This window comes from Narcine bancroftii, chromosome 3, assembly GCF_036971445.1.
Source record: "Narcine bancroftii isolate sNarBan1 chromosome 3, sNarBan1.hap1, whole genome shotgun sequence".
Classification (NCBI taxonomy): domain Eukaryota; kingdom Metazoa; phylum Chordata; class Chondrichthyes; order Torpediniformes; family Narcinidae; genus Narcine; species Narcine bancroftii.
In genome coordinates, this window is record NC_091471.1 from 248,523,400 (window position 1) to 248,667,578 (window position 144,179).

Below are 144,179 nucleotides of genomic sequence, written 5' to 3' on the forward strand. Positions count from 1 at the left end.
TGAGCTCACAGTGGGGAGAAAGTAGAAGGGTGATGCACCGAGCTCACAGTGGGGAGAAGGTTTAGTGGTGATGTACCGGGCTCACAGTGGGGAGAAGGAGTAACGGTGATGTACTGGGCTCACAGTGGGGAGAAGGTGTAACAGTGATGTACTGGGCTCACAGTGTGGAGAAGGTGTAACGGTGATGTACTGGGCTCACAGTGGGGAGAAGGTGTAACGGTGATGTACCGGGCTCACAGTGGGCAGAAGGTGTAACGATGATGCACCGGGCTCACAGTGGGGAGAAGGTGTAACGGTGATGTACTGGGCTTACAATGGGGCGAAGGTGTAACGGTGATGTACCGGGCAAAGAGTGGGTAGAAGGTTTAACGGTGATGTACCGGGATCACAGTGGGGAGCAGGTTTAACGGTGATGTACCGGGATCACAGTGGGGAGAAGGTTTAGTGGTGATGTACCGGGCTCACAGTGGGGAGAAGGAGTAACGGTGATGTACTGGGCTCACAGTGGGGAGAAGGTGTAACAGTGATGTACCGGGCTCACAGTGGGGAGAAGGAGTAACGGTGATGTACTGGGCTCACAGTGGGGAGAAGGTATAACGGTAATGTACTGGGCTCACAGTGGGGAGAAAGTTTAGTGGTGATGTTCCAGGCTCACAGTGGGCAGAAGGTGTAACCGTGATGTACTGAGCTCACAGTGGGGAGAAAGTATAACGGTGATGCACCGGGCTCACAGTGGGGAGAAAGTTTAGTGGTGATGCACCGGGCTCACAGTGGGGAGAACGTAAAACGGTGATGTACTTGGCCCAAAGTGGGGAGAAGGTTTAGTGGTGATGTACCGGGCTCACAGTGGGGAGAAGGTATAACGGTAATGTACTGGGCTCACAGTGGGGAGAAAGTTTAGTGGTGATGTTCCGGGCTCACAGTGGGCAGAAGGTGTAACCGTGATGTACTGAGCTCACAATGGGGAGAAAGTATAACGGTGATGCACCGGGCTCACAGTGGGGAGAAGGTTTAGTGGTGATGCACCGGGCTCACAGTGGGGAGAAAGTTTAGTGGTGATGTTCCGGGCTCACAGTGGGCAGAAGGTGTAACCGTGATGTACTGAGCTCACAATGGGGAGAAAGTAGAAGGGTGATGCACCGAGCTCACAGTGGGGAGAAGGTTTAGTGGTGATGTACCGGGCTCACAGTGGGTAGAAGGAGTAACGGTGATGTACTGGGCTCACAGTTGGAGAAGGTGTAACAGTGATGTACTGGGCTCACAGTGTGGAGAAGGTGTAACGGTGATGCACCGGGCTCAGAGTGGGGAGAAGGTTTAACGGTGATGTACCAGGATCACAGTGGGGAGAAGGTTTAACGGTGATGTACCGGGATCACAGTGGGGAGAAGGTTTAGTGGTGATGTACCGGGCTCACAGTGGGGAGAAGGGGTAACGGTGATGTACTGGGCTCACAGTGGGGAGAAGGTGTAACGGTGATGTACCGGGATCACAGTGTGGAGAAGGTTTAGTGGTGATGTACCGGGCTCACAGTGGGGAGAAGGGGTAACGGTGATGTACTGGGCTCACAGTGGGGAGAAGGTGCAACGGTGATGTACCGGGATCACAGTGTGGAGAAGGTTTAGTGGTGATGTACTGGGCTCACAGTGGGGAGAAGGTATAACGCTATTGTACTGGGCTCACAGTGGGCAGAAGGTGTAAAGGTGATGTACTGAGCTCACAGTGGGGAGAAAGTAGAAGGGTGATGCACCGAGCTCACAGTGGGGAGAAGGTTTAGTGGTGATGTACCGGGCTCACAGTGGGTAGAAGGAGTAACGGTGATGTACTGGGCTCACAGTTGGAGAAGGTGTAACAGTGATGTACTGGGCTCACAGTGTGGAGAAGGTGTAACGGTGATGTACTGGGCTCACAGTGGGGAGAAGGTGTAACGGTGATATACCGAGCTTACAGTGGGCAGAAGGTGTAACGATGATGCACCGGGCTCACAGTGGGGAGAAGGTTAAATGATGATGTACCAGGCTCACAGTGGGGAGAAGGTGTAACGGTGATGTACTGGGCTTACAATGGGGCGAAGGTGTAACGGTGATGTACCGGGCAAAGAGTGGGTAGAAGGTTTAACGGTGATGTACCGGGATCACAGTGGGGAGCAGGTTTAACGGTGATGTACCGGGATCACAGTGGGGAGAAGGTTTAGTGGTGATGTACCGGGCTCACAGTGGGGAGAAGGAGTAACGGTGATGTACTGGGCTCACAGTGGGGAGAAGGTGTAACAGTGATGTACCGGGCTCACAGTGGGGAGAAGGAGTAACGGTGATGTACTGGGCTCACAGTGGGGAGAAGGTATAACGGTAATGTACTGGGCTCACAGTGGGGAGAAAGTTTAGTGGTGATGTTCCAGGCTCACAGTGGGCAGAAGGTGTAACCGTGATGTACTGAGCTCACAGTGGGGAGAAAGTATAACGGTGATGCACCGGGCTCACAGTGGGGAGAAAGTTTAGTGGTGATGCACCGGGCTCACAGTGGGGAGAACGTAAAACGGTGATGTACTTGGCCCAAAGTGGGGAGAAGGTTTAGTGGTGATGTACCGGGCTCACAGTGGGGAGAAGGTATAACGGTAATGTACTGGGCTCACAGTGGGGAGAAAGTTTAGTGGTGATGTTCCGGGCTCACAGTGGGCAGAAGGTGTAACCGTGATGTACTGAGCTCACAATGGGGAGAAAGTATAACGGTGATGCACCGGGCTCACAGTGGGGAGAAGGTTTAGTGGTGATGCACCGGGCTCACAGTGGGGAGAAAGTTTAGTGGTGATGTTCCGGGCTCACAGTGGGCAGAAGGTGTAACCGTGATGTACTGAGCTCACAATGGGGAGAAAGTAGAAGGTTGATGCACCGAGCTCACAGTGGGGAGAAGGTTTAGTGGTGATGTACCGGGCTCACAGTGGGGAGAAGGGGTAACGGTGATGTACTGGGCTCACAGTGGGGAGAAGGTGTAACGGTGATGTACCGGGATCACAGTGTGGAGAAGGTTTAGTGGTGATGTACCGGGCTCACAGTGGGGAGAAGGGGTAACGGTGATGTACTGGGCTCACAGTGGGGAGAAGGTGCAACGGTGATGTACCGGGATCACAGTGTGGAGAAGGTTTAGTGGTGATGTACTGGGCTCACAGTGGGGAGAAGGTATAACGCTATTGTACTGGGCTCACAGTGAGCAGAAGGTGTAAAGGTGATGTACTGAGCTCACAGTGGGGAGAAAGTAGAAGGGTGATGCACCGAGCTCACAGTGGGGAGAAGGTTTAGTGGTGATGTACCGGGCTCACAGTGGGTAGAAGGAGTAACGGTGATGTACTGGGCTCACAGTTGGAGAAGGTGTAACAGTGATGTACTGGGCTCACAGTGTGGAGAAGGTGTAACGGTGATGTACTGGGCTCACAGTGGGGAGAAGGTGTAACGGTGATGTACCGAGCTTACAGTGGGCAGAAGGTGTAACGATGATGCACCGGGCTCACAGTGGGGAGAAGGTTAAATGATGATGTACCAGGCTCACAGTGGGGAGAAGGTGTAACGGTGATGTACTGGGCTCACAATGGGGCGAAGGTGTAACTGTGATGCACCGGGCAAAGAGTGGGTAGAAGGTTTAACGGTGATGTACCGGGATCACAGTGGGGAGCAGGTTTAACGGTGATGTACCGGGATCACAGTGGGGAGAAGGTTTAGTGGTGATGTACCGGGCTCACAGTGGGGAGAAGGAGTAACAGTGATGTACTGGGCTCACAGTGGGGAGAAGGTGAAACAGTGATGTACCGGGCTCACAGTGGGGAGAAGGAGTAACGGTGATGTACTGGGCTTACAGTGGGGAGAAGGTATGACGGTAATGTACTGGGCTCACAGTGGGGAGAAAGTTTAGTGGTGATGTTCCAGGCTCACAGTGGGCAGAAGGTGTAACCGTGATGTACTGAGCTCACAGTGGGGTGAAAGTATAACGGTGATGCACCAGGCTCACAGTGGGGAGAAAGTTTAGTGGTGATGCACCGGGCTCACAGTGGGGAGAACGTAAAACGGTGATGTACTTGGCCCAAAGTGGGGAGAAGGTTTAGTGGTGATGTACCGGGCTCACTGTGGGGAGAAGGAGTAACGGTGATGTAATTTGCTCACAGTGGGGAGAAGGTGTAACGGTGATGTACCGGGCTCACAGTGGGGAGAAGGTGTAACGGTGATGTACTGGGCTCACAGTGGGGAGAAGGTGTAACGGTGATGTACCAGGCTAACAGTGGGCACAAGGTGTAACGATGAAGCACCTGGCTCACGGTGGGGAGAAGGTTTAACGGTGATATACCGGGCTCACAGTGGGGAGAAGATGTAACGGTGATGTACTGGGCTCACAATGGGGAGAAGGTGTAACGGAGATGCACCGGACTCAGAGTGGGGAGAAGGTTTAACGGTGATGTACCGGGATCACAGTGGGGAGAAGGTTTAACGGTGATGTTCCGGGATCACAGTGGGGGAAGGTTTAATGGTGATGTACCGGGCTCTCAGAAGGGAGAAGGAGTAACGGGGATGTACTGGGCTCACAGTGGGGAGAAGGTGTAACGGTGATGTACTGGGATCACAGTGGGGAGAAGGTTTAGTGGTGATGTACCGGGCTCACAGTGGGGAGAAGTAGTAACGGTGATGTACTGGGCTCACAGTGGGGAGAAGGTATAACGCTAATGTACTGGGCTCACAGTGGGGAGAATCTTTAGTGGTGATGTACCTGGCTCACAGTGGTCAGAAGGTGTAACGGTGATGTACTGGGCTCACAGTGGGGAGAAAGTAGAAAGGTGATGCACCGGGCTCACAGTGGGGAGAAGGTTTCGTGGTGATGTGCTGGGCTCACAGTTGGGAGAAGGAGTAACGGTGATGTACTGGGCTCACAGCGGGGAGAAGGTGTAACAGTGATGTACCGGGCTCACAGTGTGGAGAAGGTGTAACGGTGATGTACTGGGCTCACAGTGGGGAGAAGGTGTAACGGTGATGTACCAGGCTCACAGTGGGCAGAAGGTGTAACGATGATGCACCAGGCTCACAGTGGGGAGAAGGTTTAACGGTGATGTACCGGGCTCACAGTGGGGAGAAGGTGTAACGGTGATGTACTGGGCTCACAATGGGGAGAAGGAGTAACGGTGATGCACCCGGCTCAGAGTGGGTAGAAGGTTTAGTGGTGATGTACCGGGCTCACAGTGGGGAGAAGGAGTATCGGTGATGTACTGGGCTCACAGTGGGGAGAAGGTATAACGCTAATGTACTGGGCTCACAGTGGTGAGAAACTTTAGTGGTGATGTACTGGGCTCACAGTGGGCAGAAGGTGTAACGGTGATGTACTGAGCTCACAGTGGGGAGAACGTAGAAGGGTGATGTACCGGGCTCACAGTGGGGAGAAGGTTTAGTGGTGATGTACCGGGCTCACAGTGGGGAGAAGAGGTAACGGTGATGTACCAGGCTCACAGTGGGGAGAAGGTTTAACGATGAAGTACCGGGCTCACAGTGCGGAGAAGGTGTAACAGTGATGTACCGGGCTCATAGTGGGAAAAAGGTTTAGTGGTGATGTAGCGGGCTCAGTGGGGAGAAGGTTTAGTGGAGATGCACCGGGCTCACAGTGGGGAGAAGGTATAACGGTTTTGACCTGGGCACACAGTGGGGAGAAGGTGTAACGGTGATGTACCGGGATCAAGTGGGGAGAAGTTTTAGTGGTGATGTACCGGGCTCACAGTGGGGAGAAGGAGTAACGGTGATGTAATGGGCTCACAGTGGGGAAAGTTGTAACGGTGATGTACCGGGCTCACAGTGGGGAGAAGGTGTAACGGTGATGTACTGGGCTCACAGTGGGGAGAAGGTGTAACGGTGATGAACCGGGATCACAGTGGGGAGAAGGTTTAGTGGTGATGTACCGGGCTCACAGTGGGGAGAAGGAGTAACGGTGCTGTACTGGACTCACAGTGGGGAGAAGGTGTAATGGTGATGTACCGGGATCACAGTGGGGTGAAGGTTTAGTGGTGATGTACCGGGCTCACAGTGGGGAGAAGGAGTAACGGTGATGTACTGGGCTCACAGTGGGGAGAAGGTATAACGCTAATGTACTGGGCTCACAGTGGGGAGAAGGAGCAACGGTGATGTACTGGGCTCACAGTGGGGAGAAGGTATAACGGTAATGTACTGGGCTCACAGTGGGGAGAAAGTTTAGTGGTGATGTTCCGGGCTCACAGTGGGCAGAAGGTGTAACCGTGATGTACTGAGCTCACAGTTGGGAGAAAGTATAACGGTGATGCACCGGGCTCACATTGGGGAGAAGGTTTAGTGGTGATATACCGGGCTCACAGTGGGGAGAAGGTTTAGTGGCGATTAACGGGCACTCAGTGGGGAGAAAGTATAACGGTGATATACCGGGCTCACAGTGGGGAGAAGTTTTAACTGTGCTGAACTGGGCTCACATTGGGTAGAAGGTTTAACGCTAATGTACTGCGCTCACAGTGGGGAGAAACTTTATTGGTGATGTACCGGGCTCACAGTGGGCAGAAGGTGTAACGGTGATGTACTGGGCTCAAAGAGGGGAGAATTTTTAACGGTGATGTTCTGGGCTCACAGTAGGGAGAATGTATTACAGTGATTAACTTGGCCCAAAGTGGGGAGAAGGTTTAGTGGTGATGTACTGGGCTCACAGTGGGGTGAAGGAGTAACGGTGATGTACTACCCTTCAGTTGGGAGAAGGTGTAATGGTGATGTACTGGGCTCACAGTGGGGAGAAGGTTTAGTGCTGATGTACCGGGCACACATTGGGGAGATGGTTTTACGATGATGTAACGGGGTCACAGTGGGGAGAAGGTGTAACAGTGATGTACCGGGCTCATAGTGGGGAAAGGTTTAGTGGTGATGTAGCGGGCTCACAGTGGGGAGAAGGTTTAGTGGAGATGCACCGGGCTCACAGTGGGGAGAAGTTTTAACGGTGATGTACTGGGCTCTCAGTTGGGAGAAGGTTTAATGGTGATGTACCGAACACACAGTGGGGAGAATGTATAACGGTGAAGTTGCAGGCTCAGAGTCGGGAGAATGTTTAGTGGTGATCTCCTGGGCTCACAGTGGGGCGAAGGCATAACAGTGATGTACTGGGCTCACAGTGGGGAGAAGGTACAACGGTGATGTACTAGGCTCACAGTGGGGAGAAGGTGTAACAGTGATGTACCGGGCTCACATTGGGGAAAAGGTTTAGTGGTGATGTCGCCGGCTCCCAGTGGGGAGAAGCTATAAGGGTCAGAGTGGGGAGAAGGTTTAACGGTGATATACCGGGATCACAGTGGGGAGAAGGTTTAACGGTGATGTACCAGGATCACATTGGGGTGAAGGTTTAGTGGTGATGTACCGGGTTCACAGTGGGGAGAAGGTGTAACGGTAATGTACTGGGCTCACAGTGGGGAGATGGTATAATGGTGATGTACTTGCCTCACAGTGGGGAGAATGTGTAACAGTGATGTACCGGGCTCACATTGGGGAAAAGGTTTAGTGGTGATGTAGCGGGCTCACAGTGGGGAGAATGTTTAGTGGAGATGCACCGGGCTCACAGTAGGGAGAAGGTATAATGGTGATGTACCAGGGTCAGAGTGGGGAGAAGGTTTAGTGGTGATCGCCTGGCCTCACAATGGGGAGAAGGTACAACGGTGATGTACTGGGCTCAATGTGGGGAGAAGGTTTAACGGTGATGTACCGGGATCACAGTGGGGAGAAGGTTTAACTGTGATGTACCGGGATGACAGTGGGGAGAAGTTTTAGTGGTGATGTTCCGGGCTCACAGTGGGGAGAAGGTATAATGGTGATGTACCAGGGTCAGAGTGGGGAGAAGGCTTAACGGTGATGTACCAGGATCACAGTGGGGAGAAGGTTTAACGGTGATGTACCAGGATCACAGTGGCGAGAAGGTTTAGTGGTGATGTACCGGGCTCACAGTGGGGAGAAGGAGTAACGGTGATGTACTGGGCTCACAGTGGGGAGAAGGTGTAATGGTGATGTACCGGGCTCACAGTGGGGAGAAGAGGTAACGGTGATGTACTGGGCTCACAGTGGGGTGAAGGTATAACGCTAATGTACTGGGCTCACAGTGGGGAGAAAGTTTAGTGGTCATGTACCGGGTTCACAGTCGGCAGAAGGTGTAACGGTGATGTACTGAGCTCACAGTGGGGGAAGGTTTAACGGTGATGTACCGGGGTCACAGTGGGGAGAAGGTTTAGTGGTGATGTACCGGGCTCACAGTGGGGAGAAGGTGTAGCGGTGATGTACCGGGCTCCAAGTGGGGAGAAAATATAACGGTGCTCCACCAGGCTCACAGTGGGGAGAAGGTTTAACGGTGATGTACCAGGCTCACAGTGGGGAGAAGGTTTAGTGGTGATGCACCGGGCTCACAGTGGGTAGAAGGTTTAACGGTGATGTACCGGTATCACAGTGGGAAGAAGTTTTAGTGGTGATGTACCGGGCTCACAGTGGGGAGAAGGAGTAACGGTGATGTACTGGGATCACAGTGGGGAAAAGGTGTAACGGTGATGTACCGGGATCATAGTGGGGAGAAGGTTTAGTGTTGATGTACCGGGCTCACAGTGGGGAGAAGGAGTAACGGTGATGTACTGGGCTCACAGTGGGGAGAAGGTATAACGGTAATGTACTTGGCTCATAGTGGGGAGAAGGTTTAGTGGTGATGCACTGGGCTCACAGTGGGGAGAAGTTAAAACGGTGATGTACTCGGCTCACAGTGGGGAGAAGGTTTAACGGTGATATACCGGGATCACAGTGGGGAGAATGTTTAACAGTGATGTACCAGGATCACAGTGGGGTTAAGGTGTAGTGGTGATGTACCGGGCTCACAGTGGGGAGAAGGTGTAACGGTGATGTACTGGGCTCACAGTGAGGAGATGGTATAACGGTGATGTACTTGGCTCACAGTGGGGAGAAGGTGTAACAGTGATGTACCGGGCTGACATTGGGGAAAAGGTTTAGTGGTGATGTCGCGGGCTCCCAGTGGGGAGAAGCTATAAGGGTCAGAGTGGGGAGAAGGTGTAACGATGATGCACCGGGCTCACAGTGGGGAGAAGGTTTAACGGTGATGTACCGGGCTCACAGTGGGGAGAAGGTGTAACGGTGATGTACTGGGCTCACAATGGGGAGAAGGTGTAACGGTGATGCACGGGCTCAGAGTGTGGAGAAGGTTTAACGGTGATGAATCGGGATCACAGTGGGGAGAAGGTTTAGTGGTGATGTACCGGGCTCACAGTGGGGAGAAGGAGTAACAGTGATGTACTGGGCTCACAGTGGGGAGAAGGTGTAATGGTGATGTACCGGGATCACAGTGGGGTGAAGGTTTAGTGGTGATGTACCGGGCTCACAGTGGGGAGAAGGAGTAACGGTGATGTACTGGGCTCACAGTGGGGAGAAGGTATAACGCTAATGTACTGGGCTCACAGTGGGGAGAATCTTTAGTGGTGATGTACCGGGCTCACAGTGGGCAGAAGGTTTAACGGTGATGTACTGAGCTCACAGTGGGGAGAAAGTAGAAGGCTGATGCACCGGGCTCACAGTGGGGAGAAGGTTTAGTGGTGATGTACCGGGCTCACAGTGGGGAGAAGGAGTAACGGTGATGTACTGGGCTCACAGTGGGGAGAAGGTGTAACAGTGATGTACCGAGCTCACAGTGGGGAGAAGGAGCAACGGTGATGTACTGGGCTCACAGTGGGGAGAAGGTATAACGGTAATGTACTGGGCTCACAGTGGGGAGAAAGTTTAGTGGTGATGTTCCGGGCTCACAGTGGGCAGAAGGTGTAACCGTGATGTACTGAACTCACAGTTGGGAGAAAGTATAACGGTGATGCACCGGGCTCACATTGGGGAGAAGGTTTAGTGGTGATGCACCGGGCTCACAGTGGGGAGAACGTAATGCGGTGATGTACTCGGCTCACAGTGGGGAGAAGGTTTAACGGTGATATACCGGGCTCACAGTGGGGAGAAGGTTTAGTGGCGATTAACGGGCACTCAGTGGGGAGAAGGTATAACAGTGATATACCGGGCTCACAGTGGGGAGAAGTTTTAACTGTGCTGAACTGGGCTCACAGTGGGTAGAAGGTTTAACGCTAATGTACTGCGCTCACAGTGGGGCGAAACTTTAGTGGTGATGTACCGGGCTCACAGTGGGCAGAAGGTGTAACGGTGATGTACTGGGCTCAAAGAGGGGAGAATTTTTAACGGTGATGTTCTGGGCTCACAGTAGGGAGAATGTATTACAGTGATGTACTTGGCCAAAAGTGGGGAGAAGGTTTAGTGGTGATGTACCGGGCTCACAGTGGGGTGAAGGAGTTACGGTGATGTACTAGCCTCTCAGTTGGGAGAAGGTGTAATGGTGATGTACTGGGCTCACAGTGGGGAGAAGGTTTAGTGCTGATGTACCGGGCACACATTGGGGAGATGGTTTTACGATGATGTAACGGGGTCACAGTGGGGAGAAGGTGTAACAGTGATGTACCGGGCTCATAGTGGGGAAAGGTTTAGTGGTGATGTAGCGGGCTCACAGTGGGGAGAAGGTTTAGTGGAGATGCACCGGGCTCACAGTGGGGAGAAGTTTTAACGGTGATGTACTGGGCTCTCAGTTGGGAGAAGGTTTAATGGTGATGTACCGAACACACAGTGGGGAGAATGTATAACGGTGAAGTTGCAGGCTCAGAGTGGGGAGAATGTTTAGTGGTGATCTCCTGGGCTCACAGTGGGGCGAAGGCATAACAGTGATGTACTGGGCTCACAGTGGGGAGAAGGTACAACGGTGATGTACTTGGCTCACAGTGGGGAGAAGGTGTAACAGTGATGTACCGGGCTCACATTGGGGAAATGGTTTAGTGGTGATGTCGCGGGCTCCCAGTGGGGAGAAGCTATAAGGGTCAGAGTGGGGAGAAGATTTAACGGTGATGTACCGGGTGTAGAGCTCGTCGAAAGAACCAAAGACTTGTTGATCCAAACCAAGGCTTTTATTAGCAAAAGACCGGAGCTCTTCACTGGTGGCCGACCAGTCCGGAATGATCCGACCTGGCTAGGGACACAACCCTTTAAGGCCCAAACAATAGGTGTGGCTTAGCTCTCAGCCAATCGCTGTAAGCACAGTCTAGATACAGTAACTATATACACTATGTACATTGGTGATAGATCTGTAGTATCACATTCACCCCTTCTTGGAGAATTGACCCTGGAAAAAAAAAAAAAAAAACGAGGGAGAGAATGAAAAGGAAGGGGTAGGTCAAGGACTGTAGCGGTCAGGGGGTCTGACCATCCGGCGTGACCGCCGTGGTGCCGGGATTGGGGTCGCTGGAGTGGTGTCGCCAGCGGGCTCATCGGGTGCGACTGCTCCGTCGCTCAATTCCCCAGTCGTTTTGTCGGCAGGGTGGCCCGAGTCATTGGGGTGCTGTTGGTCCTTCTGTTGCGGCACGGGGCCTGGAGCATAAGGAGTTGGGGGGTTTGCTGGGTCTACCGCGTCCTGAGCTAGGTCCCGCACCGAAACAGTGTCCTCCCGCCCGTCTGGAAACTCCACGTATGCGTAATGTGGGTTCGCGTGGAGTAGAGTCACTCGGTCGACCAAGGGGTCGTTCTTTGAGTGCCGGACGTGGCGTCGCAAAAGGACAGGGCCAGGGACGGTGAGCCATGCCGGTACAGTGGTTCCCGATTCGGATTTCCTCGGGAAAAGGAACATCCTTTCGTGGGGGGTGGCATTTGTTGCAGTACATAGGAGGGAGCGGATGGAGTGTAAGGCACTAGTGAGAACCTCCTGCCAGTGAGAGGTGGGGAGACCTTTAGACCGGAGAGCCAGTGTAACCGCTCTCCATATGGTGGCATTCTCCCTCTCGACCTGGCCATTACCGCGTGGGTTATAGCTCGTGGTCCTGCTTGAAGCAATACCACACTCCAGAAGGTACTGTTGCAGCTCTGCACTCATGAATGAGGACCCCCTATCACTGTGGATGGAATTGGGGTACCCGAAGATGGTGAAAATACTGTGAAGGGCCTGTATCACTGAGGTGGCAGTGGTGTCTGGGCAGGCCACAGCGAATGGGAAGCGGGAGTATTCGTCGATGGCCGTAAGGATGTAGGTATTACGGTTGGTCGACGGTAGGGGTCCCTTAAAGTCTACGCTAAGACGCTCGAAGGGGCGGGTGGCTTTGATGACGTGGGAGTTATCTGGACGGAAGAAGTGGGGCTTGCATTCGGCGCACACCGAACAGGCTCGGGTCATGGAGCGGATCTCCTCAACTGTGTAGGGTAAGTTGCGCGCCTTGACAAAGTGAGCAAACCTAGTGACCCCTGGATGACAGAGCGCCTCATGGAGTTTCCGTAGTCTGTCCATCTGTATGCTGGCGCACGTCCCCCTGGAGTGCGCGTCAGGCGGGTCGTTGAGCTTACCAGGCCGGTACAGGATGTCATAGTTAAAGGTGGAGAGTTCGATTCTCCATCTGGCGATTTTGTCGTTTTTTATCTTACCACGCTGGGTGTTGCTGAACATGAAGGAGACCGCGCGTTGATCAGTCAACAGTGTAAAGCGCCTCCCAGCGAGGTAATGTCTCCAACGACGTACCGCTTCAACTATGGCCTGGGCCTCCTTCTCGATCGAGGAGTGTCTACTCTCCGGACCCTGGAGGGTTCTGGAGAAGAAGGCTACAGGCCGACCGGCCTGGTTCAAGGTGGCTGCCAGGGCGAAGTCGGATGCATCGCTCTCGACTTGAAACGGGACAGACTCATCGATCGCGTGCAGCGTCGCAGCAGCGATGTCAGATTTGATTCGATCGAAAGCCGCTGTGGCTTCGGTCGAGAGGGGAAAAGAGGTGGTCTTGATAAGAGGACGTGCCTTGTCGGCGTAGTTTGGAACCCATTGGGCATAATACGAGAAAAGGCCCAGGCAGCGTTTGAGAGCTTTCTGGGTATGTGGGGGGGGGTAAGTCCATTAAGGGACGCATGCGGTCAGGATCTGGCATGACTATCCCGTTTTCCACCACACAACCTAGAATAGCGAGTCGTGTGGTCCGGAAAACACACTTGTCCAAATTGTAAGTCAGGTTTAGCTGACGGGCAGTTTGAAGAAATTTGTCTAGGTTGGCGTCATGGTCCTGCATGTCGTGGCCGCAGATGGTGATATTGTCCAGATACGGGAAGGTAGCGGTTAGCCCGTTCTGGTCCACCATCCTGTCCATTTCCCGCTGGAAGACCGCGACACCATTTGTGACCCCGAATGGTACCCTGAGAAATTGATATAGCCGCCCATTCGCTTCAAAGGCCGTGAATGATCGGTCCTCGCAGCGGATCGGGAGCTGGTGGTAGGCCGAACGTAGGTCAATAGTGGAGAAAATGCGGTACTGGGCGATCTGGTTCACCACATCCGTGATGCGTGGCAGGGGGTACGCATCCAGGAGTGTGAAGCGGTTAATGGTCTGGCTATAGTCGACCACCATCCGTAGTTTTTCCCCATTCTTGACAACCACCACCTGGGCACTCCAGGGGCTTGAACTGGGTTCGATGATGCCCTCATCCAGCAATCTACGCACCTCACTCCTAATGAATTGCCTGTTTTCGTAACTATATTGCCGACTTTTGGTGGCCACAGGCTTCCAGCCAGGGGTGAGGTTTGCGAAGAGTGCTGGCGGGGCAATCCGGAGTGTGGAAAGGCCGCAGGATTGGCCCCGGGGCACGGGGGCGGGATGCTCGGGTGCTTCGGGAGTGGGGCGATGGCAGACCGAGAGGGGGGCGTGGGGTCCCCCAAAGTGTAGGGACACCGTTTGGAACTGACACTGGAAGTCTAATCCCAGCAACACTGGGGCGCACAATTGGGGAAGGACGAATAATTTAAAGTGGGTGACCGTCACGCCCTGTACTTCCAGCGTGGCGATGCAATACCCCTTTATCCCAGTCGAGTGCGACCTCGTCGCTAATGAGATCCTCTGGGTAGTGGGGATAATGTCAAGTCCCCAACGGAGGGCCAGATCTGGCTGGATAAAACTGTCAGTTGACCCAGAGTCAAATAAGCAATTGGTGTAGTGTCCATGCACTTTAATCAGTTCCATTGCTCTGGTGAGGGGATGAGAGCATTGCTGGTTTAATGTTATTGAAGCAGTTGACAGGCGAGTTTTGCGCGATGACGTCACGCAACGGGATGACGTCACGCAACGGGATGACGTAGTCAACGCTCGAGGAGCAGGTTGGAGAACCTCCCGGAAGTGCTGTTGTGGAGGGTGAATGGTAAGTAGTGGGGTTTGTAGTTGCTCGCGATCGGCGGTCGGGCCCTGGCGGTCGTCAGCGATGGACGCTAGGGTGAGCACCTGGTTGGCCGCGGGGGTGGCTGCGGCGGCGGTAGCGTCGGCCCCGGGGGTGTCTGTGGCGGCGGCAGCAGCGGCGGTAGCGTCGGCCCCGGGGGTGTCCGTGGCGGCGGCAGCAGCGGCTGTAGCGTCGGTCTCGGGGGTGTCCGTGGCGGCGGCAGCAGCGGCGGTAGCGTCGGCCCCGGGGGTGTCCGTGGCGGCGGCGGCAGCAGCGGCGGTAGCGTCGGCCCCGGGGGTGGCTGTGGCGGCGGCAGCAGCGTCGGCCCCGGGGGTGTCCGTGGCGGCGGCAGCAGCGGCGGTAGCGTCGGCCCCGGGGTTGTCCGTGGTGGCGGCGGCAGCAGCGGCGGTAGCGTCGGCCCCGGGGGTGGCTGTGGCGGCGGCAGCAGCGGCGGTAGTGTCAAGTGTTCCGCACGGGGGCGAGAGGCAGGCCATCACCATGGTTGCGACGGTGGGTTGCCCCTTCCGGGTTCGGCGTCTCCGTGACGTCAGGCGTTGCCGTGCAGGGGAGCCCTCGCTCTCATTGGACGAGAGCTCTGGGGAAGAAGAGTTTGAATGGGATAGTGGCGGTTGAGCTTCACACGAGGCACTGTGTTTGCTGGCGGCCATTTTAGACCTACAGACTGCAGCAAAGTGGCCGTTTTTAAGGCACTTCTGGCACCTGGCTTTTCTTGCTGGGCACTGGGACCTGCTGTGCTTGTCCCTCCCGCAGAAATAACATTTTGGGTTCGCAGGGGGCAGGGTAGCAGCAGCTGACAGGCCGTCAGTAACTCGGGGGGTGGTAGGGTAGAAGGGCACTCTACTCACATCAGAACGAGGGGTCCAGTCCCTAGAGAGCTCGGTGGATAAGGCTGCATCCTCCATTGTGATTGCAATCCGGGCCACGTCCTCTAGTTTTTCTACCCCTTGTTCGAGCAAACGCAGCCTCACTTCGTTCGATCGGATCCCGGCCACATAGGCATCCCGGACGAGGTCGCTAGTGATCTCGGCAGCAGTTTTGTCCACACAGTTACAGTCCTTGCCCAATGCCTTTAATACTTGTAAATATGCCCTGCTGGACTCGCCGGGCTGTTGCTTCCTCGACGCAAGCATGAGCCGGGCATGAACTCTGTTCAGCGGTTGATCATACAGTTCCTTCAGTACCTTTATGGCTGCGGTGTAAGTGGTCTCATCCTGGATGTTCTCGTAGACTCTCAAGGACACCATAGACAGCAATGCTGTTAGACGCTGGTTATCCTCCTCTACCTGAATGAATCTCAGGAAGTTTTCAAAGTTCAGCAGCCAGAAGTTAAAGGCTTTGAAGGCTGTAGCTGACTGTGGGTCGATATCAAGTTTTTCTGGCCGAGTTAAACGCTCCATCACTTTCAAAAAAATTCTTTTTGCTAATAAAATTGTAGAGCTCGTCGAAAGAACCAAAGACTTGTTGATCCAAACCAAGGCTTTTATTAGCAAAAGACCGGAGCTCTTCACAGGTGGCCGACCAGTCCGGAATGATCCGACCTGGCTAGGGACACAACCCTTTAAGGCCCAAACAATAGGTGTGGCTTAGCTCTCAGCCAATCGCTGTAAGCACAGTCTAGATACAGTAACTATATACACTATGTACATTGGTGATAGATCTGTACTATCACACCGGGATCACAGTGGGGAGAAGGTTTAACGGTGATGTACCAGGATCACATTGGGGTGAAGGTTTAGTGGTGATGTACCGGGTTCACAGTGGGGAGAAGGTGTAACGGTGATGTACTGGGCTCACAGTGGGGAGATGGTATAACGGTGATGTACTTGCCTCACAGTGGGGAGAAGGTGTAACAGTGATGTACCGGGCTCACATTGGGGAAAAGGTTTAGTGGTGAGGTAGCGGGCTCACAGTGGGGAGAATGTTTAGTGGAGATGCACCGGGCTCACAGTAGGGAGAAGGTATAATGGTGATGTACCAGGGTCAGAGTGGGGAGAAGGTTTAGTGGTGATCGCCTGGGCTCACAATGGGGAGAAGGTACAACGGTGATGTACTGGGCTCAATGTGGGGAGAAGGTTTAACGGTGATGTACCGGGATCACAGTGGGGAGAAGGTTTAACTGTGATGTACCGGGATGACAGTGGGGAGAAGGTTTAGTGGTGATGTTCCGGGCTCACATTGGGGAGAAGGTATAATGGTGATGTACCAGGGTCAGAGTGGGGAGAAGGTTTAACGGTGATGTACCGGGATCACAGTGGGGAGAAGGTTTAACGGTGATGTACCAGGATCACAGTGGCGAGAAGGTTTAGTGGTGATGTACCGGGCTCACAGTGGGGAGAAGGAGTAACGGTGATGTACTGGGCTCACAGTGGGGAGAAGGTGTAATGGTGATGTACCGGGCTCACAGTGGGGAGAAGAGGTAACGGTGATGTACTGGGCTCACAGTGGGGAGAAGGTATAACGCTAATGTACTGGGCTCACAGTGGGGAGAAAGTTTAGTGGTCATGTACCGGGCACACAGTGGGGAGAAGGTGTAGCGGTGATGTACCGGGCTCCAAGTGGGGAGAAAATATAACGGTGCTCCACCAGGCTCACAGTGGGGAGAAGGTTTAACGGTGATGTACCAGGCTCACAGTGGGGAGAAGGTTTAACGGTGATGTACCGGTATCACAGTGGGAAGAAGTTTTAGTGGTGATGTACCGGGCTCACAGTGGGGAGAAGGAGTAACGGTGATGTACTGGGCTCACAGTGGGGAAAAGGTGTAACGGTGATGTACCGGGATCATAGTGGGGAGAAGGTTTAGTGTTGATGTACCGGGCTCACAGTGGGGAGAAGGAGTAACGGTGATGTACTGGGCTCACAGTGGGGAAAAGGTGTAACGGTGATGTTACCGGGATCATAGTGGGGAGAAGGTTTAGTGTTGATGTACCGGGCTCACAGTGGGGAGAAGGAGTAACGGTGATGTACTTGGCTCACAGTGGGGAGAAAGTTTAGTGGTGATGTTCCGGGCTCACAGTGGTCAGAAGGTGTAACCGTGATATACTGAGCTCACAGAGGGGAGAAGGTTTAGTGGTGATGCACTGGGCTCACAGTGGGGAGAAGTTAAAACGGTGATGTACTCGGCTCACAGTGGGGAGAAGGTTTAACGGTGATATACCGGGATCACAGTGGGGAGAATGTTTAACAGTGATGTACCAGGATCACAGTGGGGTGAAGGTGTAGTGGTGATGTACCGGGCTCACAGTGGGGAGAAGGTGTAACGGTGATGTACTGGGCTCACAGTGAGGAGATGGTATAACGGTGATGTACTTGGCTCACAGTGGGGAGAAGGTGTAACAGTGATGTACCGGGCTCACATTGGGGAAAAGGTTTAATGGTGATGTAGCGGGCTTACAGTGGGGAGAATGTTTAGTGGAGATGCACCGGTCTCACAGTGGGGAGAAGGTACAACGGTGATGTACTTGGCTCACAGTGGAGAGAAGGTGTAACAGTGATGTACCGGGCTGACATTGGGGAAAAGGTTGAGTGGTGATGTCGCGGGCTCCCAGTGGGGAGAAGCTATAAGGGTCAGAGTGGGGAGAAGGTGTAACGGTGATGCACGGGCTCAGAGTGTGGAGAAGGTTTAACGGTGATGAATCGGGATCACAGTGGGGAGAAGGTTTAGTGGTGATGTACCGGGCTCACAGTGGGGAGAAGGAGTAACAGTGATGTACTGGGCTCACAGTGGGGAGAAGGTGTAATGGTGATGTACCGGGATCACAGTGGGGTGAAGGTTTAGTGGTGATGTACCGGGCTCACAGTGGGGAGAAGGAGTAACGGTGATGTACTGGGCTCACAGTGGGGAGAAGGTATAACGCTAATGTACTGGGCTCACAGTGGGGAGAATCTTTAGTGGTGATGTACCGGGCTCACAGTGGGCAGAAGGTTTAACGGTGATGTACTGAGCTCACAGTGGGGAGAAAGTAGAAGGCTGATGCACCGGGCTCACAGTGGGGAGAAGGTTTAGTGGTGATGTACCGGGCTCACAGTGGGGAGAAGGAGTAACGGTGATGTACTGGGCTCACAGTGGGGAGAAGGTGTAACAGTGATGTACCGAGCTCACAGTGGGGAGAAGGAGCAACGGTGATGTACTGGGCTCACAGTGGGGAGAAGGTATAACGGTAATGTACTGGGCTCACAGTGGGGAGAAAGTTTAGTGGTGATGTTCCGGGCTCACAGTGGGCAGAAGGTGTAACCGTGATGTACTGAACTCACAGTTGGGAGAAAGTATAACGGTGATGCACCGGGCTCACATTGGGGAGAAGGTTTAGTGGTGATGCACCGGGCTCACAGTGGGGAGAACGTAATGCGGTGATGTACTCGGCTCACAGTGGGGAGAAGGTTTAACGGTGATATACCGGGCTCACAGTGGGGAGAAGGTTTAGTGGCGATTAACGGGCACTCAGTGGGGAGAAGGTATAACAGTGATATACCGGGCTCACAGTGGGGAGAAGTTTTAACTGTGCTGAACTGGGCTCACAGTGGGTAGAAGGTTTAACGCTAATGTACTGCGCTCACAGTGGGGCGAAACTTTAGTGGTGATGTACCGGGCTCACAGTGGGCAGAAGGTGTAACGGTGATGTACTGGGCTCAAAGAGGGGAGAATTTTTAACGGTGATGTTCTGGGCTCACAGTAGGGAGAATGTATTACAGTGATGTACTTGGCCAAAAGTGGGGAGAAGGTTTAGTGGTGATGTACCGGGCTCACAGTGGGGTGAAGGAGTTACGGTGATGTACTAGCCTCTCAGTTGGGAGAAGGTGTAATGGTGATGTACTGGGCTCACAGTGGGGAGAAGGTTTAGTGCTGATGTACCGGGCACACATTGGGGAGATGGTTTTACGATGATGTAACGGGGTCACAGTGGGGAGAAGGTGTAACAGTGATGTACCGGGCTCATAGTGGGGAAAGGTTTAGTGGTGATGTAGCGGGCTCACAGTGGGGAGAAGGTTTAGTGGAGATGCACCGGGCTCACAGTGGGGAGAAGTTTTAACGGTGATGTACTGGGCTCTCAGTTGGGAGAAGGTTTAATGGTGATGTACCGAACACACAGTGGGGAGAATGTATAACGGTGAAGTTGCAGGCTCAGAGTGGGGAGAATGTTTAGTGGTGATCTCCTGGGCTCACAGTGGGGCGAAGGCATAACAGTGATGTACTGGGCTCACAGTGGGGAGAAGGTACAACGGTGATGTACTTGGCTCACAGTGGGGAGAAGGTGTAACAGTGATGTACCGGGCTCACATTGGGGAAATGGTTTAGTGGTGATGTCGCGGGCTCCCAGTGGGGAGAAGCTATAAGGGTCAGAGTGGGGAGAAGATTTAACGGTGATGTACCGGGTGTAGAGCTCGTCGAAAGAACCAAAGACTTGTTGATCCAAACCAAGGCTTTTATTAGCAAAAGACCGGAGCTCTTCACTGGTGGCCGACCAGTCCGGAATGATCCGACCTGGCTAGGGACACAACCCTTTAAGGCCCAAACAATAGGTGTGGCTTAGCTCTCAGCCAATCGCTGTAAGCACAGTCTAGATACAGTAACTATATACACTATGTACATTGGTGATAGATCTGTAGTATCACATTCACCCCTTCTTGGAGAATTGACCCTGGAAAAAAAAAAAAAAAAACGAGGGAGAGAATGAAAAGGAAGGGGTAGGTCAAGGACTGTAGCGGTCAGGGGGTCTGACCATCCGGCGTGACCGCCGTGGTGCCGGGATTGGGGTCGCTGGAGTGGTGTCGCCAGCGGGCTCATCGGGTGCGACTGCTCCGTCGCTCAATTCCCCAGTCGTTTTGTCGGCAGGGTGGCCCGAGTCATTGGGGTGCTGTTGGTCCTTCTGTTGCGGCACGGGGCCTGGAGCATAAGGAGTTGGGGGGTTTGCTGGGTCTACCGCGTCCTGAGCTAGGTCCCGCACCGAAACAGTGTCCTCCCGCCCGTCTGGAAACTCCACGTATGCGTAATGTGGGTTCGCGTGGAGTAGAGTCACTCGGTCGACCAAGGGGTCGTTCTTTGAGTGCCGGACGTGGCGTCGCAAAAGGACAGGGCCAGGGACGGTGAGCCATGCCGGTACAGTGGTTCCCGATTCGGATTTCCTCGGGAAAAGGAACATCCTTTCGTGGGGGGTGGCATTTGTTGCAGTACATAGGAGGGAGCGGATGGAGTGTAAGGCACTAGTGAGAACCTCCTGCCAGTGAGAGGTGGGGAGACCTTTAGACCGGAGAGCCAGTGTAACCGCTCTCCATATGGTGGCATTCTCCCTCTCGACCTGGCCATTACCGCGTGGGTTATAGCTCGTGGTCCTGCTTGAAGCAATACCACACTCCAGAAGGTACTGTTGCAGCTCTGCACTCATGAATGAGGACCCCCTATCACTGTGGATGGAATTGGGGTACCCGAAGATGGTGAAAATACTGTGAAGGGCCTGTATCACTGAGGTGGCAGTGGTGTCTGGGCAGGCCACAGCGAATGGGAAGCGGGAGTATTCGTCGATGGCCGTAAGGATGTAGGTATTACGGTTGGTCGACGGTAGGGGTCCCTTAAAGTCTACGCTAAGACGCTCGAAGGGGCGGGTGGCTTTGATGACGTGGGAGTTATCTGGACGGAAGAAGTGGGGCTTGCATTCGGCGCACACCGAACAGGCTCGGGTCATGGAGCGGATCTCCTCAACTGTGTAGGGTAAGTTGCGCGCCTTGACAAAGTGAGCAAACCTAGTGACCCCTGGATGACAGAGCGCCTCATGGAGTTTCCGTAGTCTGTCCATCTGTATGCTGGCGCACGTCCCCCTGGAGTGCGCGTCAGGCGGGTCGTTGAGCTTACCAGGCCGGTACAGGATGTCATAGTTAAAGGTGGAGAGTTCGATTCTCCATCTGGCGATTTTGTCGTTTTTTATCTTACCACGCTGGGTGTTGCTGAACATGAAGGAGACCGCGCGTTGATCAGTCAACAGTGTAAAGCGCCTCCCAGCGAGGTAATGTCTCCAACGACGTACCGCTTCAACTATGGCCTGGGCCTCCTTCTCGATCGAGGAGTGTCTACTCTCCGGACCCTGGAGGGTTCTGGAGAAGAAGGCTACAGGCCGACCGGCCTGGTTCAAGGTGGCTGCCAGGGCGAAGTCGGATGCATCGCTCTCGACTTGAAACGGGACAGACTCATCGATCGCGTGCAGCGTCGCAGCAGCGATGTCAGATTTGATTCGATCGAAAGCCGCTGTGGCTTCGGTCGAGAGGGGAAAAGAGGTGGTCTTGATAAGAGGACGTGCCTTGTCGGCGTAGTTTGGAACCCATTGGGCATAATACGAGAAAAGGCCCAGGCAGCGTTTGAGAGCTTTCTGGGTATGTGGGGGGGGGTAAGTCCATTAAGGGACGCATGCGGTCAGGATCTGGCATGACTATCCCGTTTTCCACCACACAACCTAGAATAGCGAGTCGTGTGGTCCGGAAAACACACTTGTCCAAATTGTAAGTCAGGTTTAGCTGACGGGCAGTTTGAAGAAATTTGTCTAGGTTGGCGTCATGGTCCTGCATGTCGTGGCCGCAGATGGTGATATTGTCCAGATACGGGAAGGTAGCGGTTAGCCCGTTCTGGTCCACCATCCTGTCCATTTCCCGCTGGAAGACCGCGACACCATTTGTGACCCCGAATGGTACCCTGAGAAATTGATATAGCCGCCCATTCGCTTCAAAGGCCGTGAATGATCGGTCCTCGCAGCGGATCGGGAGCTGGTGGTAGGCCGAACGTAGGTCAATAGTGGAGAAAATGCGGTACTGGGCGATCTGGTTCACCACATCCGTGATGCGTGGCAGGGGGTACGCATCCAGGAGTGTGAAGCGGTTAATGGTCTGGCTATAGTCGACCACCATCCGTAGTTTTTCCCCATTCTTGACAACCACCACCTGGGCACTCCAGGGGCTTGAACTGGGTTCGATGATGCCCTCATCCAGCAATCTACGCACCTCACTCCTAATGAATTGCCTGTTTTCGTAACTATATTGCCGACTTTTGGTGGCCACAGGCTTCCAGCCAGGGGTGAGGTTTGCGAAGAGTGCTGGCGGGGCAATCCGGAGTGTGGAAAGGCCGCAGGATTGGCCCCGGGGCACGGGGGCGGGATGCTCGGGTGCTTCGGGAGTGGGGCGATGGCAGACCGAGAGGGGGGCGTGGGGTCCCCCAAAGTGTAGGGACACCGTTTGGAACTGACACTGGAAGTCTAATCCCAGCAACACTGGGGCGCACAATTGGGGAAGGACGAATAATTTAAAGTGGGTGACCGTCACGCCCTGTACTTCCAGCGTGGCGATGCAATACCCCTTTATCCCAGTCGAGTGCGACCTCGTCGCTAATGAGATCCTCTGGGTAGTGGGGATAATGTCAAGTCCCCAACGGAGGGCCAGATCTGGCTGGATAAAACTGTCAGTTGACCCAGAGTCAAATAAGCAATTGGTGTAGTGTCCATGCACTTTAATCAGTTCCATTGCTCTGGTGAGGGGATGAGAGCATTGCTGGTTTAATGTTATTGAAGCAGTTGACAGGCGAGTTTTGCGCGATGACGTCACGCAACGGGATGACGTCACGCAACGGGATGACGTAGTCAACGCTCGAGGAGCAGGTTGGAGAACCTCCCGGAAGTGCTGTTGTGGAGGGTGAATGGTAAGTAGTGGGGTTTGTAGTTGCTCGCGATCGGCGGTCGGGCCCTGGCGGTCGTCAGCGATGGACGCTAGGGTGAGCACCTGGTTGGCCGCGGGGGTGGCTGCGGCGGCGGTAGCGTCGGCCCCGGGGGTGTCTGTGGCGGCGGCAGCAGCGGCGGTAGCGTCGGCCCCGGGGGTGTCCGTGGCGGCGGCAGCAGCGGCTGTAGCGTCGGTCTCGGGGGTGTCCGTGGCGGCGGCAGCAGCGGCGGTAGCGTCGGCCCCGGGGGTGTCCGTGGCGGCGGCGGCAGCAGCGGCGGTAGCGTCGGCCCCGGGGGTGGCTGTGGCGGCGGCAGCAGCGTCGGCCCCGGGGGTGTCCGTGGCGGCGGCAGCAGCGGCGGTAGCGTCGGCCCCGGGGTTGTCCGTGGTGGCGGCGGCAGCAGCGGCGGTAGCGTCGGCCCCGGGGGTGGCTGTGGCGGCGGCAGCAGCGGCGGTAGTGTCAAGTGTTCCGCACGGGGGCGAGAGGCAGGCCATCACCATGGTTGCGACGGTGGGTTGCCCCTTCCGGGTTCGGCGTCTCCGTGACGTCAGGCGTTGCCGTGCAGGGGAGCCCTCGCTCTCATTGGACGAGAGCTCTGGGGAAGAAGAGTTTGAATGGGATAGTGGCGGTTGAGCTTCACACGAGGCACTGTGTTTGCTGGCGGCCATTTTAGACCTACAGACTGCAGCAAAGTGGCCGTTTTTAAGGCACTTCTGGCACCTGGCTTTTCTTGCTGGGCACTGGGACCTGCTGTGCTTGTCCCTCCCGCAGAAATAACATTTTGGGTTCGCAGGGGGCAGGGTAGCAGCAGCTGACAGGCCGTCAGTAACTCGGGGGGTGGTAGGGTAGAAGGGCACTCTACTCACATCAGAACGAGGGGTCCAGTCCCTAGAGAGCTCGGTGGATAAGGCTGCATCCTCCATTGTGATTGCAATCCGGGCCACGTCCTCTAGTTTTTCTACCCCTTGTTCGAGCAAACGCAGCCTCACTTCGTTCGATCGGATCCCGGCCACATAGGCATCCCGGACGAGGTCGCTAGTGATCTCGGCAGCAGTTTTGTCCACACAGTTACAGTCCTTGCCCAATGCCTTTAATACTTGTAAATATGCCCTGCTGGACTCGCCGGGCTGTTGCTTCCTCGACGCAAGCATGAGCCGGGCATGAACTCTGTTCAGCGGTTGATCATACAGTTCCTTCAGTACCTTTATGGCTGCGGTGTAAGTGGTCTCATCCTGGATGTTCTCGTAGACTCTCAAGGACACCATAGACAGCAATGCTGTTAGACGCTGGTTATCCTCCTCTACCTGAATGAATCTCAGGAAGTTTTCAAAGTTCAGCAGCCAGAAGTTAAAGGCTTTGAAGGCTGTAGCTGACTGTGGGTCGATATCAAGTTTTTCTGGCCGAGTTAAACGCTCCATCACTTTCAAAAAAATTCTTTTTGCTAATAAAATTGTAGAGCTCGTCGAAAGAACCAAAGACTTGTTGATCCAAACCAAGGCTTTTATTAGCAAAAGACCGGAGCTCTTCACAGGTGGCCGACCAGTCCGGAATGATCCGACCTGGCTAGGGACACAACCCTTTAAGGCCCAAACAATAGGTGTGGCTTAGCTCTCAGCCAATCGCTGTAAGCACAGTCTAGATACAGTAACTATATACACTATGTACATTGGTGATAGATCTGTACTATCACACCGGGATCACAGTGGGGAGAAGGTTTAACGGTGATGTACCAGGATCACATTGGGGTGAAGGTTTAGTGGTGATGTACCGGGTTCACAGTGGGGAGAAGGTGTAACGGTGATGTACTGGGCTCACAGTGGGGAGATGGTATAACGGTGATGTACTTGCCTCACAGTGGGGAGAAGGTGTAACAGTGATGTACCGGGCTCACATTGGGGAAAAGGTTTAGTGGTGAGGTAGCGGGCTCACAGTGGGGAGAATGTTTAGTGGAGATGCACCGGGCTCACAGTAGGGAGAAGGTATAATGGTGATGTACCAGGGTCAGAGTGGGGAGAAGGTTTAGTGGTGATCGCCTGGGCTCACAATGGGGAGAAGGTACAACGGTGATGTACTGGGCTCAATGTGGGGAGAAGGTTTAACGGTGATGTACCGGGATCACAGTGGGGAGAAGGTTTAACTGTGATGTACCGGGATGACAGTGGGGAGAAGGTTTAGTGGTGATGTTCCGGGCTCACATTGGGGAGAAGGTATAATGGTGATGTACCAGGGTCAGAGTGGGGAGAAGGTTTAACGGTGATGTACCGGGATCACAGTGGGGAGAAGGTTTAACGGTGATGTACCAGGATCACAGTGGCGAGAAGGTTTAGTGGTGATGTACCGGGCTCACAGTGGGGAGAAGGAGTAACGGTGATGTACTGGGCTCACAGTGGGGAGAAGGTGTAATGGTGATGTACCGGGCTCACAGTGGGGAGAAGAGGTAACGGTGATGTACTGGGCTCACAGTGGGGAGAAGGTATAACGCTAATGTACTGGGCTCACAGTGGGGAGAAAGTTTAGTGGTCATGTACCGGGCACACAGTGGGGAGAAGGTGTAGCGGTGATGTACCGGGCTCCAAGTGGGGAGAAAATATAACGGTGCTCCACCAGGCTCACAGTGGGGAGAAGGTTTAACGGTGATGTACCAGGCTCACAGTGGGGAGAAGGTTTAACGGTGATGTACCGGTATCACAGTGGGAAGAAGTTTTAGTGGTGATGTACCGGGCTCACAGTGGGGAGAAGGAGTAACGGTGATGTACTGGGCTCACAGTGGGGAAAAGGTGTAACGGTGATGTACCGGGATCATAGTGGGGAGAAGGTTTAGTGTTGATGTACCGGGCTCACAGTGGGGAGAAGGAGTAACGGTGATGTACTGGGCTCACAGTGGGGAAAAGGTGTAACGGTGATGTTACCGGGATCATAGTGGGGAGAAGGTTTAGTGTTGATGTACCGGGCTCACAGTGGGGAGAAGGAGTAACGGTGATGTACTTGGCTCACAGTGGGGAGAAAGTTTAGTGGTGATGTTCCGGGCTCACAGTGGTCAGAAGGTGTAACCGTGATATACTGAGCTCACAGAGGGGAGAAGGTTTAGTGGTGATGCACTGGGCTCACAGTGGGGAGAAGTTAAAACGGTGATGTACTCGGCTCACAGTGGGGAGAAGGTTTAACGGTGATATACCGGGATCACAGTGGGGAGAATGTTTAACAGTGATGTACCAGGATCACAGTGGGGTGAAGGTGTAGTGGTGATGTACCGGGCTCACAGTGGGGAGAAGGTGTAACGGTGATGTACTGGGCTCACAGTGAGGAGATGGTATAACGGTGATGTACTTGGCTCACAGTGGGGAGAAGGTGTAACAGTGATGTACCGGGCTCACATTGGGGAAAAGGTTTAATGGTGATGTAGCGGGCTTACAGTGGGGAGAATGTTTAGTGGAGATGCACCGGTCTCACAGTGGGGAGAAGGTACAACGGTGATGTACTTGGCTCACAGTGGAGAGAAGGTGTAACAGTGATGTACCGGGCTGACATTGGGGAAAAGGTTGAGTGGTGATGTCGCGGGCTCCCAGTGGGGAGAAGCTATAAGGGTCAGAGTGGGGAGAAGGTGTAACGATGATGCACCGGGCTCACAGTGGGGAGAAGGTTTAACGGTGATATACTGGGCTCACAATGGGGAGAAGGTGTAACGGTGATGCACGGGCTCAGAGTGTGGAGAAGGTTTAACGGTGATGAACCGGGATCACAGTGGGGAGAAGGTTTAGTGGTGATGTACCGGGATCACAGTGGGGAGAAGGAGTAACGGTGATGTACTGGGCTCACAGTGGGGAGAAGGAGTAACGGTGATGTACTGGGCTCACAGTGGGGAGAAGGTGTAATGGTGATGTAACGGGATCACAGTGGGGAGAAACTTTAGTGGTGATGTACCGGGCTCAAAGTGGGCAGAAGGTTTAACGGTGATGTACTGAGCTCACAGTGGGGAGAAAGTAGAAGGGTGATGCACTGGGCTCACAGTGGGGAGAAGGTTTAGTGGTGATGTACCGGGCTCACAGTGGGGAGAAGGAGTAACGGTGATGTACTGGGCTCACAGTGGGGAGAAGGTGTAACAGTGATGTACTGAGCTCACAGTGGAGAGAAGGAGCAACGGTGATGTACTGGGCTCACAGTGGGGAGAAGGTATAACGGTAATGTACTGGGCTCACAGTGGGGAGAAAGTTTAGTGGTGATGTTCCGGGCTCACAGTGGGCAGAAGGTGTAACCGTGATGTACTGAGCTCACAGTTGGGAGAAAGTATAACGGTGATGCACCGGGCTCACATTGGGGAGAAGGTTTAGTGGTGATGCACCGGGCTCACAGTGGGGAGAACGTAATGCGGTGATGTACTCGGCTCACAGTGGGGAGAAGGTTTAACGGTGATATACCGGGCTCACAGTGGGGAGAAGGTTTAGTGGCGATTAACGGGCACTCAGTGGGGAGAAGGTATAACGGTGATATACCGGGCTCACAGTGGGGAGAAGTTTTAACTGTGCTGAACTGGGCTCACAGTGGGTAGAAGGTTTAACGCTAATGTACTGCGCTCACAGTGGGGAGAAACTTTAGTGGTGATGTACCGGGCTCACAGTGGGCAGAAGGTGTAACGGTGATGTACTGGGCTCAAAGAGGGGAGAATTTTTAACGGTGATGTTCTGGGCTCACAGTAGGGAGAATGTATTACAGTGATGTACTTGGCCCAAAGTGGGGAGAAGGTTTAGTGGTGATGTACCGGGCTCACAGTGGGGTGAAGGAGTAACGGTGATGTACTAGCCTCTCAGTGGGGAGAAGGTACAACGGTGATGTACTTGGCTCACTGTGGGGAGAAGGTGTAACAGTGATGTACCGGGCTCACATTGGGGAAAAGGTTTAGTGGTGATGTCGCGGGCTCCCAGTGGGGAGAAGCTATAAGGGTCAGAGTGGGGAGAAGGTTTAACGGTGATGTACTGGGATCACAGTGGGGAGAAGGTTTAACGGTGATGTACCAGGATCACATTGGGGTGAAGGTTTAGTGGTGATGTACTGGGTTCACAGTGGGGAGAAGGTGTAACGGTGATGTACTGGGCTCACAGTGGGGAGATGGTATAACGGTGATGTACTTGCCTCACAGTGGGGAGAAGGTGTAACAGTGATGTACCGGGCTCACATTGGGGAAAAGGTTTAGTGGTGATGTAGCGGGCTCACAGTGGGGAGAATGTTTAGTGGAGATGCACCGGGCTCACAGTAGGGAGAAGGTACAACGGTGATGTACTGGGCTCAATGTGGGGAGAAGGTTTAACGGTGATGTACCGGGATCACAGTGGGGAGAAGGTTTAACTGTGATGTACCGGGATGACAGTGGGGAGAAGGTTTAGTGGTGTTTTTCCGGGCTCACAGTGGGGAGAAGGTATAATGGTGATGTACCAGGGTCAGAGTGGGGAGAAGGTTTAACGGTGATGTACCGGGATCACAGTGGTGAGAAGGTTTAACGGTGATGTACCAGGATCACAGTGGCGAGAAGGAGTAACGGTGATGTACTGGGCTCACAGTGGGGAGAAGGTGTAATGGTGATGTACCGGGCTCACAGTGGGGAGAAGAGGTAACGGTGATGTACTGGGCTCACAGTGGGGAGAAGGTATAACGCTAATGTACTGGGCTCACAGTGGGGAGAAAGTTTAGTGGTCATGTACCGGGCTCACAGTGGGCAGAAGGTGTAACGGTGATGTACTGAGCTCACAGTGGGGGAAGGTTTAACGGTGATGTACCGGGGTCACAGTGGGGAGAAGGTTTAGTGGTGATGTACCGGGCTCACAGTGGGGAGAAGGAGTAACGGTGATGTACTGGGCTCACAGTGGGGAGAAGGTGTAGCGGTGATGTACCCGGCTCCAAGTGGGGAGAAAATATAACGGTGCTCCACCAGGCTCACAGTGGGGAGAAGGTTTAGTGGTGATGCACCGGGCTCACAGTGGGTAGAAGGTTTAACGGTGATGTACCGGTATCACAGTGGGAAGAAGTTTTAGTGGTGATGTACCGGGCTCACAGTGGGGAGAAGGAGTAACGGTGATGTACTGGGCTCACAGTGGGGAAAAGGTGTAACGCTGATGTACCGGGATCATAGTGGGGAGAAGGTTTAGTGTTGATGTACCGGGCTCACAGTGGGGAGAAGGAGTAACGGTGATGTACTGGGCTCACAGTGGGGAGAAGGTATAACGGTAATGTACTTGGCTCACAGTGGGGAGAAAGTTTAGTGGTGATGTTCCGGGCTCACAGTGGTCAGAAGGTGTAACCGTGATATACTGAGCTCACAGAGGGGAGAAGGTTTAGTGGTGATGCACTGGGCTCACAGTGGGGAGAAGTTAAAACGGTGATGTACTCGGCTCACAGTGGGGAGAAGGTTTAACGGTGATATACCGGGATCACAGTGGGGAGAATGTTTAACAGTGATGTACCAGGATCACAGTGGGGTGAAGGTGTAGTGGTGATGTACCGGGCTCACAGTGGGGAGAAGGTGTAACGGTGATGTACTGGGCTCACAGTGAGGAGATGGTATAACGGTGATGTACTTGGCTCACAGTGGGGAGAAGGTGTAACAGTGATGTACCGGGCTCACATTGGGGAAAAGGTTTAATGGTGATGTAGCGGGCTTACAGTGGGGAGAATGTTTAGTGGAGATGCACCGGGCTCACAGTGGGGAGAAGGTATAATGGTGATGTACCAGGGTCAGAGTGGGGAGATGGTTTAGTGGTGATCTCCTGGGCTGACATTGGGGAGAAGGTACAACGGTGATGTACTGGGCTCAATGTGGGGAGAAGGTTTAACGGTGATGTACCGGGATCACAGTGCGGAGAAGGTTTAACGGTGATGTACCGGGATCACAGTGTGGAGAAGGTTTAGTGGTGATGTTCCGGGCACACAGTGTGGAGAAGGTATAATGGTGATGTACCAGGGTCAGAGTGGGGAGAAGGTTTAACGGTGATGTACCGGGATCACAGTGGGGAGGTTTAACGGTGATGTACCGGGATCACAGTGGGGAGAAGGTTTAGTGGTGATGTACCGGACTCACAGTGGGGAGAAGGAGTAACGGTGATGTACTGTGCTCACAGTGGGGAGAAGGTGTAATGGTGATGTACCGGGCTCACAGTGGGGAGAAGAGGTAACGGTGATGTACTGGGCTCACAGTAGGGAGAAGGTATAACGCTAATGTACTGGGCTCACAGTGGGGAGAAAGTTTAGTGGTGATGTACCGGGCTCACAGTGGGCAGAAGGTGTAACGGTGATGTACTGAGCTCACAGTGGGGAGAAAGTATAACGGTGATGCACCGGGCTCACAGTGGGGAGAAGGTTTAACGGTGATGTACTGGTGTCACAGTGGGGAGAAGGTTTAGTGGTGATGTACCGGGCTCACAGTGGGGAGAAGGAGTAACGGTGATGTACTGGGCTCAAAGTGGGGAGAAGGTGTTGCAGTGATGTACCGGGCTCCAAGTGGGGAAAAAATATAATGGTGCTGCACCAGGTTCACAGTGGGGTGAAGGTTTAACGGTGATGTACCTGGCTCACAGTGGGGAGAAGGTTTAGTGGTGATGCACCAGGCTCACAGTGGGTAGAAGGTTTAACGGTGATGTACCGGTATCACAGTGGGAAAAAGTTTTAGTGGTGATGTACCGGGCTCACAGTGGGGAGAAGGAGTAACGGTGATGTACTGGGCTCACAGTGGGGAAAAGGTGTAACAGTGATGTACCGGGATCACAGTGGGGAGAAGGTTTAGTGTTGATGTACCGGGCTCACAGTGGGGTGAAGGAGTAACGGTGATGTACTGGGCTCACAGTGGGGAGAAGGTATAACGGTAATGTACTGGGCTCACAGTGGGGAGAAAGTTTAGTGGTGATGTTCCGGGCTCACAGTGGTCAGAAGGTGTAACCGTGATGTACTGAGCTCACAGAGGGGAGAAGGTTTAGTGGTGATGCACTGGGCTCACAGTGGGGAGAAGTTAAAACGGTGATGTACTCGGCTCACAGTGGGGAGAAGGTTTAACGGTGATATACCGGGATCACAGTGGGGAGAAGGTTTAACGGTGATGTACCAGGATCACAGTGGGGTGAAGGTGTAGTGGTGATGTACCGGGCTCACAGTGGGGAGAAGGTGTAACGGTGATGTACTGGGCTCACAGTGGGGAGATGGTATAACGGTGATGTACTTGGCTCACAGTGGGGAGAAGGTGTAACAGTGATGTACCGGGCTCACATTGGGGAAAAGATTTAATGGTGATGTAGCGGGCTTACAGTGGGGAGAATGTTTAGTGGAGATGCACCGGGCTCACAGTAGGGAGAAGGTATAATGGTGATGTACCAGGGTCAGAGTGGGGAGATGGTTTAGTGGTGATCTCCTGGGCTGACATTGGCGAGAAGCTACAACGGTGATGTACTGGGCTCAATGTGGGGAGAAGGTTTAACGGTGATGTACCGGGATCACAGTGCGGAGAAGGTTTAACGGTGATGTACCGGGATGACAGTGGGGAGAAGGTTTAGTGGTGATGTTCCGGGCTCACAGTGTGGAGAAGGTATAATGGTGATGTACCAGGGTCAGAGTGGGGAGAAGGTTTAACGGTGATGTACCGGGATCACAGTGGGGAGAAGGTTTAACGGTGATGTACCGGGATCACAGTGGGGAGAAGGTTTAGTGGTGATGTACCGGGCTCACAGTGGGGAGAAGGAGTAACGGTGATGTACTGGGCTCACAGAGGGGAGAAGGTGTAATGGTGATGTACCGGGCTCACAGTGGGGAGAAGAGGTAACGGTGATGTACTGGGCTCACAGTGGGGAGAAGATATAACACTAATGTACTGGGCTCACAGTGGGGAGAAAGTTTAGTGGTGATGTACCGGGCTCACAGTGGGCAGAAGGTGTAACGGTGATGTACTGAGCTCACAGTGGGGAGAAAGTATAACGGTGATGCACCGGGCTCACAGTGGGGAGAAGGTTTAACGGTGATGTACTGGGGTCACAGTGGGGAGAAGGTTAAGTGGTGATGTACCGGGCTCACAGTGGGGAGAAGGAGTAACGGTGATGTACTGGGCTCAAAGTGGGGAGAAGGTGTTGCGGTGATGTACCGGGCTGCAAGTGGGGAGAAAATATAACGGTGCTGCACCAGGCTCACAGTGGGGTGAAGGTTTAACGGTGATGTACCGGGCTCACAGTGCGGAGAAGGTTTAGTGGTGATGCACCGGGCTCACAGTGGGTAGAAGGTTTAACGGTGATGTACCGGTATCACAGTGGGGAGATGTTTTAGTGGTGATGTACTGGGCTCACAGTGGGGAAAAGGTGTAATGGTGATGTACCGGGATCGCAGTGGGGAGAAGGTTTAGTGGTGATGTACTGGGCTCACAGTGGGGAGAAGGAGTAACGGTGATGTACTGGGCTCACAGTGGGGAGAAGGTATAACGGTAATGTATTGGGCTCACAGTGGGGAGAAAGTTTAGTGGTGATGTTCCGGGCTCACAGTGGGCAGAAGGTGTAACCGTGATGTACTGAGCTCACAGAGGGGAGAAGGTTTAGTGGTGATGCACTGGGCTCACAGTGGGGAGAAGTTAAAACGGTGATGTACTCGGCTCACAGTGGGGAGAAGGTTTAACGGTGATGTAGAAGTATCACAGTGGTGGAGAAGGTTTAACGGTCAAGTAATGGGCTCACAGTGGGGAGTAGGTTTAACTGTGATGTACTGGGCTCACAGTAGGGAGAACGTATTACGGTGATGTACTTGGACCAAAGTGGGGAGAAGGTTTAGTGGTGATGTACCGGGCTCACAGTGGGGAGAAGGAGTAACGGTGATGTACTAGCCTCTCAATGGGGAGAAGGTTTAATGGTGATGCACCGGGCTCACAGTGGGGAGAAGGTTTAGTGCTGATGTACCGGGCACACATTGGGGAGAAGGTTTAACGATGATGTACCGGGCTCACAGTGGGGAGAAGGTGTAACAGTGATGTACCGGGCTCATAGTGGGGAAAAGGTTTAGTGGTGATGTCGCGGGCTCACAGTGGGGAGGAGGTTTAGTGGAGATGCACCGGGCTCACAGTGGGGAAAATTTTAACGGTGATGTCCTGGGCTCACAGTGGGGAGAAGGTTTAGTGGTGATGTACCGAACACACAGTGGGGAGAAGGTATAACGGTGATGTACCAGGCTCAGAGTGGGGAGAAGGTTTCGTGGTGATCTCCTGGGCTCACAGTGAGGTGAAGGTATAACGGTGATGTACTGGGCTCAAAGTGGGGAGAAGGTTTAACGGTGATGTACCGGGCTCACAGTGGGGAGAAAGTATAACGGTGATGCACCGGGTTCACAGTGGGTAGAAGGTTTAGTGGTGATGCACCGGGCTCACAGTGGGGAGAAGGTATAACGGTGATGTACTGGGCTCACATTGGGGAGATGGTATAACGATGATGTACTTGGCTCACAGTGGGGAGAAGGTGTAACAGTGATGTACCGGGCTCACATTGGTGAAAAGGTTTACTGCTGATGTAGCGGGCTCAAAGTGGGGAGAATGTTTAGTGGAGATGCACCGGGCTCACAGTGGGGAGAAGGTATAATGGTGATGTACCAGGGTCAGAGTGGGGAGATGGTTTAGTGGTGATCTCCTGGGCTCACAGTGGGGAGAAGGTATAACGGTGATGTACCGGGATCACAGTGGGGAGAAGGTTTAACGGTGATGTACCGGGATCACAGTGGGGAGAAGGTTTAGTGGTGATGTAGCGGGCTCACAGGTGGCTGTGGATGCCAAGTTCTTGGGTTCGTCTAGAGTAGAGGTTGATCGCTTTGTGATTACTAAGAGTGTCAATGCTTACAGGGCAAAGGAATATATGGTTGAGAGGAAAAATACATCAGCCATGATTCAAATGGCAGTGCAGACTCAATTGGCCGAGTTGCCTATTTCTGCTCCTCCGCCTTATCCCATTTCTTCATTTCTGATGAGCCAAAATTCTGGTAATCTCGCCATAAAAAAATCAAGAGTCAGGCAATTGAAGAGTGCAGCTGTTTACCACTTCTCAAGATGGGCAAGAAAAGCTGGTGTTTACAGGAGCACAGTTTAGGGTGGCCTTTCTGGCTGAATCATGGTCTGGTATGGTAACTGTATTGCATCAGACTGGAAGTCTATACAGAGGATCAAGTGGATCACTGGGGTCTCTCTCTCTCTATGGACGACATTCACTGGGAACATTATCTAAATAGGGCTCAGGTAATTTTAGAAGGCTCTTTCCATCCAGCACACAGTATCTTTAAAATACTACCATGTAGATGTTTGTACAGGAACATCAAAGTCAGGACAGCAAGGCTGGGAAATAGCTTCTTTCCACAGGTTGTGAGATTGATGAACAGTATCCTGTAACCATGTAAATCATCCTGAATATTTATATCAATTTTTGATTCTTTAGATGATCATTATGTACATGTGTACTGTGTATTTACATGGTCTGGAGAGGCCCTGTTTTGTTGGATTATACAGGCATTCCCCTGCTTTTCAAAAGTTCGCTTTACGTCACCGCTTTTACGAAAGACTTGCTTTCGCTAGCTGAATGAAATCTAAAGAGGATTTTCGCTTTTACGAGAAAAGGCAAAAATGGGGTTCAGCGCTGGTATTGCAGCGAGCTGTTATAGATGCAGCGCGCACCCCGAGCAGCGAAAGTGGGGCCGCCAAGCTCCTTCCCCAGGAACTACACTCAGCATCAAGCTGCCATAGATTTGAACTGAACGTCATCTCGGTCTTCCCGACTCTGGAAAGTGAAACTACAGCCTACATTCACTATTTCTACTTTATGTAGGCTGTGTATCGTATCATTTACTATAAGTTAGTGTTATTTTAGGTTTTATGTATTATTTGATATGATTTAGTTGGTTGTTTTGTGGGTCTGGGAATGCTCAGAAAATTTTCCCATAGAAATCAACGGCAACTGCCTCTTCGCCTTACACCATTTTGGTTTACCATATAACCATTTACGGAGCGGAAACAGGCCATGTTGCCCTTTCGAGTTTGCACCAGTTCACTGATTTTGTGCGCCCTCTTCAGGCATTGGTCCAGGTAGATCTTCATTCAATAACGATGGGCGAATTCAATGCAGGTGGAATCAGTCGTAGAAATGTTTGTGATGTTGGAGGACTAACTGTCAGGGACAAGCCATGGCTGTCAGGTCTCTGGAATAAAGCCTGGCCTTGTGGTCAGAATGAGAAGGGAGGGTGGGAAGAGGAAGGCTGTGTTGAGAGGAGATGACAGTGAGTTCAATTTCCATCTCATTGTCGAAGAATTTTGCCTGATTATTTCCCAGGAAAAAAAATTAGTATGGCAGGATGGCAAAAAGAGAAATTATAACCCTTCTTCCCAAGTACAGACTTTGAAGGATTAACTTTTCTTCTTTTCACCACATTCACACCGAGACCCCTGAAAATTATGAGCTTTCAGGTCGGCTACTCTCAAAGTCTCCACATCTTGACAACAAATTCATCTGATCAAAACTGAGCGCAGCAATTGAACAATACAAGTTTCTTCCTAAGCACTCTATGTGCTCTATCCAATTCAAGTCCATTTGGAAATTTTTCAGGTTCCAAGGTCTCCGGAATCCATTAAAAAAAAAATTGCACTGCATTAGACCTTCAAACTTTCCGGCAATCCAATGATCATCACATTATTTCTTCGACTATGATTCTCTAGTGTCAATTTTTTGTAAAATTCTTTCCCCGCCCCCTCCCAACACTCCAACCCATAATGGAATCTTCCAACTTATTAACCACATCTTTACATTGATCCACTTCAAGATATTCTTGTAAATTTTCAACTTTTTGAACTTGTTTTAAACTTATCAACCACTTTAACATCTCTTCATCTCTAATTATCTTCATTTCTCTTAACAAATTCAAATTGAGTATTCACATCCCGTTTAATAAATCCATTTTCTGACTCATTGCTTGCAACTATTTCATCAATTGCCTGCCCATACCTTGCCCTTTAAGTTCAGGTAATTTTACCTGCACAGCCTCTTCTTGAAATTGAGCCTGTTGGTATTATTCTTCTGTTTCCTCCTAGTCTTCTTTGATCTTCCTCCCCCTGCTCCATATTATTAGTAGATGACAAAAAGTTTCCTGCTCAACCTCTGAATAGAAAGGAAATTCAACCTTAGTGAGAGCTGGCTTTTCAGTCTTCCAGTGTAGCTGCAATGTTTTCTTCAGGACACTGATGCCATCTTCTTCAGTTCCCCAGAGAGATGGACTCTCATAACCTGAGTTCTTGCTGGTGTTGCTCTCGTCACCCGTAGTTGCTGCCAGAATTTGTACAGTCGCTGTTTTTGTCAAATTTTCTGGTGTTTCAACTACAATATTGAGGTAAAGGTATAATTTTAATTTTGCCAGTTGTTTATCTCATTACGATTATGTAACATTCAATGATTTACAAGTAACATTAGTACAAAAAACATTCCTCAGGATTCTGTATGGTCTGGTATGGGAGGAGGTCCATGGTGGGGGGGGGGGGTGGGGGGGTGGGGGGTGGTGGTGGCACTGTGAGTTATCTCATTGAGCCAATCAGCCACAATGTGACCCATCATCACTCATTTCTTTTATTTGTCAATATTTTTATTGAAATTTAAGTTCCACATTGAAAAATAGAGTCCATATTAAAAGTTTTTAGAAAATTAAGATCTGAGATCATACCAATTTATCCAAGGTCCCCTGCATTCTCAATTAAACAAATAATTCATTCATTCAGGTGGCTTGCCATTTGCTGTGGGGATCATGTCTCTCCATTTGTCACTATTTCTGACCCTCCAAATTGTGGTAGCTGCCTCCCCTGTTCTCTTTCAGTGAAGGCTCCATCTTTGAGCTGAGACCGTATTCGATGTTGAGTTCTTGATTATACAAGGGAAAAAATACTGCAGTACTTTCCCGTCACCTTCTTCAGTTGCAGTGTCCATACTGGACAGGTAAAACCCTGGACATTGATTTATCTGCCCAGCGTTTTTAATTTTACAACCATAAATTCCAATTTGTAGATTCTGCTTGTAAAAACCACCCACCAACTGCAATCCATGGCTTCACGTGACCCTGACTGGGAGGATAAACAGGGACTACACCTTTCACAAGGGTGACCTGTAGGCTATCGGAGGGAATGAGTGCCTTACACCTCCTTTTACTGAGCAATTACACAATTATATCAAACAAATTATATTACATTAATATCTCATTGTCACACATTTTCAAAATGTTGTTTTCATCGGAGAAAGAAGCCACATCAAAATAGTAAGATTCATTTCCCACTCCCCTTTATGGAAAAAAAATACCCTAATGCTCCGCTTTCAGGTGGCCAGAATACCCCAACATAAAGCCACCTAAAATACCTGAATGTGGCTGTTGGGAGGCCACCTGAAAGTGGAGAACCCTGACCCGAGGAGTACATTCCCAACCCTCCTTGGGGTAGGTGTATTCTCCACTTCCGAGTGCTCCCTCAGGCACTTGACAGTGGGCGGGGCTACGGCCACAGTCGACAAGAGCCAGCATTTGCTCCGCGGCGCCTCTCCCCGCTGCGGACCTTTCGGGTGCCAGAATACTGCCTTCAGCGCTGCCACCTGAATGTCACTGCGCCCACACCCACAACCGGCTCTAGAGCCGCATTCTCTCAACTATTCCACCCAAAAGTGGCTTCCAGCCATCATGCACAGGAACCCAAAATTTTAGAACAGCATCTCTTAACGACTAACTCGCAACAAACAAGCAAGATCCCAGCAGGACCAGTGGTAAAGACTTGCCTCAGGACAGGACAGACTGTCAACCGTAAAACCGACGTCACATTATTTGCCACAGTTTATCATACATCACCATTAAACCTTCTCCACACTGTGAGCCCAGTATATCACCGTTAAACTTTCTCCCCACTGTGAGCCCAGTACATTAGTGTTATATCTTCTCCCCACTGTGAGCCCAGTACATCACCGTTAAACCTTCTCCCCACTGTGAGACCAGTACATCACCGTTATACCTTCTCCACACTGTGAGCCCAGTACATCACCGTTATACCTTCTCCCCACTGTGAGCCCGGTACATCACTGTTAAACCTTCTACCCACTGTGAGCCCAGTACATCACCGTAAAACCTTCTCCCCACTGTGAGCTAAGTACATCATCTTTATACCTTCTCCCCACTGTGAGCCCAATACATCACCGTTACACCTTCTCCCCACTTTGAGCCCAGTACATCATCGTTATACCTTCTCTCCACTGTGAGCCCGGTACATCACCGTTATACCTTCTCTCCACTGTGAGCCCGGTACATCACCGTTATACCTTCTCCCCACTGTGAGCCTGATACATCACCGTTAAACCTTCTCCCCACTGTGAGCCCAGGACATCACCGTTAAACCTTCTCCCTACTATGAGCCCAGTACATCATCGTTATACCTTCTCTCCACTGTGAGCCCGGTACATCACCGTTATACCTTCTCCCCACTGTGTGCCCCGTACATCACCGTTAAACCTTGTCCCCACTGTGATCCCGGTACATCACCGTAAAACCTTCTCCCCACTGTGAGCTAAGTACATCACCTTTATACCTTCTCCCCACTGTGAGCCCAGTACATCACCATTATACCTTCTCTCCACTGTGAGCCCGGTACATCACCGTTATACCTTCTCCCCACTGTGTGCCGATACATCACCACTAAACCTTCTCCCCACTGTGATCCCGGTATATAACAGTTAAACCTTCTCCCCACTGCGAGCCCAGTACATCACCTTTACTCCTTCTCCCCACTGTGAGCCCAGTACATCACCACTAAACCTTCTCGCCACTGTGATCCCGGTACATCACCGTTAAACCTCCTCCCCACTGTGATCCTGGTACTTCACTGTTAAACCTTCTCCCCACTTTGAGCTCAGTACAGCACCGTTGAACCTTCTTCCCTCTGTGAGCCCAGTATGCCACCGTTATACCTTCTCCCCACTGTGAGCCCAGGACATCACCACTAAACCTTCTCCCCACTCTGAGCCTGGTACATCACCGTTATACCTTCTCCCCACTGTGAGCCCGGTGCATCTCCACTAAACCTTCTCCCTACTGTGAGCCCGGTACATCACCACTAAACCTTCTCCCCACTGTGAGCCCGGTACATCAGCACTAAATCTTCTCCCCACTGTGAGCCCGGTTCATCACCGTTATACCTTCTCCCCACTGTGAACACGGTACATCAGCACTAAAGCTTCTCCCACGGGAGTCACGTGATGGAGTAGTGGCCGGTCAGGGAATTCCAGCCCTCTCTGGAAAAGTTAAAAAAAACGCACAAAACACAAAGGTACAAGAATATAATTTAAAACAAAGTAAAAATAAAGGTGAGAAGAAAATGGCAGCGAAGAGAGAAAAGTCGAAAACAACGGAAAGAAGAGAAGAAGAAAGAACGTCAGAAGAAGAAGGTGAAGGCCTTACCTGTCCGAGGAGGCCCGCCGTGGAGAGAGAAGCCCGCTCCCCAAGGTCAGTGGAAGTCCCGGGCTCGGGACTACTAAAATGGCTCGCAGAGCTGAGTAAACGTTCGCAACACTGACGGGAGGGGGGAACAGCTGCGGAGTTGATCTCCACAGCTGAGAGAGACACCTGCAACACAGCAGCAGGTGCAGAACACAGACAATAACGACAACAAGAAAGAAGAGGGTAAAAAGAAAACAAGGAAACAACAGATGGTCAATCCAGAGGAAGAAAAAGAAGAAGAACAGAAAGAAATGGAAGAAGAAGAGAAAGGCAAGACAATGGATGTATCTTTTTTTAAAGAATATATGGAATCAGTGAAAGAATGGCAATTACAAGAATTTAATGAGATCAAAAGAAGAATTAAGAATGCAGAAGAAGATTTTTTGTATAACAGATATGTGGTTGATATATGATTTTAATATTTGAATTTAGTTTTAAAGTGGATTTCATTTGTTAAATACATGAATTATGTTTGATTTAAATATATGTTTAAGGGTATTATTTTAGTATTGATATTTTTTTTTGTTAGTAATTTTTTTTGTTGTTAAGTTTTATCCTTTTTTTCGTAAGTGGGGTTTTTTCTATTTTATTTACAACATTGTTAATTAATTCTTCACTCTTTATTTTGGGGGAGGGTTGGATTAATTTTAAATTAGATGATTAATGTTGTGTTATAATTATTGGGGGGGGTTAATTTGTGTAGTTTAATGATGTAGTATTCTAATTTTTATTATCTTATTTTTTATTATTTCTTTAAATGTAATTTTTATTTTATTCATGTCATAAAATTTTAAATAAAGTTTAAAAAAAAGAATGCAGAAGAAAAAATGAATAAAATAGAAATGGTCATATCAGATGTAGGAAAAATAGTGGATAATGTGGAAGAACGAGAAATAATCATAGAAATGGAAGTAGAGGACTTAAAAGAGAAATTAGAAGAATCTAATAAAAAATTTAAAGAGGCACATGAGTTGTTAGCTCAGAAGATAGATATAATGGAAAACTATAATAGAAGAAATAATATAAAGATAGTGGGCCTTAAGGAAGATGAAGAAGGCAAGAATATGAGAGAATTTATAAAAGATTGGATCCCCAGGGTCCTAGGAAGACCAGAATTACAGGAAGAAATGGAAATAGAGAGAGCACATAGAACATTAGCCCCAAAACCACAACCACAGCAAAAACCAAGATCCATTTTAGTAAAATTTTTAAGATATACAACAAGAGAAAATATATTGGAGAAAGCAATGAAGAAAATAAGAGAAGACAAAAAGCTGCTGGAATACAAAGGTCAAAAAAATTTTTTCTATCCAGACATAAGTTTTGAACTCCTGAAGAAGAGGAAGGAGTTCAATACAGCAAAAACGATCTTTTGGAAAAAAGGATATAAATTTATGTTAAAGTAGACAGCGGTACTTAAAATAGTTATTCCAGGGCAACAAAACAGACTATTCTCGGATCCAGAGGAAGCACGAAGATTTGCAGAACAACTACAAAACAAGCAGAGAGATGAAGACATGTAATGAGATTAAAAATGACCACGAACTATATGTATGTGTGTATATGGGTATATATATATATATATATATATCTATATATGTGTGTGTGTGTGTGTGTGTGTGTATATATAGATGTGTATGTATATGTGTGTATATATGAATGTATCTGTATTTAGAGGAAAATATATAGAGTATAGATAAGAATTAATAAGGGAATGAAAGAGAATAGAGGGAATAAGGAAGGAATTAAAAGAGTGACCTTTGTTATATATGAAAATTGAAATACTTTCCGGGGGGGGGGGGCTGGGTGGGGAGGAGTTACGTTCACTGCAAAATCAGTTGACGTTTGCGAGTGAATTTGCAAATCCAAATGGAGAGGGGAGATGTGGTTGCCCGACAAGGGATAAAGGGCAACTCAGGAGGGGGAGGGGAGAATGGGGTTAAAGAAGTTTTAAATAGGAGAATAAGGGAAATGTTTGATGTTTTAGAAATGTTGTCTTATAAAGTGTTCAAAACAAGAAAGCAGAAATGGATAAGAAGGAAAGGTGATGATGGAGAAATGGAAAGGGAAGATAAACAAAGTATGAAATGGCTACGTTGAACTATATGACTTTAAGTATTAACGGAATACATAACCAAATCAAAAGGAAGAAACTGCTAAATTTACTGAAAAAAGAAAAAATTGATATAGCATTTGTGCAAGAAACACATTTAACTGAATTGGAGCACAAGAAATTAAAGAGAGATTGGGTAGGACATGTAACAGCAGCGTCGTATAATTCAAAAGCAAGAGGAGTAGCTATATTAATCAGTAAAAATGTACCAATTAAAATAGAAGAGGAAATAATAGATCCAGCAGGGAGATATGTAATGATAAAATGTCAGATATATTCGGAGTTTTGGAATTTACTCATTGTATATTCACCTAACGAAGAAGATCAAAAGTTTATGCAAGATATTTTTTTGAAGATAGCAGATACGCAAGGGAACATATTAATAAGAGGGGATTTCAACCTTAATTTGGATTCAAATATGGATAAAACTGGGAAAAAAATTAACAGAAAGAACAAAGTAACCAAATTTATAATTAAATTGATGCAAGAAATGCAACTTTTGGATATATGGAGGAAACAACACCCAAAGGAAAAGGAATATTCATATTATTCGGGTAGACATAAAACATACTCAAGAATAGACCTATTTTTGTTATCAGCTCGAGTAAGAAAAACAGAATATAAAGCTAGAATATTATTGGACCATTCACCCTTGATATTGACAATAGAGTTAGAGGACATCCCTCCAAGAATGAATAGATGGAGATTAAATTCCATGCTACTTAAAAGGCTGGATTTTAGAGAATTAATTGAAAGACAAATTAAAATGTACTTTGAAATAAATACGGAATCAGTGAAAGATGTTTATACTATGGGGATGCAATGAAAGCATTCATTAGAGGGCAAATAATAAGTTATGTAACCAAGATGAAGAAGGACTACAATCAGGAAGCAGAGCAGTTGGAAAGGGAAATAGTAAATATAGAAAAAGAATTAGCAATGAAGGAAGATACAACTAAAAGAAGAGAATTGGCAGACAAAAAAAAATATGAAACACTACAAACATATAAGGTGAGAAGAACATAATGAAGACAAAACAGAAATATTATGAACTAGGGGAAAAACGCACAAAATTCTAGCATGGCAGCTTAAGACAGAACAAACTAAGGGAATGGTATTGGCATCAAGGACAAACAAATCACATATAATCCAACAGAGATTAATAAAAACTTCAGAGAATTCTACGAACAATTATACCAAACTGAAAACGAAGGGAAAGAAGGCAAAATAGATGAATTTTTAACTAAAATTGAACTACCAAAATTACAAATAGAGGAACAAAATAAATTAACAGAACCATTTGAAATAGTAGAAATACAAGAGATAATAAAAAAAACTACCAAATAATAAAACACCAGGAGAGGATGGATTCCCAATAGAATTCTATAAAACATTTAAAGATTTATTAATTCCTCCCCTCCTGGAAGTAATCAGCCAGATTGACAAAACACAAAGCTTACCAGATTCATGTAAAATAGCAATAATTACAGTAATACCAAAGCACCAGCGTCATATAAACCAATATCATTACTTAACACAGATTATAAGATAATAGCTAAACTATTAGCAAACAGATTAGCAGATTATGTACCTAAAATAGTAAATCTAGACCAAACTGGATTTATTAAAAAAAGGCGCACAACAGACAATATTTGTAAATTTATTAACTTAATTCATGCAGTAGAAGGGAGTAAAGCACCAACAGTAGCAGTTGCTTTAGACGCAGAGAAGGCCTTTGACAGAGTAGAATGGAATTATTTATTCAAAGTATTGCAAAAATTGGATTAAAGCATTATATAAGGGGCCATTGGCGAAAGTGACAGTAAATGGATATATATCAAAGCAATTTAACTTAAGCAGATCAACAAGGCAGGGATGCCCACTATCACCCTTATTGTTCGCGTTAGCTATAGAACCACTAGCAGAATTGATAAGAACAGAAAATAATATAAAAGGGATAAAAATAAAAGACAAGGAATATAAAATCAGTTTATTTGCGGATGATGTTATAGTATACTTAACAGAACCAGAATTATCAATAAAAGAATTATATAAGAAATTGAAGGAATATGGAGAAGTGTCAGGTTACAAGATTAACGTAAATAAAAGTGAAGCAATGCCAATGAATAATGCGGATTTCTCAAAATTTAAGAAGGAATCACCATTCAGATGGCAAATGCAAGCAATAAGATACCTTGGTATACAAATAAATAAAAATCTCGGCCATCTATATAAACTCAATTATTATCCACTAATGAAAAAATTACAGGGCGATTTAGAGCATTGGAAAGATTTACCATTAACACTAATAGGAAGGATAAACTGTATTAAAATGAACATTTTCCCAAGGATATTATACCTATTTCAGGCATTGCCAATACACTTGACAGAGAAATTCTTCAAGGAGTTAAAGAAAATAATAAGGAAATTTTTATGGAAAGGGGGGAAACCGAGGATAGCACTAGATAAATTAACAGAATGGTATAAACAAGGAGGCTTACAACTGCCAAACTTTAAAAATTATTATAGAGCTGCACAATTAAGATACCTATCAGATTTTTACCAAACAAGGGAAAAGCCAGATTGGATTAGATTAGAACTAGATAAAATAGGGGAAAAGATACCTGAGCATATATTATATAAATGGGATGAAAAATTGGTACAATTGCAACATTTGGGCAGGTACTCGGATGGAAATGGTTTGAAGGGATATTTGCCAGACACAGGCAAAACGGGACTAGATTGGATGGACAAGCTTGGGCTGAAAAACCACTTTCCTTGCTGTATAACTAGGACTCGAGTCACAGGTGTTTTTACGGTAAACCACCGAATGTATATCATTATCTGTCTGGGGACCCATTGGCCGACTATACCTGCGCCGCCCCCTCTCCCCACCCCCACCCCCACAGGCTCCTGAATAAAGGTGACTGTTCCACAGCCCCATCCCCAGTGTAGGACAGTTGAGCCGCATGGATGTGGCTTTTGTTCTAGAGCAAATAAAAGCCCATCAGTTTGCTCAACTTTCGGTGCATCAGTCTTTTCAGTTTTTAACCTGAGAAAGCAGATGGTGCCTCAGTTTAATTTATGGCACCTTTGTCCCATGTGATTGGCATTAACATCAACTTCCCCAGTTTCTATTAGGTTCCCCCCACCATTACTTTCTTTCCCTCTCCCCCTGTCTCCTTTCCTCCAGATCTCCTCCCTTCTCTCTCTCTCTCTTTTTCCCTCTCCCTCTGTCTCCTTTCCTCCAGCTCTACATTTGTAGAGCTACCTCCCTCCCCCGATCCATTCTTGACTTTACTCACCTACCCTCCTATTCATGTCCACCTCTGACCTCTTGCCTGTTGGCCTGTGCTCCCCCCACCCCTACCATCACCCCTACCTTTTTTATTCAGGAGCCCACCTACTTTTTGCTCCCACCTTGACAAAGGGCTCAGGCCCGAAATGTCAGTTATATATCTTTACCTCCTTTGGACGCTGTGGGACCTGCTGAGTTTCTCCAGTACTTTTGGGTATTTACTACAATTTGACTTCTAATTTTAAGAAAATTCTTAATCCTTTCTTACTTTGCAGCTCTGAGCACATATCTTCTAATTTTCAAGGGTAAACTACTTGGTGCTGCAACAGTTCCTGTTTTTGCTTTGGACTGAGGTTACCCCTGGGTTTGAAGGCCAATTGTGTGGCAGAGATCAGGGAGCTGCTCACAACCTGAGGCAGCGTCATTCACAATGTGCAGCGTCCTAAATAGAATGTGCAGATTCAGAGCCTAAATCTCCGCCCCCCCCCCCCCCCCGCCCCCCACCACCGCCTCCCACAGCATTATTAACCAAGCAATCTGCATAAGCACAAAGAAACAAATTCTCTGAACTCTTGGTAGGTCCCGGCAGATTGCAGTCCAACAAATGTCTCGCTACTGTTTAAAAAAAAGAATGAAGGCAGATTATTATAGTAAGCCTAACCATATGTAGTTGGAAAATTCTCAAAACTGTCATTCAGGAAGAAAGATTGGATATGCTCCATCAAGCAGACGCAGCACGGATTCTGGAAGGACAGGCCACATTTGCGAATTTAGCAAGCTTAGTGGAGAGATCAGGATGTCTAAATGTTGTTGTTCGAGTTCGCGTGGGACCCACAGGTAAAGAACCAGACCAAGGTGCAGTACAAAGCACACATTTATTTCAGGAATGGAATTGAGACAACAGGGTTGATATGCCAAGCAAACTTCTACACATACACAATCTTTCTTTCTTTTCTTTGGCTTGGCTTCGCGGACGAAGATTTATGGAGGGGTAATGTCCACGTCAGCTGCAGGCTCGTTTGTGGCTGACAAGTCCGATGCGGGACAGGCAGACACAGTTGCAGCGGTTGCAAGGGAAAATTGGTTGGCTGGGGTTGGGTGTTGGGTTTTTCCTCCTTTGTCTTTTGTCAGTGAGGTGAGCCCATATATACAATACGCAGGGGGTAAATATACACTTTTGGATGACGAGGGGGAAACCGACAGAAACTGGGGAAGTTACAAGAGCATACAAATTTCACAATCAAATCAAGGTGATATTACATTCCCCCACCCCTTGACCGGTACAGACGCGGTTCTGCTACCTTGCCTCGAGACTCACCCCAACCCAGTACAGGAGGTGCTACTTATGTGCCACGAGGAGTCCAAAGAGGCAGAACAAAAGGGCACATGGTCCTTTATAGTTCTGGGGCAAAGCAGGGGGGAGCAATCATAAAGGTCAGTGTGGGCCCCATTGGTTGCTATGGCCAATGGCTCGAAGCCAAGTGCAGGGGCTCAGAAGGGGTTGAACTAAGGTGATTCACCTGGGCCAATTGGGTGAAGATCAGGGCTGAGTCTGGGCGGGCTACCTGGACTGCAGAACCTGGTGATTTAGGTGGGCCAATGGCAAGGGTCACCTTGATGGCTTGTGGTGAGTCTTTGACCTTGAATGGCAGGCAGTGTCCTCCGAACAGGAGCGCAGCAGCGCCACCTGGTGGTGGATGCTGCCTCTCCATTACAAATGTACAATGTACACTGAGAAGGTATTTGATAAGGTGTCACATAAAAGACCCTCCGGTGGGCAGCACGGTTGTCTCTCTAGATAGCAATCGGTGGTGAGCGAGTACCACGGGGATTGGTGCTGGACCCACAACTTGTCACAATACCTATATATTATTTGGAGGACAAAACTGAGTGCATCAAATTGTGCAGAGGGACACAGAGAGAAACCACGGAGATATTGGTTGGTTAAGTGACTGGGCAAAGGGTCTGGCAAATGGAGAGCAATGTTGATGAATGTGAGGTGATCCACTTTGGAAGAAAAAAAATAGATTTCACTATTATTTAAAAGGTGAAGGAGGAGCACTGTGACACCACTCCCGTGGTCCGCCATTTTCATTCGGGAGGACTTGACCCTGAAAACCAAAAGGTTGGACTGCAGATGCAACAAGTAATCTAAAGGGCACGTGGAATGATGGTCTTTGTTACTAAAGGGATTCAATTTAAGAGCAGGGATGTGGTGGGGTGGGGGGGGGGTGGAATTCTTGCAATGGTACAGAGTGCGCACAGTTCTGGTCTCCTTACCAGAGGTTGTGCAGATGAAGTTCACTAGGCCGGCCATTCTCAACCGTTATTTGGAGTCCCCCTTAGGATTCTGCTCAAAGTTTCTCAGCCTCCTTCCCCACAAAGCTGCCAAGTTTAGTTGGTTTCTTCCATACTTCTCTCCCACCGACTATACAAAAAATATTTGTTACATGAGATGAAAAGAAAACAAGGTGTTTGCTTAAATGTGCCATGGCCCTCAGGGGTCAGTAGGAGAATGGCTGATTCTGGAGGAGAGGGGACGAGCCTATGAGGAAGAGATTAAGTATTCTGGACGAAAACTTGTTAGAATTTAGAGAAATTAGAGGAGATCCTGTAGAAACATGTACAATTTATCCATTTAAAATGAGGTAGGGAGATGTTTGTTATTTTTGGTAGGAATTGAGGTGAAAGGCATTTGCATAGATGTATGGACTGGCCAGTCTGAACCACCCTGACCTTCCCTAACCCTCTTGCCTCCTCCCCAGATCTCCCAATAAATGCTGGCATGCCCGGACTTGCCCCCTCTTGCTCTTGTACCTGGAACTTGGCCAGCTCATGTATCAGTAATGCTTAGGTTTTTGGTCATTAAAGCTGTTTAATCACTCCATCGTGCTAATGTGATTATTGTGTGCGCCACAGGAACATACAGGTCAATACAGCATGGAGGGCCGAAAGGCCTGTACTGTGCTATAGTGTTAAACTTTTAAATTTAGACATACAGCATTTTGACCCATGAATCTGTGCCGCCCAATTTACACCTCATTACCCTACACCCCTGGTACGTTACAAACATGGGAAGAAGCTGGAGCCCCTGGAGAAAACCCAAGCAGACACGGGGAGAATGTACAAACTCCTTACAGACAGCGCGGGGCTCGATTTGGGGAGTGGATCAGGATGAACTGCTTCTTCCAGGGAGAGGTGATCTATGGAATTCTCTGCAAAGCAGGTAGTAGAGGCTGCCTCATTGAATGTATTGAAGGAACAGACAATTGCAGTTCATTACCTCATGCACTGGATGGCAGCATTCTTCTGGGCAGATTTTACAAGAGATACAGAATATCCTGCTGTCCAATGCATTGAGAACAAAAGAACCTCTGTTTTCTTATGATTCTGCAAGGCACTGGGAAACGTCATTCCTGCACACTTGGAGACTGATGGCGATCTCTGATCATTAATTCCAGTCCTGTGGGCTGTTCACCTGGTTTACATTCCACATCCATTCTAGCTCTGCAGCATGTAGCAACCTGCATAACTCACCATGCCACAAAAATCCCTGCTCTGGTCTCAGAGCTGAATCTCTCAAACAGACTGTGAGCTGCAAAAGAAGCCTTGAACTGCTTGTTTACTTGCACCCTTAATAGATGATGCATCAAAGTGACAAGCGATCACAATTGGGGTGGGTATGGTCTGACATCGGAAACCACGGCAAATTTCTACAGACGTGTGGTGGAAGCATGCTGACCAGCTACATAATGGCCCAGTCTGGGGACACCAATACCCAAGAGCGGAAAGCCCTGCAAAAGGTAGGCACGGCCCAGTCTGGGGACACCAATACCCAAGAGCGGAAAGCCCTGCAAAAGGTAGGCACAGCCCAGGGCATCACAGGCAAAACACTCCCCACCGTCAAGAACATCTATAGCAGTGGTTCTCAACCTTTTTCTTTCCACTCACATCCCACTTTAAGTAATCCATGCCATAGGTGCTCTGTGATTAGTAAGGAATTGCTTAAGGTGGGAAGGGAAAGTTTGAAAACCACTGTTTTAATCGTCCCTCATTGACTCGTTATGTGCACGGTTTCAGAACTCCAAAGGAAATGGGCCAATGACAATTTTTCTCAAGCAAAATATTTCAGTAACAATTGGGTCTAGAGCAGTAGTTCTCAACTTTCCCTTCCCACTCACATCCCACCTTAAGCAATCCCTTACTAATCACAGAGCACCGATGGCACAGGGATTACTTAAAGTGGGAGTGGAAAGTAAAAGGTTGAGAACCACTGATCTATGGGGAACGCTGCCATCAGAGAGTAGCAGCGATCATCAAGGATCCACACCACCCAGCACATGCTCTATTGTCACTCCTTCCATCAGGAAAGAGGTCTAGGTGCCACAAGACTCGCACCACCAGGTTCAGGTACAGCCCCTCCACCGTCAAAACTCCTCAACGACAAACTCTATCAGGGACTCATTGAGTGTGAGGCAGTATGTGAGTGGGACTTGTCTGTGGGATCCAGAGCAAGCCAACAAATCAGTCCCAAAATTGACTTGGTACCAGGAGATAGGCAAGTGACTGGAGCTGTGTGTCTGGAGGTACACCACAGGATTCAGTGCTGGTGTTCCTGCTGTTTGCTCTCTGCACGAACAATTTTGATATGAATGCAGGAAGTACGATGAGTAAGTTTACTGTGACAAAAATTGACGATGTTGTGGATAGGGAGGGGGGCAGACTGAGGCCATAGGATGATATTGATGAGGTGATAAAAGGGGTGAGCCAGATCAAATTCTCAGAGAGCATAGGTGGACTGAAGACCTATATGACGCAAAACCATCTTACAATGGAACAGGAAAAGATGAGTTGAAATCCTTGGTTATCAGGGGGAATTCTGGAGTAAACTTTCTACAGGTGTACTGCGGAGAGCATTCTGACTGGTTGCATCACTCACTGGAACGGCGGTGCCAACGGGAAAAACCTTCTGTGGGTCCTTAACTTGGCCTGTGACATCACGGGCACCGGTCTTCACTCTATCGACGACATCTACAAGAGGCAGTGTCTCAAGAAAGCAGCCTCTATCCTTAATGACCCCTCCTCTCCACCACCCTCTTCACTCAGGAAAAAGGTACAGGAGCCTGGAGATGTGCATTCAATGGCAAAAGGACAGCTTCTTCCCCTCTGCCATCAGATTCCTGAATGGACAATGAAAACTACCTCGGAGAATTACTCGGAACAAGTGATCCTCTGTTTTCTGATGACACTGCAAGGCCCTGGGAAACATCATTCCTGGACACTTGGAGACTGATGGCGATCTCTGATCATTAATTCCAGTCCTGTGATGCCCTGGGCTGTGTCTACCTCAGGGCTTTCCGTTGAGGGGTATTGGTGTCCCCATACTGGGCCATGATGCAGCCGATCAGCACGCTTTCCACCACACGTCTGCAGAAATTCGCCGAGGTTTCCGATGTCATACCAAACCTGCGCCAACTCCTGAAGAAAGCAGAGGAAGTTAATGAAATCCATTCATGTTAATGAAAGGATTTGAGATGAAAGTAGAAGCGTTCCTTTGAAACCTTTCATAAGCTGACATGGTGTAAAGTGAAGAGGTAATTACCGTTAATTTCTGTGGGAACATTTTTCGAGCCAAAAAATAACTCATCAAATCATTCCGGATTCATCTAATGGATGCACAAAATCAATTGAGAGAAAGCAGAGACTCACACATTTGAAACCTAAGGCGGCTTGATGCTGAGTGTAGTTCCCAGGGAAGGACACTCTCGCTGCTTGGGGTGCACACTGCCTCTATAACGGCTCACCGCAAAACAAACGCTATTCTTGCTTTTTGCCTACATTTTTCGAGCCAAAAAATAACTCATCAAATCATTCCGGATTCATCTAATGGATGCACAAAATCAATTGAGAGAAAGCAGAGACTCACACATTTGAAACCTAAGGCGGCTTGATGCTGAGTATAGTTCCCAGGGAAGGACATTCTCGCTGCTTGGGGTGCACACTGCCTCTATAACGGCTCACCGCAAAACAAACGCTATTCTTGCTTTTCACCTTCTTCCGTAAAAGCGAAAATCCTCTTCAGATTTCTTTTGGCTTGCGGAAACAGGTACTGGTGTAGGTCTTTCATAAAAGTGAAGTGGCGTAAAATGAACTTTTGGAAAGCGGGGGATGGGGAGATACCTGTATTTCTTGACGGGTAATTTATAGCAGTATTTGCACTATTACAAATGTTGTGCCATGTTCATGACAAGATTCTGATTGGTTTTATTGAAGGAAGTGTGTATATGTGTGCTCCTAGGTTGGGTGAAACAGCGTTTCATCTGGTTGTATATAACCATATAACAGTTTACAACACAGAAACAGGCCATGTCGGCCCTTCAAGTCCGTACCGGTTCACTTGAACAACTCCACTAGCTCCTCCGCAAACTCCTGAGGAAGCAGAGGCTCTCTTCATGATGCCACCCATGCGCTGGTTGTCATTATCTGAAAAATTTTACTAAGATGTATCTTGATTTTTGATAAGCCTGTGGTGCAGTCAGATGAAAGCAAACTTGAACTTGGCTCAATAATGAACAAATACGGTTGGGTTGATTGAACAATGAAGTGACGAGTTACCTAACTTGCGCCTCTTCCGCCCCTTCCCCTCCCCCCGTTCTGCTCAACCTCGACATACCTGATGAAGGGCTCAAGGCCAGATGCTGACTGCCTGTTTTCCGTGACAATTTACTATCCTGAGATGTCGGGGAGACTTTTAGCAGTGTGCGTTGGGAAATTGTGTCCAGTGCGTTGTGTGATCAGGAGCCTTGAAGTGAGAAAGCGGTCACAAGCCAACGATGGTCTGAAAACAAAGTTCTTCTTTCCAACATCTGTGTTTATTGTTACACCAATAACAAAAGTACATTTTCTTCAAAAATATATTCCGGTTACTTGTCCAGATGTCCCTGACATTTCAGTCGAAACAGCCCTTGTTATTTTATCACCTCCAATCTGAATCAGTGAAAGCTGACAAAGAATTGGCTCAAGTTTACATATGCAATAAAACACAAATATATTCAGGAACCAGTGAAAACACAAGATTAAGAATATGATGGAGAAACATATACTATTGTAATTATATTAATGTTATAAAAGAAACAAATTATAATACACTATAAACAACTTGCAATCAGATTAATTGGTAAACTAGAAAATTGGGATTCAGGAAGCAGGATTGGGTGAGCCAACAACTGATAGAACATTACAGCCCAGCAACAGGCCCTTCTCGTCTGTGCCAAATTATTTTCTGCCTAGTCCCAGTGACCTGCACCCATACCATATCCCTCCATACCCCTTCCATCCATGTACCTGTCCAAATTTACCAATTCAGCTGGCAGCTTGTTCCACACTCCCACCACTTTCCACATGGCATTTCCCCCAAATGTTCCCTTTATACTTTTACTCTTGTTCTGTTGCTTTTATCTCACCTACTTGTTCTCTATCCCCCTCATAATTCTGTCTTCCTCTATCAAATCTCCCCTCACTCTTCTATGCTCTAAGGAATAAAGTCCTAACCTCCTTCTCTTTAACCTCGCTGTTTGTTTGCCTTACTTTCCCGGACTCTGTACCTGTTTCCTGATGAAATACAGATGCAGAAACAAAAAGCATTCAAGATCTCCCCCATCTCTTGTGGCTCCGTACATAACTGGCCACTCTGATCTTCAAGAGGACCAGACTTGAATCTTTCTTTCCTTTTGCTCTTAATAGAATTATCATCTCCTTCTCTGCCAAAGCAACCTCATGTCTTCTTTTTTCCCTCCTGATTTCTTTTGCTTTTTCTTGCATTGATGGAAAATTAGAATTAAATTAACATAAAATGCAAGTAAAAACGCCAAAAGCTACAACTATACAAATAGACACAAGATGGTCACTGGTTTAAACTGGGGCACTGCACTGGTGGGCTTGAAACTATTACTGTAACACTGGGACACAATACAGGTGCACATCCTTTATCCGGACATCTAAAATCTGGAAAGCTCCAAAAACCAGCATTTTTTTGTTTCCTGGTGCTGGTACAGCAGAGGGGTGGGGGCGGGGGTGGTGAGAGAGAGAGAGAGAGAGAGAGAGAGAGAGAGAGAGAGAGAGAGAGAAAGAGAGAGAGAGAAGCGTGACTCAGGTGGGCGGGGGGAGAGGAGAGATGGCAGTGCGACTCGGGAGGGTGAGGGGGGGGAAGAGAGACGGCAGCGTGACTCGGGCGGGCGAGACGGCAGCGTGATTCGGGTGGGTGAGTGGGAGGAGAGACGGCAGCGCAACTCAGGTGGGCGGGAGAGGAGAAAGATGCCAGCACGACTGGAAGGGGGTGGATACGGCAGCACAATTCGGGTGGGCTTAAATCTGGGGCAGCTGGCTTTTGTTCTGAAATCTGGAAGAATATAAAATTCGGAACACACTATCCACCAAGGGTTCCGGATAAAGGATTGTATACCTGTACTGGTGTTGGTAGGAAGATAACAGAATTGGTGGGAACAGATCTGTAACTGTGAAACACTGGGTTACAAAACTAGTGGAGGCAGGTCCATTACTGTACCACATTGACGCAGAGTACTGGTCGGGGCAGATCTGTCACAGTCTAACACTGGTGTACAGTACTGATGGAGACACGCCAGATTATTTGAATTACTCTCTCTCTCTCTCCCTGGGATTCTCCATGTTAAGGAGGCCAGTGCAAATGAAATTAAGTGCAGTGTTTACTTAGCATGGGCAGAAAAGAAATGTCTCTGCTTGCTTACTTAGCGAAGGTAAAATTATTAGCTCTCAAAATTGCGTACAGCTAGACTATTTTGAAAAAAAAACGTTAGTTTTACCAGGTTTTTCTGAATGATTTGGATAAAAGGGTGGAACAGTTATCATAAAGGGCATTACAGTTAGTGCAATGCTGTTTCAGTACCATGGACTTGTACATTCTCTTCGTGTCTGCGTACATTTTAAACAGGTGAGAGGAAACCTAATGTTTAAAACACCCAATGGGGTGTAATTGGGTGGCACGGCCTCATTGGACAAAAGGGCCTGTTACCATGCTGTAAAATATTTCTGTAGATAGATATCCATTTCTGTGGTTAGATACTTCCTCAGTGGAAACCTGCAACTGGAGGCAAAGTTCGAGGTTGCGTGATTGAGCATTTACATCGAGGAGGAATTTCTTCACCCTGAAATTGTGAATTGTAGGACATCCACAAGTGGTTTCCTATTCAGTGGAAATGGGGGGGGGGGGGGGGGGTGGTGGGAAGTAATTGGGATGAGGCAGAATCAGCCCATTTCATCAGAATGCACCTGCCTCTGTTTTCCGTGCAGGGAGATGTTACTTCTGGTGATTAGGACATGGACTAGGAGATGGATTTTATGGAGCATCTTAAAAGCAGGAGAGAAATACCATGTTCTTGAGAAAAGGAACTGCAGAGCTTAACACTGAGGAAGATGAGGCCCAGCTCCCCTACAGGGGATCACGTGAAGAAGAGAGGGGAAATGGGCAGCAGTGAGTTTTGGGAGGTTTGTGCCGCTGGAGATTACAGGGATAGAAATGGATGAACGTTGAAACAGTACAGCACAATACAGGCCCTTCGGCCCTCTATGTTGTGCCAAATCATTCCAAAAAAAAAACTAAAACCCTTTCTACCTCATGACCCTCTATTTTTCTATCATCGACATGCCTGTCTTTTAAATGCCCCTAATGTTTCAGCCTCCACCACCATCCCTCATAAGGCATTTGAGGCACCCACAACTTACCTCAATGTTCTTCCTAAACTTCCCTCCCTTCACTTTGAACAGATGTCCCCTGGTGTTTGCTATTCCCACCCTGGGGGAAAGGCGCTGGCCGTCCACCTTATCTATGCCTCTCATAATCTTGTAGATCTCTATTAAGTCTCCTCTCATCCTTCTTCACTCCAAAGAGAAAAGTCCCAGCTCTGCTAACCTTGCATCATAAGACTTATTTTCTAATTCAGGCAACATCCTGGTAAATCTCCTCTGCACCCTCTCCATAGCTTCCACATCCTTCCTGCAATGAGGTGACCAGAACGGAACTGTGGTCTCACCAGAGATTTGTAGAGTTGCAACATAACCTCTTGACGCTTGAACACAGTCCCCCTATTAATGAAGCCCAGCATCCCACAGGCCTTCTTAACTATTCTATCAACCTGCATGGCCACCTTGTTCCTCCACACAGTTAAGTATCCAACCATTAACCCTGTACTCAGCCTTCTGGTTTGACCTTCCAAAATGCATCTCTTCACACTTATCTGGATTGAAATCCATCTGCCACTTTTCTGCCCTACTCTGAATCCTGTTGATATCCTTTTGTAACCTACAACGACCTTCGGCTCCATCTACAACTTCTCCAACCTTCGTATCAAATTTATTGACCCATCTTTATCTAGGTCAGTTACTTTAAAAAAAATCGTTGAGCAGGGGTACCAAAACAGATCCCTGTGGAACTCCACCAGTCACTGACGTCCAGGCGGAATACTTTCCAAGAAGATGTAAAAATAATTACCCAAGTGGATAAGAATATTGCCTGCCTCATATTTTATCCATTTTTAACATATTCAAGCATATAAGCAAATAGTTACCACAGAAACAGATTATTGCACACAATGAACAATATTCATTTCCATTAGCAGGAAGGAAAGTCGAAGAACTCTGATGTTCTCAGTGTTGAAATTGATGACGGAATTCAGTGCATGTGGAAATCACAATAAACCTTTTGACACTAATTCAAAAACATCCCAAAATTCAGAATGTTCTCCAGAAAGATCTGTCTTTACGTTTAGTGCTGTAAGTACTGTCAGTAAACCATAGCAATGCAATCATCAAACCTCCCTCTGTAAAATTACTGTGTTAACTCAATTGAACCAATGAGTTTTACACCACTTGTATTTTTGAATCTGTTTGTGAGTGGTTTTGGATTACAAAATGGTTTGAATTCACTTTCTTTAAAGGGAACATTTCTTTATTTTCATTCCCTTGAGGGATTTCTTGATTCTTGTTGGGCGTTGCATTTAGTACTTTATATTCTCCAGTTTTACGAGCTCTGTTTACTAGGTACCAGATGACTGCCAATATTCCTGCGGTCGCTGCTAAGATGAATAAAATGACCATCCACCACGTTTCACCTGTGGAACATTCACAAAAGTGATTACAAGAATCATCAAAAGTGGAAGGCAAATATATCTAATAAACCACTGATTCTTTGAAAAATTTATGACTTTTGCCACCCTCATTTTATTAACCTGAGATTTCATATGTAGGTAAAACTTATTATTGTATATATTCGTGTAATAGTCGACCCCCTCTTTTGGCCCCAAAATCATGTTTTCCCTATGGCCTGTGTAGAAGTCAGCCCCTCTATTCTTGGCCATCCGAGCTCCCAATGCCCCTGACCAGGTATCGTCGCCTTGGCCACCTGCCCACCCAAGCTCCCGATGTCCCGAATGTGGAGTTCGACCATCTGAGGTCCCGACACCCCGAATGCAGACTCATCACCTGATCCCGGCCATCCGAGCTCCCGATGCCCCGAACGCAGACTTACCACCCGATGCCTTGAACTTTTACTGCGGTCAAGGGTATGACTCATGTAAAAATTGTCCCTCCCAAATTTGACCTGAAAAGTTGGTCCAAAAAACTCGACTATTACATGAATATATACAGTATTAATCTCATGATATTTATGAACACATTCTGCATACTAAGAATTTGGCCTGGTCACATCTGAGGTAAGGTCATTTACTTGGAGCATTAACTGTTTTATGCTAAGAGTTCCCACCATTTTCTGTTTTCATTTCAGAGTTTCAGCTTCTGCAGCATTCTGCTTTCCAGTCACTGCCCTTTGTAACCAGCCTCCGGACTCTAAACTACATCACAGTCCTCCCTTCTACCATTTCTCATCTGGTGGTGAAGTATTTTGTCTGTGAGAAAACCAGCAAGGCCCAAGTAATCACGACATAATCCTTGTAGTGATACTGATTGAGGGATAAATAATTGATTGGCCTCCGTGGAGAAATCTTCTGCTCTTCTTTGTAGAAGTGTCCATGTTTTCTTTATACAAGTCCAATTCCACATTTACTAGGTGGCCCTGTGAGTGTGTGCCCTCAGCACTGGGTGTGTGCTCAACATTCGAGCACAGCTCATCCAACCTGGTGTTTATCTACTGTTAGGTCTGCTTTGTTCATGAATGAGTGAGACAAACACCAGGCTGAGTCGAAATCAGGGTTCTTTGTTCTTTATTACCGGATTGTAACACTTGCGACTAAACATGTTAGTCGGAGAATGCATTCTGCCGTTATCAGCAAAATGGTGATTTTTTTATACCCTTGGATACATGCTTAGAACATCATCATATCATTACTTGTCCAATGACTAAAACTGTTGCTATCCTTTCCCTGCTAGCTTCCTGCCTCTCAATCCATCAATGTCTCTCTTATCTTGTAAGTACAAGGATGCATTTACATCTTGTTACAGCCCTGTACATTCCCATCTCATGATGTTTTACCTAACAGGAGTACAAGGACACCTCCCCTTCTTGTTACTGCCCTGTACAGGGTAACTCCCTACACATTCCCATCTCATGATGTTTTACCTTACACTACGCAGGACGCCAACTTTCCCTTTGTTGGTTTGTACTCAGCTTTGCTCAATCTGAGAGACCTCCTGTTTGTCTCTTACATTGCCTTCCACAGCATATCCCCTCCATTCTCTGAATATGTACAGGGCTGATCCACTGTGTTTGCAGCAGGCCTGCGTTTTGTTTTGGACTGCCAATGGCCTGGAATTTATAACCATATAACAATTACAGTACGGAAACATGCCATATCGGGGGTTCTAGTCCGCACCGATTTACATGAAACTCCAATTAGTTCTACCTACCTACTCCCTGCCCGTAACCCTCCAACCCCCTCACATCCAACCTCTTCTTAAATGACAGAATTGACCCTGCTGCAACTACCTCTTCCGAAGGTCATTCCACTCAGTCACCACACTCTGAGTGAAGAAGCATCCTCTTATATTACTTCTAAAGTTTTGCCCCCTAACCCTTAACTTACGATCCCTTGTTCCAATCTCCCCTACCCTCAGAGGAAACAGCCTATTCACATCTACTCCATCTATTCCCTTCATAATTTTAAAATCCTCTATCAAATCCCCTCTCAACCTTCTACGCTCCAATGAATAAAGTCCCAGTCTACTCAATCTTACTCTGTATTCAAGTTATTGCAATCCAGGCAACATTTTTGTAAACCTTCTTTGCACCCTCTCTACCTTATTGATATCGTTCCTATAATTTGGAGACCAGAACTCCAAATAATACTCCAAACTTGGCCTCACCAATGCCTTAAACAGTCTCAACATCACCTCCCAGCTTCTATATTCTATTCTATGATTTATAAAGGCCAGCATACCAAAAGACTTCTTCACCACCCTATCTACATGGGAATCCACCTTCAAGGAATGCTGAACTGTTATTCCAAGATCCCTCTGTTCCTCGGCATTCCTCAATGCCCTCCCCTTCACTGCATATGTCCTATTTTGGTTATTCTTCCCAAAATGAAACACCTCACACTTATCTACATTAACCTCCATCTGCCATCTTTCAGTCCACCTTTCCAAGCAGTCCAAATCCTTCTGGAGTCCATTTGAATGATACAGGCCAATGGTAACCCCACAGCCTGCACTACAGGCTGGCAAAGTGTAGATTCATTTCCTCAGCTCCCCTCACTGACAGAACAGTCTGGAAGAACACCTAGCAGTAGTGAGAAACTTCACCTCCAGATGAGAAAAGGGTGAAGGGAGGACTGAGAGTCCAGAGGCTGGTTACAAAGGGCAGTGACCAGAAACCAGAATGCTGCAGATGCTGAAAATCTGAGATGAAAACAGAAAATGATGGGAACTCAGCATAAGACAGTTAATCCTCCGTAAATGACCTTACATCAGATGTGACCTGAAACATTAACTCTGTTTCTCTCTTCACAGATGCAGAGTATTCACAACATTTTCTGCTTTCATTACCCTAAACAGCAGTTTAAGGATCTTATAGAAACATATAAAATTATGAAAGGCTAGATAAGATAGAGGTTGATAAGTTGTTTCTATTGGTGGGGGAGACCAGAACTAGGGGACATGGCGTCAAGATTCAGAGCAGTAGATTTAGGATGGAGATGAGGAGGAACTGCTTTTCCCAGAGGGTGGTGAATCTATGGAATTCGCTGCCCCCTGAAGTAGTGGAGGTGAAACCAGTAAATATTGGGTAGATTTCTGCATAGTAAGGGAATTATGGGATTATGGGGGAAAAAGGCAGGCAGGTGGAGATAAGCCAAGATCACAATGAATGGTGGAGGAGACTCGACAGGCCGGAATTGCTTCTATTTCTTATGTTCGTATGTCAATTTGTTCGCTTTGTGGAGTTGAATAAGGAAAAAACACAAATGAGGAAATTATTCACGATACACAAACATGCTGGAGAAACTCAGCAGGTCACGGAGCATCCACAAGAAATAAAAGGTAATCAATGTTTGGGGCCTGAGCCCTTTGTTGGGGTAAATTATACATCCCTTTTTTGAACCAACGTGAGGTGTCTTCTATGTCAATCTAGGAAGTCACAGAAGATACTACCTGTAAGGTAGTATCAGCTTCCCCAGTACAACAGGGAACACTAGCCTAGATTTTGGTGCTCACGTTTCTAGAGCAAGACTAAAAAATAATAATTAAATTTAGACTTGCAGCACGGTAATAGGTCCTTCGGGCCCACGAGCTCGTTCCACCCAAATACCCCAATGAACCTCCCAACCCTATACGTGCTTTTTTGGAGGGTGGGAGGAAACCGGGGCGGTGGTCACCCAGAAGAAACCTACATGGACATGGGGAGAATGTACAAACTCCTCATAGATAGTGAAGGATTTGAACCGGGGCTGCTGGCCGTGCTAACTTGAATCACCAATCTCACGACTCATGGCAAGAGCAGCAGCTGATGAGCTGCACACGGTCTGACAGAAGTAAGAGTGGTTGTCTAGCAATATCTCCGTTTCAGCAGTCCTGGCCTTCGCTATCCTCAGTCCTGGCCTTCGCTATCCTCAGTCCTGGCCTTCGCTATCCTCAGTCCTGGCCTTCGCTATCCTCAGTCCTGGCCTTCGCTATCCTCAGTCCTGGCCTTCGCTATCCTCAGTCCTGGCCTTCGCTATCCTCAGTCCTGGCCTTCGCTATCCTCAGTCCTGGCCTTCGCTATCCTCAGTCCTGGCCTTCGCTATCCTCAGTCCTGGCCTTCGCTATCCTCAGTCCTGGCCTTCGCTATCCTCAGTCCTGGCCTTCGCTATCCTCAGTCCTGGCCTTCGCTATCCTCAGTCCTGGCCTTCGCTATCCTCAGTCCTGGCCTTCGCTATCCTCAGTCCTGGCCTTCGCTATCCTCAGTCCTGGCCTTCGCTATCCTCAGTCCTGGCCTTCGCTATCCTCAGTCCTGGCCTTCGCTATCCTCAGTCCTGGCCTTCGCCATCCTCAGTCCTGGCCTTCGCCATCCTCTGTCCTGGCCTTCGCCATCCTCTGTCCTGGCCTTCGCCATCCTCTGTCCTGGCCTTCGCCATCCTCTGTCCTGGCCATCGCCATCCTCTGTCCTGGCCATCGCCATCCTCTGTCCTGGCCATCGCTATCCTCAGCATTTACACTTAAAAAACAACGCACAGAATCCTCATCAAGGGCTCGTCTGAAATGTCAGTGATGTATCTTCACCTTTGCTACATAAAGGCACTGTTTGACCTGCTGAGTTTCTCTAGCAATTGTTTGTTTTTTGACTTAACCACCGGTGTCAACAGAATCCTGTGTTTTACGTCCGCATTTACAAGGATATTTCAGGCCCTGAAAAGTTCATTTATTTATTCTCATCTATATTTTACGAGCAAGATAACACACGAACCTTCCATCATGAGTTCCACCACCTTCTCATCAGTTCCAAGCTCATTACTGGCTCTGCACCTATAGACACCTTTGTGTTCTGATGTTGTGTGGGAAATGTGGAGAACTCCACTGTGGTTAGTCTCCACCTTTTTGCCCTGGCTGGGAACGATCCATTCCAATGTGGCCTGGGGGTTTCCGCTGGAGTGACAGGTCATTGTAACTTCATCACCATTCTTGATGAATACTGAGCCCCCGTCCACAGTCCTGTTATTAACTGTGATGCCTGTGTTTTGTGGTTTATCTGAAAAAGAATGAAATTAACAGCAATATTAAGCAGCTCCTGCTGCAACGTCACTTCAACCAGATCGAGTCTCCAAATGGATGGAAGCCAAAACCTGACCAGGTATCCAGCTGTTCAGAGCAACTCTGCTCCAAAGTCCAGGGAGCCTCGTGCCCTGAGTTCACAATCAGTAAACCAGCTGGGGGTCTCAGTTTAAATATATCCTCAAGGTTTCAGAACACTGGTGGATCTTAGCTTGAACAGCTTTTTGGAGCCAGATGAACTCTTTTCTACCAGCAATACTTTAAAATCCTGCTGCCTGTCTCTTCAAAGTGGGAATTCAGACACACAGGCCCTTTCAGCCCATGAGCCTATTTACACCCAACTGACCAACAAACCCCAGTATGTTTTTGACTGCTGGGAGAAAACCCACACAGACACAGGGAGAATGTACAAACTCCTTACAGACACCCTGGAATGCTGTAACTCATTGACCCTTTACAAAATGGATGACGCTAACCACCAAGCTAACTGCGTCACCCCGTCATAATATAGACAGGAGGTGGCCGATCCACATGAGTGAGTTTTGAAACTGGAGTGCCCGATCAGATGATCCTCTCTCTAGGAGACCCCAGTGTCATATGTGCAGCGAGGGCAAACTCTTCAGCCATCAGTGACTTCTAAGTTACTGCATCTTCTGTGGTCAAGGAGAGACCATTAACCTTGGATCAAACCATTCCGGATTCAAGTTGCAGTCCAGAGAGCTGAGCACAAACTCCAGGCTGACTGTGGTCAGCGTAGCGGCTCTCTAGCGCTATGCTATTACAGCGCCAGTGACCTGGGTTCAAATCCAGCGTTGACTGTAAGGAGTTCTTAACGCTCTCCCCATGACCTCGCACATTCCAAAGACATACAGAGAGGTTTGTAGCTTAATTGGTCACAGGGTGTATTTGGGTTGCTTGTGCTCGTGGGCCAGAAGGATCTGTTACCATGCTGTATCGCTAAGTGATTTAAAAAAATAAATAAATATCGAACGCAGTATTGAGGGAGTGCTGCACTGGTGTGGAGCTGTCCTTCGGTTGAGGCATTACATTGAGGGTCCATTTTGTGAATTATGCTATTGTGACAGAGTATTTAGAGGTGTTTTGGGAAGATTACAGCAGGTTGCACACAAACATTTTAAAACAGAATATTTGCACGACTTTTGCAAAGTGCTTTTTGCAAAAAGAGCAACAAAGTTGCAGCGTACAGCTGGCCTGGGAGAGCATGTGATTTTTGCAAGCAGAGAGAACAGTTTTGCTCTCAGAAAGGGAGGGTGTGAAACAGAAAGGAGACAGAAATTAGTTCCAGAAGGACAAAGCTGGCAAGCTTTTGGAAGACTGCCTGGTCAAAGGAGAAGACTGGCTGTCTGAAAGGTGACCTGAAAGAAGGAGGATCATCTGGAGAACCCTCAAGAGGGCACGTTTCGTTAGCAAGACTAATTAAACAGGAATCAGGTGCGGATGTCCTGGAACAAAAGGATCTCTGAAGACCAACAAAATCCCTCCTGAGTAGTAACCATTTGCCTGTTAAGCACCAAAGACTGGTGAAGTTCGTTAATGCTAACTTCTGAGCACAGTTACAAGAATTGCCTGCAACCAGTAAGATTGGACAATGATCCAAAGAACTTTTCTAATCTTAAATACACATTACACACACCTGCGCTTAGTATTAGAAGGGGGATTAAGTAGGTTAAGTAATAAGTTAAAGTTTAATTCTGTTTTCTTGTTCAAATATAATTAAAAACTACTTTTGTTTAAGTAACCCTGTGTTGAGGTGCATATCTATTGCTGCTGGTTTTGGGGTCCTCTGGACTCCGTAACACTATGTTGAGATGTTATGGAGTTCTTCCAGGCAACCTGGCCAACAATTTTTAACTTTGTTATTGTTAGAAATGCAGCACGGTAACAGGCTCTTCCGATCCCACGAGGCCATGCTGCCTAAACCCCAATTAACCTACATCCTGTACGTTTTGAAGGGTGGGGGAAACCAGAGGACCTGACAGTTTGCAGACAGAAAATAAAGGAACTTATTACACAAGGACACCTCCTATACTTACACAAAATCTCTGCACGAAAAGAGGAGTTGATGGAGCCAAACTCATTATAGAGAGTACACATGTAGTGACCACCATTTTCCAGTTGGACAAAGGGGATGTGAAATGTCTCGATGCTGCTAATTATCTCTCCATCTCTTCTCCAGAGCACTTGGGGATCTGGGTTCCCTTTTCCATGACAGGTTAACGTCTGTGATTTCCCTTCAATCCACTCCTGTTCTTGAGAGATCTGCACCTCATCTGGAGAATCTGTGAATTTAATTACAATTGAAAATTTAAAAAAAGAACGCTGAAATTTAGGAGCTTTAAATTTCTCTTCAACCAATACACCAAACGTGCTGAAGAAACTCAGCAGCATCCGTAGGAACTAATGGGTAACCAACGTTTCGGGCTTGGGCCCTTCGTCAGATATAAGATCAAAAAGGTGGCAGGGGGAGGGGGGGAAAGGAGGAAGGGGCACGGCGAGGGGTACAGGCAAACAGATGGTCCGTGGTGGATCTGGGTGGGATGGTAGAAGAGGGGAAAAAAAACAGCTGAGAAATGATAAGGTGAGTGATAGGAGGGAGAAGGGGTGGGGAGCTGGAGGGAGGGAGACAGAGAGATAGGGAAAAAGAAAGACCCAGGAGAGGGGTTGAATGGAAATTTGAGGTTGATCCTGTCTGGTTAGAGTGCCCAGATGGAATACAAGGTGTTGTTCCTCCAATTTCTTGGTAGCATCGGTTTGGCAGGGCTTGAGGCCATGGAGAGACATGTTGGTGTGAAGAATTGAAATGGTTGGCCACTGGGGCGTCTTTGCTAATAGAATATTTCTTCTCCTCACTATCTTAATGAGACAATCACCTATTATTAAATAATGACATCTCGTTCGAGCTTCTCACTAGAAACATCCTGCCAAGACCTCTCAAGATCTTGGCAGGCTTCTTTTTTTGCTCTTCTCAATAGCAGATCATTTAAAAATTTTATTTCCAATGTTGGAAGCCAATTCCAGCCATTGACACTCAAATTAACCGACAACGTTTTGGACGGTGGGAGGAACGCGGAGCACCCAGGAGAGAACCCACGCAGACCCTTGGAGAACGTACAAGCGCCTTACAGATGTTGCCAGATTCGAACCGGGGTTGCTGACCCCGTAATGATGTTGCACTAACTGCTATGTGAACTGTGCTCGCCCTGTCTGACCTTTCTTCACATCACTGGTCACACATTTCAGGAACGAGTCCAACAAACTTTCCAATTTGCTTCCCTCCCTAAATAAGGGGAACAGTGCTGTACGGAGTATTCCAGACACAGAAGGTTCCTACACAACTGAAGCAGCCCTTCCCTACCTCTGCATTAAATTTCACAATAAACAAGAACATTCTGTCAATTCACTTCCTTATTCCTCCTGTACCAGCATTCAAACTGAGGGGCAGGGGTGGCAGTGCTAATTTTTTAAGTGCCAGAGCTCACCAAAAATGGTGCTGGATCTGCCCCCCTGAAGTGCCGGAGAGGTGGTCCGGTGGGCTCCAGCAGCACTGCACCCCTGATTCAGACCAAGCACCAGAATGCCCAGGAACCTCTGCATCGCACCACTTCAACACTGTATTTCGGAGCGGCACGGTCAGCGCAATGCCTTCACCACCTCAGCGATCGGGACCGGGGTTCGAATCCCGTACTGTCTGCAAGGAGTTTGTACTCTCTCCCCATGTCTGCATGGGTTTCCCCCGGGGGTGGGGGGGGGGGGGGCGCTCCGGTTTCCTTTAAAAATGCACCAGGGGTTGCAGATCAATCGGGAGTAATTGGGCGGCACTGACCTGTGGGCCGAAGTGGTTTGTAACCGTGCTAAATTTAAGAAATTTAATTTTTAAAAATTTTTCCAAGAGAAATTAGCGATTTTACATTTTTTCCACCATTTGCTAGATGCTTACACTCATTAAGCCTTTGCATATCAAGATTCAAGGTTCCTTTTATTGTCACAGAATAGAAAAAAATTAATATACATGGAATACTTAACATCTGTCTGCCATGGAGCAAAGAAAGAAGCACCATTAGTATTGGCTAGCAACCCTTAGAGAGAAAGAGAATCGAAGGTTGAGATGGACAGAGTTTATCAGGCAGAAATGGGCTCTTGATGGAAAGAATTTTCAGGGTCACAGGGAAAAAGCAGGAGGATGATACTGGAAAGGTTGCTTTGCAAACAGCAGACTGATTGGTCTCTTTTTCTGTTGGAATGTTTCTGGGATGTGATTGTTGTATCTATGAAGGTGATTCTTGGGCATTCCAATTCTCCTTACACTTTCTCATGTTATCTCCAAAGACATGAAACCCGTTAATACCTCCTACAAATTAATTTTCAGCTAGTTTTAATGTAGAAAAGTACATCATGGAAATAGGCCCTTTTGACATCCCCAATGCCAATCCAACCCGTATATACACATGTAATAGTCAAATTTTGTGGACCAACGTTTAGGGTAAAATTTAGGGGGTCCACTATTACACACATACTACTTTTCATTGCAGTAAGTACTTGTGTCGTTTGAGGGGCCGGGAGCTTGGATGGCCAGGTGGGTGGGACTGAGTGGTTAAGTCTGTGTTTGGGGCATCAGGAGTTCGGACGGGCTGGCAGCCAGGGCCTAGGCGAGAGTCCGTGGCTGGGGTGGTGAGAGCTCAGACGGGCTGGCAGCCGGGGCCTAGGTGAGAGTCTGCAGTCGAGGCGTCAGGAGCTCGAGTTGTCAGGCAGTCAGAGCCAAAAATAGGGGGTCAACCTTTACATGGTATCGACCTTTGCACGCGAATATACGGTCATTCCACCTACCTGCCTCTTCCGTATTTATGTGAGTGTATAAATGTCACTCATACGTTGCTATCATGGCTGGTTCCACCGCCAGCCCTTGCTCTCCTGGCAACGCGTTCCCGGTCCCGATCGCTGATGTGGTGAAGGCGTTGCGCTGACCGTGCCGCTCCGAAATACAGTGTTGAAGTGGTGCGATGCAGAGGTTCCCACCCTCTGGGTAAAATAAAAAAGCTGTCTCGCCCACCATTCATCTGTTTTGCATTCAAACTGTATCCCCGCCCAGGATAGGGACCTTGAGGGTGTAGAGTCTGTGGAGTAGTACAACTGAGCACCAACGTACAATCGCTAGACACCTCTCCATTACTTGGTGACAAATGAGCCAATTAAACACTGCTATAGTTTTGGGAGTTTGTTAAGGAGCGGAAGTGGTCGTCCATTGTCTCCATTTGAAATAAGGACCTCGCTGGCCTTTGGATCTGCGAGGGGTCAAAACACAGAGATTCTGGTGGAATTCAGCTGGTCTTGTAGTATATTATTGACATTTCAGGCCTCTCATTTCTTGAAGAAGGGCTCAGGCCAAAAATGTCAATCCTACTTCTTTACATCCCATGGACTCTGTGAGAACAGCCGAGTTCCTCCAGCTTTTTTGTGTTTTAACTGCAATTACAGCGCCTGCAGACTTCTGTGTTTCATTCTCAATGCTTGGGGAGGGGGGTTCTATAGCACCCCTGTGGGGGGTGCCACAGGACATTTAAGTAAAAGCTTTGTTTTCTTTTCACCTCACGTAACAAATATTTCTTTTTTTTTTTAAGTACAGAAGCCAGAACTTGACTGCTTCATGTGAAAAGGGGGCCCAAATAAAAGGTGGATAATGGCTACTTTTGACCATGAGTCATGGGAGTAGAATTAGAACATTTGGCCATTAAGTCTGCCCCATCATGGCTGATTTACTGACCTTTTCAACCCCATTCTCCTGCCTTCACCCTGTAACCATTGATCAAGAACCTATCTACCTTCACCTTAAATATCCCCAATGACTTGGCCTCCACAGTCGTCTGCGGCAACAAATTCCATCGATTCACCGCCCTCTGGCTAAAGACATTCCTTCTTATCTATGTTCTAAAGGGATATTTCTGTATTCTGAGGCTGTGCCCTCTGGTCTCAGACTCCCCTACCCCAGGAAACATCCTCTCCACATCTACTCTATTCAGGCCTTTCAGCGTTCAATAGTTTTCAATGAGATCCCCCCCTCATTCTAGAGAGTACAATCCCAGAGCCATCAAACGCTCCTCATATGAAAATCCTTTCACTCTGGGGATCATCCTTGTAAACCTCCAAGACCCACACATCCTTCCTTAGATATGGAGCCCAAAACTGCTCACACTATTCCAACTGTGGTCTGACCAATGCTTTGTAAAGCCTCAACATCACATCCCTGCTTTCATATTCTAACCCTCTCAAACTGAATGCCATTTGCCTTCCTTACCACCGACCTTTAGGGAGTCTTGCACAAAGACCTACATAAGTCTTAGAGTATCAGAGCCAGCGCCACCAGGCTGAGGAACAGCTTCTTCTCACGGGCAGTGAGAACACTGAATGACCAAAGGGACTGCTCACAGTGACCATCCGAGATGCTCATTTGTACAAAACATTATTTAATTTTATTGATAAAATACTTGCCCTGCATATATATTATTTGCCTGTAGATGTGTTAAGTTATGTCTGGTTGTGTGTCTACATGTTTTGTACCCAGGACTGGAGCTCATGCAATCGGAGGACAATAAATTTGAACTTGACCCCCAAGTACCTCTGCACCTCTGACTTCTGAACTCATTGCCCCTTTACAAAATGGATGACGCTTTTATTCGTACACTTCATTGCACTGTTCTCCATTTAAACGTAGAACATTAAAGTGCATGCCCTTCAGCCCAATATGTTGTGCCAACCTGTATAAACCTACACAACAATCAAAACCTTCACTATCTCATGCCCATAACCCTCTTATTTTTCTTGCATTCATGCACCTGTCTAAGAGGCTTTTAAATGCCTCTATTGTTCTAGCCACCACCACCATCCCCTAGTAATACATTCCAGGCACCCTCCTCTCTGTGTAAAACACCCCTAGTGTCTCCCCTAAACTTTCCTCCCCTCACCGTAACCAGATATCCTCTGGTATTGGCTACTGTCACCCTGGGATAAAGGTTCTGGCTTTAGCAACTATGATGGAATACTTGAGAATGTTTTTGGGAGATAAATTGGTAAAATTAGAGGAGTACACACACTTTAAAACAGATCTTATTTGAAATACTGAAGAATTCATATTCAGTGACTTCTGTAATGGAAAATGCTATGGAGATTTCACAAGTGGCTGTTAATTGAAGTGAATGAATGGACTATGGTCTTTAAAGCCACAGCAAGAGACAGGCCGTCTCCTAATTTCTCTTCACAGAAAGGTCATCGAGAGGTTATTGTTTACCTAAAACAACAGATTGACCAAAAGACCAACTCCTATTGTTTGCTGGAGAAGGTCAGGGGTTTTGCAAGTGAGAGAGAGAGAAGGACATACTGCCTGGCAGTTGAAGTCTGAGAGAGAGAGAGAGAGAGAGAGAGAGAGAGAGAGAGAGAAACAGAAGGGAGTCTTGAACTGTGTGTGACACAGAAAGCTGTAACAAGCCAGGAGAAGCTTGTTGGAACTGAAACACAAGCTCCAGAGTGGCAGATGGCTGGAAGTGCTATCTGTCTGATGTTTCTCTTGGAATAAGGAACTCTGTGATAGCCTGAAAGAAATAGGTTATTATCTGGAGAACCCTGATGGGGCAAGTTTCATCAGCAAGACATTGAGGTGACTAATGGTGGTACCTCTCTCTGCAAACCTACAAAAACCTTCCTGAGCGGAACCATTTACCTTTCGAGCACCAGAGCCTGGTGAACTTTATACATGTTAAATTCTGTGCACAGTTTAAGAATTGCCTGCAACCAATGAACTTGGAAGAATGAGAAGTGAGATTGAACTGTAAACCAAAGAACTTTTCTTAAATTTACACACACATTACACACACGTCCGCTTAAAATTGGAAGGGGGTTAAGTTAGGTTAGTTAAATTAATAGTGATAAGTTAAAGTTTGATTCTGTTCTCAGGTTTAAAGATAATTAAAAGCAACTTTTGTTTCAGTAACCATTTGTCATGATGAATATCTATTGCTGTTGGATTTTGGGGTCCTTTGGGCTCGTAACATACCAAAATGATGTGACTTACATTGGACGTTGAGAGTGGCAGACTGTTCTTTATTGATGGATTCGGAGTGAAGTTGTAACTTTAGCTCAGCTTCGCAGGTGTACTCCTCTCCATTCAGCTTTGCTAGTGGATACACAGTGTGGTAGATGGTGAGCTCAGAAACGCCTGATGCATTCTCTAACAGATCTCTTCCCGCCTTCAGGCGGAGTTGAAATGCGCCTGATACATTGAAGACACTGCAAGTGATGTTCACTGGGATCCCCTCAATGCTGGTTGGCACTTGGATTTCAGGGCCAGGGAAAACTGTAACAACAGAAAGCATTGTTAGAAATATTCTCAAAGTAAGTCCTGCAGCCACAGTCTGTCTCTAGCTGGACAAGGAGCTGAGGCAATGATCAAAATCCTCCACCCACCCCCCCCACCCCAATCCCACACACACACTTTCCAGCATCATTCACACCCCCACCCCCGACCTAATTTCCAGTCCAGACTGCTAGGGCATTATTGGGTCGATCCGGATTTTCAGGCAGTACTTTTAAAATTCAAATTTGAAGAGGAATAAAGAAGAGATGAACAGGTAAATTTTGCCTGAATTTTTTTTTTAACCTCTGCGGCCAAACAGGTACTTTGTAAAATAAAACAACTCCAATAGTATATGTAGAACTACAGAACATTGCAGCTCAAAAACCTTTGACCCTTCTTGCCTGTGCCGAACCATTTTCTGCCTAGTTCCACTAACCTGCACCCATTCCATATACCTCCAAACCCCTCCTGTCCAAATTCCTCTTAAATGTTAAAAATGAGCCCGCATTCACCGATTCAGCTGGCAGCTTGTTCACACTCCCCACCACTCTCTGCGAGAAAAAGTTCCCCCTCATGTTCCTCCTAAACTTTTCCCCTTTCACCCTCTGGTTTGTATCTCACCTACCCTCAGTGGAAAAAAGCCCATCTATATTAACTCTGTCTATAATTTCATATGCCTCATTTGAATAATTTTTAATGAATCGCTCATTCAATAGTAAATACGGCATGCTTCATTTATCAAAATGACCACTTTTAAAGAAAGATAAAACCAACACTTGACAAAAAGGTAGACATTAGTTTTTTTTGCTTGTTGCCACTATGCATCTGTGGTGTGCACACACAGCCCACTGAATTTAAAAAGTTTGAGTTTTCAAAAAGTAAGATCTTTAAAACTATTAATACCTAAAAAAAAACTTTTTGAAAGCTGGCATCTAAAATAGCTGAAGATAATATTATACGACTATAAATACTGTAAGTCCAAAAAAATTTCAGAATTGATTCCAGATCTTCAATCTATATATCATTATAAAGTTCTTTGTCAATTTTTGAATAGAGATAGGGAAAGATGACCCGAATACCACTGTAGAGGTAATACTGAGGGACTTCAACTCCATCTCAATACAATGAGGATATTCATCTGACTTTTCACAATGTAACAAAAGTAACATTTTTTATGTTTATTGCCCAGTAGTAAAAATGGAAATTAGGTAGGGCTATTCAATCTAGGTTTCTTATTTTGCTATATATATATATATATATATATATATATATATGACATAATAATTGATTTGAAATTGTCAAAAAAGGACAGGATTAAATATCGGCAGTGATTGAAAGAGGTATAAAAACTTTGGTGAACTACTCTTTGCAGATGATGCCGCTTTAGTTGCCCATTCAGAGCCAGCTCTTCAGCGCTTGACGTCCGGTTTTGCGGAAACTGCCAAAATGTTTGGCCTGGAAGTCAGCCTGAAGAAAACGGAGGTCCTCCATCAGCCAGCTCCCCACCTTGACTACCAGCCCCCCCACATCTCCATCAGGCACACAAAACTCAAAACGGTCAACCAGTTTACCTATCTCAGCTGCACCTTTTCATCAGATGCAAGGATCGACAACGAGATAGACAACAGACTCGCCAAGGCAAATAGCGCCTTTGGAAGACTACACGAAAGAGTCTGGAAAAACAACCAACTGAAAAACCTCACAAAGATAAGCGTATACAGAGCCGTTGTCATACCCACACTCCTGTTCGGCTCCGAATCATGGGTCCTCTACCGGTATCACCTACGGCTCCTAGAACGCTTCCACCAGCGTTGTCTCCGCTCCATCCTCAACATTCATTGGAGCGCCTTCATCCCTAACATCGAAGTATTCGAGATGGCACAGGCCAACAGCATCGAGTCCACGCTGCTGAAGATCCAGCTGCGCTGGGTGGGTCACGTCTCCAGAATGGAGGACCATCGCCTTCCCAAGACCGTGTTATATGGCAAGCTCTCCACTGGCCACCGTGACAGAGGTGCACCAAAGAAGAGGTACAAGGACTGCCTAAAGAAATCTCTTGGTGCCTGCCACATTGACCACCGCCAGTGGGCTGATATCGCCTCAAACCGTGCATCTTGGCGCCTCACAGTTCGGCGGGCAGCAACCTCCTTTGAAGAAGACCGCAGAGCCCACCTCACTGACAAAAGACAAAGGAGGAAAAACCCAACACCCAACCCCAACCAACCAATTTTCCCCTGCAACCGCTGCAACCGTGTCTGTCTGTCCCGCATCGGACTTGTCAGCCACAAACGAGCCTGCAGCCGACGTGGACATTTACCCCCTCCATAAATCTTCGTCCTCGAAGCCAAGCCAAAGAAAAATACGACCAATCATAGTCAATGAGAGTAGAGACCATCCTGCAAGAATTGATTTGGTTTGCTTGACTAAAAGCACCACTTTCGTTAAAAAGATTTTAAAAAATTCTTAGTTATAATAATGCCTAAGTATTTAAATTGTTCATTCACGATTTTGAATAAAGTTCCGCTGCACCCTTCAGTAGTAGTAATTCGGCCTTATGAAGACATGGGCATCGATTCATCATGTACATTTCTCCAAAATCAAACTTGCTCAAATTTATTCTGATATTAGTTCACATTGTGACCAATGTAAAATATTTGATGCCTCTTTGTTTTGGACTTGCCCTAATTTGGAAAAATATTTGACTAACATTTTTAGAACTTTTTCAACCCTATTTAGGATACTTTAAATCAGTGGTTCTCAACCTATTTCTTTCCACACATATATCACTTGAAATATTCCCTATGCCATCAGTGCTCTGTGATTAGTAAGGGATTGCTTAAAGTGGTATGTGGGTGAAAGAAAAGGTATGAAAACCTCTGTTTTAATTGTACCTCATTGACTCATTATGTGCATGGTTTCAGAACTCCAAAGGAAATGGGCCAATGATAATTTTTCTCAAGCAAAATATTCCAGTAACAATTGGGTCTGCAGCAGTGATTCTCAGCCTTCTCTTTCCACTCACGTACCACCTTAAGCAACCCCTTACCAATCACTGAGCATCGATGGCATCGGGATTACTTCAAGTGGGATGTGAGTGGAAAGAAAAAGATTGAGAACCACTGCTTTAGATCCATGTCCGGTCATTGCACTATTTGGTTTTTGTAAAGTCATAAATATTATTTTATCTTCTAATCAAGAACAGGTTCTAGCATTTTCTAATAGCAAGAAGAGCAATTTTGTTAAAATGGAAAGATGAGCTCCCACCTACACATCATCAATGGTGAGTAGATATTATGTCCTTTTTTAAATCTGGAGAAAATGAGGCATAATGTCACAAAAATCAAGATTTCTTTCGATAAGACTTGGGACCCATTTCTAGCTCACTTCCATCAATTGACTAATTTGGTGAAGTGATGAATGCCACTGAGCGGGTTTGATTGGATTCCCTGAGTCCGCTTGTTCGGATTTAACGCTACATATAATATGAATTTTAACCTTGTTTGCTGTGGGTTTGAATTTTTTTCTTTTCTTTTTTTTCCTTAAGTATTTCATAATATTGTAATTATTACCATTTATTGGATTTAGAACCATGTCATATTGCTACTGAACCATAGGTTATTAGTCATAAATCTGCAAAGGTTTCATTGCAATTGATTTACTGCTTTTTCGTTTGTTTTTCTGATAAAACTCAATAAAAATAATTTTAAAAGAGAGAGTTTTCGAAAAGTCTGGATTCTCGGGTGGCCCAGATTTCTAGACTTCTACTGTATATGATTCAGTGTATCTTGCTGAGCGAAACTTTGCCACTTTCAGGTGGACACAATACCCGACTGTAAAGCTGCCTATTTTACACCAATGCGGCTGTCGGGTGGCCACTGGAAAGTGGAGATCCCGGCCAGGAGGAGCACTTACCTAACCCTCCTCCTGTAGGTATATTCTCCGGCTTGGAGAATCCCCCATTGCAGCAGTGGGACTACGGCCACAGTCCATAGGAGCCGACGTTCGCTCGGACGCGGCTCTCCTTCAGCCGGCATGTTCAGGTGACAGAAAGGCATCTTCTCTGCGGCCACCTAAACATCTCAGCCGCACTACCCCTGCCACGTCAGCCGGCGCATTATCTGCATTCAAGCACCTGAAAGTGGCTTTTGCAGCACTCAGTTATTTATAAGATCTTCGAAGTTTGGTTAATGCCAGCACAGCTGTCATTGATCGTCATTGGGTCGGCCTAGCTGGGAACAGGCCGGTGGCTCCTGGGCCACTTCAGAGGATATTTTGATTTTAAAACAATAGTAAGGGTTCATTAATTCATTCCTTGTTTGTAAAGCACAGTGTAATCTCCTGAGAGTCCTGCCTTGCTGCAAATTTTTTCCTTTATTTATATCTAATGCATGTTTGATTCTATATTTCTGATAAGTACAGCTGCTGTTTGCACAGGATTTGCAGAATTTAAAAAAAATTTCATTTAGATCCATGTTCGGTCATTGCACTATTTGGTTTTTGTAAAGTCATAAATATTATTTTATCTTCTAATCAAGGATAGGTTCTTGCATTTTCTAATAGCAAGAAGAGCAATTCTGTTAAAATGGAAAGATGAGCTCCCACCTACACATCATCAATGGCCACGAGCCTGTGCCGCTTTTGGCCCACGAGCCTGTGCCGCTTAATTGACCTACAACTCCCGGTCCCATTTTTGAAAGGTGGAAGGAAACCCACGCAGACACGGGGAGAACGTACAAGCTCCTTGCAGGCAGCGCCGGATTCGAACCCTGGTCGCTGGCGTGGCAACAGCGTGGAGCTGATCGTGCTGCCTAGAGCACAAGGAATAAGAGCATGCTCCATCAGTCAGAGACTGGGAGTGGGAGAGGAGCCCACACCCTTGTCCATCCCATGGCGCTAAGTGAAGATAGCTAGCTTCAAGCTCTTGGGAATAAACATATCCAATCACCTCATCTGTACCAACCAAATTGACCAGCTGGACAAGAAAACACAACAAATACCTCAAAGGCTTAGGAAGATCGCCAAGTCCCTTGACAACATCTACAGGTGTTAAAACACACAGAAATGCTGGAGGAACTCAGCCGGTCTTGCACTGTCCTACCACCCCAACAATGTATTCCAGACACTCACTACTGCTGATGCGTGCATCACACTGTGGACGGGAGTTACCTTGTCCAGAATCGGAAGGAGCAGCAGAAGATGGTGACACTGCACTAGTCTCTCTCTCCTGCCTCAACCCCATCTAGACCGCCAGTTGCTGAGGAAAGGAAGCCAACCTGCCGAAGGGCCCATCGAACCCTTCTCCCTCCCTCCCTCCCGTTGGGGAGAATGTACAAGAGTGCGAAATCACACATCGACAGGCTCAGAGCCAGTACCTTCCCCGCAGCCATCAGGCTCGTGAATGAGCCCCACAACAATGCTCTCATGCTGTCCATGCTATGTACCAACTGCAACGCCCTACTCTGTAACTATGCTCTTGCTCTTCCACTTTGCATGACTTGTACGTATCTTTGAGTTGACTTGCTAGACTGCTCGTGGAAGAACCTTTATCACAGAACCAGATTGAACTTGTCTATGGCTAAATCGCTATATCCTCTTGACCTCCCATAGCCCCCTTTCCCCATAATTCTATCAATTTCTCTTTCAAATAACTCACTGATTGGGAATCTGCTCTGTGTCACTGGATCATCAAAGTCTTGAGACTCTTGCACAAATATTTTCAGTTGTTACTTGTTGAGGGATAGTTAAGGAACTTCAACAGATTGAAGTCATAAAATACTCTGTCATCCAACATGCTTACCGTACATCTCAATGTTGATGCTGTCATTTCTCATAACTGATGTGTAATTTTCAAAATCAGCCATGCAGGTGAGTTCAGTCCAACCAGGCTCTTGGGGTGTCCAAGCTATAGTTGCCCAGACAGTGGTGGGATCTGGCCGCTTTGTAACCGAATTCCATTCTTTACCATCCAGAAACCATCGAACTCTCATCTTATCCACTGGATAGACATTTTCTACCTGGCACATCAACGTGGCCTCTTGATTCACTTCCACTGCATTTTTGTTGAGTATTGTGGGAGGCTGTGGAAAAACTGTAAGGCACACAAGAAATGCACAGCACATTGGTTTGCAGTCCAACATAACGATTTAGTTTCAATGCAATCTTTACAGGTATCTGGTTATGAGACACTGGTGGGCTCAAGGATAATGGATGTAAACCTTTCAAGTTACCTTGCTCCCCCATGAGAAAGGCTGATCCTCCCCCTGTTCCTACTTCCTATGTTCCTAACCAACAAAGGATACAAGAGCGTCAGGTGAGTTGATGGAAGGTGTTCTTTCATTTTCTTTTGTGGAGCACCTGCCTTCTGCAGGGGGATGTTAGCAAACCAGATGCTAATGGACCTCAGCAGAATGTAGTGAAACAAACTCTGTATCCAAGGTGTTGTTGCAGAAGTATGGCCAAGGACAGGGGAACGGGCCTGGCTCAGTGTTCATTCAACTGGTGAGTCCTCTCTCCCCATTTAGGACAGCACAGTTGGCGTAGTGTTCAGCGCAACGCCTTTACAGTGCCAACAATCGGGACCGGGGTTTGAATCCCTGTGTCTGCGTGGGTTTTCCCTGGGGGCACCGTACCAGGTCTGTAGATTAATTGGGTGTAAATTGGGCAGCATGGACTCGTTAGCTAAAATGTCCGGAAATCTGGGACACGGAGACCAAAGTGTTAATGAATGAATGACGTTTATTGTCACATACAAGAGTACAATATACAGATTCATTGAAGTCTTTAGTCGCTTTCTGGTGGAATAGCTGGGAGAATGTGGCTCCGGAGCCGGCTGCGGGTGTATGCGAGCCAATATTCAGGTGGCAGCGCTGAAGGCGCTGTTCTGGCACCTGAAAGGTCTGCAGTGGGGAGAGGCACCGCGGAGCAAACGCCGGCTCCTGTCGGTTTGGGCCATAGTTCCGTCCGCTTTCAGGTGCCTAGGGGGAGCGCTCGGAAGCGGAGAATATACCTACCTGAGGGTTGGGTAAGTATTCCTCGGGTCAGGGTTCTCCGTTTTCAGGTGGCCTCCCAATAGCCGCATTTGGGTATTTTAGGCGGCTTTACGTTGGGGTATTCTGGCCACCTGAAACCGGCTTTAGTTTCTGCAGCTTCCCAGGTACATAAAACATTAACAACAATTTAAGTATAATTAACAAATTAAAAGAAAGATAATAAAAAATAATAAATATAGAATGAAGAGAAATAAATATATTTTCTTCTGGGTTTGATCTATCAATCTCTCCATGCTGCCTTTTCTTTGGAACATACAGCACAGTAACAGGCCCTTCCGGCCCTCAAGCCCATGCTGCCCAATCACCCCCCCCCCCCATACGTCTTGAAGGGTGGGAGAAAACCAGAGCACCTGGGGAAAACCCACGCTGAAATGGGGAGAATGTGCAAACTCCTCACTGACAGCCCCGGATTCAATTCCTGGGTTGCTGGCACAGTAATAGCATTGCGCTAACCACTGTACTAACTGTGCCTTCTCTCTACGCCATAGACTTGACTCGACAGCAGGAATTAAGCTGAGGCCCAAGTAATATTTTGGAGTTAAGCGAATAGAACCTAATTTAGTGCACAAGGAATCTCCTGTTAAACCAAATTTTTCTCCATCAGTACCTGATAATTACAGTTAAAATCTTTTAAATGATGAATTTGAGGGAAGCAAGAACAGATATAATAGGATTAGGGAAATGTAGTGGAGTATTCATCTCGCTCAAAGAGTGGATCTCGCTGATTGTCGTAAAGTTGACGCCGAAATGCTCACAACCTCCTGAGCACTTCATATACTGTTGCCCGCAAATTGGGAATTGTTCCAGTAAGTTTTTCAGCTCAATCGCTCTATTAGCTAAACAACCTCATCCTGTTGTGCAATATTACTAATGATTCTATGAGGTTACTCATTTCAATCATGTTCGGGATAAACTATGTTTAACAGCAGAAACAATTCCAGTTTCCTGCATTTTGTGGACAGAAGCATATCAAGAGTTCAGGGAGTTACTGCTTAAAGCTTTACTGAGCAGTTCTGTGTCAACTTTAAGATAATCAGGAGGCAATCTTTACCACAGCATATTTTACAGAATGGGTTATACAGGAACTAATGAGAAAGACAGACTTTGATCCTGATAGCAATTTTAAAAATCGGTAGAGCTGAGGGGTGGGTGCCAATTTTAAACTTCTGTATTTTTTACCTATTTATTTTCGGAGATTTTTTTTGCTGGTTGCTTGAGGTGGCCTGTTTCTTGAATTCCGTATAACTGGGATTTTACTGCATCTGAATAGAAGTTGTTCCACAGGCAAATGCAACACAGGTCACGTTTCACTAATTTGCTGGAGTTCGTTAGGATATCCATCCAGTAGATATGAGAGTTTAGGTAAGGTGGACAGCCTATACCTTTCTCCGGGGGTGACATAGAAAATACAAAAGGGCTCCTGTATAAGGTGAGGGGAGACGTCATGGAGACATCAGGGCGTTTTTATACACTGCGCATGCGCAATGTGCTCATTAAGGAAAAAGAGAACACCGACGGGAGGGAGGCCCAGCTGAGGAGTGAGCAAACACAGCATGACCAGCTGAGGGATGCCCAACACCAGGGCTCTCAGATGGAAGAAGAGGAAAGTGACAGGGAGTGATAGGAAAAAAGAACAGCAACAGGAAGCCCAACAGATGAGTAGCCCAGAAGAAGAGGACCAACAGCAAGAAGCCAAGCAAGAAGAAGCCCAGCAAAGTGAGGCAAGCACTCAACAGGAAAGTCAGAAGAGACACAGGTACAAGGAAGAGAAGTAGAAGACACAAACACAGGTGCAGACACAGAAGAGGAAGAAGAAGACCGAGATCTGTACAGAGAAATAGAAGGTAAAATAGATGGACAGAATATAGATTTAAAAAAATTTCAAGAACAAATGAGAGCATTAAAAGAATGGTTGACATTAGAATTTAGTGAAATGAAAAAGTGAGTAGAATAGAGCGGGTCATGACAGAAATAGGGAAAAGATTAGAAAATGTGGAAGAATGAGAAATGGCTGTAGAAATTGAAGTGAATGACCTAAGAAGAAAATTGGAAGAAAGTGACAAAAAAGTTAAAGAATTACAATATTTGTTAGCTCAGAAGATGGATATAATGGAAAACTATAGTAGGCGAAACAACATAAAGATAATGGGCCTAAAGGAAGATGAAGAAGGCATAAATATGAAAAAAATTATAAAAGAATGGATTCCAAAGGTCCTGGGAATGACAGAAATACAGGAAGTAATGGAAATAGAAAGGTCACACAGAGCACTAGCCCCTAAACCACAGTCACTACAAAAACCACGATCCGTTTCAGTAAAATGTCTGAGATCTACCACAAGAGAAAATATACTGGAGCAAGCAAGGAATAAAATTAGACAAGACAAAAAACCATTGGAATACAAGGGTCAAAAAATATTTCTTTACCAGACATAAGTTTTGAACTCTTAAAAGAAGAGGAAGAAGTTTAATACAGCAAAATTGATCCTATGGAAAAAAGGTTATAAATTTATGTTAAGATATACCAGCTGTGCTTAAAATATTTATCCCGAGGGAGCAAAACAGACTGTTCTCGGATCTGGAGGAAGTATGAGAATTTGCAGAACGCCTGCAGGACAGAAGGAGAGATGAAGAGATGTAACAAGAATGAAGAATGACGATAAAATACATATAAAGATGTAAAAATAATATATGTAAGAACTAAAGAAGGGAAAGAAAATGGAAGATCGGAAGTAAGGGCGAAAAAAAAGAGGGTGAGCTTTGTTATATGTGAAAATAAAAGTCTTTTCTGGGTGGGAGAGAATAACCGTCACTGCGAAATCAGTTGACGCTTGTGAGCGGGTTTGCAATCCGAACGGAGAGGAGAGTTGTGGTTGCCTGGCAAGGGATAAGTGGGAACTCAGAGTGGGGGGGGGGGGGTGGGGGACATTTTGGGTTAAGGGAATTTTAGATGTGGGAGTTGTTGAAGTATATTATGTTTTAAAAGTGTTGTCATACATGGAGTTTAAAAAGGGAAAACTGAGAGATAAAAATGGGGAAAAGGGGGATGCTGGTGGTGAGGAAGCGGAAGTGAGGTGTAAACAGGATATAAGATGGCCATCTTGAACTACATGACTATAAATATTAATGAAATACATAACCAAATTGAACAAAAAAGCTTATTAAATTTGCTGAAAAAAGAAAAAATAGACATAACATTTGTGCAGGAAACGCAACTAACTGAAGTGGAACATAATAAATTAAGGAGAGACTGGGTAGGGCACGTAGCGGCAGCATCATATAATTCAAAAGCCAGAGGTGTAGATATATTAATTAATAAAAATGTACCAATCAAAATAGAGGAGGAAATAATAGATCCAACAGGGAGGTATGTAATGATAAAGTGTCAGATATATTCAGAATTCTGGAATTTGATCAATATATATACACCTAATGAAAAGGATCAAAAGTTTATGCAAGATATTTTTTTTGAAGATTGTAGATACGCGGAGGAGTGGCCGGTTGGGGAACTCCAGCCCTCTCTGGAAAAGTTTAAAAAAAAACACAGAAAACACAAAGGCACAAACATAAAAATTAAAATAAAGTGAAAGGTGGGAAGAAAATGGCAGCGAAGAAAGAAAAGTCGAAAGCAACGGGAAGAAGAGAAGAAGAAAGGACGTCGGAAGAAGAAGGTGAAGGCCTTACCTGTCCGAGGAGGCCCGCCGCGGAGAGAGAAGCCCGCTCCCTAAGGTCAATTGAAGTCCCGAGCTCGGGACTACAAAAATGGCTCGCGGAGCCAAGTAAAAGTGCGCAACCGCGCATGCGCGAGGAGTCGCGCATGCGCGATGCACACGACCAAAAAAACACTGTCGGGAGGGGGGACCAGCTGAGGAGTCGATCTCCACAGCTGAGGATGACAGCTACAACACAACAACAGGAAGAGAACATAGAAAACAACAAGAACAAGAAAGAAGAGAGTAAAAAGAAAACAAGGAAACAACAGATGACCAACCCAGAGGAAGAAGAAGAAGAAGAAGAACACAGAGAAATGGAAGAAGAAGGGAAAGGCAAGACAATGGATATATTTTTTTTAAAGAATATATGGAATCAGTAAAAGAATGGCAATCACAAGAATTTAGTGAAATAAAAAGAAGAATTAAAAGTACAGAAGAAAAAATGAAGATTAGAGATGGTCATGTCAGATATAGGAAAAAGAGTGGACAAGGTGGAAGAACGAGAAACAGCCGTAGAAATGGAAGTAGATGACTTAAAAAAGAAATTAGAAGAATCTAATAAAAAAGTTAAAGAAACACAAGAGCAGTTAGCTCAGAAGATAAATATAATGGAAAACTATAATAGAAGAAATAATATAAAGATAGTGGGCCTTAAAGAAGATGAAGAAGGCAAGAATATGAGAGAATTTATAAAAGATTGGATCCCCAGGGTCCTAGGAAGACCAGAATTACAGGAAGAAATGGAAATAGAAAGGGCACATAGAGCATTAGCCCCGAAACCACAGCCACAACAAAAACCAAGATCCATTTTAGTAAAATTCCTAAGATATACAACAAGAGAAAATATATTGGAGAAAGCAATGAAGAAAATAAGAGAAGACAAAAAGCCATTGGAATACAAAGGTCAAAAAATTTTTTTCTATCCAGACATAAGTTTTGAAATTCTGAAGAAAGGAGTTTAATACAGCAAAAGCGATCCTATGGAAAAAAGGATATCTTTTCTTTGGCTTGGCTTCGCGGACGAAGATTTATGGAGGGGGTAAAAAGTCCACGTCAGCTGCAGGCTCGTTTGTGGCTGACCAGTCCGATGCGGGACAGGCAGACACGATTGCAGCGGTTGCAAGGGAAAATTGGTTGGTTGGGGTTGGGTGTTGGGTTTTTCCTCCTTTGCCTTTTGTCAGTGAGGTGGGCTCTGCGGTCTTCTTCAAAGGAGGCTGCTGCCCGCCAAACTGTGAGGCGCCAAGATGCACGGTTTGAGGCGTTATCAGCCCACTGGCGGTGGTCAATGTGGCAGGCACCAAGAGATTTCTTTAGGCAGTCCTTGTACCTTTTCTTTGGTGCACCTCTGTCACGGTGGCCAGTGGAGAGCTCGCCATATAATACGATCTTGGGAAGGCGATGGTCCTCCATTCTGGAGACGTGACCCATCCAGCGCAGCTGGATCTTCAGCAGCGTGGACTCGATGCTGTCGACCTCTGCCATCTCGAGTACCTCGACGTTAGGGGTGTGAGCGCTCCAATGGATGTTGAGGATGGAGCGGAGACAACGCTGGTGGAAGCGTTCTAGGAGCCGTAGGTGGTGCCGGTAGAGGACCCATGATTCGGAGCCGAACAGGAGTGTGGGTATGACAACGGCTCTGTATACGCTTATCTTTGTGAGGTTTTTCAGTTGGTTGTTTTTCCAGACTCTTTTGTGTAGTCTTCCAAAGGCGCTATTTGCCTTGGCGAGTCTGTTGTCTATCTCATTGTCGATCCTTGCATCTGATGAAATGGTGCAGCCGAGATAGGTAAACTGGTTGACCGTTTTGAGTTTTGTGTGCCCGATGGAGATGTGGGGGTGCTGGTAGTCATGGTGGGGAGCTGGCTGATGGAGGACCTCAGTTTTCTTCAGGCTGACTTCCAGGCCAAACATTTTGGCAGTTTCCGCAAAGCAGGACGTCAAGCGCTGAAGAGCTGGCTCTGAATGGGCAACTAAAGCGGCATCATCTGCAAAGAGTAGTTCACGGACAAGTTTCTCTTGTGTCTTGGTGTGAGCTTGCAGGCGCCTCAGATCCGTGCGGTACCGGATGTAAACAGCGTCTTCATTGTTGGGGTCTTTCATGGCTTGGTTCAGCATCATGCTGAAGAAGATTGAAAAGAGGGTTGGTGCGAGAACACAGCCTTGCTTCACGCCATTGTTAATGGAGAAGGGTTCAGAGAGCTCATTGCTGTATCTGACCCGACCTTGTTGGTTTTCGTGCAGTTGGATAATCATGTTGAGGAACTTTGGGGGACATCCGATGCGCTCTAGTATTTGCCAAAGCCCTTTCCTGCTCACGGTGTCGAAGGCTTTGGTGAGGTCAACAAAGGTGATGTAGAGTCCTTTGTTTTGTTCTCTACACTTTTCTTGGAGCTGTCTGAGGGCAAAGACCATGTCAGTGGTTCCTCTGTTAGCGCGAAAGCCGCACTGTGATTCTGGGAGAATATTCTCAGCGACACTAGGTATTATTCTATTTAGTAGAATCCTAGCGAAGATTTTGCCTGCAATGGAGAGCAACGTGATTCCCCTGTAGTTTGAGCAGTCTGATTTCTCGCCTTTGTTTTTGTACAGGGTGATGATGGTGGCATCACGAAGATCCTGAGGCAGTTTACCTTGGTCCCAACAAAGCTTGAAAAACTCATGCAGTTTGGCATGCAGAGTTTTGCCGCCAGCCTTCCAGACTTCTGGGGGGATTCCATCCATACCTGCTGCTTTGCCACTTTTCAGTTGTTCGATTGCCTTATATGTCTCATCCAGGGTGGGAACCTCATCCAGCTCTAGCCTTAGGGGCTGTTGAGGGAGCTGGAGCAGGGCGGAATCTTGGACTGAGCGGTTGGTACTGAAAAGAGATTGGAAGTGTTCTGACCATCGGTTGAGGATGCCAGTGGTACTTAAAATAGTTATTCCAGGGCAGTAAAACAGACTATTCTCGGATCCGGAGGAATCACGAAAATTTGCATAACTACAAAACAGACAGAGAGATGAAGGCATGTAACGAGAGTAAAAATGACCACGAACTATATGTATGTGTGTATATGGGTATATATATATTTTTTTAAATTAAAAAAAATATATATATTTTATTTAAAAAAATATATATATATTTTATTTTAAAAAAATGTGTGTGTGTGTGTGTGTGTGTGTGTGTGTGTGTACATGAGTGTATCCGTATTTAAAGGAAAATATATAGAGTATAGATAAGAATTAATAAGGGAAAGAAAGGGAAGAGAGGAAGTAAGGAGGGAATTAAGAGAGTGACCTTTGTTATATATGAAAATTAAAATATTTTCTGGGGGGGCTGGGTGGGGAGGAGTTACGGTCACTGCAAAATCAGTTGACGCTTGCGAGTGAATTCGCAAATCCAAATAGAGAGGGGAGATGTGGTTGCCCGACAAGGGATAAAGGGCAACTCAGGAAGAGTAGGGGATAGTGGGGTTAAAGAAATTTTAGATAGGAGAATAAAGGAAATGTTTGATGTTTTAGAAATGTTGTCTTATAAAGTATTCAAAACAAGAAAGCAGAAATGGATAAGAAGGAAAGGTGATGATGAGGAAACGGAAAGGAAAGATAAACAAAGTATGAAATGGCTACGTTGAACTATATGACTTTAAATATTAACGGAATACATGACCAAATCAAAAGGAAGAAACTGCTAAATTTACTGAAAAAAGAAAAAATTGATATAGCATTCGTGCAAGAAACACATTTAACTGAAATGGAGCACAAGAAATTAAAGAGAGATTGGGTAGGAAATGTAACGGCAGCGACATATAATTCAAAAGCTAGAGGAGTAGCTATATTAATCAGTAAAAATGTACCAATTAAAATAGAAGAGGAAATAATAGATCCAGCAGGGAAATATGTAATGATAAAATGTCAGATATATTCGGAGTTTTGGAATTTACTCAATGTATATTCACCTAACGAAGAAGATCAAAAATTTATGCAAGATATTTTTTTGAAGATAGCAGACACGCAAGGGAACATACTAATAGGAGGGGATTTCAACCATAATTTGTATTCAAACATGGATAAAACTTGGAAAAAAATTAACAAAGAACAAAGTAACCAAATTTATAATTAAATCGATGGAAGAAATGCAACTTTTGGATATATGGAGGAAACAACACCCAAAGGAAAAGTAATATTCATATTATTCGGGTAGACATAAAACATACTCAAGAATAGACCTATTCCTGTTATCAGCTCGTATACAAGACAGAGTAAGAAAAACAGAATATAAAGCTAGAATATTATCGGACCACTCACCCCTGATATTGACAATAGAGTTGGAGGACATCCCTCCAAGAATGTATAGATGGAGATTAAACTCCATGCTACTTAAAAGGCAGGATTTTAGAGAATTAATTGAAAGACAAATTAAAATGTACTTTGAAATAAATATGGAATCAGTGAAAGATAAGTTTATACTAATGGGACGCAATGAAAGCGTTCATGTTTTAGATATGTTGTCTTATAAAGTGTTCAAAACAAGAAAGCAGAAATGGATAAGGAAAGGTGATGATGAGGAAATGGAAAGGAAAGATAAACAAAGTATGAAATGGCTACGTTGAACTAAACGACTTTAAATATCAACGGAACACATAACCAAATCAAAAAGAAGAAACTGCTAAATTTACTGAAAAAAGAAAAAATTGATATAGCATTCATGCAAGAAACAAGCAATAAGGCAAATAATAAGTTATGTAACCAAGATGAAGAAGGACTACAATCAGGAAGCAGAGCATTTGGAAAGGGAAATAGCAAATATAGAAAAAGAATTAGCAATGAAGGAAGACACAACTAAAAGAAGAGAATTGGCAGATAAAAAAATAAACTATGAAACTCTACAAACATATAAGGTGGAGAAGAACATAATGAAGACAAAACAGAAATATTATGAACTAGGAGAAAAAACGCACAAAATTCTAGCATGGCAGCTTAAGACAGAACAAACTAAGAGAATGGTATTGGCATCAAGGAAAAAAGACAAGCAAATCACATATAATCCAACGGAGATTAATGAAAACTTCAGAGAATTCTATGAACAATTATACCAAACTGAAAACGAAGGGAAAGAAGACAAAATAGATGAATTTTTAACTAAAATGGAACTACCAAAATTACAAATAGAGGAACAAAATAAATTAACAGAACCATTTGAAATAGTAGAAATACAAGAGATAATAAAAAAACTACCAAATAATAAAACACCAGGAGAGGATGGATTCCCAATAGAATTCTATAAAACATTTAAAGATTTATTAATTCCGCCCCTCCTGGAAGTAATCAACCAGATTGATAAAACACAAAGCTTACCAGATTCATGCAAAACAGCAATAATTACAGTAATACCAAAGACAGGGAAAGATCCACTCGCACCAGCGTCATATAGACCAATATCTTTACTTAACACAGATTATAAGATAATAGCTAAACTATTAGCAAACAGATTAGCCGACTATGTACCAAAAATTGAAAATCTAGACCAAACTGGATTTATTAAAAAAAGACGAACAACAGACAATATTTGTAAATTTATTAATGTAATTCATGCAGTAGAAGGAAATAAAGCTCCAACAGTAGCAGTTGCTTTAGACGCAGAGAAGGCCTTTGACAGAGTAGAATGGAATTATCTATTCAAAGTACTACAAAAATTCAGTTTACCAGAGAAATATATTAATTGGATTAAACCATTATATAAGGGGCCATTGGCAAAAGTGACAGTAAATGGATATATATCAAAGCAATTTAACTTAAGCAGATCAACAAGGCAGGGATGCCCAATATCGCCCTTATTGTTTGCGTTAGCTATAGAACCACTAGCAGAATTGATAAGAACAAAAAATAAAATAAAAGGGATAAAAATAAAAGACAAGGAATATAAAATCAGTTTATTTGCAGATGACGTTATAGTATACTTAACAGAACCAGAAATATCAATAAAAGAATTACATAGGAAATTGAAGGAATATGGAGAAGTGTCGGGATACAAGATTAACGCAAATAAAAATGAAGCAATGCCAATGAATTATGCGGATTTCTCAAAATTTAAGAAAGAATCACCATTCAGATGGCAAATGCAAGCAATACGATACCTAGGTATGCAAATAAATAAAAACCTCGGCCATCTATATAAACTCAATTATTATCCACTAATGAAAAAATTACAGGACGACTTAGAGCATTGGAAAGACTTACCACTAACACTAATAGGAAGGATAAACTGTATTAAAATGAACATTTTCCCAAGGATACAATACCTATTTCAGGCATTGCCAATATACTTGACGGAGAAACTCTTCAAGGAGTTAAAGAAAATAATAAGGAAATTTTTATGGAAAGGGGGGAAACCGAGGATAGCACTAGATAAATTAATAGAATGGTATAAACAAGGAGGCTTACAACCGCCAAACTTTAAAAATTATTATAGAGCCGCACAATTAAGATACCTATCAGATTTTTATCAAACAAGGGAAAAGCCAAATTGGACTAGATTAGAACTAGATAAAATAGGGGAGAAGATACCTGAACATATTATATAAATGGGATGAAAAATTGGTACAACGTAGGAATTCTCCAGTATTACATCATCTGCTCAATATTTGGAAGAAGATTCATGTAGAAAGAAATAAAACAAATTACCAATTACCAAAACTAATACTGACGCAAAATCAGCTAATCCCTTTTACAATAGATAACCTTTCCTTTAGAGAATGGGAGAAAAAAGGGATCAAAAGAATAGAAAATTGCTTTTCAGGAAATAAATTATTATCCTTTGAACAAATGAAGGATAAATATAATATAACTCACTATACAGTGTTGGCATACTACCAACTGAAATCCTACTTGAAGGATAAATTGGGAAGCAGTCTGAGGTTACCAGAGGGAAGTAATTTTGAATATGTGATTACAGACACAATGATAATCAAAAAATTTATAACAAATATGTATATTAAACTGCAAGAAAAGGTGAATGAGGAAACAAATGGTAAAACTAAACAAAAATGGGAACAAGATTTAAACATAAAGATAAAGAAGGAAACATGGGAGAAGTTATGCTCTGGAACTATGAGAAATACAATAAACACGAGGTTACGTATGATACAATATAACTGGATACACAGGCTATACATTACACCTCAAAAGTTAAATAAATGGGACCCAACAGTATCTGACAGATGTTTTCGCTGTAAAAAGGAAATGGGAACAACAATTCATGCAATTTGGACATGTGAGAAAGTGAAAAAATTTTGGGAAGATCTAAACCAGATATTGGACTTGATTTGGATGGTGCACAAAAAAGATTTGTTAGGATAGCCCTAGCTGTAGCAAAAAAATATATTATGTCAGCCTGGAAATTAGAAGATAACTTAAGAATACAACAATGGTATATAGAAATGTAAAAATGTATTCCATTAGAAAAAAAATAACATATAATTTAAGAAATAATATTACAATATTTGAACAAATATGGGAGCCATACATGAAACACAATAGAGAAAACCTACCGGGGACATCTACCACCTAAAATGACAGAAGGAGAGGGAAATGAAAAGAATTGACTCAGTGGAATTTCTTGTTTATTTTTATTGAGTGACAACATTGTTTGACGGGTTTAATGTATCTTAGATTCTGAACTTTAAATGAATGGGTGGGGAGGTAGGGAGGGTGGGATGGGAAGAGGGAGGGGGGAGAAAACGACACTGTATATATTGTATGTATCTTGATCAATGTGGTTTATAGTGTGAAAAATAAAAAATTTAAAAAAAAGATTGTAGATACGCAGGAGAATATATTGATAGGAGGGGATTTTAACTTTAATTTGGATCCAATGTTGGATAAAACTGGACAAAAGGCTAGCAAAAAGAATAAAGTGCCAAATTTATGGTTAAATCAATGCAGGAAATGAAACCTATGGATATATGGAGGAGGCAGCACCCAAGGAAGAAGGAATATTCATATTATTCGAGTAGGCATAAAACATACTTAAAGATTGATATGTTTTTGTTGTCGGCCCATATTCAAGGGAGAGTTAGTAAAACTGAATATAAACCTAGATTGCTATCTGATCGCTCACCCCTGTTATTAGCAATAGAACTGGAGGACATCCCACCAAGAACGTATGGATGGAGGTTAAACTCCATGCTACTTAAAAGACAGAAATTTAGAGAATTTATTGAATGCCAAATTAAAATGTACTTTGAAATAAATACAGAATCAGTGAAAGACAAATTTATACTATGGGATACAATGAAAGCCTTCATCAGAAGGCAGATAATAAATTATGTAACTAAGATGAAATAGGGCAGTTGGAAAGGGAGATAGTAAGTAAAGAAAAAGAACTAGTAACAAGGGACGATATAACAAAAAGAAGAGAATTGACGGACAAAAAAATAAAATACAAAACATTACAAACGTATAAGGTGGAGAAGAACACAATGAAAATAAAGCAAAAGTATTATGAGCTAGGAGAAAAAAAACACGCAAAATATTAGCCTGGCAACTTGAAACAGAACAAGCTAAAAGAACTGCAATGGCATCAAGGAAAAAGGACAAACAAATTACATATAATCCAATGGAGATTAATGAGAACTTTTAAGGAATTTTATGAACAATTATACCAAACTGAGAAAAAGATGATAAAATAGAAGAGTTTTTAGCTGAAACTGAACTGCCGAAATTGCAAGAAGAGGAACAAAACAAACTGTTAAAACCATTTGAAGTAAAGGAAGTAAAGGATATATTAAAAAAGCTTCCAAACAATAAAACGCCTGGAGAGGATGGATTCCCAATAGAATTCTATAAAACATTTAAAGAGTTATTAATTCCTCCCCTCCTGGAAGTAATGAACCAGATAGAAGAAACACAAAACTTGCCAGATTCATGTAAGACAGCAATAATTACAATAATGCCAAAGACAGGGAAGGATCCATTAACACCAGCATCGTATAGACCAATATCTCTACTTAACTCAGATTATAGGATAATAGCAAAACTATTAGCAAACAGATTGGCCAACTGTGTACCAAAAATAGTAAAACAAGATCAAATTGGATTTATTAAGAAAAGATGAACAGTGGTTAATGTCTGTAAATTTGTTAATCTAATTCATGCAGTTCAAGAAAATAAGAAGCCAACAGTGGCTGTTGCTTTCGATGCAGAAAACGCCTTTGACAGGGTAGAATGGAATTATTTATTCAAAGTATTACAGAAGTTCAATCTACCAGAAAAATATATTAATTGGATTAAAGCATTGTATAATGGACCATTGGCGAAGGTAACAGTAATTGGATATGTATCGAATCAATTTAAATTAAGTAGGTCAACTAGGCAGGGATGTCCATTATCTCCCTCATTGTTTGCTTTAGCAATAGAAACAATGGCAGAACTGATAAGAACATAAAATAAAATAAAAGGGATAAAAATAAAGGAGAAGGAGTATAAAATCAGTTTATTTGCAGATGACATCATAGTATACTTAACAGAACCAGAAATATCAATAAAGGAACTATATAAGAAATTGAAGGAATATGGAGAAATATCGGGGTACAAGATCAACGCAAATAAAAATGAAGCGATGCCAATGAGTAATGCGGATTATACAGAATTTAAAAAAGAATCACCATTTAAATGGCAAACACAAGCAATCCGATACCTAGATATTAGATTAAATCATAATTTAAGCCAACTGTACAAATTAAATTATCAGCCACTAATAAAGAAATTGCAGGAAGACTTAGAATATTGGAATTACCACTAACATTGATAGGGAGGGTAAATTGCATTAAAATGAATGTCTTCCCAAGGATACAATACTTATTTTAATCATTACCAATTCCCTTAAAAGATAAGTTCTTTAATGAACTACAGAGAATAATAAGGAAATTTTTATGGAAAGGGGGGAAAATTAACAGAATGGTACAACCAAAGTGGTTTGCAGTTACCAAACTTTTAAAATTATTATAGAGCAGCACAATTAAGGTATTTATCAGATTTTTCCCAGACAAGGGAAAAACCAGATTGGACTAAGATAGAGCTAAGATAGGGGAGAAGGTACCGGAACATAAAGTGGGATGAAAAGCTGATACGATATAAAAGCTCACCAATATTGCATCACTTACGCAATATATGGAAGAAGATTCACTTAGAAAGGAAAAAAACAAATTACCAACTACCAAAATTATTACTGATGTAAAATCAGCTAATCCCTTTTTACAAAAGATAACCTTTCCTTTAGAGAATGGGAGAGAAAAGGAATTAAAAGAATAGAAAATTGTTTTTTGGGAAATTATTTATTAACATTTGAACAAATGAAGTACAAATATGGAATAACTCGTGGTACAATGTTTGCATATCATCAACTGAAAGCTTATTTAAAGGATAAATTGGAAAACAGACTGAGATTACCAGAAGGAAACAGTTTTGAATATGTGATTACAGAAACAATGATAATAAAAAGATTTATAACAAACATGTACGTCGAGCTGCAAGAGAAAGAAATGATGAAATAAGCTATAAACCTAAACAAATGTGGGAAAAAGATTGAAACAAAGATAACAAATGAAATATGGAAAAGTTATGCTCTGGAACTATGAAGAATATAATAAACACAAGTTTATCCATGATACAATATAATTGGTTACACAGGCTATGTATCACGCCCCAAAAGTTAAATAAATGGGACCCAACAGTATCAGATAGATGTTTTCGCTGTAAGAAGGAAACGGGAACAACAGTACATGCAATTTGGGCATGTGAGAAAGTGGAAACGTTTTGGGAAGATGTAAATCAGGTATTAAATAAAATCACAAAAAGCAACATACCAAAAAATCCAGAGATCTTTCTTCTAAGTAATATAAGAAGTAAAGAATTAGGCCTCAAACTGGATGAAGCGCAAAAAAGACTTATTATGATAGCCTTAGCTGTAGCAAAAAAAATGTATAATGTCAACTTGGAAATCAGAAGAGAGCCTGAGAGTACAGCAATGGTATATAGAAATGAATAAATGTATTCCATTGGAAAAAATAACATATAATTTAAAAAATAAAGTCACATTATTTGAACAAATTTGGGAACCATACATGGAACATAACAGAGAGGGCCTACCATGGACTTCCACCCCCTAAAATGATAGAATGAGAAGATGAAATGACCTGACCCAGTGTGTAAAAGAAGCTGACACAATTTTCTTGTTTATTTTCATTGTGTGATGACGTTGTTTAATGGTTTTATTGTATTGTATATGTTGAACGTTTAGTGGGTAGGGAGGGGATGGGAAGGTGGGAGGGAAGGTAAGGGGATAGTGGAGAAATTGCCACTGTGTATATTCAAGAGGGAAATGTTTATGTGTATTTTGATTGATATGGTTCACAGTATGAAAAATTTTTAAAAATTAAGTCACCCCCACCTTTCTTCACTCCAGAGAGAGAGATATATATATATTATTTTTTAAAAATAATTAGAACTGCTCGTACTATCCATCCAAGATGCTCATATTCATGAAACAATATTTATTTATTTACCTATATATAGGAATACTTGTCCTGCATGTGCATTGTTTGTCTTCTGCATGTTGCGTCTGGTTGTGTGACTGCATGTTTTGCACTGAGGACCAGAGAACACTGTTTTGTCGGGTTGTACTTGTGCAATTAGATGACAATAAACTCAATTTGACTTGACTTTTGGGGAATGGGTGGGTAAGTGGAATGGAGCCTATGACCAGATCAGCCATGATCTTACTGCACAGTGGAGTGGGCTTGATGGTCCTGATGGGCTCCTGCTCTCATAAAACTTCTCAAAATGTGACCTTTTATTGCTTATTTTAGCCTCCCCCTCAAGTTGAGTGATTAATATTTAAGTGGAACTCACAATAAGTTTGCAGAGTCTCCGAGCGCTTTGCAATTTGCTTTGTTAGGTTGGAGCCCAGGTCCAACTCTGCCAAGCAGGTGTAAACCTGCCCATCATCGCTCTTCCTTGCTGTGACCTCGAGGACATTCTTCAATCGAACATCATCGTCTGGGTAACCTTCCTCGTTTGTGGAAATATGCTGAATTTTCTCGTTCCCCCTCAGCCACGTGAGTATGACCTTGTTGTTTGGGTAAACTCTCGGACCAATGCATATCAAGCTATAATTCTGATCAATTTCCAACACTTCAGCAGGGGCGATAACATTTAGGTGTTCATCTGTTGAGGGAGAACCATGGGTTAATAATTTGCATTCCAACAATGAATCTGATGCGGCGACGGAGGCGAACCGGCTCTGTGTGTGGCGGCTGCTCAAGATGGCATCGCCAGGCCCGGGCTCCCTCGTGGCCAGAGAGACCGCGCACGCGCTCTCGGCTGCGTTGTCTCGTCACAGCCGACGCAGAGGGTGGGACTTGACAGCACAGCGCGGGCTTTTTGAATTCAAACAGATGGGAACAGAACCGACTCCAGCTCATGGTTTCCATTCTCATCTCCCCTTCGTAAGCTACCGCTACTATTGGTGACCCCAACGTGATTTCAGTTGGCAGCTCGCGAGGTGACAGTAGCCATCTAATGCTGCTAATCACTTCTCATTTATTTAGCTCCTTATTTTACAACTAAAGTGCTCTACATTACTTGCCTTTCTTTCTTCTACATATATTGGTATTTGAATGGCTACAAGGAGCAAATTTTGGAAGAAAGAAATAGCGTTAACGAATCTGGCCATGGTTCTATCACCGAGATATAGACGAATAGACGAATCCTTAATGAAGTCTTGGGTCAGATTAACAATAAACCCATCCAAGTACAAAAAAAAAACTAAAGAACATGGTGAACGTTTGACAACGGTTGAGTAGGAACAGAGCAACTTGAACAAATTGATGAAGAGGAAAATACGCGGCAGTAATCTGAAACTTGCGAAGAAAGTCGTTGATTTGGAAGACAGGAGTAGATGACAGGATTATGAATCCTGGATTATAAATCCTGGGCTTGCCTGAATCCACAGAAAGTGGATTTCTATTCTTTTAATAATTTATCTGAACTCTGCTTGTCCCAACTCATCATCCATTTCAAGATTCAATTTATTGTCATGTAATAAAAACAGTGTAATATTACACAGCATTTGCTTTTGTCTGCTACAAGGCAGGCAGATTCTCCACTGGCAGAAATTGCCTGAAGCACCTCACAGTCAGAGAAAGAGAAGCAAGAGAGTCGTGTTCCCACCACCCAGAATCCCCGGTGTCGATGGATTCGCCGCAGCCCCCAGAGTCCAGCCACACAAGAGTCCAGTCCAAACTATCAGCAGCCCGAGCTCCAGATCCAAATCTCCGACACAATCAGGAACCCTTCAGCACCTGTTTCTGATACCCGCTTCCCCTTCAGCCAGCTCCTGAGCCAGTCTCCAGCAGTGCGCAGCCCGGTGGGAATCCCTCGACCACAGTCGCCAGCAGCCCACAGCCTGCACAGGTTCCTTGCCTCGAGCCACCATCAGCCTGGAACATGTACATTTCTTCAAATGCAGAACCCCTCATTGGCCTGTTGCCGTGGTCACATTCAGTGCTGGATTTAGGCAGATGCTAAACAAGCTACAGCTTAGGGCCTCACAATCTGCAGGCGCCTCAAAAATATATTAAGGTATGTTAAAACTATTTTAAAAGTTACAGTTAAGTATTGTTTCCAGCCAACCAAATGATAAATATGTAATCAGTAAATTCATTTGAAAATAATCTGTATTGTAATTTTTTAACTAGGGCCTCCAAGCTTTATTTAGCTTATAGCCTCACCGAAACTAAATCTGGCACTGGTCACAGTCTCCTCTGCTTCTCCTTCTCAAACATGGGTTGTTCTATCTGTTTTCTTATTAATGTATTCATAAGATGTGGGCACACAAGCAAGAACTTATAAAAACTCTTCAATATTCAATCTAACCTCATAATAATTCTTTCACAATTCTTATCAGAATAATATTTTTTTCAGCTGTAGAACATACAGTTCTGTGACATCCTGTGCCTTGAGCTACTCAGAAGGGTCTGGGGGGGATCATGCTCTGCTGACCATTAATGGTTCCACCGTTGAGGTTGTCAATAGTATCAAGTTCCTTGGAGTGCACCTGGCGGAGAATCTCACCTGATCCCTTATCGCCAGCTTCATAGTCAAGAAATCTGAGGAAAGTTCATCTCCCACCCTCAATCATCACTAGATTCTAAAAGTGAATGCATCGGGAGCATCGTGTGCAACTGCACCTCAGTCTGGTTTGGAAGCTGTACCTCCCCGGACTGCAAGACCCTGCAGAGGAGAGTGGAGTCAGTGGAAAAGATCATTGGGGGTTCTCTTCCTACCATGAAGGACGTCTACAACACTTGATGCAGGTGAAAGGCAATAAACATTGTGAAGGGCTCCACACACCCCTCACATCAACTGTTCTCCCTTCTGCCATCTGGTAGGAGGTACTTATGTCCAGATTGGGCAATGTATACATCTTAATATTTTAACGTGTTTAACTTCTATTCTAACTTATATTTATGTAAATAGGCTTCGTGGTCCTGGAGAAATGCTATCTCATCTTTATCGTGCGAGCATGGTATGAATGATAAATAAACATGACTTGACTAACCACATTGGAGGGCCTAGAGTCCAAACAAAGACCAGAGCAAACAATTTTCCTTTTCTCACAAGACACCAGCAAACCAGATGGTTTTTACAATCGAATAGTTCCATGGTCACCATTACAGAGCTTATCTTTTATGCAAAAGTCCAGATTTTGGTGGCACAGTTAACGCAAAGCGGTTAGTGCCAGCGATCAGGGCCGGGGTTCGAATCCTGCGCTGTCTGTAAGGGGGTTATACGTTCTCCCCGTGTCTGCGTGGGTTTCCTCTTGGTGCTCTGGTTTCCTATCACCATCTAAAACGTACTGGGGGGCTATAGGTTAAATCGGGTGTAATTGGGCAGTATGGGCTCATGGGCCGAGAGGTATGTCTAAATTAAAAATGTTTAAAATTGTCCCCTAAGTGATTGGAACTAACTTCCCTGAATCAATGATCCAGACCCCTCTAAATAACTACATATGCAAATTCGCAGATGACACTGAACTGGGTGGGAGTGTAAAGTGCGAGGAGGATGTCAGGAAATTGCAAGTGGACTTGGATAGTTTAGGGGAGTGGGCGGAAAGATGGCAGATGAAGTTTAATGTGAGCAAATGCGAGGTTGTCCATTTTGGAGGCAGAAACAAGAGAGCAGAATATTATTTAAATGGAGTTAAGCTAGGGAGTGGGGTAGTGCAAATGGATCTGGGCGTACTTGTTCACCAGTCATTGAAAACTAGCATGCAGGTTCAGCATGCTATGGGATATTGGCTTTCATAAAGAGGGGATTGGAGTATAAGAGTAGAGAAGCCCTCCTGCAGTTGTACAGGGTTCTGGTGAGACCTCACCTGGAGTATTGCGTCCAGTTCTGATCCTCCTATTTAAGAAAGGACATTCTTGCTATAGAAGGAGTGCAGCACAGGTTTATAAGGTTAGTTCCCGGGATGGCAGGATTGTCATACATGGATAGGTTAGAAAGACTGAAGCCCAGTCTCCATATGCGATGGAGTTTAGAAGGACGAGGGGAGACATGATTGAGGTATTTAGGATTATCAAAGGGCTTGACAGGGTGAAATCAGAGTACATGCTCCCAATGACGGGAGAGACGAGGACTATAGGGCATAGTTTAAGAATACAGGGAAGGCCATGTAACACAGAAATGAGGAGAATTTTTTTTTTAACCAGAGAGTTGTGGATCTGTGGAATGCATTACCACAGAGGGTAGTGGGGGCAGATTCGCTGGATAGATTTAAGAGACAGTTGGATAAGGCTCTTGTGGGCAGGGGAGTTAAGGGTTATGGGGATAAGGGTGGGATTGGTTACTGAAAGGGAAAGATCAGCCAATTGGTCCTTCGAGCCAGCACCTATTGTCTATGCTAATCCACTATCCTGAATGATAATATTATCTGTGTGAAGATCTCTGTTGACAAGATATTTCCTTAAACAGCGTTTATTAAAATCAATAGAAGTTAGATTTGGAGGTTTGGATCTGGAGTCCGGGCTGTTGATGGTTTGGACTGGAATCCACAGACACTCATTCACATTCTTCTGCTTCTCGGTCCCTGACTTCAAGAGGTGCTTCAGACAATTCCTGCTGTCAGAGAATCTGTCTACCTTACAGCAGCAAAGCAAATTCCATGTAATTTGGCACTGGTTTTTTTAAAAACATGACAATAAATGAATCCTGAATCTTGAGAGCTTTCCAAACTCTCTCACTGCCTTTGAACACAGTTCATAAACTCAAGACAATTATACTCTGTTAGAATACACCCAAATTTGGTAAATCCTCACCTTCTCCAAACTCGGTCAGCTATGACAAGCTTCTTTACAAACTAAGCAATTCTTCCCCCCCACCCCCAGCTATTGAAGTGAGAAATGAAAAGTGGCTTATACTTCTCCTGTAAATTGCCATGTCTTCATAATTAATTATGTCGCCTGTGATTAAGATTTTTCTACAGAGGAATTTCAGTACAATATTTTCATCAGCTTTGAGAGAGATGAGGAAACTTGACATAAAATATGAAAGATGGGGAAACTAGTGCAGACATGTGGAGTGATGGATTAAACCAGTATGAACAGGCTAAGCATGGAAATTAGAATGCAGGAAGCAGAGTCAGCCTATGTAAGATAAGAATCTTCTAGTCTTTTCCACAGGATCAGTGAGCCCACCTTATGAATAAGATAAGGAGATAGTCTGGATGAGATAAGGGTCTCCTAGCCCTAGACAGAAGTACCAAGTTCTACATATATAATTAGTAAGCCTTACCACAGATTTATCAAGTTATGCATATTAAATTAGTAAACCCTAGACAGGATTAACGAACTCTGCATATGAAGAGACTGTATCTGAAAGGTGTGAATGGGGACAAGGGCAATAAGGACAATGAGGATAATGACATGATAAGACACCGACAGGAAACCCCCTGGTCCTCCAAGTGCACAGAAACAGCACGTAGGCAGGCAGGATTACCTAATGCCAAACCTCTCCAGGAGGCAGAAGAATGTAAGGGGGAGGGTATTCCTATACTGAAATGAACTGTATAAAAGTTGGGTGAGGCCCAGTGTATGTGTGTATTCCCATGGTAAGGAGAAGCACCCAACTTTGCATTGTTGTTTAATAAATGTTCTTTGTTCTCAATTTTTGTCTCGAGCAATTTCTGTGAAGGTACTTCTGTTTCTAACAGCTTCTAATGCTGGGTGCAGTAAAACACACATTCTGCAACGTTGCCTGTGGCCTCTCGAACTGTCACATTTTGACTTCTGTTTGCTCTCTTCTGCTCTTTGTACAACAAAACATGGCTTGGAAGATCCCATAACATCTGCTTTTGAGTTTAAAAAAAATGAAGATTCTGCATCCTGAGCATTTTTGGGTTTATTTTATGGATTTTGGCCTGCTGGTCACAAAAAATCTCTTTCAAAATATCTTATCATATACTGTTTTTTTTAAGATTATAACCCATCTTTCTGATTTTCTGTCATACTTTAAGTCGACTTCAAGTGGACAAAACCTCAAACTGCAACATGTCGTTGAAAATTAATTTTCTGGATTCGCACTTGGACGTCCTCCCTGCTGATTCTGGTGCGGACAGTGACTAACACGGTGAAAGGTTTCACCAGGACATTGCGACCATGGAAAAGCAGTTTCAGGGCCACTGGAATCCATCAATGCCTGCTGACTATTGCTGGACACTGATGTGGGAGGCATCAGATGCCGAGTACAAACGCAAATCAGTGGCAAAACATTTTTAGGTCAGTTGAACTAACGCAACGTGTCAGCATCACCATGCGATTAAACTTGCTAAATTCTGTCAAAGTTGATTTAACGTTTCTCCAATTTCCTCATAATCCCCAATTTTTTTTCAGGAAGCAAATTGTTATCCAGTGATATTAATTATCCAGGTAATCCCATATTTTCTGCTTGGCTTTAAGCCTAGTTCATATTCCAACATCGATGTGGGGTTAGATTTGGCACATATGTATGTAGGTGGACACCTGATCCACAGTTACATCTTTCAGAGTACATTTTTGAAAGTTTAAAATAAATTTGTTGGCTTCTTTTCACCCAGTTATGCTCTGTTATGAGATGTGTTTAGAAGAAGAGATTTCACTTACTGTACACTGTGACCACCATTTTGTCCTCCTGGAAATCGTTTAATGATGGACAGGACACACTGCAGGGCACTGTGAAATCCCATTTCTGAACATTCTGGAATCGGTCTCTGATCCAGTCACTACCTTGAAGTCGGTTGGGATTTATCCCTGGTTTATATTCCACAGTCATTATTGGGTCTGGACACGTTGTATTGCAGATCACCTCCAGAGAGTCTCCAAATTTCACAACTGGGGAGTTAGTAATAATCTGAACCTCAAATCCATTCACGTTAGCTGCCAGAGAAACAATCACAGTAAGTACAGGGATCTCATTTAAACATAGGGTACAAAGAAGGTAATCCCCTGAGCCAGTTTCAAATTACAGAGTTCAGATTTATTGTCAGAGAACATACGTGACATCACATACAACCCTGAGATTCTTTCTCCTTCCGGCGAGGCTTACCACTTATTGGTAGTGCAAAAAAAAACTGTACTCATGTAAACAAACTTACTGTGCAATACAGGGAGAAAAGAGATCAATAAAGTGCAAAAGTAAGATTCTTTAAATGGGTCCCTGATTGAGTTTGTCACTGAGGAGCCTGATGGTAGACAGGTGTAGCAGCTGGTCCTGAACCTGGTGATGAAACTTTATGGGAGATTTTTTTTAAAAACACAGAGAGTTGTGGGAGCCTGGAATGCCTTGCCAGGGTTGGTGGTGGAGGCTGAAACATTAGGGGCATTTAAGAGACTTTTAGACAGGCACAAGGATGAAAGAAAAACATAGAGGGTTACGAGGTAAGGAAGGGTTTAGTAATTTTGGTAGGAAATATATAGATCAGCACAACATCAAAGGCCAAAGGGCCCGCACTGGGCTATAATATTCTATGTTAACATCTGTGGTAAACTACGGTTATGCTGCTGGCTGCACCCATCTCCTGAGACCGATCCTACCCATAGCCCTCTCACTCTGCCTTGATCTGTCAGTGACATTGACGGCTGTTCCAGACTAGAGTTAACAAAAGTCCATCAGTTTCACCATTTCATTCTTTGTGATTATTGATCAACATCAACATCTTTGTTATTTCTGGGGGGGTGGGGGGGGGGGTCATCACATCAGTTTACCCCCAGTACCCCAACTCCCTGCAACCTGCTGTCTCTGCCATACAAGCTACAAAAACCGATAAAAGTAATTTCATCAAAGCAATGGGATTGCAGAAAGGTAACGTTGAAGCACATTTGGAGCATTGATCGGTTCTGGACACTCACCTATCCGAAGAGTTTTCTTCTCCTTTCCCATCCCCTATCCCCCCCACCCCCCAATCCCAGTTTCATCTGCCCATCATCCCTTCGTGCTAAAGAAGCAGAGGGTGTTTTTAATTAAAATATTGCGACCACGGGGTCTGCGTCCAGGATGGTGGCACCTGTGTTTGGCAGCGGCCTTGAGGGGGGAGGGTTGCAGACTCTGGGGAAACAGAGGACCGGTACAGGGCACTAGAAACGAGTAGAACCCTCCACTTTGAGAAGGATAAGCGGAGGAGATGACCCTAAAGGACAGTACAGGGCAGTGGACCAGTGAGGGGTTCAGTGGCTAAAGGACCCACACAGGCTGCAGGCGGTCAGCGACTTGCGGTCAAGGGAATCATAAAGGCTGTGGGCTGCGGGAGGGAGATTGGCTCGTGGGAGCCAGGTGTCTCACTTTATGAATACTTGAATTACAAAAATCCAAGAGTAATGAATGGGTCTTCACTTTACAAAAGGTTTCATAGGAACGCTCTAGTTGCATAAAGCAGTATTTACCCATGTTGGTATTGAACTGGGATTTGTGAGGGAGCTGATGGTAAAAAGGAATCCCCCAAAGGGCCTCAGGCACTGAAGGCTTCTTGATTACATTGGAGGTTTGGACCTGGAGCTCAGGTTACCGATGATTTGCTTAATTTTCAGAGGGTGAATGGGAGGAACAAGTGGTTGGTGAGTAGTTTAAAAGAGAGACAGCAATTAAGTTAATTGGTAGAGGGCCAATAAAAGGAGGGTAAAATAAAGGAGTGGCTGTAAGGGATACTGGAATGTGAGGAGTCAAGCAAGTGCTCATTAGAAATGAAGTATTATGGGTTAAATCAGGGTGAAGGGATGCTGGAATGGGAGGAAGGGTTATAAAAGTATAATAAAATAAGGATCTTCAAAACGGGATAGCAAGTAGATAGCTTTAGCAAGTCTTGGGGATTGATTAATGAGTAAAGAACTCATTAATCGATGCCTGTCGCGCATCGGACTTGTCAGCCACAAACGAGCCTACAGCTGACGTGGACTTTTACCCCCTCCATAAATCTTCGTCCGCGAAGCCAAGCCAAAGAAAGAACAAAGACATGATATTTCCTGGCTAACAAGTTTCCAGGAAGGCACATAAACTGATAAGAAGTTAGAATCCACGTGGGCAGAATGACCTAATGCTAAACCAATCCAGGAGGCAGAAGAATGTTAGGGGGAAGGTATCTTTGTACTGAAATGAAATGTATAAAAGTTGGGTCAGCCCCAGTATCTGTGTGTATTCCCAGGGTAAGGGGAAGCACCCAACTTTACATTGTTGTAATAGTAGAATAAAAGTTCTTTGTTCTCAATATTTGTCTCGAGCAAATTCTGTGAAGGTACTTCTGTTTCTCACATGGCCATGGGGTAAGTGGATCAGGGAAGAAGTTGGGGCACAGCGGCTGGGCTTGAGAGAGGCCTGGCCTTGAGAGAGGCCTCGGCGAGCAGAGGCCAAGGAAGAAGTGTCTGTTTTGAGTTTACCTTTAATTACTCTAACTGAAATAGAGAGGCAGGTGATGGAGGCAGTTGGGGTTGTCCTGTGCTCTGATTGTGGGAGATCAGGGACAGATGTTCCTGTTGACTACACCTGCGAAAAGAGCATCCAGTTGCAACTCCTGGGAGACTGTGTTAGGGAACTGGAGTTGCAGCTGGATGAACTGTGGATCATAATGGGGGGGGGGTTGGGGCAGAGACAGTGATGGATAGAAGTTCCAGGGAGGCAGTCAAGAGTAAGGAAACTGGGTGAATATGAGGAAGGGGAGACAGACAGTGCAGATACCCCTGTGGCTGTTCCTTTCAATACTGTTTGGGTGGGGGGAAGAGGAGATGATCTGCAGGGGACAAGTCACAGTGGTCAGGTCTCGTAAGGACAGGCAGCGTCCACCACCAGGCGGTGCTACTGCGCTCCTGTTTGAAGGACACGCTACCTCCCAATCAAGGTCAAAGACTCACCCCAAGCCATCAAGGTAACCCTTGCGATTGGCCCACCTAAATCAACAGGTGCTGCAGTCCAGGCAGCCCGCCCAGACTCAGCCCTGACCTCCTCCCAATTGGCCCAGGTGAATCACCTCAGCTGACCCCTGCACTTGGCTTCAAGCCATTGGCCACAGCAGCCAACGGGGACCAGCCTGCCCCGAGTGAATGGCCCCCACCAGTACTGCCTACAGAACTATAAAGGACCATGTGCCCCTTTATTCTGCCTCTTTGGACTCCTTGTGGCATGCAAGTAGCACCTTTCACATTGTGTTGGGGTGAGTCCTGAGGTTAGGTAGCAAGAGCCGTGTCCGTACTGGTCAAAGGGCACATAGTATCACTTTGATCCTGAAGTTGAATGTGTATGTTCATGTAATTTCTCCCAGTCTCTGTCGGTTCCTCCCTCGTTATCCAAAATGTATATTTACCCCATGTGTATTGTATGAGTGTTGAGGTTTGCCTAACATATTGACCCTGTTGCCCCGTTTGCATCCCTGAAATAAACGTGTGCTTTGTACCTCAACTTTGATCTGGTTCTTAACCTGTGGGACCCACACAAACCCAAACAACAGGTCTCTGGCACAGGGGCTGGACCCTTAGCTCAGAAGGGAAGGGGGGAAAGAGGAGGGCTCTTGCAGTTGGGGACTCGCTGGTTAGAGGAGTAGATAGGAGGTTTGCCTGATGAGATCAGGCAAACCAGGGCTCCTGGTTGGTTTGTTGCCTCCCTGATGCCAGGGTCAGGGATGTCTGAGTCCACAGCATGTTGGGTAAGTATATGGATGGGAGAGGTATGGAGGGGTATGGGCTGAATCTGGGCCAGTGTAACTTGGTGGGAGAAATTGTTCGGCATGGACTAGAAGGGCTGAACTGGCCTGTTTTGGTGTTTTGTATGGTTAGAAAGAGGGTCTGCGTAGCTTCAGAGACTGTGGGGGTGCTGGAGGTGAATCCACAGACACTGTGTCTCTGAAAAGACTCTTTTGCTTCTCTTTCTCTCTTACTGTAATGGTGGCCCTTGGGGAAGGCAGAAGCCGATTATTATTATTTACATTTTCGGTATTATTACATGACAAAGGAACCTTGAAACCTTCCTCAATTGGTCCGTCTATTACCTGTGTCAGTGCTTCGCAATTCCTCAGCAAAAGGAGGTGTAAGGCGCTCCTTCCGTCCGATACACTACAGGTCACCCTTGGGCAAGGTGTCGTCCCTGTTTCGCCTCCTATTCAGGGTCATGTGAAGCCATGGATTGGAGATGGTGGATGGCTTTTACAAGCAGATTCTACAAATTGGAATCTATGGTTGTAAAACTAAAAACGCTGGGCAGATGAATCTGCTGATCAATGGCCAGTACAGACACTGCAACTAAAGAAGGCGACGGGAAACCACCCCAGTATTTTTCCCTTTGTATAATCATGAACTCAACATCGACTACAGCCTCAGCTCAAAGATGGAGCCTTCACTAAAGGAGAACAGGGGAGGCAACAACTACAATTCAGGGGGGTTGGGGTCAGAGATGTAAAGGATGGAGATGTGATTGGCCATGCCAAACAGCGAGATATCTGAATGAATGATTACCTACCAGCCTCTAACCCACTCCTCCCTTGTAATACTAAATACCTGCAAGCATTCCTCTTCCCTCTATCCTGATGCAGAATCTTGACCGGAATCATCATCTATTCTTGCCTCCACAGATGCTGTTTGACCCACTGAGTTCTTCCAGCATTCTATTTTGCTATCTCTGGCTTCTGTCCAATCAGTTCTCGCTGTAACATCCTCAAATAATTCACACAAATTTGTCAAACATGATATATTGGTAATAAGATCCATTACCTGCCTCTGATTATATTCCGCTACCCTAAGGGGCGTTATTTCACGCACCAGTGGGTGATGGTGGATGGTAGTTTTTCAGATGAGAGGCCTGTGACAAGTGGTGCAGCCTGTGACAGGCCTGTGATGAGGCCTGTGACAAGTGATGCACCACAGGATTTAGTGCTGGGTCAAGTGTCGTTTGTCACCGATATCAACAATTTCGATGAAAATGTACATGGCACAATTAGCCAGTTTGCGGATTTCACTCAAGTGTCTGATACGTAGGTAGTGAAGACAATTGCCAAAGAAATGCAGCAGGATTTTGATCATTTGGGCAGAGGAATGGTTGATAGAATTTGATGCAGGGAAATGGGAGGTGTTGCATTTTGGGCTTTCTAACGGGGGTAGGACCGACACAATGAATGGGACATGTGATAGAAGCACAGGGACATCGTACCTTGAAAGCAGAGTTACAGGTAGATAGGGTGATCAAAAATACTTTCATTGGCGCTCAGATCACAGCAGGTCATTTGGCCCATCAAGTCTTCTCTGTGAAACCTCCCCGAGCTCTCATCTCGTTCCAAGTTCCAACCTTGTCCACATATCCCATGAAATTCTGACTCGTTAGATACCTATCAATTTCCTCTTTAAATTCCCCAAAAGATCCTGCCTCCACGGCTGCATGTGGCAACAAATTTCACAAATCCATGACTCTCTGGCTAAAGTATTGAGTGTAAGGGTGGGTGGGTGGGGCGGGGGTCATTGGAGAAGCCCTATTTGGAATATTATGTTCACTTTTGGTCACCGTGCTCTCAAAATGTGAATCAGCCCCTCGAGTCTCCTATGTTCTAATCATGAGCTGATCCATCTCCCCCACTCCCCAGCTTTCTTGATGCCCTGACTAATCAAATACCTGTCAATCACTGCCTTGAATACACCCAACCACCTCTCTTCCACAGCTGCATACAGCAACCAGTTCCACAGACTCTCGCTGAATAAATTTCTCTGCATCTCTGTTTTAAATTGATGCCCTTCTATCCTGAAGTTGTGCCCTCTTGTCCTAGGGTCCCCTCCTATGGGAGTTGCAAACGATGTTGTCAATCTGGAGAGGGTGCAGAGAATTACAAGGATGTTGCCAGGACTCAGGTGAGGTTGAGATGGCTTGGGCTTTATTTCTTCATGTGATCTCGTAGGGGTGCACAAAATTATGAGAAGAACAGGGAATCTTTTGCCCAGCATAGAGGAATCATAACTTGAAATCAAAGGTGGGGGGTTGGGGTAGAGATTTAACAGGGACCTGAGGGGTACTTTTTTTTAAAAAACATAGAGGATGGTAGGTGCATGGAGCGGCCTGCCAGAGGTTGTGGTTGAGGCATGATCTATGGCAAGATAAAATTGGATAGATAGGGTAGGTTTAGATTAGAGGTGGGCAAACTTTTTTGGTCGTGGGCCACACATAAATATTTAAGGAGTCACGAGCTGAACAATAAGACCGACAGTTTTCAACCGCCTTTACAGAGCCAACGGCAGTCGGACTGGGTGGCTGAAACTCGTGGGGGAGTGCTGAGACTTCACTCCCTGTGGGTCCACACCAGCACTGATGATACTGCAACTCCAGCACAGTCACCATTATTGTTCTTTAACAGGCCACTTCAAAATGGGCAATGGGCTGCAGTTATCCTCCCTGGTTGAGAGGGGATATGGGCTAAACACAGACAGGTGGTGCAAGTGTTGGTTAGCATGGGCATGTTGGGCCAAAAGGTCTGTTTCTATGACTAGACTCCGTTATTTACTCTCACATCTGGCCAACAACAGATCTTAAATGATCCTAAATCTCCTGGAACTTCCTGCCCTCATGTCAGATGTGTTTCATTCTTTTGGTACTCTTCCAGAATTGGTAATTTGAAAAATTGCTTCCTAGTTCAGAGACTCTCAAACCACTTTATATCCACTGATCCCACCCCCTTCCCAGACCATCGTTGGGACCTTGTTTTTGTGAGAACACTTTTTTTGAGAATTTTTGTGGGTTTTTTGTAACATTTACAGCCTTATTTTACCTATTACTTCTTTATTACAGCTGTAATATTTGGCCACAAACTCTACCTATTACAAACCTGTGGTCCATCAATGGACCACAGACCGCAGGTTGAGAAACACTGCCCTAATTTAATTTACCAGAGCATCTTGGTCAATCTTAGGCACCAATAGATTCCGTCTATCTGTATTTGGAAAGGCCAAATGCTAATTGGGGGTACACTGCATAGCTTTGTGCGTGGCAAATGATGTCTTGCAAATTTAATCAAATTTTTTTTATGAAGAGGCAACCAGGAAGATTGTCATAGTCAGAGCGGTAGACATTGTCAACATGGACTTTAGCAAGCCTCTTGAGAAGGTACTCGTGGTGCATTGTTCAGGAAGGTCGGATCACACGGGATAGAGGGTAAGCTAGCCAGTTGGAAACAAAATTGGTTTGGCAGAAGGAGGAAGGTGGTGGAGGAAGGCTTTTTTTTTTCGACTGGAAGCCTGTGACCAGTAGTGGGCTAAAGAGATCGGAGCGAGGCCCCCTGTGGATTGCGGAATATACATGAACAATTTGGTTGGGAACGTTTGGTGGCAAGATTTGCAAGTTTGAAGATGACACTAATATTGAAGGTGTAGTGGGCAATGAAGGTTGACTAATATCACAACAGGATCTAGAGCAACTTGAAAATTGGGCAAAGAAATGGCAGATGAAATTTAACTCAGCAAATGCAAAGTGATTCGTTTTGGGAAGTTAAATCACAGCAAGCAGTAATTTAAAAAAGAAATTTTTAGACATAATAACGGACCCTTTTGGTCCACGAGCCCATGCTGCCCAATTAACCTGTAATTGCTGTACAATTTTTAAGGGTGGAAGGAAAAATTTCACAGTGTTGCTGGATTTGGAGGGCTTTAGTTTGAAGGAAATATATTGGAGGAACTGAAACATAAAAGTTGGAAGATGCTGTGATATAGCAAAAACATAAAAATGCTGAAGGTAACCTAACTTGTATCAGAGATCGAGAGAGAGAGATGGGAGTCAGATCTTGGAGTCTCAAACTGCTTTCAGGTTCTCCGTCCGATGCAGATGCAGCTGGAACGTTCAGGTGGCCGTGGAGAAGACGTCTTTGTCATCTGAACGTGCCAACTGAAGGAGAGCTGCGTCCGAGCGAACGTGGCTCCTGTGGACGTAGTCACTGCTGCTTTCCCTTCCCCTCTCCAAGCCCTGTATCTCTTTTGAGATCTCTTCAGACCTTTAATTTGAACCTATTTATGTCAGCATTTAATTGTGCCAACTTTGGCAGCCCTGCCTGCAGCTGTCAAGGTTCTGAGTTTTGGAAGCAATGTACTATTTTTTTAACCGAGTTTTTATTTATGTAATCTAATGCCCCCAAATAATTTTTTTAAACCGAATAAATGGTTTGCGATGTTAAAGTCACTTACTTTAACAGTAAGGCGCTGTTGTTAAATTGTTACCTACCTGATGGTGAGAGAAACAATATTTAATAGGATATTAAATCTTATATTAAATATCTGAGAAGGATCTCCAAGGTGTTTCACAACGAGTGCAAGACCGAGTCAGACAAACTGGGACCAATGCCTGAAGAGGGCGCACAAAATCAGTGAACCGGTGTGGACTCGAAAGGCCAACATGTCCTGTTTCCGCTCCGTAAATGGTTATATGGTTATATGATAAAGATGTATAACTGAGGTTTCAGGCCTGATCCTACCCTCCCAACCATATCCAATTCACACTTTTTGTCTGTACTTTTCCTCCTGCTTTTCTTCCCAGCCTGCACCTACCTGCTTTTAACTCTAACTTAGAAGAAGGGCTTAGGCCTGAAACATCACTAACATCTTTACCTTCTATGGACGCTGCGAGACCCGAGTTACTCCAGCATTTCTGCTTTCCCTGCCACAGAAGTAGCTGGAGGGGTGACTTTACAGAGTTTATGAAATATGATGAGGGGCATAGCACGTTCTTAAGGACAGCAAGGTTGGCCTAGTGGTTAGCGCAACACCTTTACCTTGCCAGCGATTGGGACAGGACCTGGGATCGAATCCTGCGCTGTCTGTAAGGAATTTATACATTCTCCCCGTGTCTGAGTGGAATTCCTTCCGGTTTCGTCCAACCCTCCAAGAATGTGCCAGTGAGTAAGGTAATGGGGTGTAAATTGGGCAGCACAGACTTGTAGGGCCGAATTGGCCTGTTACTGTGTTGTATTTCTAAATTAAAAAAAAAATTCACAGGGCAGGGAGTCTAAAACCAGAGGGCACAAGTTTAATATCAGAGGGAATAGATTTAAAGGGGATCTGAAGGGGCAAGTTTTTCCCCACTGAGGGCAGTGGATATATGGAATAAGCTGCCAGGAGTGCTGGGTACAAATACAGCACTTAATAGGCTCATGTATGGGAGAAAGATTGAGGGAGGAGGGAGAATATGGGCCAAGTAAAGGCAAAAGGGTCTAGCTCCGAAAGGCACTTTGATCAGCATGGATGGGATAGGCAGTTGAGCCTATATAACACTATCATATAATTGTCCATATTTTAAGTTAAGGCAGCAGTTGTGATCCTTTGGTGTTCAGCCTCAATCTGCATCTGGAATTCTACCACATTACTACTTTCCAAGGCATTTTTAACAACAAAATGTCTCGCTAGTCCTTCCTCGTTAATGACGAAATGTAAAGTGTACACTGTTGGATAAATCTCTCTCTGGTGAATGCCACTTATACTTCCTCTACGATACATTTGATGGTTTGGTTCATCCAATCAGGGTACAGATGAACATTCGTCTTTACTATTGCAGTTCCCTTTAAAAAAATCCCTAGGTATTTCCCCATTTCTTGTCCCACCAATCTCTTCAACACTCCTGTAACCATAAATGGGACAAAGAACTTTTGAAAGGAGTACTAATTTTAAAACATTTATTCAAGATAAGGGATGAAATTTGTATACAAAGAGGAATTAAGAACTACCAAATAGCTAAGATGATGTTAAAGCAGATGTTAGTTTAAATAATCCTTTCTTTGATATCTGGCCCAATAATGGGATAAAGAGGATAAAAGACTGTTTCATGGTTTTTTTGACTTTTGAACAAAGAGAAATTCAATATACCAAATAAAACTATTTTCATACTATCAGCTTAAATCCTATTTAAAAAAGAAATTAGGCATGAATTTTAGACTTCTGGAACAGATCCTATTTGAGGATTTAATAATTCATACATTTAGTGAGAATATGCATACGACACAATGCAGAAAAAGGAAGTATTTAAGTTAAAAAAAATTGGGGGAAAATTTAAATATAAAAATTCATGATGAGGCCTGGCCAAGATTGTACCAGGAGAGTGTAACTAGAACAATTAATGTTAGATATAAAGGGTACAATATAATTTTTTTTTTTTTTTTTTTACACTCTGTATAAATTACATGAACCCAATTCAAATTATTCTGACAAATGTTTCAGATAATGCAACAAAGAAACAGGAACCTTATTTGGTTTTGTGAAAAAGTGGGAAGATTTGAATATTATTGGAATAAATTATGAAGATAAAGACACCAAAAGATTTTTGCTTGGGGATAATTTGTCTAACTTCAATTTAGTATCAATGAAAATTTTTGAGTCAGTCGTTTCACGCAACTGTATGGAAGGTCCAAATATTTTATACAGTTGGATAGGTGGCATATGGAAATTCAAAATTGTATATCATTAGAAAAGAATACATATAATATGAATAGTGAACAATAATAAATTCAGGTGTTTTCTTTTGGGGAGGGGGATAAAATATATAATTTTGTATCATTTTTATTACATTGTATTGATGCAAGTGAAAAATAAAATTTTCATTAAAAACCCACTCCTGTAACCTACTGCTTTCCCCACACGTCCTCACATCTGGTTAAACAGTGGCTCATCCCATCAGCGGTTCCCGGAGTGAAATGGATGCAGATACCCCTCTTCTTATAATGGTTTTAGAATTTATCGAAGTTACAATGTCAACACCCGAGTTTCTCCAGGGGAAAAAGAAGGCATTTTACACCTTCTGAGCTGATCTCTGAGTTCAGTTATTGTAACAGCCAGCTCAAAGATTCCGCTGTAATGTGTTTTATATGGATTTAATTGTCAATGTGGGTTAAAGTCTCTCAAATTCTTGTTAGCTGTTTTACTGTTAATTTGCACTCAGCTTTAACACTGGAATGGTTTCGCTGTTTACAAATGGTGGCTTTATTTTATCTATTCCATTTGAAGCCTAAAATTTAAATCATTTGTACTTGGTGATGGTGAGCGACAGTGACTGTCAAGTGACCGCAGCACCACCACCAAAACCAGGCACTGTACAGTACCTACAGAATTCTTTTCGGACTTGCAATGGGTTTGTTGGAACGAAAACCCATAGGAAATAGAGGAGTACCTGTAAAAGGTCAGCTGGGAGGGTGGCAGAGAAATAAAAGCAGGGCTGGGAGCTGGAGGGAGGGAAACAGAGGAATGGGACTAAGTTCCTAGTTAAAAACAAAGTAATGCCGGAGGCAACGTGTACTTCATGTAGCCAAGATATAGAGGCATAACAAAAGTTTCTGGCTTGAGTCCTTCATCAAGGTGCGAGCACAATGTAGGCTAGAGAAGTCAATATTAATGGCTAGTCGGAAGATGAGATGCTGTTCCTCCAATCTCAGTCTGGCAGGGGCAAGAGACCATGGACAGACATGTCAGCAGGGGAATGGGCCAGGGAACTGAAATGGGTGATCTCGCCAGTGCGGCGGCCAGAGCCAAGGTACAACGCCCCTCCTTTCTCTTTCTTTCCCCTCCCCGGCCAGCCTTTGTGCCGCCAAGCTTTTACCCCCGCCCCCCGTCGTTCTGCTGGCGAGTGAGAACAGCAACTTTCCCCACCCCCGCCTTGGAGTCTGCGGGGACGAGGAGCTGCGCCCCCACCCCTTCTCAGCGTTGCTCCTTGGCGACCAAACAAAATGTAGCAAAATGCATTTCAAACGACCCATCAGCGTTGAACGCGCCGCCTTCGCGGCAAAAATGTAGCAGATGCCCGACAAAGTAACCATTCGAAGTGTTACCTCATTTAGCGTGAAAGGCGACGCGTCGCGAGTGAGGGGCCCCGTATCTTCCCAAGGACACAGCGGCCGGGGTGGGGGCTTCCCCCTGCCCCGTGTGGACTCGGCGACTGCGGAATCTGGTTACATGACGGCGCCTCAAGGACACGTCCACCTGATTTTCACGGCACAGCCACTCTGTGGGGTTGGGGGGAGGGGGGGAACGAAACCAAGATTCCCTGCCCCCTCCCCCCTCGTAATTCACCCCAAAGTGTGCTGTCTGCTACACAAGAAACCTCGCTTTTTTTTTTGCCCTTAAATGGCGCTGGTTCTAAATTCCCCCAGACCATCGCAAACAAAAAAATCAACCGTCCACATAAACTGTCAAGAACCCCCTCCCCTCCCCGCGACCGATAGATCAAAAGTGTTGTACTAACTTGTTAATCTGAACAACACAATGTAGAGCTGAACGAGTCCCCCGCTGCAAGAGAACGCGAAGCCCATGGCTCTGCCGATCTGTTCGTCGCCTCCCCAACTTGGATACTGCCCTCAGAATCGCTGAGCTGGTAAATAATGCGAATGACCCCGAGACTTTCCCGGAAACATTTAGAAACTAATACGGGAGGAAAGCCCCGGGTAACAATTCCAGCGGACGCTGAAATGGTCATAGAGTGTTGCATTGTGCAGCCAGCAGTCACGAGGGGAATGCCAATGACATGAATTTTTGGACAGGAATCTAATGTGCGGCCGAGAGGAATGTGGAGGCTGCAAAATTGGGTGTTTTCATTCGCTTTGGATTTTACCTCGACTCCCAAATCACGCAACACCACAGGTTAACCCACCAACTCGCCCCTGAGTTTTTCCCAATGTATGAATACCACCCTCCCCCTACTGTGAGAGATGAGTAAAACTAATATGAAAATATGAGAGATGAAGAAAGCTAGTATGGATATATGTGTAATGAATAAAGCCAGTATGAATAGGATAAGGGTAGATAATAGAATGTAGGAAAGTAATGTTAGTCTGAATAAGATAAGGGTCTTCTAGCCTTAGATAGAGTCCAGCAAGTAACTTAGACAGAATTAGCAAGTTCTGTATAAGGTAAGCCCTGAGGGTTGGGAAGGTGTCAATAAGGACAATAACATGATGGGATGCAGACAGGATGCCCCCTGGTCCTCCAAGTTCACAGCACGTAAGCAGACAGGATTGCCTAATGCCAAACTCATCCAGGAGGCAGAAGAATGTAAGGGGGAGGGTACTTCTGAAATAAACTGTATAAAAGTTGGGTGAGCCCCAGTGTGTGTGTGTATTCCCAGGGTAAGGGGAAGCACCCAACTTTGCACTGTTGTACAATAAATGTTCTTTGTTCTCAATTTTTGTCTCGAGTGAAATCTGTGAAGGTACTTCTGTTTCTCACAAATGGGGGCTCGTCCGGGATCCCACTCCCTCCACTGACAGAGCGTCCGACGATGAGGGTAGGTGCACCCCGGCTGATTCAGCTGGACTCATGGACGACGGGTGACTGGTCAGTGGATGAAGCGAGTGATATCCAAGAAGAGGCATTGAGAACAAATGACGGGAGGACGTTAAGGAAGCGCGCTAGAAATAGCTACTGGATCCCGGTAAGAGGAATTTTACTTACCTGTTAGTATGGGAGGAGTGAGTAGCAAGGGAAATAGTCCTAAGGAAGGACGGGACGATCAGATAACTAAGCAAAGTCCGTTAGGATTAATGCTATCTGATTGGGGTGCGGGGAGAACCGCGGGAAAGACAAACAGACCATGGTCAGGTATTGCTGTCTGGAATGGGTTAAAAACCCAGTAAAAGGGAATTCAGTATATTGATTGGCCAAAGTTCAGATCCGATGAGGACTGGATGTGTCAGGCATTGAACATCTGGCTCTATCAAAATCAAAGAGATGATATTGAGAGCAGAGAATATGCAGCCTGCTGTCTCAGTGGATCGGTTGATCAACTGGTTTTGAATGAAAAGGAATGTAAGGACAAGAAGGATGAGGAACCTTTTGTCCCTGAAACACAAGGATGGGTTGTGTTACATTCCCTTCCTCCACTTTATGCTCCTCCTATGCTCTACCCTTCTTTACCTTCCCCTCCTCCCCCACAGCTAAAGAAAGGAGAAGAAAGTAGGGGTGGTATGATGACCCGTTCACAAAGTACTAGATTACCACCTCAATTGACAAGAGAGGGAGGAGACTTTGATTCAAAACAGTGTGAGACCCTCCGGGAGGGAAGGGCAGAGACCTTTGATTCATTTCCCGGAGAGCAGGAACCTAGACATTATAAAGGAGAGGATAAGCCAGAAATTAACTAGATGAGACCTTTACAGGAAGTTCCCGTGGGAGGGAGTCTCGGTTTTGTAAATGTGCCCATGACTAGTACGGAGGTGCGTAACTTTAAGAGAGAAATAACCTCCCTGATAGAGGATTCTCAGGGATGTGCCGAACAATTAGATCAATTTTTTGGGACCAAATATATATACATGGGATGATTTAACATCGATCTTTAGGGCTCTGTTCACTTTGGATGAACGTGGAATGATTCGCCAGGCAAGGATTAGAGTCTGGGACAGGGAACACCAAGGGGGACCAGAGGCGATACCTGGGGAACTTAAATTATCCCTGGCAAAACCAAATAGGGATAAGAATACTAATGATGGTTGCGCATTAATGGAGGAATATAGGGTTAATCTGATATAAGGAATCAAGGAATCTGTTCCAAAGGGACAGAATTTTAAGAAAGCATTTGAGGTTCCCCAAGGTCCCGAGGAGACCCCCTCCGCATTTCTGAATAGATTGCATATGGCCATACAGCCAGATGGGGGTCTAGATATAGAATCCCCAGCGGATGAACAATTGGTATTAACGGGCTTCGTTACAAATTCAGCCCCAGACATTAGAAGGAAATTGCAGAAGACTGAGAACAGGGAATAACACAGCTTTTACAGATCGCACAAAGGGCATACGTCCAGAGGTCAGAGGATAAACAGAAAGGAAAGGCTAAAATTTTGATGCAGGCAGTCAAGGAAGTCGTGGAGGGACAGCAAGGAAAGGGTAGGGGCTGTGTGCCAGCTCCTGGACATTGGGAGGAGCTCCGGGAGTGGGAGAGTAGAGACCAGAGCAGGGGCAAGGGTAGAGGGGAATTCCGGGCACGACGACCGTTCCCGGGACCTCGTGGTAATCCCGGTAGGAATTGGGAAACAGGAGCATTAGTTTGCTATCATTGTAAAAAGGAGGGACATTTTAAGAGAGAATGCCTAATACGAGCCAGGGACACGCGATCTTACGCACTGATGGAAGCAGATTATGAATAGGGGGTCACGGTTCTCAGTCAATACACACCGTGGGGCTGCACGGAGAACCATTGGTAAATTTAAGTATAGGACCCCACAGTGACAAGATGACCTTTTTAGTAGATTCTGCGGCAGCCCGGTCTAGTATTTTACAACCACCCGAGGGTGTTAAGATAGAGGGGACAGTGATGATTTCGGGAATAGGAGAAAGAGATTTTACGGTCCCTGTATTAAGGGATGTAAGAATACAAATGGGAGAGAAGATAGTAACGGAGGGCATTCTACTAGTTCCCCAAGCTGGAGTTTGTTTGTTAGGATGAGATTTACAGGACCAATTGGCTATCGGCACCAGACCACAAGAATCAGGTATCAGGGTTCATTTGTATGTATTAACCAAGGAGGATCGGGAACTAATAAATCCTGGAGTATGGGCAAAAAGAGGCAATAGAGGGAGTGTTAGATATTCCTCCCCTGCAAGTTACTTTAAAAGATCCTGAGCAAGTAATTAGACGAAAGCAGTATCCAATTCCGATGGCTGGCCGAAAGGGGCTGCAGCCAGTAATTGACCAGTTGGTGAAAGATGGTATACTCGAACCTTGTATGTCACCTTTTAATACCCCAAATTTGCCTGTCCAGAAACCAGACGGTACATATCGATTAGTGCAGGATTTGAGGGAGCTGAACAAAATTATTGTCACCCGGTTGTACCTAAGCCTTATACCAGGGGTGTCAAACTCAAATTCACGGAGGGCCAAAATTAAAAACTTGGACTAAGTCGAGGGCTGAACTAAATATTTATTGAAAATTTTCAACAACATCTGCATGTTTTCTCTTCTTTCAACATAAGTAATGTTAAACTTTTTCTTATTAAAATAAATGTTTAATAATAGTTTTGGATAAACTCTTTCCAGAAGCATTAACAAATGAGAAATAAAATATTCAATAAATAATATTTCTCTATAGAGGATTTGTCAAATGTTGCTAGTGTGCTGTCGAATAGTAAAATCTGAGGGCTATTGAGAATGTGGGAGAATAACATGATTCCTGAAACAATCAAATGGGTGACTGATTGTGGGCATGAACTCTAGCAGGGTTATTTGCCATGCCCTTTTTCCATTGGTACAGATATCCTTTGATTTACACACTTTTCAAGTTTTATGCCTAATGAGCTTGTATCCAGGTGCAGGACCATTTTTAACCAGGAATATATTTATCACTGTGACATGAAACTATTGGAAGATCGTTTTATCCTGAGATTAAAGTTCATAATACTTACTCAGGTCTGTGTGCGGGAGGGCGGGGTTTGCGGGCGATCGGGTTGGACAACGACAGTGTGGGGGCATCGGCTCTCGCTGCAGGGCGGCATCTCGGCGGATCAGCGGCCCCGTCATTGTGAGTCGCGGATTGGCCTGCGGCAGGGAGGGGGAGTGGGCAACGGTCCTGGCGAGGTCAGGCCCGAGGCCTCCGGTTCCGGGCGCTGGGAAGCGGCCTTGGCTTCCCCTGACACTGGCCAGGCCCCAAAACCAGAGTCCATGGTGAGACCCTGCAATGTAAACAGAGGAGGTGGGGGTGATTAGCAGGCTGACGCCAATGCATTCTGGGATTTGTTGTATTACTGTGCATGCGCTATACTGGCGCGGCGGCCAGCGGGCCACCTCTAATACATTTTTGAAATGATCTTGCGGGCCAAATATAATTATATCGCGGGCCAAATTTGGCCCGCGGGCCAGAGTTTGACATCTGTGCCTTATACGATAATGGGTAAAATCGATCCCCATAGTAAATGGTTTAGTGTGATTGACCTCAAAGATGCTTTTTGGACCTGTCCATTAGCAACGGAGAGCAGAGACATGTTTGCCTTTGAATGGGAAAATCCTTTTACTGGCATGTACGGGGCCATCAAAGTGGTGACAGTCTGAAGCACAGGGGAACAGACAGCTGCCAAACAGGCTGCGCTCACAGAGAAAATAGACATGTAGCTGTTACTGCCCACCCCATATGAGGTTCAAAAGACTCCCATCTTTTCACGGGAAGAGGAGGTTTACATGAAGGACCAGGGAATGCGTCAAACTGCTGATGGGTTGTGGTGGATGGCAGAAGGATGCCAAGTGCTGAACAAAGCCTTGGCTCGGCAAATTATTGATCAGCTCCACCAGCAGACACACTGGGGAACACAGGCACTTGTGGATACTTTTGTACGGTATTTTTATTGCTCGGGAATATACACTACAGCCAAGCAAAGTACTCGGTGTTGTCCAATCTGTCAGAGAGTAAATAAGAAAGTTATGCGCCAGGTAATGCCTGGCGGTCGCGATATAGCTGTACGCCCGTTTCAACGGATACAAATTGACTTTATGGAATTACCCAAGATAGGGGTTTACAAATACCTCCTGGTGATGGTATATCATTTCACACGATGGGTTGAGGCTTTCCCGACCCCCTAATGATCGTGCCAGCACCGTTATCAGGATACTACTGGAGTCTGTGATTCCACGATATGGTATGATTCAAACCATTGACTCAGATCGAGGTACACATTTTACCTCTCAAGTACTCCAGGGTGTGTGTAAAATACTGGGAATAGATTGGCAGCTATATACCCCATGGCACCCCCAGAGCTCAGGCCGTGCTGAATGAATGAATCAGACCTTGAAAAATCAGCTCACTCGACTTCATGAGGAAACTGGTCTCTCCTGGATTAAATGCTTACCCTTAGCTTTAATCAGGACTCGCACAGCCCCTCGTAAGGATCTTGCTGTCTCAGCATATGAGATGATGTTTGGTCTTCCTTACATGGGATTCCACATTAATACCCCTTCCCCTGAGGCTAACGACCAGTACATATCCAATTATTTAAAGGGACTTTCTGCCTCTCTATACGAATTAAAACGGAAGGGTTTATTAGCTCAAAACCCACCCCTGGAGTATCCTATTCATTCTATTAAACCTGGTGATTGGGTATATGTAAAAGCATGGCAAGATCACCAACTAAAACCTGTCTGGGATGGCCCCTATTGTGTACTTTTGATTACAGACACTGCCGTGCGAACGAAAGAAAAGGGATGGAGCCACATGCAACGAATTAAACGAGCTGCTGATCCACGGACTAACGACATTGATAATCTACCCTCCACCTGGCGTGCAGTCCCTCATCCTTCTGATCTAAAAGCTACACTACGCCGGGAAAAAGTGCTGTAATGCTGTTTTTACGATTTGTTGTTATGTTCACTTGTTGGGTCCCAATTTTTGGGAAATCACCAAATTGCTCACGATGTATTAAGTCCTCCTGGAACAGGGGCAGCAGAGGTGACAATTATTTACCTTTAGAATGTAGACAGGGCGCAGGTATAGAGTATAGTCATAGTGGGGTATGGGATAATATAGGATCCCAACATGGACCAGGGGAACTGAACAGCCTAGGGGAATAGATTTGATTTGTATTTCGGCCTCTACAGGTATTAAAAAGAGGAGTTTTAAAGAGATAGCACAAAGAAGATGGTGGGACAATGACAGACAGAATGTTAGTCAGGATTGTACATGTAGCAGAGATAGAGTGAATACATATACTAATGTTCACAGACAGGCTGCAACTCACAGGTTCAGTGATACTTATGCTAATATTCGCAGACAAGCTGCAACACACAGGTTTTAAGTGACAAGAAACACCCCTCCCCAATTTGGTCTCCTGTAAAGCATCCTTTGGGTCACACAGACATTCGGAATGTTAAGGACCACCACTGTAAGGGGAGTTCCAGTTGTAAACGACGTAAGCTGCTCCAGAACACCACAGCTGCTTGGCATTTAAATCGTTTAATCAGACTCCAGGCAGCCTTGGAGATCATCACCGAACAGACAGCGATGGCCCTGAATTTATGGGCTGAAGAAAGGCGACAGATATGAGCCACAGTTCAACAAAACCGCCTGGCTCTCGATTACTCGTTGGCTGCTGAAGGCAGCGTTTGTGAAAGACTGGTTAATGACAATGCTCACAACAGTCAGGCGGTTAAAGACACTTCTTCAGGAGTTCAAAAATCTTCCCATGCCCAGGTTCAGACTTGGCAACCTTGGTCCGGTGTGGGATGCACTAGACTTTTTATTGGTAACTGGAGTCTGATACCCACAGCCCTTATAGCAGCTGGACTCGCTATTCTGGCTATTATGGTGCTCCCCTGCCTAAAGACGTGTGCAGTATTTAATTCAACAGTCCCCTCGTCAGATCACTATAACCCAAAGGATGTATGTTTCCCAAATTCTGTCTGATGATGCTGAGACTGCAGTTCATTTACTGACTCGCTGGGAAAAAGACCAAGTTTATAAGTAATAAATTCCAGTTGAGAATTCACGAAGCGTAGTTAAAAAAAAAGTGAGGATTGTGAGAGATGAGTAAAACTAATATGAAAATATGAGAGATGAAGAAAGCTAGTATGGATATATGTGTAATGAATAAAGCCAGTATGAATATGATAAGGGTAGATAATAGAATGTAGGAAGTAAAGTTTAATCTGAATAAGATAAGGGTCTTCTAGCCTTATGCCTTAGATAGAATTAGCAAGTTCTGCATATAAGAGTTAGTAGCCCTGAGGGTTGGGAAGGTGTGAATAAGGACAAAAGGCAGGTTTGTCAATAAGGACAATGACATGATGGGACACCGACAGGATACCCCCTGGTCCTCCAAGTTCACAGAAACAGCACGTAGGCAGACAGGATTGCCTAATGCCAAACTCATCCAGGAGGCAGAAGAATGTAAGGGGGAGGGTACTTCTATACTGAAATAAAATGTATAAAAGTTGGGTGAGCCCAAATGTGTGTGTGTATTCCCAGGGTAAGGGGAAGCACCCAACTTTGCACTGTTGTACAATAAATGTTCTTTGTTCTCAATTTTTGTCTCGAGCAAAATCTGTGAAGGTACTTCTGTTTCTCACAATGGGAACTTGCTATAGCCGCTTTCCACCCCAACTTAAAGCCACCTAAAATACCCAAATGTGGCTGTTGGGAGGCTGCCTGAAAGTGGAGAACCCTGACCCGAGGAGTACTGACCCAGCCCTCCTCGGGGTAGGTGTATTCTCCGCTTCTGAGCGCTCCCCCTAGGCACCTGAAAGCTGGTGGGATGACAGCCACGGTCGACAGGAGCTGGTGTTTGCTCCGTGGGGCCTTTCAGGTGCCAGAACAGCACCTTCAGTGCTACCACCAGAATGTCGCTGCATCCATACCCGCAGCCGGCTCCCTAGCCGGATTCTTCCAGCCGAAAGCGGCTTAAGTTAGAGAATGGGAGGGAATGGAGTTAAACAAGGAAGACTGCAGATGCTGTGATTGTAGTTTACACAGAAATGCTGGAGATACTCAGCAAATCACCGCGGTGCTCATTATATAGCAAAGAGAACAATACAGAACCAACATTGCATCAAGATATGAAGCAGGCAGGCCCCTCAATAAAATGGGGGGGGGAAGAAGCAGAGGTGGGGGAGGAGCACAGGCCCTCAGGCAAGAATTGGATATGGGCGGCAGGGCACAAGAGAAAAAAAATCTGAGAAGCAACAGGCGGAGGGGTGGGGGGAGGGAAAGGGGGCAGAGGGATGGGGAAGAGAGGGAGACAGGGAAATGGTCTCATGCCATCTGGGTGGAGAGTGAATTGCCTCTCCAATTTACAGGTAGCCTTGTTTTGGCAGTGCATGAGGCTACGGGCAGGAGCAGGGCGCTGATTTGTAGTCGGGAATGGTTGTTTTCCAAATTTGCAGAAGATGCAAAGCGTGAGGGAAATAATGTTGGACTTCAAGGTTGCACGGCTCGGCTGGTGGTGGGAGATGGAGCAATGCTGACAAATATAAAGTATAGTTTAGTAGAAAGATAGGCACATAGATAAGTTTCCCACCGAGAAGTATTGAATTAATTTTGTTTTAAACTTTTGTAATTCATTGAAATGAATTAAAACACAACTCTTGAGCATAATCTCATCTTCAGTTTGGCTCCTCTAAACCAAATGCACACAACGTTCTCCATTCTGCATGTTGTTCTCTCTCACCCTTGACTGATTCTCTGCTGTACAAACACACAATGGCTAGAGCACCCAGGAAGGAAAGGAACATATCTGCGCTGACGGCAGAAACATTTAATCAATGATATAAAGGTAAGCTGATTGACCATTGCTGTACTTTTTCAGAAGTTAATGTGATTATACAATGGTTATTAAGTAGTTGATATTATTAAGTAGTTACATCAAAATGCTACATTAAATATGCAAGAAAACATAAATTGGCCAAATCTTTTTAACAGTTCTGGTTAAACCACAAATTTATGCAAGGTTACCACAATATTTCCTTCATCCTGGATTCTTTCAGTTCAAAAGGCTATGACACTCCAAGCCTTTAGAGGGGCGTACTTCATTGATGGAGTTTTCATTTTACTCACATGCCCATCGATGGATAGATAGTGATGCGCGCAGAAAAGAAGAGGTAACACAGGTTCAAAATCTTACATTTATAATGAGAGGCAACATAGAATTTATTTTTAAAAATATAGTAATATCCCGGTTTTCTGGATTTCAAGCAACCCCCCCACAGGAAAAAAAAATGTGGAAAATAAATTGTTAAAAAAAATGGAAGTTTAAAATTAGCGCGCCTCGTTGTTCTCCATTTACACAAGTCAGGGGCTTTATCTGTAAAATTGGGGGTGGGGGGGTGTTAATTAAAATGTTATTGTTTGTCTTTCGGCCAGCTCTGTGGAGGGGGAGGAACCTGCAGATGCAGCAGTAGTTAAACGTTTTCAAAGAATGTGACTGAAAATAAAGTAAAATGCTTTAAGGTTTACATAGTCATGCAAGTGAAGTTTGTTCAGTGTTAAGTACAGAATAGTATTTTTATCTTGTGTCTATTAAGCTATTTATTCCTAACGGGGGTGTAGGCATTGTAAGAGAAGGTCTCAAGCACCTTCAAAAATTGCTTATCCGGGATCTACCAATCCCCGTAGATGCTGGATACCAAGGATTTTACTGTAAAATATTGCGAAGTTACATTTTGTAACATGATTGTTGATTTTTCATGATTATCAAAGTCGACAATAAGATTTGACAAAAATGATTCTGTTCATATGCACACAATCACAAATGGCAATCAGGAAGTGTACAGGAGGAAGATAGATCAGCTCATTGAGTGGTGTCACGCCAACAACCTTGTGCTCAGTGCAAGCAAAACCAAGGAGATGATCTCAGGAGCAAGTCAGGGGAATATGACCCAGTCCTCAGCAAGGGCTCAGTAGTGGAGAGGGTCAAGAACTTCAAATTTCTAGGTGTCAACATCACCTAGGTTCTGCCCTGGAGCCTCCCTGTCAATGCAATCATGAAGAAGCCTCGCCAGCGGCTATACTTTGTGAGGAGATTCGGTATGTCACCAAAGTCTCTCGTAAACTTCTACAGGTTTACTGTGGAGAGCATTCTGGCTGGTTGCATCACTGTCTGGAATGGAGGTGCCAACTCTCAGGCCTACAACATCACGGACACCAGACTTCACTCCATTGAGGACGTCTACAAGAGGCAGTGTCTTAAAAAAGCAGCCTCTATCCTCAAAGACCCTCACCATCCAAGCTATGCCTTCTTCGCTCTGCTACCATTGGGGAAATGGTACGGGAGGCTAAAAACGAGCACTCAGTGGCACAAGGACAGCTTCTTCCCCACTGCTATCAGATTCCTGAATGATCAATGAATCAAAGACCCCGCCTTACTTTTCACGCACTATTTTTATTTATTGTTGTAAGGTGGTTCGTATGAATGTTTGCTCTGTGATGCTGCCACAAAGCAATGAATTTCTTGACTTGTTCATGACAATAAATTGTGATACTAAGTGAAAATGGACAACACTTTGTGTTACAATTAACATATCAACATATATTTAGAATAATCTGTCACTTTGAGACATTTTCCCATCTTCTAAATTGCTATGCCTGGCTAATTATGTCAAAACACACAGAAATGGTGGAGGAACTCAGCCATCCTTGCAGCGCCCAGAGGAGATAAATATATATTACTGACATTTTGGGCCTGAGCCCTTCTTCATGGTATAAACAAAGTAACAGGAGGATGGCTGAATAAAGTCTGAAGACTGGCAGGGAGAGTCCAGACAAAAGGTGTTAATTCGATATGATAAAATAATTGATTTTGACTGTGAAAGAAGACAGAGGGAAAGGGAAAGAGAGAGAAACAGATAGACAGAGCTGGGTGAAAAGTGACAGAGGTAAGGAGGATGGGGTTTAACAGAAACTGGAGATGTCAATGGTAATACCACCTGGTTGGAGGGGGCCCACACAGAGGATGAGCTGCCGTTCCTCCAATTTGCAGGTGGTCTCAGTCTGGCCATGCACGAGACTGTGGACAGACATGTCAGCAAGGGATTGGGATGGAGAATTGAAATGGGTGGCCACTGGGCGATCCATGCTATTGTGGCGGACAGTGCCAGGGTGCTCAATGAAGCGCTCAGTGCAAGCCAGTCGGTGCCCAGTCTCTACGATGCAGAAGAGACCACAACGGGAACACCAGATGCAGCAGACTAGGCCACTTGCAATTGATGTGTCAAAACGATGGGTCTGCTGCCTGCCTTAAGAATCAAATCACTCCTTTAATCACTCAAATAGTTGGAAGCAAAGTTTCCCACAGAAAAGGGAGTAGAAAGCTCATAATCTCTATTCCAAAAGTCAATGGATACTGAAGGTCCGTTGAAATGTTTTCTATTTTATATACTGTATTTTATTAAGACATATAAGAAAGCCATTTGTCTCATCAAACGTATATCAGCTTTCAAAGCAATCCCCTCTTTTCCATTCCTTTACTGACTGCCATGAAACACGAACGTCTGCAAATGCTGTGATTATAGTCAAAGCACAAAAACACTGGAGGAACTCAGCCAATTCCATAGTGTCCGTAGGAGGTAAAGGTATAGTCCCGACGTTTCAGGCCTGAGCCTTTTCTCATACCTTGAAGAAGGACTCAGGGGCCTGAGCCTTTTCTCATACCTTGAAGAAGGACTCAGGCCTGAAACGACGGGACTATATCTTTACCACCTGCAGATGCTGCGAGATCTGCTGAGTTCCTCCGGCATTTCTGAGTTCTTACCTATTTGCCTTTACATGGGTACTGTTTCCTCCCAGACTCATATGGGGTTTGTAGGTACATTGTCCTCTACTTCTACATGATATTCCAGAGATTTGGTATGACATTGGAAACCCTGGGAAATTTCTTCAGACATGTGGTGGAAAGTGCACTTACCAGCTGCATCAGAATTGGAATTTATTGTCACGATATTCAGTGGAATTCATTGCGTCATCGTGCAAATGTTCATATTAGAACCATCTTACAGCATTACCGTAAAAAAAAAATCAGTGCATGAAAAGTACGGCAGCGTCTTTGGTTCGTTGATCATTCAGGAATCTGATGACAGCGGAGAAGAAGCTGTCCTTGTGCCGCTGAGTACTCGTCTTTAGGCTCCTGTACCTTTTTCCCCAATGGTAGCAGAGTGAAGAAGGCGTGGCTTGCGTGGTGAGGGTCTTTGAGGAGAGAGGCTGCTTTTTTAAGACACCATCTCATGATGATGTCCTCGATGGAGTGAAATCTGGTGCCTGTGATGTCGCAGGCTGAGTTAACAACCCTCTGCAGTTTCTTTTTGTCCTGAGAGTTGCCACCTCCATACCAGGCAGTGATGCAACCAACCAGAATGCTCTCCACAGTACACATGCAGAAGTTTACAAGAGTCTTCGGTGACATACCAAATCTCCTCAGACACCTCACAAACTATAGCCGCCTTCTTTGCGATTGCATCCCTCCACCATTTTATTCAGGCGCCTGCCCCACTTCTTGCTCATACCTTGACAAAGGGATCAGGCCCAATGTTGATTTTCTTTGCTACATAAAGATCGCTGCATGACCTGCTGAGTTTCTCCAGCATTTTTTGTGTGAACTGCAATCACAGAGTCTGCAGACTTTTTTGACTCCCTGCTATTATTGTTCTGTAATAAAGTTTTAAGGATCCAGAACTCCTTCCAAAGTGCAAAAGTTTAAATAACTTTAAGCAACAGTAAAACCACTGGTATCCGGCACCTACGGCGATTGGTAGAGTACTTTTTTGGTTGCTTGAGTTTGCGTGTTGCATGTTTGGCAAACTAACGGCAAGTTGCACCGATTTCAAACTTGCATATTTTTAACGTATTTATATTTCTTGATATTTTTGCCGCTTGCTTGAGGCTGCTGGATGCTTGGATTCCGGATAACAGGGGTTTTACAGTAATTATTACTCTCCCTCCGTATTTTTTCCAGTATCTTCTCTACCACTGACGTGAAGCTCATGGGTCTGTAGTTACCAGGCTTTTTTCCAGCAATTAAAATCTTTTTTTTAATAGATTCAGCACGGTGTCCTCAGTAGTTGAGAGTATCTTTCAAAACACACCTGAAGACTTTTGGTTAGAATAAGGAATAAAAATTAATCAGTAATTATCATTTTCTTCATGAAGGACAATGCCTATTTCCTATTTTCTTGAAATAACTTGTTGGAACTTTAGGTTCAAACATGGTAATGGAGTTCCTTCCTTATTTTGAATTCCATTGGGCATTCAAAAAAGAATATCAGGGTTGTATTCTGACAATAAATCTGAAGTCAGTAACTTTAATTCAGTTATTACTTTTTCCATTTATCATCATTTATTTTTAAGATTCAAGATTTCTTTATTGTCAGAGGGGTCACGTGATGGCCAGTCGGGAAAACCAGACCTCTCCATGAAAATAGGAAAAAAGTTAGGAAAAAGCAAAGCACAACAAAAAAAAAATAAGAAATAGAAAATAAAGATACAGAGAAGAGAAAGAAGATGGCTTCCAAGAAGGAGAAAGTAAGGACAGCTGGAAAAAAAGTTAAAAAGTCGCCGGAAGGCCTTACCTGCATGAAGGAACAGGACGCTGTAGTGATGAGGAGCACCCGACCTTCGAGGTCAGTACTTGCTCTGTGGGATCGCGACCCACCAGCTGGTGCACTACAAAAATGGCTCTCGGAGCCAAACAAAAATGTGCAACTGTGCAAAGGAGAAAGAAGACACCGGTGGGAGGGGGGCTCAGCAGAGGAGCGGGCTGTCACAGAGCGAGCAGCTGAGGGACGCCCGACACCAGGGCTCTCAGCTGGAGGGCAAGGAACAACAGACAAGAAGCACAGGAGGGGAGGACCAGCAACAAGAGGCCCAGCGAGAAGAGGCCCAACAAAGAGATACAAGCAACTCATCAGGAAAAACAGAAGAGACACAGACACAAAGAAGAGAAGAAAAAGACACAAACACAGGAATAGACACAGAAGAAGAGGAAGAAGAAGACCAAGATCTTTACAGAGAAATAGAAGATAAAACTGATGGACAAAGAGAAATAAAAGGTAAAACTGATGAACAGAATATAGATAAAGTCTTTTTTGAAGAACAAATGAGATCACTAAAAGAATGGTCATCATTAAAGTTTAATGCAATTAAAAGGAAAATGAAAAGAACAGAAGATAAAATGAAAAGGTTAGAACTGGTCATGACAGAAATAGGGAAAAGAGTAGAGAATGTGGAAGAGTGGGAAATGGCTGTAGAAATGGAAGTAAATGACTTAAGAGAAAAATTGGAAGAAAGTGACAAAAAAATTAAAGAGACACAAGAGTTGTTATCTCAGAAAATTGATATGTTGGAAAATTATAGTACGCAAAAGAACATAAAAATAGTGGGCCTGAAGGAGGGTAAAGAAGGCACAGACTTAAAGGAATTTATAAAAGGATGGATCCCGAAGGTCGTGGGAATGACAGAAATCCAGGAAGAAATGGAAATAGAAAGGGCACAACAGAGCATTAGCTCCAAAACAACAGGCACATCAAAAACCAAGATCCATCTTAGTAAACCTTTTGAGATACACGACAAGAGAAAATATACTGGAATGGGCAAGGAATAAAATTAGAGAAGATAATAAACCATTGGAATACAAGGGTCAAAAAATATTTTTTTTACCCAGACATAAGTTTTGAACTCTTAAAGAGGAGGAAGGAATTTAATATAGCAAAATCAACTTTATGGAAAAAAGGTTATAAATTCATATTAAGACATCCAGCAGTGCTTAAAATATTTATACCTGGGGAGCAAAACAGACTGTTCTCAGATCCAGAGAAAGCACGAGAATTCACAGAACGTTTGCAGGACAGGAGAAGAGATGAAGAGATGTAACAAGAATGAAGAATGGCGATAAAGTATATATGAAGATGTAAAAACAATGTATATGTAAAGAATTAAAGAGGGAAAAGTGAAGGGAAGGAAAGGAATAGGGGGGAAAAAAGAGAGAGCTTTGTTATATGTGTTTAAAAAAAGTGTTTTCTGGAGAGGGCTGGGTAAAGGGGGAATAACCGTAACTGCAAAATCAGTTGACGCTGCGAACAAGATCGCAATCCAAATGAAAAGGGGAGTTGTGGTTGCCCGGCAAGGGATAAGGGGCAACTCAGAGAGGGGTGGAACTTTTGGGGTTAAGGTATTAGTGGATGTGGGAACTGTAGGAGTATTTTATGTCTTAAATGTATTGTCATATATTAAATGTAATAAGAGAAAACTAAGAGATGAAAATGGGGTAAAGGGGGATGGAGGTGGCGAAGAGGTGGAAAAGAGGTGTATGTAAGATCTAAGATGGCCATGTCGAACTATATGACTATAAACATTAATGGAATACATAACCAAATTAAAAGGAAGAGGCTACTAAATTTATTGAAGAAGGAAAAAATAGATATAGCATTTGTGCAGGAAACGCATCTAACTGAAGCGGAACTTAACAAACTAAAGAGAGACTGGGTAGGACACGTAACAGCAGCATCCTATAACTCAAAAGCTAGATGTGTAGCCATACTAGTTAACAAAAATGTACCAATCAAAATAGAGGAGGAAATAATAGATCCAGCAGGGAGGTATGTAATGATAAAGTGTCAGATATACTCAAAATTTTGGAATTTGCTCAATATATATGCGCCTAACGAGGAGGATCAAAAGTTTATGCAGGATATTTATTTGAAGATTGCAGACACACAAGGAAATACATTGACAGGAAGGGATTTTAACCTTAATTTGGACCCAATGTTGGATAAAACTGGACAAAAGACAAACAAAAAGAATAAAGTAACCAAATTTATGGTTAAATCAATGCAGGAAATGAAAATGAATAAATGTATTCCATTGGAAAAAATAACATATAATTAAAAAAAATAAAGTCACAATGTTTGAGCAAATTTGGGAACCATACATGGAACAGAGACAGCTTGCCTAGGACCTCCATCCCCTAAAATGAGAATGAAAATGATAAGAAGACAAAATGACTAGATTCAGTGTGTAATAAATAGATGACGCATTTTTCTTGACAATTTTTCTTTGTGTGAAAATATTGTTTTATGGTTTTATTGTATTGTATATGTTGAATATTTATGGGTTTTGGAGGGGGGTGGGTAGAGGGGAGGGAGGGAAAGGGACAAAAAAGGGGAGAAAAGTCCACTGTGTAAATTTAACGTTTGTACATATTTTGGTTGATATGCTTTCATTGCCCGTAAGGTGGACAGATTCGCCATCGGCAAAATTGCCTGAAGCGCCTCCTACATTTAGAGAAAGAGAAGCAAACAAGAGTCGTTTCCTTCACCCCACCCCGAGTCATTGTATGTCTGTGGATTGGATTTGCCCCAGCGCTCCCTAGTCTCCGCAACCACATAGTCCGGTTCAAACTATCGGCAGCCTGTGACCATCATTATATTCACTTTATAATCCCTGTAACCCTGTAATAGTTCTCTGACATTATTTACAATCAGAATAATGTTCAGTCTGTAAAAACAGCTGTAAGGGTACACATTTTTGATTTTTTTTTCCAAGCCAATTTATTTATCAGCTAATATTCCAAATATGAGGAACTTTTTTGCCACAATCCACTTCAACATTCTATCTGTGTTTTTTTTAAAATTCTTGCCAAGTCAATTCCTGATTACCTATTTATTTTCTCACAGTCTCCTGTGTACAGTGAGGGCAGCGGCAATCATCCAGGGTCCACACCACCTCTGTTCTCACTGCTGCCATCAGGAAAGAGGTATCGGTGCCCCAAGACTCACACTACCAGGTTCAGGAACAGCTGCTCACCACCCCCCCACCCCCCACCATCAGGCTCATCAATCAGGAATTCTTACTCTTTGTAGATTTTTCCTCTCTGTATTGCACAGTCGGTTTATTTACATATGTACGTTGTGTACAATTTTATTTGCACTACCAATAAGTGGCCCGCAGAAAAAAGAATCTCAGGGTTGTATTCTGACAATAAATCTGAAGTCGGTAACTTTAATTCAGTTATTATTTCTTTTCCTGACCTTTCACTTTTTGGGATTTGTTAAGATTGCTTGTCCGTCATCCAATTTTTTTCTGCAAATAAATACTGGGAGATTGGAAACGAGCTCTATTCCCTGGTCGCCATCTCCTCCCCTATTCCCAGCCATTGTCTGAAACAGAGTAGTTTGTCAGCTGCACTCTGTCCAGGAATCAAAAGGTTTTAAGTTCATGTCCCAAGGCAGAGGGTTGAGCACAGAAATGCACATACGCCAGTTCTGGTGTAGTATGGAAGGAGTAAGCATTAAACAGTGCAGTCTCTATGCAGATGTTAAAAGAAATAGAATTCTGGATGCAGACTGGGAGATTGCTTCACTTAGCGCCTTCGCTCTGTTCGAATCAGTTACAGGGATCTCTCAGTGGCCAACCATTTCAGTTCTGCCCCCCACTCCCACGCTGACATGTCTGTCCATGGACTCATGTACTGTCAAACCAAGACCACCCATAAATTGGAGGGGCAGCACCTCGTTTTCTGTCTCGACACCTTCCGACCAGATTAATATCGATCTCTCCAGTTTCTGCCAGCTCACTCTCCATTCTCCTCCCTTCTCCTTCTCCTTTGCCTTCTTCCCTCTCCATTCACAGAGCCACCTCCTTCCCCTGTCTGCTTGGTGTGCCCTCCCTCCTTACCCTGCCTGTGGGACTGTCCATCTTGAGGAAGGGCTCAAGCCTGAAACCTTAATTATGTATCTTTGTAATATAAAGGACACTGTTTGAGTTTCTCCAGCATCGTGTTTACATAAAATATTTTCATCCACTATATTTATCCTTTAATCAGCATCTCTAATGAAAATGTTCTGGTCATAATTTAGGTGCAGTCGTGACAGCCCCTTGTGAAAATAGTCATGGGGCCTTTCCCTACGGGAGACCAAGGTGACTGGAGCGGCTGAAAAATGTTCAGGAATGAGAAAGGTCTATGTTAGCAAAACACAAAAGTTTGTAGACGTTGAGATAGTAGAAATGCTGGAGAAACTCAGCAGGTCACGCAACGTCCATAGGAAGTAAAGGTATATAACTGACTAAGGACTCTGGCCCAAAACGATGAATATACAGCATAACTCCTGTTATCCGGAATTCAGCAAAAAATATCGTGGAAAATAAATAGGTAAAAATACGAAAGTTTAAAATTGGTGCCCTCTAGTGGTCTGCTCGCCAATCCACACAATCTCAAGCAACCGGCAAATTCACTTATCCGGTATTACCAATCCCCATAGGTGCTGATACCTCTTTATCTGCTATGGATGCTGCGAAACCTGCTGAGTTCCTCCAGCATTTCTATTATGGTGAGCTCGCTCTTTCATTACTTTCTGATCCCATCTCTTCTCCTTCAACAGGAATGCACGCTTCCACCCATGTAATAACATCTCTCTGCCGCTGAGGTCCACTCCCTGCCATGTCTTACACATAAACTCAACCATTTCAATCCATACTTGGCCAGTTTCACACCTTTCATTCTCCATAAACCTGAGCCCCGTACTCCTTCCAAAATCCAAAATCTAAAATCCTATTCACTCGTTTCTCCAGGTCAGGCTTCCTGATGTGATGAGTGCCGGGACTGGCAATTGGTTGATTTTAAAATTCTCACCTCTGTTTCCATTTCACTCCTTTGCCACTTCCTGCGCATTAGTAATGTCCTTCGGTCCAGGAGGCCCCCATTTCTCCGTTGCTAACTCAAGTCATTGGTGATTTCCATCACCAATGGCTCTTCACTCTGGATTTCCCTCCCTTACAGTCTCAACAAACTCATTTTCCTTCTTAAACTTTCTTGAAATCTTAAGTTTTAAATGTCATTATCCTCACTTGTTCAATTACTCTGCGCAATGAAAATTTTGCTTCCTGAACATTTTGGTTGTACTTTATAGATTTTGGTTTGCTGATCAAGAAAATCATCCTAAAGTTTTCCTATCTCATGCAGGATTTTTTTAGATATAACCTTTTTTTGTGACTTCCTGTCATATTTTAAGACTATTTCAAGCATACAAAACCACAAAGTGCAACATGTAATTGAAAATTGCACTTGGACTTTCCCCCTGCTGATCTTGATGCGGTCGGTGACGAACATGGTGAAAGATTTCATCAGGACATTGCAACCGTGGAAAAGCCATATCAGGGCAACTGGATTCCATCAATGCTGGCCGATTATTGTTGGACACTGGCATGAGAGGCATCAGATGCTGAGTATAAATGAAAATCAGCAGTAAAACACTTTTAGGTCAGTTGAACTGATGCAAAGCGTTAACATCATGATGCAATTAAACATGCATAATTTAATGTTTCTCCAAATTCCTGCGTGATACAGCAAATCTGAAATTATCTTTGTGTTCATCTTGAAGTTATATAATCCATAACATTTTTTCAGGAAGCAAACATGAAAAAAATTTGTTGTCCAGTATTATCTTCCTAATTACCTTGGACCATGGATAAGTGTCCTTGCAAATCACCTCTGATTGGGATCATAAATGCAAGCTTTTATTAATATAAATAGGAAATATTGGAGATATATGATAGATCAGACAGCATCGGTGGCGAGGGAATCAGGGTTAACATTGGTTCTAAGCAAAGGTTGTCAATCAGAAACATTAGTAAAACAGGAAAGTGTGCAGACACCGTGGTTGAAGTAAATCCACAACGCTGGAGAAATTCAGCAGGGAAAACTGTGTTCTTTATACAGCAAAGATAAAGATATATAACCAGCATTACGGGCTTGAGCTCTTCATCAAAGTATCAAAAATATGAACTGTTTCTCTCTCCAGATCTGCTCTTCATTCCAGATTTCGATCAATGGCAGTTTTTCAGCTTTACAGTTAATTCTAAAGAACTTCATCCACCAGTTTCCCATTCTTGAAATGAGCAGGACCTGACCTTGGCTTGCTACTTCCTCTCTGCCACTTGTTCCCAGCATTGGCCTGAACCTTGTTCAGATTTCTGTTCGTCTTTCATTTTGCAGCTCAGAAAAGGTCCATTCTGTTTTCTCCACAGATGCTGTGGTGGCAGCAGTTCCTATTCCCTTCAGTCCACAGCTTGAATCACAGTGTGGGGGCATGTGGATTCATAACCTCAGCTCCCCTCCTGCAGAGTTACTGCCTGGGAAATCTGGGCCAACTCTTTCCTAACTCTCTACATTTATAAATTCCTCCACATTTAAAGCCCATGACATCACAGGCAAAACCCTCCCCACTACTGAGGACATCCACAGGGAACGCTGCCATCAGAGAGCAGCAGCAATCATCAAAGACCCCCATCACCCAGCGCACGCTCTGTTCTCGGTGCTGCCATCAGGAAAGAGGTATCAGTGCCACAAGACTCGCACCACCTGGTTCAGGAACAGCTGCTCCCCCCCCTCCACCCCCACCGTCAGACTCCTCAACAATAAACTCAATCAGGGACTCTGACTTGTGCACTTCAGTGATTTTTTTTCCTCTCTGTATTGCACAGTCAGTTTGTTTACATTTATTTATTTGTTTACAGGTGTACGTTGTGCACAGTTTTCATTACACTACCAATAAGTAGTAACTCTGCCTAGCTCGCAGGTTAAGGAATCTCAGGGTTATATGTGATGTCACATCACTCTGGCAACAAAATCTGAAACCCGACATTCCGATGTTCCTTCAGAATTATGGAGAACTACAGAAGTTTCAACCTCTACCTTTCTGCCTTGACCGTGGCCACTCCATTTCAATGGCGCCTGATGGAACTGCAGGTCATTTTAATCTTATCACTTTAATTCACGTTTTTTGGAAATCAAAGCAGAGTTTTGTCATTTTCTAAAATGGCTATTTTAGGTTTGAGGAAAATTAAACGAACCTGGCTCAAACTGATACTGGAGCACATCAGTCAGCATAAGACCATAAGAAATAGGAGCAGAAACAGGCCATTCAACCCATCGAGCCTACCCCATTATTTAATCCATTTTCCCACTCAGCCTTCCCCCATAAGCTTTGATGCCCTGGCTAATCAAGAACGCATCAATCTCTGTCTTAAATACACCCAATGACATGGCCTTGCCAACTGCATTTGGCCACAAATTCCACAGATTTACCATCCTCTGACTGATGCATTTCTGTTCAAGGAGGACACCCTTCATTCCTGAACTGAATCAATCTCTGAGGCAAAAGAACAATGTCTTGAGAACTGCTTTGGTGAAATCCATTTGATTTCTTACATACTAGTAGATCCCTGTGTATGAAATTGTGAATGTAAAAGATATGTTTGGACTTTTCAAAATGTTCCTAACTCTTGTGTCGTCGATTTTACAAAGCAATATTAGCATTTTATCCATTGATGCTTTGTAACACAACAATCTGTGTTATTTGTTCACAAGTACTGAACTGTTCAAGTAACTGAGTTGAATAAGAAAGTCTGCAGACATTGTGATTGTAGTTTAATACAACGTAATGCTGGAGAAGTGTTCTTTATGCAGCCAAGATACATAACCAATGTTTCGGGCCTGAACCCTTCATCAAGCTACAAGCAAAAAGCAGGCAGATGCCTCAGCAAAAAGGTGGTGAGGGTGGTAGAGAGGAATGGGGCGAAGAGGAGAGTAGAGGAGAGGTGCACAGGCCACCATTTTAATCATGAGTTGATCCATTTTCCAACGGATCCCATGCCCGGCCTTCGCCACATTAACCTTTGATGCCCTAGCTAATCAAGAACGTATCAACCTCTGACTTAAATACACTCAATGAGATGCCCTCCACAATGCCACAACTGTGGCATCAAGCTCCACAGATTTGCCATCCTCTGGCCGAAGAAATTGTTATGTATCTCTGTTCTCGGCGGACACCCTTCAATGCTGTTGTGCCCTCTTATCTGAGACTCTCTCACCATGGGAAACAACCTTCCTACATCTACCCTGTCCTCGTCTTTCATGCCAAGCTCTGATAGACCTCTCACCAGTTGTTCCTGGTGTCACTGAGCCTTAAGGTTTGTATAGTAGAAGGCACAGACACAGGCCCAGTTTGTCCATGCTGAACTTTAAAGAAAGAAATAACTTTCCTTCATTGTTTGTCACTTGGAATGGAGAAATGAGTGGGGCCCCAAAAGGTTAAATGTCACTTGTGGAATGTGGGAATCAATTTGGGAACACAGTGATGGTCATCCTTTACATTTAAAATAATTGTGCTGACCCATTCAAATCAATCTACTTTAGTCAATTTTTAAAATGTAAAACATTGAATATTAAATAAATCTATAAATATATGTCAATTAATAATTTAGCACATCATTCCATTTTAACTTGCATTAAAGAATCCCATGGCAGCCCCGGGCAATGGGAATCCATTAGATTTAAATGCATTTTTACTGTTGCAATGAAAAACCTGTGAAGATGAGTACATGTCCAACTGGTGAAAATACAATGACCAAATATCAAAACAAGGCCCGCTTAAGATTTACACTGTGTAGTGAGACGTGGTACTGTAGGCACGAGCTCGCTGGACTGGGCAGGCAGGCCCGCCTTCTGTACCTGTAGCTCCTCCCTTGAGATCCGTAATAAAGGGCTGAAACCTAATGACTCCTACACAGCCTTCCTTGCTGCAAACAATAAGAAATGAATACCTTCATCCCAATCTTTTCCATTCTCTGTACAGTAAACTCTCATCATATTTTACAGAGTAGAATGAAATCTTTCCAAAGCTCCCTGAGTTTCAGGATGGTACGCAGATGAAGTAATCTGTTTTATTCCCAATTCGTTTTAGCTTTAATATTTCTCAATGGTATAGCCTCTGGAAATCCCGAGGCTGCACACATAATTGCTGATAAGTACTGATTCCCAGACAGTTTTCGGCATGGGACCTACACCATCTACAATAACCCTAGTGAAAGTTTCCCCAACAACTGGAATAGGTTGTAATGGAGACACTGGAGGACCCTGGTTAGGCTTCCCCACAACAAACGTGACATGTCTGGCACCAATTTACAACATCCTTCCTCAAACCAGGCCAGAAAAATTGTTTCAAAATCTTATTCATGGTTTTCTTTACACCAAGATGACCACCAAAAGGCGTACTGTGGGCTGGATCTAATATTTAATTCCAGTAATTTTTAGGAACAACCACCTGACGAATCACCCCCCACTCTTCATTAGCAGGAATGTCAAGAAGTCTCCATTTTCTCATCAACAATTCACCTTTCAAGTCATATCCACAAGCCATTTCTTTAATCTCCTGTTCAATTACTGCCTCGCTAACAAGATCTGTATCTATTTTGTGTTGCTGAATTAACTCTTTCCTTGACAAAGAGAAATCCTCACTCTCACAATGACCTTGCTCTTTCAAAAATGCTTCAGAAGCACTGGGCAAATCTCTATCAACTGGTTTTTCTTCACCTGTCATCATTTTCTTTGTCACAGACCTAGTCACCACACATACAGGACATACCTCACCATCCTCTCTAGCCACATCCTTACTGGGCCAATTTGTCCATCTTAAAACTGACCCAAATTTATCCTCTGCCAAATCATTCCCCAACAAAAACGAGACACCCTGCATGGGTAACTTTGGAATTACTCCTACTACAACAGGTCCTTTAACTAATTCTGAATTTAGCACAATCTTGTGAAGCGATATTGACTCTACATCACTTCCAACACTTTTAAACAAAGTTGTCTCTCCAGTGTCAGTCCTTTGATCCATAGTTAAAACACTTTCCAACAACAATGACTGAGCAGTCCCAGTATCTCTAAGAATTTTAACTGGAACCTGTGATTCTCCCTCCTTAATTGAGACAAAGTCCTCTGACACAAAAGGCTTGAAAACATCCATGAGCTCCTTACCACGTTTGGTACCTCTGCTCTCCTTACATTCAACTGTTTGAATACATGCTTCAGGTAAAACATCCTTTTCTCTTTTCTTTTTCAAGACTAGACAATTTACAATCTCATGACCAGGTTTCTTACAAAAATGACATACAAATGCAGAAGTTCTGTCCTCTCCTACCTTTCCTCCATCTTTTTTTCTTAACATTTTCTCCAGACTTTATTTCAGGCCTACTATCCTGCTCCATACTAACCTTATGAATAGGTTTATGAATCTGTTCCCCGTTTGCTCTCTGAAAATGCCTACGATTCTTAAATGTATTTATGTGAATCAGAGCAAATTCATTAGTTAATCTAGCCACCTGTTGCCACGTCGCCATGTCTCATCCAGGTATAATTTAATCTCCTTTGGGACACACCTTTTAATTTCCTCTATTAATATTAATTCTCTCAATCTGTCAAAATCATTGTTTAATCCTTTTGAGGCGCACCAATGGTGAAAACATACAGAGCAAAATCCATATAAGATTAATTCCATGTTTTTATCAAACTCCTAAATTTTTGTCTATACGCTTCTGGAACCAACTCATAAGCTTTCAATCTTCTTTGGCTTGGCTTCGCGGACGAAGATTTATGGAGGGGGTAAAAAGTCCACGTCAGCTGCAGGCTCGTTTGTGGCTGACCAGTCCGATGCGGGACAGGCAGACACGATTGCAGCGGTTGCAAGGGAAAATTGGTTGGTTGGGGTTGGGTGTTGGGTTTTTCCTCCTTTGCCTTTTGTCAGTGAGGTGGGCTCTGCGGTCTTCTTCAAAGGAGGCTGCTGCCCGCCAAACTGTGAGGCGCCAAGATGCACGGTTTGAGGCGTTATCAGCCCACTGGCGGTGGTCAATGTGGCAGGCACCAAGAGATTTCTTTAGGCAGTCCTTGTACCTTTTCTTTGGTGCACCTCTGTCACGGTGGCCAGTGGAGAGCTCGCCATATAATACGATCTTGGGAAGGCGATGGTCCTCCATTCTGGAGACGTGACCCATCCAGCGCAGCTGGATCTTCAGCAGCGTGGACTCGATGCTGTCGACCTCTGCCATCTCGAGTACCTCGACGTTAGGGGTGTGAGCGCTCCAATGGATGTTGAGGATGGAGCGGAGACAACGCTGGTGGAAGCGTTCTAGGAGCCGTAGGTGGTGCCGGTAGAGGACCCATGATTCGGAGCCGAACAGGAGTGTGGGTATGACAACGGCTCTGTATACGCTTATCTTTGTGAGGTTTTTCAGTTGGTTGTTTTTCCAGACTCTTTTGTGTAGTCTTCCAAAGGCGCTATTTGCCTTGGCGAGTCTGTTGTCTATCTCGTTGTCGATCCTTGCATCTGATGAAATGGTGCAGCCGAGATAGGTAAACTGGTTGACCGTTTTGAGTTTTGTGTGCCCGATGGAGATGTGGGGGGGCTGGTAGTCATGGTGGGGAGCTGGCTGATGGAGGACCTCAGTTTTCTTCAGGCTGACTTCCAGGCCAAACATTTTGGCAGTTTCCGCTTTCAATACAGCTTGCTTATCAGTATCTTAATTTGCCACTTGCTGTGCAGTCAAGCTATAGTATGCAATTTGTGCTTTTCCCTTCAATACACTTTGGAGTATTAAAGGCCACGTCATTTGGCCATTTTGAGCTCTCAGCAACCTTTTCAAAAAGCTGAACATATGTATCTATATCTCCCTCATCAAAAAGAGGCACTAGATTTACCTCTCCACTAGCCAAAACCCTCTCCCCAGGAGTTACAGCCGCAATCCTCTTACTTCTCTCCATCTCCATTTTGAACTTCTCTAATTGAAACTGTCCATCCTTTTCAATTACCCTCTAACTCATATTTCCTCCATTTTTCAACTTCCTCTGCCTCATGTATCCTCTGTTTCTCAGCCTCCAACACTCCTTTTTTCTCTTTCTTCTTCCACCCTCCAGTTTTCTCTTTTTTCTTGCACCCTCAATTTTTCCAATTCCAATTGCAACTCAAAAGATCTATTCTCTGGAAAATTTTCTAAGTCTCCCTCAACAAATTTTCCCTCATTTATATATTTCACTATAATCCTCTGTATTTGTACTTTTCCCATCCAATGCTTAACTTCAGTAATTTTTAGTGCCTTAGAAATAGCCAACAGTTCCTCTCTTCTCATGTTCTGCAGCTCTGCAGGTGATGGTTGTAAAAAAAATGTATCAACATCCATTGCTGCTGTTTTTCCAGGGACAAGCTTTAAGGTTTCTTGCAAAAAAAAACCCAATCAACTAATAAATCATAAAACTGCAATGTTCAAATCCTAAAGGACAATCCCCCATAAAATGTTACGGAGTCCAGAGGACCCCAAAAACGAGCAGCAATAGATATGCACCACAACACAGGCTTACTTAGGGGGGTGTGGCAAGATGGCGTAGAGTCTAGACGTGTAATCTCGACCTCTCTGGCCAGACTTTTAAGAACCCATTTTTAACTCTTTGTTTTTAAGTTTAAACTTTTTAAAACTATCAAGGAACTGTTATGGCCATTAATGGTAAAAAGATTAAACCTCAAGTGCAGAAGAAACTACATTTTCGGAGTGTTGAAGATTTAGGGCCTAAACATCCTGTTACAACTTCAGGTTTGCTTTCTTTCAATCCTAAACCACAGAGATTGCCTGTGGGAGCTGAAAAAAAAAGACTACTACTCACCAGGAGAAGGACATCACTGGAATTACCCGTTCTCAGGAGGAAGGTGCGTGTGCCCCCAAAGTGGATCCCGATTCTGGCAGCCTGCCAACTTTAACGGAGGGAGCACGCAAGAAGACGACTCCATTGCTTGAAATGTTTCAGGAAGTACTCCAATCTGAATATCTTGATCTCTTCCGTGAGTTTTTGAAACAACGAGTTGCGGGGGGGAGACCAGCATTGATCCCCTGAGGAAGTCGGGGTGCCGTCGCTGGGAGTCCAGACCCGCAGTAAAACTGTTAAACTGCCTCTTGTTGAGATGCAGCAGGAGCTGCAGTTACCTGGTTCTGCCACTACGTTAGAGAAAGCTGGGCTGAGCTTTTCTGAATTGCAATGTAAACAGTTAAACATTATCATCCAGCCTATGTTGAATGAAATTACTCAAAGGCTCAGTTTAGAACTGGATACAGTTAAAATACGTGTGGAAGCATCTTGTGAAGATTTTTTTAAAATTCAGGCTGCTTTTTTGCAATGTCAACAACAAGTGGCTTCTAATACAGAAAAAATGTTGGAGGTGGAAAAATCCGTTAAAGAATTGCGAGAACGTGAGAGGGAGTTAGAGAGGAAAGTAGATTATTTGGAGAATCAAAGTAGAAGGAATAATGTGAAGATTGTTGGTTTGCCAGAAGGTATGGAAGAACAAGATCCTCTTCGTTTTTTTACCGAATGGATTCCACAAATACTGGGGCAGGAATTTTTCTCTGGAGGTCTGGTATTTGAAAGAGCTCATAGAGCCTTAAGAAGAAGACCTCTGCCTGGTCGATCACCGAGACCCGTGGTAATTCGATGCTTGAATCACTTGGACAGAGAAACGATACTTCGTCTAGCAGTACAAAATGATTTTTGCTGATTCGTTGCCAGATGTAAGAGGACAAAGACATAGTCCACCATTGTCTCCTAAAGAAAAATCTGGTTGTTCTGGAAATGGAAGAAATGGTAGAAATGGTAGAAATGGGAATGGAAAGAGTCCAATTTCTCTTGAAATGGGGTCACCGAGTTTGGAATCTCTTGGATGAATAGAAGAATTTTCTTATTCTTACTTTATTTTTTATGTCATTATGATATCTTGTTGTTATTCTTTGTTTGGCTGGGGAGGGAGAGATTTGCTCTATGTTCTATTAGTCATCAGCCACTGGTGGGTGATCCACACTCAAGTTTTATTTAGGGATTACTACCTTTTGGTAGTCTTTTTGGGGTTTTTTTTACTTTATCTTTTTTTTATTTTCATTTTATTTAGTCTTTAATTTGTGGTTTCTTTTTCTCCTATTGGAGGGCCTATTTACATTGATTTGAGTCTTTATATATATCGATATTATTAGTTTTTAGTAATATTAGTAGATATGTCAAAGTTGAGGTTTGCTACTTTTAATGTTCGAGGTTTAAACTGTCCGATTAAGAGTAAGCGTATTTTGACGTATATTAAGAAAATGAAAATTGATGTTGCTTTTTTACAAGAAACACATCTGAATGTCAAAGAAAGTATGAAATTGAAGAGGGATTGGGTAAGGGCATGTATATTCTTCTTCATTTAACTCCAGGGCTAAAGGTGTAGCAATTTTGATACATCATGGAAACATGATAGAGAAGTGTTAATAAGTAGATGGTAATAATAAGATGCAAAATTGTATACCTTTGGAAAACAATTACCTATAGTTTAAGGAATCGAGTTGAAAGTTTTGATCGCATTTGGAAACCATGTATGGATTTTATGGATAATTTTCCATCCACCTCTTCTATCTTATCCACTCCTCTTAATTAGTAATTTTTAATAACAATTAATGATTGTCTATGCTAATATTATTGTATATTAAATGGTAGGTGTTTCTTTCTTTCCTTTTCTTACTTTTCGGTGGGAGGGGGGAATGGGGAGAAAATATATAAAAGTATATTTTTGTATCATTGGATATGGATATTTGATTTAAGTTTTATTCATTTTTAACTGTAATGATGCAAACAATTAAATAATTAAAAAAATGTTTTGGGCCTGAGTTCTCTTCACCTCCAGCTCCTGGCTACACCCCCACCTTGTTCCCTCTCCAGAAAGCTATCACCTCACTGCAAATAGGGGGAACAACACCTAATATTCAGTCTGGGCACTCTCCATTCAAATGGCATAACATCGAATGCTCCAGTTTCTATTAGCCCCCCATCTCTCTCTCTCTCTCTCTCTCTCTCTCTCTCTCCCATCCCCTGTCTCCTTTCCTCCAGCTCCCCAGCCCCTTCTCTTTCCATTCTTCCCCCTCCCCATCTCACTTTCCATCTCTTTTCCCTCCCGCCCACATCCACCTCTGACCTCTTGCCTGTGCTCTTCCCCCTGCCCCTGCCCCACCAACGTACTTGGACGCCTGCTTGTTTTTTTGCTCGTGCCTTTATCTTTTCTACACAGGGCGGCGCACTTGGTTAGTGCAACACTGTGGCGGTGCTGGCGATCGGGACCAGAGTTCAAATCCCGTGCTGTCTGTAAGGAGTTTGTACGATTTCCCTGTGACTGCATGGGTTTTCTCCGTGGTCTCTGGTTTCCTCCCACCATTCAAAAACGTACTAGGGGTTGTAGGTCAATTGGGTGGCACGGGTTCCTGAGCTGAAAAGGTCTGTTTTTGTGCTGTGAGTCTCAATCTAAAATTTTTTTGAAAAATTAATGAAGAACTGCTGAATTCTCCAGAATGTTTAAGTCAGCTATGTTTAACTATGGTTATATCCTTATCTCCCTCCTCTATCATGAAGGTTTCATGCCCAGGAGGTGAATTATCCCACATATCTCCACAATCACCTCGTCTACCTGTCAAGACAAGTTTATTGTCATCTATTTTTACAAGTCTTCTTTGCCTTGGCTTCGCGGACGAAGATTTATGGAGGGGGTAAATGTCCACGTCAGCTACAGGCTCGTTTGTGGCTGACAAGTCCGATGCGGGACAGGCAGACACGGTTGCAGCGGTTGCAGGGGAAAATTGGTTGGTTGGGGTTGGGTGTTGGGTTTTTCCTCCTTTGCCTTTTGTCAGTGAGGTGGGCTCAGCGGTCTTCTTCAAAGGAGGTTGCTGCCCACCAAACTGTGAGGCGCCAAGATGCATGGTTTGAGGCAATATCAGCCCACTGGCAGTGGTCAATGTGGCAGGCACCAAGAGATTTCTTCAGACAGTCCTTGTACCTTTTCTTTGGTGCACCTCTGTCACGGTGGCCAGTGGAGAGCTCACCATATAACATGATCTTGGGAAGGCGATGGTCCTCCATTCTGGAGACGTGACCTACCCAGCGCAGCTGGATCTTCAGCAGCGTGGACTCGATGCTGTCGACCTCTGCCATCTCGAGTACTTCGACGTTAGGGATGAAAGCGCTCCAATGAATGTTGAGGATGGAGCGGAGACAACGCTGGTGGAAGTGTTCTAGGAGCCGTAGGTGATGCCGGTAGAGGACCCATGATTCGGAGCCGAACAGGAGTGTGGGTATGACAACGGCTCTGTATACGCTTATCTTTGTGAAGTTTTTCAGTTGGTTGTTTTTCCAGACTCTTTTGTGTAGTCTTCTAAAGGCGCTATTTGCCTTGGCGAGTCTGTTGTCTATCTCGTTGTCGATCCTTGCATCTGATGAAATGGTGCAGCCGAGATAGGTAAACTGGTTGACCATTTTGAGTTTTGTGTGCCTGATGGAGATGTGGGGGGGCTGGTAGTCATGGTGGGGAGCTGGCTGATGGAGGACCTCCGTTTTCTTCAGGCTGACTTCCAAATGTTTGGCCTGGAAGTCAGCCTGAAGAATTTTACAAGTACAACCCGACAAAACAGCGTTTTCTGGTCCTCAGTGCAAACATGCAGACACACAACCAGACCTAACACACATATGGACAAACAGTTCATATGCAGGACAAGTATTCATATATAACAAATAAATAAATATTGCTTCATAAATATGAGAGTCTTGGATGGTCAGTGGGAGCAGTTCCTTTGGCTGTTCAGCATTCTCACTGCCCGAGGGAAGAACCGGTTCTTCAGCCTAGTGGTGCTGGCTCTGATATTCCTGTGTCTCTTTTCCTTCTAATGCCACAAAGTTAATACCCAGATTTGTCAATCTATCTTTCTCCAAACTTGTATCAGTGGGTGTTATGTTTCTGGAATTACTTGGGAGGCTTCTTAAATAACTTAGAGATGCAAGATTCAAATAACAAAATAACTTACTGATGCCTTCCACCATCTCAGGAAACTGTTTACACACTCACATATACATATACTTACACCCCACAGTGGTGCACTACAGTTACTATAGTGAGACAGGTGTATTCTTACACGGTTACAAAATAGTTCCCATTATCCTGACTATATACATCCCTCCTTCTCAAGATAAAGAAAAATTTAATGTTCTTTATCACTTTCTTGCGAGTGCAACTTAAGTAACTGAACTTGTACACTCCGGCAAATATGTTGCTTCTCCATCTTGTGGATTTGGCTGCGACAGTTGGGCTCTGTGTTGCTGGTACACTTGTCAGGTGAAGCACAAATTGGGGTAATGTGAACTATTTTGTAACCGCATAAGAATACACTCTCCTCACTTAGTGGACCACTGTGGGGTACCAGTCTCTTCAGGGACATGGGTTCAAATCCCACCACTGCCACCTGTGTTGTAAATAAAATGTCTGTGTTACTTGGGAGGCTTCTTAAATAAGTTATAGATGCAAGATTCAAATAACAAAATAAACTTTACTTACTGATGCATTCTACCATCTCAAGAAACTGTTCACACACTCACATATACATATGCCCCACAGTGGTACACTACAGTGAAAAGGATGTATTCTTGCAAGGTTACAAAATAGTCCACATTATCTTGAACAGAGTGTATCTGCCAAGATTTAACCCTCCAACATAGCTGTGTAAAAGACACAGTTAGCGTAACACTTTTACAGCGCCAGCGACCTGGTTTCATATCTGGTGCTGCATGTAAGGATTTTGTATGTTCTCTCCATGTCCATGTTACAGAGTTAAAATGTGTTTTAATAATTTTTATTCTCAATGAGACATTTGTATTTACTGCTATTTTGATAATGTTTCCAGTGGGAATGAGTTTGGTGGTGCACGCGTCTTGTGCATCTCCTAAGCCCCTCCTTTTCTGCTCTTTTGCTAAGGGTAAGTGTGAGAGGATTTTGTTGCTGGTCTACTTTAATATTTTCTCTGGAAAATTAATTGTTTCTGTTATCAATCTCAATGTATATTATTCATTGCTAATATTATTTTTTTTAATTTGGTTTTGTATTGTTTTAATCATTAATGTAAGCTTTATGAATGTTTTTATCTTACTTGTGTTTAGGCACTATTACCATGTGTTGATCATATGACCTGAGATTCCATAGTGTAAATTCTGTCATTTTACATGCTTAGCGGCAAAGGGGAAAAGAAAGGAAAAAAACCCAGAAGACATTGATGGCTGCATTATTTTGTCTTCTAAAGGTACAAAATTTCCTTGTTAACTGCATAATTGTAGCTAGTTATTTTTTCTATGCAGTTTTTAACTCATCCACCAGGTGCCATTGTTTTCACCTTGTAAATATAGTTCTTTTTAAATAGTTTGAAAGGATTTTAAAATGCAAAATGTTTTCCTGGGCAATCTTAAAAGCTCTCAGCTAATACCATGTATACTGAGTTGAGTACATATTGAAATGTTAAAATAAAGTAAACGTGTCAAGTTGAGGAAAAGTATGAATGGGAGAGATACTGCTTACTACCTTGCTAAGGGAGTCAAGGGGATAAAAAAGGAAGAAACCCCAGAGGGGAATGATGATTGTTTTAAAGGGACCGAATAAATGTTGGAAAACAATTCTGTGAATCGTCTCTTCTTCTATGCCCTATCCAAACCCTTACGACTCTTTGGATCTTCAGATCAGCTTGATGCTCATTGTTGTGGATGATGCGCTGCCTTCCCAATCTGCATTTCAATATTAATGTGTGGCCAGATTTAGATAAGACTGTGGATTTGGGCATAGTGAGGGGTTTCCCCTGGGTGCTCCGGTTTATTGCCACCATACAAAAAATGTATGGGGGTTAACTGGGTGGCACGAGTTTCAATGGCCGAAATCGGCTTCTACTGTGTTGTAAATAAAAAATTTTTTTACAGCTTTATTTATATTCCCTCAGGATTTTTGACAATTGCTGTCACAATGCTTGAAATGCTAAGCTATGTACAGAAAGTTCTGGAAGCACTTGGAGCACCAGGAAGCATAGAAATGAAGTTAACATTTCCAATGGAAGACTCTTTGTTGAACTACCATGGAAATGGAGGAAGTAAAATAGAATTGTACAGCTCAGAGCTGGGCCTTTTGACTCACCACGTCCATGTTGATCGGTTTGCCTGTCTACAGGGATCCCATAATCTCACATTAGTTTCATTTCCCTCTAGAGATGACCTTTTTCAACTGGCTTTGTAAATGCCCAAAGAAATACAGATTAATTTAGGTTGGGCAGGGCTCTAACTATGAGGTCTTGCTT

The 144,179-nt window shown here is 45.0% G+C and overlaps 1 protein-coding gene across 3 annotated transcripts; it reads right to left on the minus strand.

The window, feature by feature from the left end:
• Positions 1–51,741: 51,741 nt before the first annotated feature.
• LOC138758496 (intercellular adhesion molecule 1-like) lies at positions 51,742–111,198 on the minus strand. 3 transcript variants are annotated; one of them, XM_069927469.1, is made up of 8 exons: positions 110,981–111,198; positions 98,422–98,694; positions 92,132–92,446; positions 75,281–75,571; positions 69,202–69,483; positions 63,176–63,421; positions 60,817–61,098; positions 51,742–56,035 (listed from the first exon to the last, which is right to left on the minus strand). In XM_069927469.1, the coding sequence occupies exons 1-8, from the start codon at positions 111,045–111,047 to the stop codon at positions 55,785–55,787; spliced, it is 2,007 nt and encodes a 668-aa protein (XP_069783570.1). In that variant the 5' UTR covers positions 111,048–111,198; the 3' UTR covers positions 51,742–55,784. The 3 variants fall into 3 exon arrangements, with proteins under 3 accessions (XP_069783570.1, XP_069783571.1, XP_069783572.1); XM_069927470.1 differs by lacking the exon at positions 110,981–111,198 and adding an exon at positions 110,568–110,728; XM_069927471.1 differs by lacking the exon at positions 92,132–92,446.
• Between the last annotated feature and the right edge of the window lie 32,981 nt (positions 111,199–144,179).

Bases quoted from the DNA above. Each gene is read 5' to 3' on its own strand.
- LOC138758496 (XM_069927469.1), bottom strand. From the start codon at position 111,047: ATGGGCTTCGCGTTCTCTTGCAGCGGGGGACTCGTTCAGCTCTACATT. The intron at 75,572-92,131 runs GTGAGTTCCACT...TGTGCCTTACAG, and splicing joins GGAGACTCTGCAAACTTATT to TTTTTCCACAGCCTCCCACA. The intron at 63,422-69,201 runs GTAAGTCACATC...TTAAATTCACAG, and splicing joins TGCCACTCTCAACGTCCAAT to ATTCTCCAGATGAGGTGCAG.